The 122,943-nt window shown below is 48.8% G+C and overlaps 7 protein-coding genes across 17 annotated transcripts; 3 read left to right on the top strand and 4 right to left on the bottom strand.

Moving 5' to 3' along the window:
• Nucleotides 1–7,401: 7,401 nt before the first annotated feature.
• LRIF1 (ligand dependent nuclear receptor interacting factor 1) lies at nt 7,402–19,187 on the bottom strand. 3 transcript variants are annotated; one of them, XM_071450220.1, is made up of 5 exons: nt 19,036–19,148; nt 15,350–15,420; nt 11,724–13,248; nt 10,111–10,386; nt 7,402–8,889 (listed from the first exon to the last, which is right to left on the bottom strand). In XM_071450220.1, the coding sequence occupies exons 3-5, from the start codon at nt 13,233–13,235 to the stop codon at nt 8,422–8,424; spliced, it is 2,256 nt and encodes a 751-aa protein (XP_071306321.1). In that variant the 5' UTR covers nt 13,236–13,248; nt 15,350–15,420; nt 19,036–19,148; the 3' UTR covers nt 7,402–8,421. The 3 variants fall into 3 exon arrangements, with proteins under 3 accessions (XP_071306321.1, XP_071306319.1, XP_071306320.1); XM_071450218.1 differs by lacking the exon at nt 15,350–15,420 and having other exon boundaries at nt 19,036–19,187; XM_071450219.1 differs by lacking the exon at nt 15,350–15,420 and having other exon boundaries at nt 19,085–19,164.
• Nucleotides 19,188–33,545: 14,358 nt separating this feature from the next.
• On the bottom strand, nt 33,546–49,948 carry LOC139601298 (cryptochrome-1-like). Its single transcript, XM_071450223.1, has 12 exons — nt 49,743–49,948; nt 48,627–48,748; nt 45,599–46,059; nt 44,574–44,690; nt 41,680–41,827; nt 41,305–41,445; nt 40,009–40,179; nt 39,331–39,471; nt 38,747–38,898; nt 36,643–36,740; nt 36,063–36,173; nt 33,546–34,402 (listed from the first exon to the last, which is right to left on the bottom strand). The coding sequence occupies exons 3-12, from the start codon at nt 46,009–46,011 to the stop codon at nt 34,311–34,313; spliced, it is 1,584 nt and encodes a 527-aa protein (XP_071306324.1). The 5' UTR covers nt 46,012–46,059; nt 48,627–48,748; nt 49,743–49,948; the 3' UTR covers nt 33,546–34,310.
• Nucleotides 49,949–50,108: 160 nt separating this feature from the next.
• On the top strand, nt 50,109–55,117 carry UBE2T (ubiquitin conjugating enzyme E2 T). Of its 8 annotated transcripts, none has more exons than XM_071450213.1 (7): nt 50,109–50,228; nt 51,171–51,316; nt 51,852–51,921; nt 52,631–52,736; nt 53,355–53,453; nt 53,828–53,908; nt 54,824–55,117. In XM_071450213.1, exons 2-7 carry the CDS (start codon nt 51,211–51,213, stop codon nt 54,947–54,949), a joined length of 588 nt encoding a protein of 195 aa, XP_071306314.1. In that variant the 5' UTR covers nt 50,109–50,228; nt 51,171–51,210; the 3' UTR covers nt 54,950–55,117. The 8 variants fall into 8 exon arrangements, 7 of the variants coding, with proteins under 7 accessions (XP_071306314.1, XP_071306312.1, XP_071306313.1 ...); XM_071450211.1 differs by having other exon boundaries at nt 50,217–50,293; XM_071450212.1 differs by having other exon boundaries at nt 50,217–50,300.
• Nucleotides 55,118–74,970: 19,853 nt separating this feature from the next.
• Nucleotides 74,971–77,411, bottom strand: LOC139601212 (tetraspanin-18-like). The gene is made up of 7 exons (XM_071450037.1): nt 77,355–77,411; nt 76,913–77,107; nt 76,286–76,360; nt 75,937–76,035; nt 75,676–75,855; nt 75,345–75,428; nt 74,971–75,018 (listed from the first exon to the last, which is right to left on the bottom strand). The coding sequence occupies exons 1-7, from the start codon at nt 77,409–77,411 to the stop codon at nt 74,971–74,973; spliced, it is 738 nt and encodes a 245-aa protein (XP_071306138.1).
• Nucleotides 77,412–78,817: 1,406 nt separating this feature from the next.
• ADIPOR1 (adiponectin receptor 1) lies at nt 78,818–85,595 on the top strand. 2 transcript variants are annotated; one of them, XM_071449870.1, is made up of 8 exons: nt 78,818–78,919; nt 79,025–79,254; nt 79,902–80,018; nt 80,689–80,860; nt 81,802–81,988; nt 82,977–83,095; nt 84,367–84,560; nt 84,854–85,595. In XM_071449870.1, exons 2-8 carry the CDS (start codon nt 79,093–79,095, stop codon nt 84,980–84,982), a joined length of 1,080 nt encoding a protein of 359 aa, XP_071305971.1. In that variant the 5' UTR covers nt 78,818–78,919; nt 79,025–79,092; the 3' UTR covers nt 84,983–85,595. The 2 variants fall into 2 exon arrangements, with proteins under 2 accessions (XP_071305971.1, XP_071305970.1); XM_071449869.1 differs by having other exon boundaries at nt 82,977–83,164.
• An 865-nt stretch (nt 85,596–86,460) lies between these two features.
• TIMM17A (translocase of inner mitochondrial membrane 17A) lies at nt 86,461–98,806 on the bottom strand. The gene is made up of 6 exons (XM_071449871.1): nt 98,659–98,806; nt 94,067–94,166; nt 92,611–92,674; nt 91,729–91,857; nt 91,081–91,191; nt 86,461–86,817 (listed from the first exon to the last, which is right to left on the bottom strand). Exons 1-6 carry the CDS (start codon nt 98,682–98,684, stop codon nt 86,747–86,749), a joined length of 501 nt encoding a protein of 166 aa, XP_071305972.1. The 5' UTR covers nt 98,685–98,806; the 3' UTR covers nt 86,461–86,746.
• Nucleotides 98,807–105,262: 6,456 nt separating this feature from the next.
• On the top strand, nt 105,263–122,622 carry LMOD1 (leiomodin 1). Its single transcript, XM_071449919.1, has 3 exons — nt 105,263–105,655; nt 119,865–121,454; nt 122,596–122,622. The coding sequence occupies exons 1-3, from the start codon at nt 105,395–105,397 to the stop codon at nt 122,620–122,622; spliced, it is 1,878 nt and encodes a 625-aa protein (XP_071306020.1). The 5' UTR covers nt 105,263–105,394.
• Nucleotides 122,623–122,943: the final 321 nt, after the last annotated feature.

The raw sequence follows: 122,943 nt of genomic DNA, 5'->3' as shown, positions 1-122,943 counted from the left end.
TTGGGCTCAATAGCCTGGGAAGGTTTCTCAAGTATTCTATTTTACCTGCTGATGAATCCTTAGGGATCCCAGCCACCCTGGAGAGCTGCACACTTGGCCACACACTTCCTAAGCAGGGAATAGGTAAAGCCCAGTTCCTGATTAACTGCTCCAATGTAGAAATGTGATGTTTCAGCGGAGAGAATCCTTTGCCTCCCCCAAGGCTCATTAGACAAACGGTTTAAGCAAGAGATGGTGCCAACAGTGATGGGATCCCTGTGGAGAAGGAGAGAGAGAGCTCTTTGCCTGATATGATGGGAAGAGAAGAAAAAACCCCAATTGATGCATTCATGTAGCTCTCAAGGAGGCTCTAGAAGGCATCTGCCTGCTCACAGGGCTTTCCTCACCTTTCATTCACTGCTTTCTCCATGGATCCCTGTGAAACACAGAGAGGTTGATCCTGACAACAGACATCCCAGAAGCAATTCCTGCCCAGAGAGCAGGAATTTCTCTGTAACTTAATGTCACTGTGATGAGCCAGCCAGGGCAGACTGAGGTTTAGGTTGGACAATAGGAAAAATTTCATCCCCAAAAGGGTTGTCCAGTCCTGGCACAGCTGCCCATGACCAGTGGTGGAGTCACCAGTCCTGGAGGGATTTAAAAAAACCATGTGCATGTGGTACTTGGGGGACATGATTAATGGTGGCCTTGGCGGTGCTGGGGAAAATTTGACTCCATGACCTCAGAGGGCTTTTTCAACCTCAAAGATTATGATTTTACTGTCCAAACCACTACATTCCTGGGTTTACAGGTAAAGCCCCCAAACTTTCCTCACTGCTCCCCTATCAGCCCAGCACTACGTGCTGGGATTCCTGCTCAGCTGCAGATCCATGGAAATTCAGCCTCAGAGCATCCAACTCTTCTCTGTTTAACAACAACAACATTGAGGGGCCTCCTCAATGCCAGCAAAACCCTTTACCTGCTGTCTCACCCTTTGCCAAGAGACGAATGAGCAGCAACGAGGAGCAGCTCCCTGCTCCCAGCTGCTCCAGAATTACACACTCCCAGTGAATCCCTCCCTGCCTTTTTCCCTTTCTCTGCAGTCCCAGCAACAGTCATGACCCAGGGTCTAGGTTGGGTCCCACCTCCCATAGAATCATCATGGTTGAAAAAGACCTTCAAGATCATCCATCCAAGTCCATCCCATACTGCCACTGTAGCCCCATAACACCTAAATCACACCACCCAGCAAGATCCAGACACCCTTTAAACAAGTCCAGAGATGGTGCCTCCACCAACTTCCTGGGCAGTCCCTTCCAATGCCTGACCAGCCCAGCACTGAACAGACTGATAGGGTCCATTAAAACACCTGAATTGCCCTGACCAGCCCCCTGGGACCTCCTCACACACTCATGGCCCATGAGCTCCACATAAGCCCAAGCCTGAGCATCCAGCCCTGGCCTGGACTGTTGTGGGTGGCCCTGGTTCAGCTCTGCCCAGGGATTCATTCTGTGGACAGTCCTCAGATCATGATTAATAGAATCTCAAGATGGTTTGGGTGGGAAGGGACATTAAAGATCATCTCCTTCCCCCACTGTGTCATGGGCAGGGCACCTTCCACTATTCCAGGTTGCTCCAAGCCCTGTCCAACCTGGCCTTGGACACTTTCAGGCATGGGGCAGTCACAGCTTCTCTGGGCAGCCTGGGTCAGGGCCTCCCCACCTTCACAGGGAACAATTCCTTCCCAATATCCCATCTAACCCTGCCCTCTGGCAGTGGGAAGCCATTCCCCCTTGTCCCCTCCCTTTATGCCTTGTCCCAAGTCCCTCTCCAGCTCTCCTGGAGCCCCTTTAGGCCCTGGAAGGGGCTCTAAGGTCTCCCTGGAACCTTCTCTTCCCCTGGAGCATCTCTCTCCAGGTGAACACACCCAGCTCTCCCAGCCTGACTCCAGAGCAGAGGGACTCCAGCCCTCTGAGCAACTCCATGGCCTCCTCTGAACTTGCTCCAGCAGCTCCACATCCTTCTGCTGCTGTTGGGTCCCAGGGCTGGAGGCAGCTCTGCAGGTGGGGTCTCACATGAGTGGGGCAGAGGGGCAGAACCTCCCTCCCCTACTGCCCCCCCGGGGGACCAGCCCAGGGCTTGGGGGGTTTCTGGGCTGAGGCAAATCCAGGTCTCACCCACTGACACCCCCAAGTCATTCTCCCATGCTCCATCTGCTCACCCCCAGCCTGGATCCATCCCAGGGTCATCCTGACCCAGCTGCAGCACCTGCAATTTGGCCTTATTAAACCTCTTGAGTTTCCCATGGGCCACTTCTGAGCTTGTCCAGGTCCCTCTCAATGACTCTCTCCCTCAGGGGTGTCCCAGCCCACTCAGCTCAGTGTCACCTACAAACCTGCTCGGGATGTCCTAGATCCCTTTATTTGTCATTAATGAAGATATTACATAATGCTGGTCCCAGTACGGACCCCTGAGGAACATTACCGATCCCAGTACAGATCCATGAGGGACACCACTGTCATTAATGTCCACTGGGACTCTGAGCCATTGACCAAAACCGCCTGGATGTGACCATCAACCAGTTCCTTATCCACCTGGCAGTCCACCTGTTAAATCCATCTCTCCAATGCAGAGGATACTGGGGGAGAACCACATCAAATGATTACAGAAGTCTAGATAAATGACATCTGTCAGCTTTCCCTCATCACTGATGGAGTCATTCCTGTTGAGCTTCTCATCCGCCAGTACCCCAGGTCTTTCTGTTCAGGGCTGGTCCATTCATCCCCCCCCAGCCTGGAGTTGTGCTGGGGTCACCCCAACCCAGAGATAGGATCTCATCCTTGGCCTTGTTGAACTTCATGAGTTTCACATGATCCCACCCCTTCAACCCATCCAGCTCCCTCTGGATGCCCCATCCCTTTCCTCCAGCGTGTGACCCCACCAAACATCTCACTGTCAGCACCATGCTGAGGGTGCCTCAATCCCACTTGTCCATGTCACTGACAAAGACAGCACTGGTCCCAGCACAGACCCTTGGGGCACCACTTGCCACTGGTCTCCACTCAGACATACTTGTCTACAGCTGCAGACCACAACGCTTTGAGTGCCACCATCCAGCCAATTCCTTATCCAGTGAGTGTTCCACCCATCAGATCCATGTCTCTCCAGTTCTGAGACAAGGCTGTCCTGCAGGACAGTGTCAAGTACTTTGCACACTCCAGGTAGATGATGTCAGTTGCTCTGCCCTCACCTATCAGCACTGTCACCTTGTCATAGAAGGCCACCACATTTGTCAGGCACAATTTGTCTTCAGAGAAGCCGTGTTGGTTGTCACCAATCACCTTTTATTTTCCACGTGCCTTAGCACAGTTTCCAGATGGATCTTCTCCATGATCTTGCCGGACACCAGTGTGACTGATTGGCCTGTAGCATACTGCATCCGCCTTCTCTTTTGAAAAACAGGATCAAATTTTCCTTTTTCCTGTCAGTGGGAACTTCACTGAACTGCCACAACTTCTCAAATGTGATGGAGAGTGGCTTAGGAACTTCCTCTGCCAGTTCCCCCAAGATCCATAGACACATCTCATCAGATCCCACAGACCTGTGCACCTTCATATTCCTTAAATACTCCTTTACTGGAGTATTTAAGATACTCCAGTAGAAGATACTTTATCTTCTCAAGCCGAGACAAAGGAACAGAGCTGGTGAAGAGTATGGAGCACAAGTCCTCTTAGGAATGGATGAGAGAGCTGGGGGGCTCAGCCTGGAGAAAAGGAGGCTCAGGGGGGACCTTGTGGCTCTGCACAACTCCTGACAGGAGGGGGCAGCCAGAGGAGGTCAGGCTCTGCTCCCAAGGAACAGGGACAGGAAAAGAGGAAACGGCTTCAAGTTGTACCAGGAAAGTCTCAGGCTGGACATCAGGAGGAATTTCTTCCTGGAAGGGGTGATCAGGCATTGAAGGGTCTTCCCAGGGAGATGATGCAGTTGCCACCCCTGGAGGTGTCCAAGGAATGCCTGAATGCAGCACTCAGTGCTCTGGGCTCAGTGGCAAGGTAGGTGTTGGTCACAGGTTGGACTCAATGACACAGGTTTGACTTGATGACTTTGGAGGGCTTTTCCAACCTTAAAGGTTCTGGAATGCTGTGGATGGTTCTTCCTTCTCCCAGTCCCTGCCTTTGCCCCTGCAACTCAGGCGGTGTGACTGGGTCACTTCCTAGAGAAGACTAAGGTACAAACACTGAGAACCTCAGACTTCTCCATGTCCTGGGAAAGCAGGTGTCCCGTTTCTTTCTGGAGAGTGCCCACATTTCCACATTTTCCCCAGTCTTCCTTTAATCACCAATGTACCTATAGAAGCTTTTCTGTTGCCCTTGATGTCCCTGGACAGACTTAACTCTACCAGGGCTTCAGGTTTCCTAACCTGATCCCTGGCTGCTAAGACAATCCCTCTGTACTCCTCCTAGACTGTCTTTGCTTCCACACTCTTTGAGTTTGTCCAGGAGCTCCTTGTTCGCCCTTACAGGTCTCCTGGAGTTTTTGTTCAAATTCCTCATGCTCGGGACACATCACTCCTGAGCTTGGACATGATCCTTAAATACGAACAAGCTCTCCTGGGCCCCTCTTCCCTCCAGGGCTTTATCCCATGAGACTCAATGAAGGAGGTCCCTGAAGAGGCATCCTGAGTCCCAGGGCTCACTGTGCCCTCCTTGTTGCCCTGAGGATCCTGAATCCACCATTCCATGTTCGCTCAGCCCAGGCTGCCCTTGAGCTTCTCATTTCCTACCAGGTCATCCTTGTTGGTGAGCACAAGGTCCAGCACAGCTCCTCTCCTTTCTGGCTCCTCTCTCACCTGGAGTTTATCCTCAACATTCCTGAACCTCCTGGATCAATTATGTTTTGCTGTGTTGGGAATGTGACACTGCTATTGTCTGTCCAGAGCTTGATCTGATGGGTGTTCCTGGTACAGCTCCCTAAAAGCCATCCCCAGTTGACTTCCTGGGCTGCACCTGGCAATGCCCAGATCATGGTCAGTGCTGGGCTTGGCTACCTCAGGTTTATGGTCGGACTTGATGATCATGAGAGCCTTTTCCAATCTAAATGATCCAATGATTTTATGTCTAGGACAGACCTCGGTGAAGGTTTGTGCCTCACATAGAAATTCTGGGGCTGTGGTGGGTCTCCAATACAGGAGACAGGCACAGGGATAGTTCTGGCCAGGGACTCCAAGGCACCAAGTTTGGCTGATGTTGGCAACTTGCCCAGCACCATCTTCACTTCCTGATCTGTTCTGTCCAGCACTCACTGCCACCTCTGCTCTTTGGACTCTGAAATTCCTAAACGGTCTTCCACTGATTCTTGCCAGGAATTTGCTTGAAGTTGTAATTTATATCCTAAATCCATGGATTTCATATGTACTTAGCACAGCAATCCCAGTGTGTAACACTTTCCTGCCAGACTGAGCTGCACTCAGGGATGGCTACCAGTCACCTTCACTCCTGGGGTGACAGCCAGCACTTCCAGAACTCTTGTTCTTGTCGCAGACTCTTCATAAATCGTGGGAGTTCATGGATTAACAGGGCAGCAAAATTCCAATCCATGCTGCAGATGATGAGTCTGGATGAGGAGCAGCTCCAACAGCCTCAAGGTCCTTGGCTGTCAGAAGCCCCCTTTGCTCCTCTTGGCACAACTTTCCCCCGCTGGAACATCAAGAGGCTTCTCTTGGCTCTCAGTGAACCCTGCAAACTTGCACTGGTGCTGTTCCAAGGAAGATCACTCTCTTCCATACTGGGTTTCTGAACTGCACCAGGTGTTTTCCATCATTCATCTTCTTCCATCAAATCCTGGTCACATTTCTTCCAAATTTTGCAGTGAGGATTCTTCTCCAAACTTTGAGTACTTTATCGTCTCTACAAAAAGCTCAGGTAAATGGACTACTTTGTTAGGGTAAAAGAGGTTCTGGGAGAAAGATGGTGCATTGTAGAATGTCAATGCTGGAATCCTCAAGTGAAACGAGAGGATAAGAGAACTCGGCTTCATTAATTTTTTTTTTGAGATCATTGGAAAATAAAGGAAAGACATTTATTAGAGAACAGTGAGCAAAACCTGTTGGAAGAGTATCTACCAGGTGACTGCAGCACCAGAGACACAACACAAGGCTGCCTCCATCTCCTTCCCAAGTCCCATTTCATCCTTTCAGGTGAGATGGAGTTGATGGCCTTTGCAGTAGCCCCACATCATGCCATGTTTGGGATTTTGAGGAGACTGCTCATCACACACCCATGTTTTTAGGAGAGCTCCCATGATATCCAGATTTTTTCCTTCTCTTGCTGTGCACCCCCCAGCAGGCTGAGGATGGACGGGAATTTGGGGATGGACAAGAAACTGGACAGTATTCCCAGACTGATCAAAGGGTTATTCCATACCACAGGAGGCCATGCTCAGCAAATAAAAGCTTTACGAAAGCAGGAGGATGGAAGGACATTTCTGGTCGCAGTATTTGTCTCCCAAGTAAATACTGTGCACACGGAGACCCCAGAAATGGCTGATCTTCTGCCTGCTGACAGGACATGGTGACTGAATTCCTGATTTTACTTTTTGTGCAAGCGGCTTTTGCTTGACCTGTTAAACTCCTTTATCTCCACCCACAAGTCCATTCTTCCATTCTCCTACATCCCGTAGGAAGGGAGTGAGTGGAGCAGGTGAGTGTCTAGGGTTGGCCAAAGTCAATTCTGTCCCAAAACACCCATTCCATACACAGTGAGCCCATGGATACCACACTACCATCCTGACTTGCTTGTTCCACCACACTTCCCTCCTATCAAGTAATCTCAATCACTGCAGAGTTTATTTACATTATTCACCTTCCTTCTTCACCCACCACTGTGCATCTAGGCCATCACCTCGGCCTAGCTTAAGATCTCCCCATTCCTGGAAGTATCCAAGGCCAGGCTGGATGAGGCTTGGAGCAACCTGGGATAGTGGAACGTGTTCCTGCCCATGGCAGGGGGTAGACTGAGATGAGCTTTAAGAACCCTTACACATCAAACCCTTCTCTGATTCTGTGATTCTTCAGAGCAGGAACTTCATTTTTCTTCGCTTCTAAAAACCTCTCCTGCCTCTCCAATCCATTGGAATTTTTCCCACTGTGAAAACTTAAATAAATAAGGAATACAGGACTAAGCTCTCCAAGAAACATCCATCCTCCACCAAAACCCTACAGATAAACTGGGCATCCATGGGATAATAAATGAAAACCCTGCAGATGAGAATTTGATTAAAATGAAACAAAATAAGAATAAAAACAAAAGTAAGGACAGTAAAAAAAGAAGCCTTCCATGAACACAAATCTGCAGCAGAGCTTTGCCAGGATTGGTGATGTTTAACATAAATACAAACAGACAGGAACAAAGCAATAATAAACTCTGCTGGTAAAAAAAGTTATTATTTGGTGAAAGGGAAACTGAAAAACTGCAGAAGGAACCTGCAATGATCAGACATGGACAACAGAGGACAAGGAAAGGTGTCCCTACATGTACAACAGAGCACGGTGGGGAAATACACACAAAGTTCTCCAAAAATTAGGATGTAAAGACAGTCTGAGGGCACATCCCCTCCTACAAGGCAAACTAAGGTACCACAACTGAAGGTGGCAAGAGACATGTTCAAACAACAACAAATTAAAAAACACTCATTGAGGATTGTTAAAGATACCACCCAGGGATAAAGAAGTCTTTTAGCTTCAAGAAATTATTTTTAACAGAATTCTGCTTAAAAAAAAATACATCCCACTCTTCCAAAACAACCCCACAACCAAATTTCCACATTGCACAGCTGGCCATGGCCTTATAAAGGCTCACAATAATGACAGAGAGAATCGTGAATCCAAACAACTGTCACAGGGTTCCTCCTGCCTCTGTCTTCACATCTGCAAGAGGTTTTGTATAAATATCTGCACTGTTACTGTCTAAAGTCCAATTCCCAGATAATTTAAATAGCATTTATTAACCACTGACTGTTGACCTCTTCTGAAAATTAACAGTTCTCAGGAGTTATCAAAGTTCTCATGCACATAAGAAAAACAAACAAAAAAGTATCTACAACTAGGGTTTGCAATTTTCATTGGGGTTCTAAAAGCCAGGCCATGGAATTCAAAAGGGGAAAGTTTATTTGCTGAGGCTAATACAGAACCCCCTCTATTCAAAATATGGGGAATATGCTGGTAAAAATGCCCTTTGTCTGTGCTCTTGGATCATGTCCTAGAATTTGATGGTCAACTCTCTTATTACTGTCATTTAACAAAAACCTACAGTTCTCTAAATACACACATACTTAAAATTCATCTAGTTCTTCCATCTACCAGAAAATATTCATTTAAGCAAGGGATTTCCTCTTGAAGTCACTGAAGAGGTGATGCATGAGGTTGGGATCTCCAGGGCAGGGGTCTCAGCTCTGCTGCCTTTCCCGGCGCATTTCCTCCAGCGCCGCGTTCTGCTGCCGCAGGGTCTGCTTCAGTCGCTTGATTCTTTCTTCCCGTATCGTCTCCTCCAGGTCTGGGGGAGCCATAGGGAAAGCATCATCTCGGAAAGAACCTTCCAGAATGGAAGTATCCTCTTCAGAAGTCACTAAAACTGAAATCCCTGGGTGGGTAGTGTCACTGTACCGGAGGAACGTGTCCTGCTCCAAGTCCCTCTCTTGGGACACTCCGACGAAGCCAGTGGGAACACTTGGCTGTGCTGGGGCTGGTGCAGGTGAAACACTCCTGTTACGTGCACTGGAACTTGAGCTGGTGATTTCTAAACTGGGACTTGTGGCTGATTTGATTGAAGTTCTCCTCCTCTTGCCACTGTCTGACAAAGGTGAGGATTTTATTTTCCTTTTCCTATTCAAATCGTCTTCCAGATCAACAATTATCTGCAGTTAGAAACAGACAAAATGCACTTCTGTTAAAGTTGGTATCAGTTACATTATAACACCAAGTTCTCTAAGCACAAATTATAAGTTATTTGTTGCAAGCTTTTTAAAATTACTGCCTGGAAGAAGTTTCTTTCAGCAAAGGAACAAACATATTTTTGTGTTTGATGTTTTTCTAGCAAAGATTCCCAGTTAACAATTCCAGACACTGAATTCCTTCTTTAGTCAATGCTGCATGTCTGCCTTTCCTGGCCTCATCCATCATCTCCTGTGGCTGTTTAAGTTAACAGTACTGCAAGACAAAAACTTTCTAATTTGATGGGAAAGTTCAGTGTAGAAAAATTCTTCATGTCTACATTTCCAAAACCTCAATCTGAGGAGTAATGTCCATTATCAGACTAAATTCCTCATAGATGCTTTATTATTTGAATCATGGAATCACATCCTGGTTTGAGTGGGAAGAGACCTTAAATCCCATTCCATTCCACCCCTTGCCATGGGCAAGGACACCTTCCATGAGACCAGGCTGCTCCAAGCTCCATCCAACCTGGTCTTGCACACTTCTAAGGGATGGGTTAATGCTAATGTTAAGAGCAGCCATGGATCTGCTCGATTATTAGCACAAAATTAGTAAACCTGAGAAAGTATTTGAGTTGAGTAGAATCACACAGAAGAAAATGTAGCTGAACAGAAATACTTAGATAGATAAAATCCTTTCCATGCATTAACATGGAAGTTCTTCCATCCAGAAGTACCCAAACAATGATGAAGTTTGTAATAACATTTGTAATTCTAAAGATTGGACAGATCCACAAGTAAATTTCTTTTCATTTCAAGTAAACCCATTCCTCTGCCTGTACCCACTGCACTGCTAGACAAACATAACCATCTGCAGAGGCATAAATATAAATCAGGATCCTGAGGTCAGGTCCCTATTCCAACAAGGACCATTAACATAGTAGTAGAGACAGTCTTCTCAAAAGCATTTGTTGCTCAAGTTTCCTCCAGCAGAACCCAAAATTGAGAATAAAAATTCCTAGAGGGTGCTTGAGTCATACAGAAATCTCAAACAAATTCTAGGAACAATTCTCATAAAGATCCCAACAACTCCTGACTCTCCTGGTGATTCCAGAGGTGGGAGGTTCCAAACACCCCCATCTCTGTACTGACTAAACATACACTGTTTTCTGAGTGTGTTTAGCACTGAAAAATCTCAGGTACCTTTTCTTTAACACATTCCTGATGATGACTCATTACTTCCACATCCAATGAGGATGAACTGCAAGACTCATTTTTCCTTTCCAAGCTGTCACTGGAACAAACCCCTTCTTCTGGATTCTCACAGAAGGCCCTTAATGGGACTCTTGTAAGGTAAACTCTCTCTTCCTTATAGAGACCAAATTTTTTCCTTAATTCCAAATATTGTCTCCAGTGTGAGTGCTCTTGGTGATTGATTTGAATAACCTTTCCCGATGAATCCATCTTTACACATTGCATCTGAAATACAGAAATGGTGAGAGAGCCATCAATCACTCTCTCACTATGTATCTATAAATAGATAACATTTAATAATATACAAAAAGTAAATACTAGAAAGACAGGTGAACATTTCTTTTCTCTGCCATTCTCCAAGAGCTACATTTAACACAGGTAACATTTGACACAGATAAACTGATTTTGATAAATTATATGCAAATTATTATAGGTCTAACACTCGTTATTTAACACCTTAAGTACACTGGAACATCCCAAAAGTGTCCAGGCCAACCAAAACCCACAGAAATAAAAGAAACAACAAGAGAATCACTTGTTCTACCCTTTCAAAGTACCAAAGAAAGAGGAGGGAAGAGCAAGTAGTGTCTTTACTCTGCAATCCAGGGCTTTGCAAATTTAGGGACAAGAACACCAAATTTGCTGAGCTATTTTTCACCAAGGTTAAAGCAAATGCTGAGACTCAGCATCACACAGCACTGAAGAAAATAAATGGTATATTTCAACCATTTTTCAGTTGACAAACAATCAAAAAACTACTTATTACAGTCTGTTGCAACAATTAAATGTCTACAATTTGCAAAAATACACTCAGCTGACACTTCTGTTCTTCCTGGACAACATAAACAAATTTCGTATTTTTTTTCTTTGGAGACAAATTCATTCTGGCTCTGGAGCTACTAAAAACATGATCCCCGATCCTGTGTGGGGAGTTTGAATGGAGGCTTACAACTTTTAACATATTTCCAACATTATGACCTTAAAAGAATATGTCAATTCAGCCATTAAGGATGTCAAGAGTTCCTTCTACCTGGCATGGACCCAGGAGCGAAGGAGGTGGACCGTCCCCACCAGGGCAGGGGAGGAAGGAAACACAGCTCCTGCCCATGGCTGTCAGAGCCTGGAGCTGACAGTGCCACACCAGAGCTGTCTCTGGAGGACAAACCCTGCTCTTCCAACTTATTTTCCTCTTGTGAAGCCACAAACTTGTCCTTCTCTACCCTACATGACCCCTACAGCCCTAAGGTTGTGCTGTAAGCATGTGGCATCAACATCTAAGAGCTCAAACCATGAACGGCCTCCCTGGAGTCCAGTTATTGCTGACCATTTATCTTGGGAGGAAATCAAAAGCCATCTTTCCTCTGCCCCTTTCTTTTCTATGCATTTCTCACTCGCACAATGCAAAATTATTGGGAAAAAGGCAATTTATTGACTAGAACAAATCTTAGAACAGCATTTCCAGGATACCTGGTTACAAAAATGTGTGACCTCATCAAGAGTCATTTTATCCACCTAAAACCAGGACCACAGAACCACTGAGCAGCATGTTTATGATTTATTACCTTTGGCCAGTCTTCACTGACAGCACATTCCTGCTTAGCCTGAGGTAACACAGCCCCTGCTGCTCTTGGGGAATGACTTATATCTTTGCCATTTTGCCACACACTCTCCTGCATCCCTACTGCTGGAACTGGGATCACTTCACTGCAAGAAACGTTCTTGGTGAAGGGCAAACTCTGTCTCAGGATAACAGTGGGATCCTGCTGATTAGCACTTGGTGTCAGCAGAGCTGCAGATGTGGATTGTAAGTCATTTCTTAAGCTAATTGGTGATGAATTTTTGGAAACTGTACATGGTTTTGGGTCTTTCTGAGACAGCACCACTGCTTTGCTTTTTGACAACACCAGATTCACCACTTTACTGGTTATTTTATTGACTTCAGTAGAATCAATTTGCTCAGGTGTCTCCTTTTTAAGTAAAGCATCAGAAGAGGGAGATGTCTGTTTGTCAGCCTGGGCTGACAGAACATCAGAGCCTCTTTTGGCCAATAAATAGACTTTCCCATTGTACATGACCAGAGCATTATCTTTTAAACGTGTGATTTTGGTTTGGCTTCCACCAGGACCATTAGAACAGAGTGGTAAAATATTTGCAGGGTTAACTTCTACGTTCTTCGTGTCTGACAAAGTTTTCAGGATCTTGGAAGCCACATTACTTGAAGACTTTACAGGGATACGACAAGCTGCTGAAAGCGGGGCAGTTTCTTGCACAATCCATTTCATGGGAGTTTGCTGGCACTGCTGCCCCTCGGATGTGACTGGCTCAAGAGAAGAACCAGATCCCTTCTGGGCAGCTGTCACTATCAGTGTCTTTGAAACTTCCGTGGCAGGTTGAGGGCAAAAGCTCTGCAAGTGCTTGGGCAGGACTTGGGAGGTTTTCACTGTGTTTACGGGGGACACGTAAATCACTGTTGGTGCTTTTGTACTGTCAGCCCCTCCAGACACATTGGTGGCTGCAGCTGCCAGGATTTTTTGCTGTATTGCAGGTGGCAAAAGAGACGCTGGGACAGATTTCACTTCTGCATCAGCTGGAATCTGCAGGTGGTGTCCGGAGGGCAGCATTGGAGACTTAACAGTCACTGGGAGTGGTTTGGTATTCACCACTGTGTAGGTTGGGCTGCTCTGGTGAGAGGAGCTCGTGATGGCCACGTTCTGCAAGGACACTCCATCCATGGGCACACAGCTGCTCTGGGCATTGGCAGCTGCATTTGAAATCAAGCTTTCCTTTTCAGAACCTGCCCTAGCATTTTCCTGCTTGTCTAATGTCCTCGTAAGAATAATCTTTCCAGGATTAGGAGGCTGAAAAATCGGTATCTTAACAGATGAAAGTGCAGCAGTATTGCCAATCTGTGTCTTGAAAGTAAGATGGACTGGGCTAGAAACATTTGCATTAGAATTATTTGGCATGGCTGGAGACTGAACTATTGGCACAAAGCTTCCAGAAGTTTTAGAAATGGGAAGCAATTTCAGAAGGTTTTTTCCATCTGGTCCCGTTGTCTGAATGACTCGGTACATACAGCCTGAAATGCTTAACAAAGAAAAGGGAAAAGAGAGAAAAATGAAAGGCAGTGTAAGTGAATAAGCATAGGTACTTTAATTCATGAGCATCAGTGAACTCTACACCCAGGGCTGAAGCATATTAACTCCTGGAAAATGACTGAGCTAATCTTCAGGAGCTTCCTACTGACCTACCCAGGTTTTCATTTCAGACCACCTCAGACTGTCTGAAAATAGTGTCCAACTTCAACACCCCAGAATAACAAGAAATGGCATCTTTTTCAGATTAAAAATAAGTTAGAAGACCCCAGGAAACACCTCACATTACCTCTGCTTCCCCTCACGGGGCCTTTCATTCTGAAAATGAAACCACTACCTCCCAATTTCCCAGAGAAGCCATATTCTTCCCTTTCCCACCTCCCTGTTACTACTTATATCCTTCCTGAGTGCTATGAACTATGAATTTCAGGAACACTTCAGGAAAATACAGGCAGAGTACTTGCAAGGCAAGATGAAAGCAGAAATTACTTCAGACACAACAAAGGAATTTGGAAGCAGGATGTGTTTATCTTGTGGAACAGGTGGCTCCTGTCCCTCCATTGCACCTGCCTGGCCATTCTTGAGGCAGATACAGACCACAGAGGTGGTTTGTCCTCAAAGAGATGGAAAACCCTCAAATACTACTGGGTTATAAACATTTTTGGGAACAGAAGTCTAAGTCTGGGAAGGAAAAGGCTTCAAAACCAAGGAAGAACACATGGAAACACTAGGGACATCTCAAAGAGAAAACAAAGATTTCTTGCAGGTGAAGGTAAGAACTCACCAAGAGACCAACAGATCTTGTCAAAACACAAGTCAGTTGGGACTGTTCCAAATGCCAAGATTTTCTGAGTCCATGGCAAGACAAAGAACCTTTTCCACTCCGGTGGAGTTTGTCCAAAGCAAGCTCTTCTGCAAAGAGCTCCCGGACTCTGAGCAGAACAATCTACTGCCCAAAGCACTGCAGAGACATGTGTGCGTAAACAGAGCTGCCCTCACTGGAATGAAGAGACCAAATCACTGGAAGTTGTTTCCTGACAGCAGATCCAGAGTGATTAACAGGCAGAGCTGCCAACTCTACCTGGAGTCACCAAGAGCACCAGCTCCATCCCATTGACCTCCTACATCAGTAAATGCCTTGGGAATACAAACATGGGAATGTTCCCAGTCCCATCCCAATGAATCAGTGCTGTGTTCTGCTTTATGTCAGGTAGGTTTGAAATCACCATTTTTTCTGTCTTTTTGGGCTTCTGACTCAGCTTGGAGCAGTGTCTGGGAGAGCTCAGTCCTGCCTCCCACCACTGTGCCTGCTCAGGAGTCAACCAACCTTTGCCTTTTTGCCTTTTCCCATCAAGTGAGAAGTCACAGGAATGCTCTTCACTCCCAAAGCTGGGCAGTTGCTGCTGTGGGTCCCACTCCCCTGGGGACTGACACAAACACCCCACTACTGACTGCCCAACACACAAAGGCATCAGGGACACCAAGCTTTCCTTGCTGTGACCTTGGAATTAACTCCCATACCTAGTATTTTGGTACAATGCCTCATTTCTAGTCACAATGTGTGAAAACTGAGATTTTTACATAAGGTAACAGCGCAGTGGGCAGGAAATTCAGCAGTACTTTTGTTTTTAAGGTACTGAAAATTAAAATATGGGCAATATATCACACAGTTCCTAATGGAAGCTGTCATTTAATGGCTTAGGAGCAAAATGGCATTGGATGCTTTGGAATCAGAAATGAGACTTGAGATGGACTAGCACTGACAGGCAACAATCTGACAGAAAACAGTTTTACTTAAATGAAGAGGAAGTAGAAATATTTGTGTGTTTGAACATAATTAAAGCAGAGAAAAAAGACTTTTGAAGAACTTTAAACCTTCTAGCACTACTGACAATGCAAATGAAGAACAGCAGCAGCTCCTAGACAACACTTTTTCTGTTCTGTGCTTTGAATCTCTCAACACTTCTTCCATAACTTCATGATCTACAAACTCAACTGTGCTTCTACATATAAGAAGTAAAGGCAAATTCAGAAGGATTTTTTCAGCAAGTCACACAAATGTGGAAGTGCTGAACAGAGAAACAGGCACTTACCTGCGCCCTCAACTAACTAGGGCTGCAAACTGGCACCAAGAAGAAACCTCCAAAGAGGCTTGTTCCTCCACCTGTCAAAGCAAGGGGACATTTCTAACTTTTGGGCAAGAGGAGGGGGAACAGACCAGAGGGAGAGGAAGCAAGAAAAACAGGGAGAGATGAGCTGATGATATATTTGCATCAATACGTTCCTCTGCCAGTTTGCAGTGCTCACCTCATTCCACCTGGAATCACCACTCACCTCGAGCTCAACGGACTTAAAAACTGGTTTTGACTTGCTACAAACAGGAACTTTAAAAGTAGGCTGGGGGGAAAAGCACCAGTAAAAAAATCTCATTTGCCTGAATTTCAGATCATTCTACTTTTAATGGTTACAGAACACAACTGTAGCTTTTTATCTCCATGAAGAAGAGCAAGACACCCAAAAATCATAATTGTCTGGGAAATAGCATTCTTTAACTTGAAACAAATATCAGGTATTTACATGTTTGGAGAATGACAAAAAGCTCAAGGATAGGCAGGAGAGAATGAAAAGTCCAACAAGATACCGAGAAGTGGAATTCACACATATTTACTCCAACAACAGAGGAAAGAATCACGGCAAATCTTTTAAGCTCTCTTAAGTTGAAAAGGCTTCTTTGCAACAATTTCACATCATAAAACTTTTCCTAGGTGATACAAAAAAACAACCACGAGGAAGTTTCATGTTACCAGAATAAAATAAAGCGCTGTGCACTGTCCCCATACATTTATGAGTGGTGAAGAGAAGAGTTAGAAATTGTTTTGCTTCAGTCTTCAAGGTTACTGCTTCCTAGAATTAATGAATCTTTAAAAATGTCTTAAGCAGAATGGAAAAAACTCCCTCAGTATTCCCTTTTTAGGGTGTTAGATTAATTTGGTTAAAGAACAGGTTAATTTCTTTTCCTAGCCAAAAAGAGAGAAAAAAAAAAAAGAAATCTGTATCATGCCAGGTTGTCCATGGGGATTTCTCCCATAGTTACTGAAGTAGAGTTTTCTTTCTCCTCTTCATCCTCCTTCACTTCCAGCCCGTAAGAATAAACCTCCTCAAGTCTCATACACCAACACTCAAAAATAATTGTGCTGTTATGATACTTTAGAAAGGCCTAAGGCAGATCCATAAACAAACCTTGAGGGAAATAAGCTCATGGAAGACCAAAAAATGGTGGACTGGAAGAAATCTTATTTAACATCACCAAAGAAATTATCAAATTCAATAAAAACAATAGAATAAAATTCTGTGACATTCACAGAGGGATCTGTCAACCAGATTACTTTTTTTTGACCGAAAAAGGAGATTTCTTTTGGTGAACAGTCTGTGTGTGGCAACACTGACACCTCCCTATGGATGTGGCATTAAGGATGGCAGGAAAGCCGAGAGAACAGAAAGACACTGGGAGATTTATTTCTTTACTTATTTCAAAACAGAAAAATTAAAAAAAAAAATCTACATTTCCTTCAGTTCACCAGAATTCCTGTTTTCTTGACCAGACACACCAGTTTTACTGTCCAAACTTCTCTTTCTGTTCATTACTCTAAGTAAGCAGCACAACACACAAAATACTGAGTATTCAAACATTCATCTTCTGTCCTTTATGCTTCCATTAAAAAAAACACCCACGGATTATTTTCAAGAAATAGGAATATTTATTTCTGCCAAATAAATTCATTCACCAAATCCAGTGCAAACACCAGCACATGATTCCCACATAAATCCTGACAGTGCCACTAAAAAATGCATCAGCAGAGACCAGAGACTGGCTCAATTTTCCTGCAAAGTCATCAGAAGGAACAATGAGCTACTTTTCCATCTGCCTTCACTCCCAACTGTTCCTTTAGGCACAACTTTCATCTACAAATGTGAATAAATAACCAGGGACTATGGGCCACTCCAGAGAACCAAAAGAATTAATTTTAATGGGTTCAGTTGGATCCAGGAAGTGGTAAAGTAACTATTTATTGTCAATTGGAAATGTGCACCCAGGGATAAAGTAAAATTAATTGATTGTAGTTGATACATATTTATTTTATACAGCTGCATTCATTCCATGGATTATTTAAAAATTGTAATAAAATAATAATAGTAATGATAATAATAAATACATAGTAACATATAATCTAGATAATATACAATAACCATAATTATTATCATCATCTAAAGGAAATCAAGAAATTGATGTCGAATTTGGAGGAATCCTGACCAGAATTTCAGTTTAAGCTATCTCATGATCTGAGGTTTTATCCTAAACCAGAAGCTTTCCATAATGGCAGAGAAAACACTTTCTGTTTGACAGCAATTGCTTCTGGGAACTCTTTTCATCCACTGTGTAATATTCCCTGGAGTAGAGACAATTGTGGATGTGCAAACTGCCAGGAAACAGCCCCTGAGCTCTACTATCAACCACAGCTCTCCTGATCCATGACCGAATCCTCCTCCGCCACAAAAGCTCGGGAGGAATCTGTGACCATCACAAACACCCAACGTGGATCCCACGGCAGCCCCGGGATTCAGTAACCACCCAGAACTCATCCCAGAACACACAAAGCACCCTGAGAACCCTGAGAGGCAAGGGAAGGTAGCAGAGCCAAAGCACGGCTGGGCCAGCTGAGCTCTGCAGCAGGAACGGAGGCACAGAGAGCTGGGCAGCCCGAGACTCCCTGGGCACAACTCCAGCCAGGACAGCCCAGCACAGGCACCTCCTCGGGGTTTGACCACAATGAGGGATCAGTGAAACTGACACAGAGAGCCCAGGCAAGAGAACGGGGCTAGGAAAGGGCTGCAGCACCAGGAACGGCTAAAGGAGCTGGGAAAGGGGCTCAGCCTGGAGAAAAGGAGGCACAGGGGGGACCTCCTGGCTCTGCACAACTCCTGACAGGAGGGGACAGCCGTGTGATGTTGGGCTGTGCTCCCTGGGAGCAGGGACAGGAGGAGAGGGAACAGCCTCAAGTTATGCCAGGGGAGGTTCAGGTTGGATACTGGAGAAAATTTCTTCAAAGAAAGGGTGGCCAAGCATCATAAAAGGCTTCTCAAGGCAGAGGTGGAGTCACCATCCGTGGAAGTGTTTAAAAAAATGAGTGGATGAGGCACTTGGGGATATGGGTTTGTGGTGAATGCGGCAGTGCTGGGGGAATGGTTGGCCTCACTGATCTTTAAGAGCTTTTCCAACGGAAATAATTCCGTGACTGTGAAACGTTCAATTCCTCTCCCATCCCCACTCCTTTTCCCGGCTACCTCCAGCACACCCCACCCTCACCGCGATGTGGCAGCAGTGACAACGAATACCAAGAGCCCCCGAGAGCAAAACACAACCAAAACTCAACCAAAATACATCCAAAACACAACCAAAACTCAAGTGGCGTCAAGCCGGAGACGACACCGCACGCGGGAGGAGCTGGAACTGCCCCCGGCCGCTCCGCTCCGCCAGGAACGGGAACGGGAAAAAGAAAGGAGAAGGGAAGGGAAGAGGGAAAAGGACAAGAAAAGGACGTGATAGACCGGGATAAGAAAGAGACGGGAAAAGAAGGATAATAAAGGAATGGAAGAGAAAGGAACGAACAGGACGACGCGCTCCCCGCCGCCTCCCGCCAGTCCCGCCGGGGCCGCCGCCGCCCCCGCCCTCCCGTCTCCGCCCACGGGTCCCGGCGGGCGGGGAGCGGCGGGACCGTACCTGGCGGGGCGTCCCTGCGAGGCGGAGCCCCGGGCCCGCCCGTACTCACAACTGCGGCCGCCGCCCCGGGCTCCGCGACATGGCGAAGCGGCCCCGCCGCGGCTCCGCATGCGCGTCACTTCCGCCCGCCCCGCCCCTGCCGCCGCCGCTTCCGGGACGCCGCTTCCGGGAAGTGGCGCCGCCCGGCGGCCGCGAGCGGCAGCGCGGGGATGGAGCTTCCGGTGCGGGCGGAAACGGGCGGGGCGGGGCCGGCTCGGAGGGCGGAGCCACGGGGTGGCCACGGGACGGCGCCACTGAGCGCGGGCGGGCGGCTACAGGGCTATGCAAATATGTGCTATAATGTATGCAACAGCAGGTGTCTGTCAGAGAGAGTGGAGTGAATACATGCACATGTGAGAAGCATTGCATGCTGTCAGTGAGCTCCATATGTAATATATGTTATGTAATATATAACATGAATAACATGAATAATAGCTCATCTAATATTATCATGATATAATTGTATAATTATAACTAATCATGGTAAAATAATAAATTGAAATTAAAGTCATAAATAACGACATTTATAATCAAATAGAATGAAAATTTATCACTATTCTCTTACATTTTATATAATCTGTACTAGTTACTCAAAGTAAATATATTAGGATATTAAATATATTACGTCCTATCATTTTATATCATATAGTATGACATTATATTATATTATATTATATATCATATCATATATTACATTACATTATATTACACTATATTATATTTTATTATATTTATGATATTTTATTATATTATTATAGTGGTGAAACTTATCAGGTTGACAAGGTGAGGATTGGTCACAGTTGGACTCGATGATCCTGGAGGGCTTTTCCAACCTCAGCAATTCCATGACTTGCAGTGTCAGACTCTATTCCATGGAAGGGATGAGTTTCAGAATCACCTGGTAAAATTTTGCTTTCCCCAACCATCAATTGCCCAAGTGACACAAAATTCTGGGGACACATTTGGCTGCTCTCTGAACAGCTTTGGCAGCTGTGCCCTCCATCGGTGTCACCAGGCTCATTCTCCTTCCTCGGCAGGGATGGTAAACCAGGACCATGCCAGCCCACATCCCAACTTCCCAGAGCTCCAGCTCCTTCCCCAGCCTCGAGCCAACACACTGACAGTCACTGATGGGGCCAGACATGGCGCTCCATGGCACATTATCCATGAAGACAGGCCAGGATGGATGGCCCTGGAGCACCCTGGGATAGTGGAAGGCGTCTCTGCCCATGGCAGGGAGTGGGACAGGATGAGCTTTAAAGTCCCTCCTAAGCCAAACCAGTCTGGGGTTCTGGGATTCTGAGATGTTACAAAACTGCTTGAGAGATTCTTGTCACTAATTTTCATGTTGCTCCTTGGGAACAAACTGAAAGACCCTTTCATATTCTGTCCTCTCTCTTGCCCCATGACCAGGATCACAGAATCCCAGAATCACTTAGGTTGAAAATGATTTCCAAGACCACCAAATCCAACCTGTGACCAGTCACCAGCTGGACAAGACCACTGAGTGCCACAAGCAGTCACTCCTCCAAAAATGTCCAAGGACATTGACTCTACCAACAATGGAGTCCCCATTTCCCTCCTCCACCCCAAGCAAGAGAATGAGTCAAAACTCCCTGGATTTGTGAATGTCCAGACTGTGGTAACAACAGGATGTTGGGGTAATACAGGAGAAGGTGGGTGTGTCATGAAGAAACCACACCTATCCCATGAAGTACCCACCCTGTAGAAGGAAAAAGGCAAGGAACGATGAGCAGCAGAGGGGATTTTTTATACACTGACCACATCCCCCATTCCCCATCCCCACTGCACTACCCAGGCTAGAGGTAAAGGGAGGAGTTGGGGATGTGAAGCTGAGCCTGGGAAAAAGGTGGTTTAAATCTTGTCTTGGTTTCTCAACATCCAAACATATTTTAATTTCCAACAAACTAAATTATTTTTTCCAACATCAAGTGTTTGCCCATGACAATTATTGGTGTCATGTGAAGATTATAGGATTTGGCAGAAAATAATCCCCCTTTGTCCCAACTGGTCCTCAGAGGGGATGGGAACAGCTGGGTTAAATTTCCAATCACGACCAGTTGGGCACCACAAGTCTGGTCTTGTGCAATAAGGACTTGCATAATCACAGATCCACAAACAGTAGGAATTATTGAAACAACAGAAATACACATTTGGAATTGCCATTGATAAATGCACCAGCACCAGTAGAATGATGATTGATGATGATGATGATGATGATGATGATGATGATGATGATGATGAACAACAACCATACTAATAATGATGTGCTAACATGGGTAATTATAATTGTATGCAAAATGTTACCAAGAAGGCATCCTCAGCTGGGAGGGGCGAGAGCAAAGTCACCCACTGATTCTCTCTAAGGTCCTCCTCCTCGCCAGAGTAATTTATATCCAACCCAATCATCCCCCTCCTATTTAATGTACAGCATGATCCAGGCAAAGAGTTGAGTTTATAAAGTCACCTACAGAAACCTGGAATCATTCAGGTTGGAAAAGACTCCCAAGATCATTGACTCCAACCTGTGAATGGTCTCCACCTTATCAGCCAGATGAGAGCACTGAGTGCCATGTCCAGGTATTCCTCGGACACCTTCAGGGATGGAGACTCCAAACCTCCCTTAGTAGCCCCTTCTAATGCCTGACCAGCCTTTTCATGAAGAAATTCCTCCTCATGTCCAACTTGAACCTCCACTGGCACATCTTGAGGCTCAAGACACAGAGGTTTAGACCATCTTCTGATCTTTGTGGTTCCTGATACACCTAAAAAAGTTTAATCTTTAGAATTACTATTCCTTTATAAAGTAAGACTGAGTTTGGAACCTGCCATGAAACCAGTGGTGGGCAGAGAGAGGTGTCATGGAGACACTTGAGAACAGTGTCTAGCATGTGACACCAGGCAAAGGCACCATGACCAGTCACAGTCTGTCCATGTCACTGCTCTGAGACGATCCTGCACTGATCCAACCCTTGGGCTGCATCAAGAGGTTACCTGGAGAAACACTCCACCATTTCAGCCACGGAGGGAGCCTTTTCAAGCCCCTATGGGTACTTCTTGGCCAGCAACTTTTCAATGGGATTTGCTTATGCCCAAACTCATGTTTGCAAACCTCTTTCCATTTTTCTACAACACCTGTAATCCTAGTCACAACCCAGAATCACTGAACCATGAAATCATTTTGGTTGGAGAAGCCCTCTAAGACCATTAAGACCAATTGTTGACCCAGCACTGCCAAAGCCACCACTAACTATATCCCCTGAACACCTCCAGGGATGGAGATTCTACCTGTGCCCTGGGCAGCCTGAGCCACAGCCTGACCACTCTTTCCATGAAGAAATTTTTCCCAATATCCAAACTAAACCTGCCTGGCACAGCTGGAGGCTGTTTCCTTTTGTCATGTCCCTGTTGCCTGGGAGCAGAGCCTGACCCCACCTGGCTGCCCCCTCGTGTCAGGGAGTTGTGCAGAGCCACAAGGTCCCCCCGAGCCTCCTTTTTCATCCCCTGAGAAGATCAGGCACAGGCATGATTTGCCTAAGACACTGTGACTGTCACAACAGGAAAGGTGTGATCAGATCAGGTCCTGTGGACCTGAGCCAACTCTCAGAGACTCATGCTCAGCTTCCCCTCTCGAAGGGTTGGCTGTGCATTTGTGAATAAAACAGAACAAAAAATCTAATTTACATAAGAGGCTGCACTGGGTTAACTATGAAGGGAAGTCGATTGGGCCCCTGGTTCTCTTTTTCCTCTCTTTCACTTTGTCTCACAAGTTCAGCTCCAGGAATAAGGTGGGATCTAAGGACTAGTGAGAGTCTGCTCTTGTTCTCTTCCTCCCTCTTTTCTGACTTTATTTCACAGAACCACAGAATGTCCTGCGTTGGAAAGGACCCACAAGAAGAGTCCAACTCCTGGCCCTGCACAGACACCCCAACAATCCCACCCTGGGCATCCCTGGCAGTGCTGCCCAAACACTCCTGGAGCTCTGGCAGCCTTGGGGCTGTGCCCATTCCCTGGGGAGCCTGGGCAGTGCCAGCACCCTCTAGGGGAAGAACCTTCCCCTTATACACAATCTAAACCTCTGCTGACACTCCAGGATCCAGCCATTCCCTCTGGTCCTTCCCTGGTCACCACAGAGACGAGATCAGTGTTTGTCTCTTCCCTTCACATGGAAATTGTAACTGTGATTAGTCTCCTGTTAGTCTCCTCCAGCTGAACAGAGCAGTTGCCCTCAGCTGCTCCTCATATGTCTTCTCCTCAAGGCTGTTTACCATCTTTGATTCCCTCCTTTGGATGCTCTCCAACAGCTTAATGTCTTTTTTATCTTGTGGTGGCCAAAACTGCTCCCAGCGCTCAAGGTGAGGACAGAGCAGAGCGGGACAATCCCCTCCATGCCCAGCCAACAATGCTGGGCCTGATTCCCCCCTGGACAGGGATGTCCCTCCTGGCTGCCAGGGCACTGCTGGCTCAGACCCAACTGGCCACTGACCAGGACCCCTGGGTCCCTTTCCAGGCGCTGCTTTCCAGCCTCCTATTCCCCATTCTGTCCATACATCCAGGTTTGCCCCATCCCAGCTGCAGAATCCAGCACTTTCCTTTGTTTAACTTCATACATTTGGTGATTGCCCACCTCTAATTTGTTGAGGTCTCTCTGCAGGGCTTCCCTGCCTTCGAGGGAGTCAACAGCTCCTTCACAGATTTGTATCATCTGTGAACTTGCTCAGTATCCCTTCCAGTCCTGCATCCAAGTCATTTATGAAGGTGTTGAAGAGCACAGAGCTCAGGTGGAGACCTGTAGAATCCCAACAGTGACAGGTCCCCAGTCTGATGTCACCTCAGTTATTGTTACCCTTTGTGCCTGACCCGTGAGCCAGTTGCTCACCCATTCCATGATGTTTTTATCCAGCTGTGGGCTGGACATTTTGTCTAGAAGGATCCTGGGAGAGACAGCGTTGAAATCTTTATTGAAATCCAAAAATATTCCATCAACTGGCTTTCCTGGCTTTCCTGGGTCAGCCAGGTGGGTCACCTTGTCATGAAAGGAAATCACATTTGATAAGCAGGATCTTCCTTTCATGAAGCCATTCTGGCTGTGACCAATGAAAAATTTTCCATACACAGTAACCTTCTCCATAACTTTACCAGGCACTGAAGTGACACTGGCAGGTCTGTAGTTTTCAGGGTGCTCTGGAGCTGCTCCCTTGCTTTGCCTGGGCAAAGCATGCTTTTCACATTCCATCCTGTGCTCTGTATGGAAGTTGGATGTGGGAGTTGGGAGATTGAGTAGTGGTACTATGGCTTGTGAGCCAGCTCCTCTGAGGAGTTTGTTGTGGGAGTTGACAACTCATTGAAGAAAAGGGCACAAAATTAAGGGCTTGTAGCCACCACTCCTGTGGAAGTGCATTGTCAATATTCAAGAGCTTGTTGGTCAACACCTTTGGAGTTTATACTCTAGACTGAGCTGGCTGGTTGCTGGAGCTGAGGCAACACTACAATAAAAGCACAAGAGCTCCTTGACCTTTGTTCAGTCTGATGAGGTTTTACAATGAGCCAACCAATGGGTCATGGCATCCCACAGCTCCCTCAGCTGCTCCTGGTGCTCCAGATCCTTCCCCAGCTCCATTCCCTCCCCTGGACATGCTCCAGCCCTTCGATGTTTCTCTTTCCAGGAGGGGCCCAGAACTGGACACAGCTTTACAGCTGCCTCACCAGAGCACCTTGTTCTACCCAGTCAAAAGTTTTTTCTCCTATTTCCTTATTTTCCCACCTGGTTCCTAAGCCTAAAAAATGAATGAGGTTAGGTGTCTGACTGAACTGGAAATACAGCATCCAGCACGTTCTGTACGTCACCTGTTCCAGCACAGACAGGTAAAGGCTTTGAGAATAAGTTTTTGCTATTTCCCAGGATCGCTGTCTGCCAGCAGTATTTACTGCTGGTCCTTTTTAGCTAAAGAATGCTAGCTGGTCTCTTGGAAAATTCAAATTCATTCAGATTTGGGTAATTTTTGCTAAGTCTTTCAACTCTCTTGAATTGGCAAAGTCCTCCAGCCTCTGGAGGTCGATCTTTGCCTTCCTCATTTATGAGATGTCAGGCTAACAACTCCTCTTGGGTTTTTTTCATGGTCAGAAATTTTCCTCATGTTGAATCCAAACATGTTGAGCAAGGTCTAACTCAGCTTCCTCTAAATTCCTAACCACAGAGCCACAGGCTTCAAACAAACATTTTGGGGAAAAAATATTTCAGCTGACTGTCTCCTCTCCTGCCTGTTCATTTGGCATCATTTGGGTTTGACTTTGAGGTCTGGTGTCAGCAGAGACTTGTGTGCAGAGATGATTAGCTATTTATTTGTCAGATGTTGGTCCAGTCTGCTCTCAAGAGGGTCGCTTTGCTCCTTGGCCTGCAATTTCAGCTGGAAAAGCAGCCAGACAGATGCATCCACTGCCTGTCAATAGGGATGCTGTGAATACTTGCTCTTGTCAAACTTGGTGCCACTGAGATATCATGAGATGGAAAATTGAGCTGTAACAGAACTAATGCCAAAATTCATCTGGAGCCTTGAAAGCACCAAATGATACCATGTGCTCCCTATTCAATATGTATTACGTCAGTTATAAACTATTACAGTTCTCAGTGCAATATTTAGGACTGAGTCAACAAAGCCATACCTGTCCTACAAGGGCAGGGCTCCACCTCTTTGAGGACACATCTGAATTCATATTTTCCACCACGTAAAGCAAATTTGTATATATAAAGTTGTAAGACTGGCTAAATTCACTGCCAGTTTTGCAGCTTGGAAAGGTAGAGTTGGCATAAGACACACAAAAACATCATTCAGGGTTTTTAAACCATAAAAACTGGCTGAGGGCAGGGTTACATGGGATATTGGGAAGACATTCTTCCCTGTGAGGGTGCTGAGGCTCTGGCACAGGTTGTCCAGAGTAGCTGTGGCTGCCCCTGCACCCCTGGAAGTGTCCATGGCCAAGTAGGACAGGGCTTGGAGCAACCCGGGATAGTGGAAGGTGTCCCTGCCATGGCAGGGGTGGGACTGGATGGGCTTTAATGTCCCTTCCCACCCTAACCAGGCTGAGATTAGTTGATCCCATTATTTTAATTAAAATTGGACTTTATGGGAGTTCACAATAATTTTACATTCCACATCTGATTTCTACACATTAGGCAAATGAATGCTTGAAATTCTATTCAAGGCCCACCAAATCCTGTGTCATAGTGCTTATTTTGTTCCAGATATTTCTTTGTCCAATTCCACTCAACCACAAAGAATTAAAATTCAAAACTCATCCAAAGTCTGAAATGCCAATGGACTGTTTGAGGATCCATCACCATCATGCTTAAAGTTTTAGGATTAAGGAAAACCAGTTGAGTAAAAAAGGAAAGTTACAATTTTGACAGGACAATTTGGACCATGAAAAAAATTAATTGTGGGCAAAAGTCCCATTTGGGCAAAAGGCCCAGTTGTGGGCCTGGGCTCCACTGCCTCCCACTGGTGTTTACTGCACAGAGGAGGGTAATTATTGTTCCTGTTAATGAACTGAATAAAATAAGGAGTAAATTACTTGGAATTCAAAATCTCATTTTTAAAGTGATATCTCACTTAACCATGTAATGTAATGAAAAACATTAGGATACAGATTTCTGTGGTCTTGGAGTTTAGATATGGGAAAGGATTTAAATTTAGCTCAGACAGAACGATTAATACCCAGAACTTCTCCCATCAGCAGAAACCTGAGAAAACATAGTTTACTTATCCATAAAAACACAATCAGTCTAAAACTCATCTATTTCTCCCATAAACATCCATCCTAAACAAGACAGTGCTGACTGGAGGACAGGCAGGTTGTCCTTCCCTCTCTCCAGCTGGTGAAGGTTCAAGGGCAGCACAGAGGCACCAGCCCTGCTCAGCTGGAGCTGTGGCTCAGTGCATTGGGCTCACAGTGAACAGGTTTATTCTGAAAAGGATCATCCATGGGAGGCCTGGTGAGGTGGTTCTGGTTCAAGGGTCAGCTATGGCTTCGCGTCAAGCACCTCCCTGGAGGCTCTTGGCTTCCTCACTCCCGGCCAGGGAGGGCTGTTTGAGGCCCTGCTCTGCAGAAGGGAAGGTGTTGGGAAACAAATGCTCTAGCACTGGAAGTAGAGCACCACCAGGGTTGGTCAGAGCACAGCAGACCCTGTGACCTGGGGGGACCATATCGAGGTGAGGGGTGGGATTTCCTTCTGCTGTCACTGCCGGCAAAGTTCCAGCTGTCACCATACAGGAGCAAGCCCTCAGGGATAAGGTTACATAATTGTTCCTGTTTTTGGCCTGTGATTTCAGTCCTTCAACACAGCCAGTAGAATTGGCTGAGCTGGTGAATGTTTTTAATCATAGAATCAAAATATTTTGAGTTGGAAGGGACCTGTCAAGTCCAATTGCTATTTCTGCACAGGACACCCCTAAGAATCCCACCATGTTCCTGAGAGAAAAGGAACTTCCAGCAAGGGAAGAACCAGTCAGGTGGAGATGCAGCTGGGGCAGAGGGAGCAGGGTCATCATGGCATATCCCATCCTCAGGCACACCAAAGTGGAATACAGAGGTGCTGTGGAGCCAGTGCCACTCCAAAAGCTCTGCTGTCACCATCATGTGTGACGTGGCAGGATGCAGAGAGAGCCCAGCTGCAGCTGCTCAGGGAGCAGCTGCTTTGATCACCTTCCTGTGCCAAAGGAATTGGGGCAATAGAATCACAGAATATCCTGAGCAGGAAGGGACCCACAGGGGTCATCCAGTCCAACCCCTGCCCTGCACAGACACCCCAACAATCCCACCCTGGGCATCCCTGGCAGTGCTGCCCAAACACTCCTGGAGCTCTGGCAGCCTCAGGGCCGTGGCCATTCCCTGGGGAGCCTGGGCAGTGCCAGCACCCTCTGGGGGAAGAACCTTTCCTGATCTCCAGCCTGACCCTGCCCTGACACAGCTCCAGCCCTTCCCTGGGGTCCTGTCCCTGCTCACAGAGAGCAGAGATCAGAGCTGCCCTTCAGGAGGAGCTGCAGCCCCCCAGGAGCTCTGCCCTGTTATGGGAAGTGAAAGTTTCGTCAATAGCCAGGAAGGCAGATAGCTCATCAACTCCACTGTTGGAAAAATACTAAATCAACTCTGAAAATGCTGAATTGGACAGGGCTTGGAGCAACCTGTCTAGTGGGAGGTGTCCTTAACCATGGCAAGGGATGGAATGGGGTGAGCTTTAAGGTTCCTTCCAACCCAAACCAGTCTGGGATTCCATTAAAGGCTCCCTAGAACACAAGTGACCCAAAAAAGGTGACTTAATTCATGTTTCGCTCTCATTTCTGCCAACGGTGACTCAGGAAAGACACTTAAAGCCCTAATTCACAACTCCCAAATGAAAACTTTACAAGATAAATCTCATAAGGAAGCAAAAATGAAAAAGAATATCACCCAGGCATAGAGAGAAGCTTTGGGCATGTGGGTGAAGGGGTGAAGAAGCCAAAGAGGGGGGACAGGAGTGGTCAAAAAAAAAAAAGATCAAACAAAATCAACACCATCAGACACATTTCCCTCTGTAAGTCTCTGTCTGAAGTTTCTCTCATCTGCCTCATGATTGTCATGAAAGGACAGAAACTGGGATGACCGAAAAACACCCTGGTTGGAATCCTGGTCTTGCTCGAGATGGTTGCTTGCCAAGATCCTGAGGCCTGAGCAGAGCTTCTGGCCTGCCAAGCTACTGTTTGCAAGTGTGTTTGCTGTATTGGAACACTGAACCTAGTGAAAGAAGGGGCACCTTGCTCTTTTTCGCCTACACTCACTTTCCCAACAATAGCCCTGGAATTTCCCCATCTCTCAGCTTGGCTGGACTTTTCTGGGGTAACCTTTGGTGGTCCCCACAGAAGATCCTTCATCTGTTCTACAACCACAGTGACAGATGGACTGAGATGGGAGAAGCCTCTCCCTCAAGGACTGAGACTGAAACCCCTAACGTGGGGAGGTGTGCGAGGGAGCTGACCTGACCAAAGCGAGATATTTGCCTGCAGATGTGACCATTGGACCAAGAAGACGATGGTTCTTGCCTACTGCTGAGAATATGGGTACTGTGTGTACCCTTCTTCAATGCCTTCTCTCTCCTCAGAAATTTCAATAGACTATTCTTCATTGTACTTGATTCCCCCCAGTAATTCGAAGACCTGTTTTCCCCCTACCAAAAAAGGACTATAAAGAACCTTGACTTGACCAGTGTCTTCAAGACCTCCCTGACATGACCAGGCGAACTCCATCAACTGGACTTCGAAGGATTTTGTCATTCTATGTTTGGTAGCTATATGCCTTCCTTTCTCTTCCTCCCTCTCTTTTCCCTATTCTTTCCCTTTTCCCCAATCCCCCCCTAACACATTTTGCTGTGGTTGCTCAATAAAGGTGCATTTGTTCTTGATTATTACTGCAAATCCCCTCTCTGTGTCGGTTTTTTGCACTCTGAGATCAATTGACGAACCATCATGAATTCCCTTCGTAAGAATGGATCGTGACACCCTCCTATAATAAAAGCACCTAAGGCGAACCCAAATCCAGCTGGAGCGGCTTTGAATCATGCCAGAAATGCCCAGCAAAGATGCCATTACTTGTCTCCACACCCCAGAATTCAGAGTTGCATCAGGTTTTGTGGGTCAGTATCTGAACAATTCCACATCAAATCCTGCTGCCTCCAAGTCAGATCACCTCAGCAGAGAAAAATGTGCAGAGACAGAAACACTCTGCTATTGCAGTCAAGTAGAAAAATTATAAAAGAAAGGCCTCATAAAATCAGACCTGCTCAGTTGGATGGATGGCTGGCCTGTCATTGCTTCTAAGTGCAGCTAGCACTTTGCAATTTCCCATGTGAAAACAATCCTTGTGTGAACAGTTCGTTAACATAACAATCTATTCCTGGGTGAAAAACAACTAACACTTCCATAAACATTAAGTCTATCACATGAGAACCAGTGAAGAAAATATGTAAACAATTTAAAAATAGAGAGATTTGATAGACAAGTAAATGCCTTTACCTTTTACTAACCAATAGAGCAATTGGCAAGAAAGCTATTAACCAATTAGCTATTAACCAGTTAAAGTTGCACATGAGGTCAGTAAAAACTGTATAAAAATGAGTTGTGTGAAAAAAGAATTGGCTTTTTCCTGCATGAAGAAATGGAGTCTCGCCTGATTCATTCTGATACTCTTGCCAGTAATTCATTTTTACAGAGCAAGTCTCTTGGCCATGAGATCATAAACCAGCTCAGTCCTTCCAAGTGGCTGCTGGAGAAAAGGACCTGGGGATGCTTGTCTGGCCATGGTGTGTCCAACAGGACCATCCAGTGACTGTCCCCTCTATGGGTGAGGCCCCACCTCAAATCCTGGGGTCAGTTTTAAGCTCCTCACCCCCAAAAAGACCCTGAGGGACTGGAACATGTACCGGGGAATGGAAATGGAGCTGTGGAAGGGTCTGGAGAACCAGGAGCAGCTGAGGGAGCTGGGGGAGGGCTGGAGGAAAGGAGGCTCAGGGGGCACCTTCTGGCTCTGCACAACTCCCTGACAGGAGGGAGCAGCCAGCGGAGCTCAGGCTCTACTCCCAGGGAACAGGGACAAGACAAGAAGGTTCAGCACTGAAAATAAAGACTTTACAAGTGCCCCAGGGGAGATTTAGGTTGGATATTATGAAAAATTTCTTTCTGGAAAGGGTGGTCAGGCCATGGCAAGGCACCCCCTCACCTGTGGCAGTGGTGGAGTCACCACTCATTAAAGTGTTCAAAAAGTGTGTGGATGTGTCCCCTGGGAACATGGATTAGGGCGTAGATGGCAGTGCTGGGGAAACATTTGGACTTGGTGATCCTAGAGGGCTTTTCCAACCTCAAGGATTCTGTGACTCCATGATTTTACTTCTTTCAGAAACTTCTCCAATGCTACTTTGTCAGCCAGAAGCAGAGGTCAGACTCCAACTGCACTTGCTGTTTCTTGCTCAAACACAGCTCCTGCTCTCACAGCAGCTCCTTTGCAGGCCAAGTCCTGTTCCTTCCAACCACAGACCAGACTGTGAAACTGCTTTGCAACAACAGAAGTTCCAAAGAGGCCTTGAAAGGTTGGTGAGGTCCTAGCACGGGATGCCCAGAGCAGCTGTGGCTGCTGGAAGTGTCCAAGGCCATGCTGGACAGGGCTCGGAGTAAACTGGGATAGTGGAAGATGTCCCTGCCCGTGGCAAGGGGTGGGACAGGATGGGCTTTAATGTCTCTTCCCACCCAAACCAGTCTGGGATTTCACAATTCTGCTGTACTACACAGCCCCAGAATTCAGTGAAGCTCTGAACCAGGACACTCAGGTAGAGACTGCTACTTCAAGGTAGAAACATTCAGGAAAAAAGACCAGCCCCTTTAGGGCTTGAAGGCAAAGACTGTGCCTTGAAACCCGAGGCAGGAGCCAGATCTGCATTCCTGGAGCCCCTGCACTGGACCAGGCTGCAGACACAGAATCACAGAATAAACCAGGTTGGAAAAGACCTTTGAGATCATTGAGTTCAACCTGTGACCTACTACTTTACCAACTAAGCCATGGCACTGAGTGCCTCATCAAGTCTTTTTTTAAACACCTCCAGGGACAGTGAATACACCACTTGCTGCGCAGCCCATTCCAATGCTGAACCACTCTTTCTGTGAATATTTTTTTTCTAATATCTAACCTAAACTTCCCATGGTGCAGCTTCAGGCTGTGACCTCTCATCCTGTCATTGGTCACCAAGGAGAAGAGACCAACCCCCATCTGGCCATAACCACCTTTCAGGGTGGTCACTAGAGAGTGATAAGGTCCCCCTGAGTCTCCTTTTCTCCAGGCTGAGCACCCCCATCTCCCTCAGTGGTTCCTCACAGGGTTTGTGTTCCAAGCCCCTCACCAGCCTTGTTGTGCTCCTTTGGACGCACTCAAGCATCTCATCCTTCCCAAACTGAGGGGCCAGCACTGGACACAACACTCAGGGTTTGGCCTCACCAGTGCCAAGTACAGGGGAAGAATGACTCCCTGCTCCTGCTGGCCACACCATTCCTCATCCAGGCCAGGAGCCATTGGCCTTCTGGGCCACCAGGGCACTCTGCTGGCTCATATTCAACCGGCTGTCACCAGCACCCCCAGGTCCCTTTCTGCCTGGGCACTGTCCAGCCACACTGTCCCCAGCCTGTAGCATTGCAGGGGGTTATTGTGGCCAAAATGCAGGACTGGGCACTTGGACTTAATAAAATTCATCCTGTTAGATTAAACCCATCCATCCAGCCATTCCAGGTCTCTCTGCAGTGCCCTCCTACCCTCAAGCAGATCAACACATGCTCCCAGCTTGGTCTCATGTGCAAATTTACTGGCGGTGGACTCAATTCCTTCATCCATGTAATCAATAAAGATATTAAACAGAACTGGCCCCAGTACAGATCCCTGAGGGACACCACTGGTGACTGGCTGCCAGCTGGATGCAGCCCCACTCACCATCATTCTCTGGGCCAGCCATGCAGCCAGTTCTGAACCCAGCACAAGTGCTCCTGCCCAAGCCGTGGGCTGCAGCTTTTCCAGGAGTGTGCTGTGGGAGACAGTGCCAAAGGCCTTCCTGGAGTCCAGGTACACAACATCCACAGCCTTTCCTGCATCCAGCAGGCAGGTGACCTGGTCATAGAAGGAGACCAGGTTGGTCAGGCAGGACCTGCTCCTCCCAAACCCATACTGGCTGGGTCTGATCCCCTAGGCATCCTGTAGGTACCAGGTGATAGCACCCAAGATGGTCTGTTCCATTATCCTACTGGGCACTGATGTCAGGCTGGCAGGCCTGGAGTCTCCCAGATGCTCCTTCCAGCCCTTCAGGGATGCTGTAAATCCCTTCAGGCACAGGAAGGAGCCCAATGACAGAGGGAAGGAATGCCAGGCAGCTTTGAAGCAACAGATCTCCCCAAAGAAACAAGCACCACCTTGGAATTCTACCTTCCATAAAGGGGGAGGCAGAAGGCCTTTCCTTCTGGCCATCCCTGCAAGTTATTACGTTTGCTGGAGGGCTGAAGTATCAGGGAATATGGGCATCTCCAGGAGCTTGATGCAGGCTTGGAGCAGCAGGAAGTTCCTTGCAGCTTTTTATTTACACCTCACTGTCCTGCTGCCAGCATGGTCTGTCCTGACAGTTTCTGCAGGTCTCTAGCAGCATTGAAAGATCCTGCAGTTACGGCCTCCTCCTGGTGCTCGTGGCTCCTGTGCTGCTCCTGCACTAGATCCTGGGATGCTTCCAAGGAGTTTGGATTGCTGCTGGAGCTGCTGTGCCACCAGGTTTCCCGAGAGGACCGATGGATATTGTGATGACAGATTGCTTCAGAGCCCTTGCATTGTTCATGTCAGAAATAAGTTTTATTTCTTTCCAAACCCAGAATACTACCTGCAGCCATGAAAACCCCACTGCACTTCCCCACCCCCAAACCCCCAATCATAATTGACTAATCCAGCCTTGCCAAACATCACAACAATACATTTCAGCGGAAGGAGAAATCTTTCCATGTGGTACATGATAGAATTAATCTCTGCCCTCCAGTTCTAGTTAGCCAAGGAAGAGAATTATGGTGACCAAGTTATATATTAGCCCTAATTCAGTGAGATATTTTCAACTTTGTCCTTAAAATGCGTAATAATTCCTACTTATGACTTAAAACCTACACAGAAGCTACAAGGGGCTGCACTCTGTCTCCCCAAACTGGGGACTACAGTCATAAACTAGGAACTTAGAATAAATAATCTGAACATCCCTAAGTTTGTTTCTACAAGGCAAGCAAATCAAGGTCCTAATACTAATGTGCAACCACTTTAATGTGCACATGGTCTTCTGACATTAAGATATTTTTCACAAAATCTATTTATACATATGCATGAATAACATGGACTTGAAGGATGCTGCAGCAGCAGGACCTGCCACAACCACGCACCTCTTGCATTCACCCAACAGCTTCAACAAATGGTCCAGAAGCCACTCAAAGATAAACAATTCCATACAAAATAACTGCACTAAAACTACTCAAGATCCAACACATCTCCTGAGGTGAGGTCGCAAGCAAGAGGCACCATCAGCAGGGCAAAGTATGGAGGACAGTGGTTGGCCAACTCAACTGGCCCCGGCTCTCCTCTCTTGCCTCTTTTGGTACCCAGCAGGTGACCCCGGAGGGAATTTTGGTTTATTCTGCTGTTCGGGCCACTTTTCCTTTTGAAATGTTTTCTTCTGAATGGTCACGTTTTACCTTTATTTCCATGGGGTCATCTGCATCATCTACAGCAAGAAATAAAGAAGGATTACAGTTTGCAAAGTCTTCGCCGACTTCAGTCAGATTAAGATACAAAGTATCGCAAAATGCTTCTGTTCATAGGCAACAAGAATAATGAAATCCCAGGATGGTTTGGGTTGGAAGGGGCCTTAAAGCTCATTTCATTCCACTCCACACCTTCCAGACTGTTCCAAGTCCCATCCTACTCCTTAGCCCTTACTCTATTCCAATATCTGCTCCCCTGTATGAGCTAGTTTTCATACTGAGATGGGCATTGGGATAACACTTGGAGTCAGGGACTCTCAAAATTTTGGCTTTCCCAACATTCAGTCCCTGGTACCACAGGGCTGCTGGAAGAACTGCCAGCATACAGTGGTTATATCTGTACTATTCCAGTGTGCAACATCATGGACACATTAATAGGTATCCATTCCAAGGTTTGGAAAAATTAATTCCCTCAGATTAGAGGGGTGAAGGAAAGAACAGTTAAGGTTCCCCTCAGCTGCTGCATGTTGGTTTTCTATAATATAGAGAGGCTGTTGTGGCCCACTCTTAAATAGAAAGGTATTTTGTCACCTAAATTCCATTATGGAGCCAGGCTGGGAGAACTGGGAATGTTCAGCCTAGAGAAGAGAAGGCTTCCAGGGAGACCTGACAGACCCTTCCTAAAGGGGCTCCAAGAGAGCTGGAGAGGGACATGGGACAAGGGCCTGGAGGGACAGAACAAATGGGAATGGCTTCGCATTGCTAGAGGGCAGAGTTAGGTGTGATACTGGGATGAAATTCTTCCCTGTGAGGTTGATGAGGCCCTGGCAGAGGCTGCCCAGAGAAGCTGTGGCTGCACCTGGATCCCTAGAAGTGTCCAAGGCCAGGTTGGACAGGGTTTGGAAAAACATGGGATAGTGCAAGGTGTTCCTGCCCACGGCAGGGCGTGGAAACTGGATGAGCTTTAAAGTCCTTTTCCACCCAAACCAGGCTGAGATTCCATGTTTTACTGTGAAGGATTCCTCTGAGCTCAGCACAGGCCCTGGGACTTCAATTTTAAGAGCACAGGTGCCGTAAGTGACCCATCTGTGTGACTGGAAATACCTAATTAATTAAGTACTTCAGGCTTGGCACAGTTGGAGTGTTCTAGCCTTACCTGATAACTACCTGTTTGTTATCCACAGGGTTAAGCAATGCAGAAAACCATGCCAAAGGGTAAATTTCTTGGAACAACTCAACTCTCCAGAGCTTTATGCTCAGTGGGCATCTCAATTTCTGCTATGGCATAAGGCAGATCATGGTACCAAGGACAAGTAAGAATGTTCTGGTTTACAAGAGGCATGGGCAGAGCTGCAGAGATTTCTGCACCTTGGAGACACACTCAGCCAGCCTGGGGCTGGGGGGTCAGGGCAGGGGGAGAAGATCTGGTTTTGGGAAGGCATTTCTACAGCAGGCAGGAGGATGCTCCACGGGGACAGGGAAGGAAGAAAAGGCTCACACTCTTGTTCTCGCACTTGAGACAGCATTTTAACAGTAACCAGAAGAGTTGCTCATGATGTTAGTATCCAACATGGAAAAGCATCCTGGAAAAGCACCCAAAGCTGAGCCCCAGAGCCCAGGTTCCTGAGGACAGTCTGTGTGTCACAGCACAGGGAATGTGGGTGCTGCAGCATCTCTCACCTCTCGTGAGCTGGACTGTTTTGTGCTGCTCTTCTCTGACCTGTTTCATCAACTGCAGGTTGTGGTCACTGGCTTCCTTGTGGTTCACCATGGGGAAGGGGTAATCCTGACCTGGTAATGTGGAGACAGAGCCTTTACCACACTCAGCAAAGACATTTTCCCTGGATTTGGAATACTTCCAGCTTTTCTTAAATGGAAGTGTCTAATCCTTTCCATCAAAGAGAACAGCTCCCACTTTGACCTAAGAGCCTTCAAAGATGTGTTAGACCAGGAGTAAAAGCACAAGATATTCTGATATTATTTAAAGCAGCCAAGCATCCAAGATAAATAAATTTAAAGGCAAAAGTATGGAGTGATCCAAGAGTTTTAGGACATAAAGTTGAAGCAAAAATATGTACTGTGAAATGAGACTCCTATAAAAAAATGTTAATGGAGAATGAACAGAAGGAAGGCTGTTGGATTCATCCATTTTCAGAAGATAAATGGCTTATGTTGGAAGCGTGATGCTTCCATCTCATACACATTTATTTTGGATAGTTAGCAGCAGAAAAATCCTTAGCAAGGAATGTGAATTGATTACCTATGATACATCCTGCTTGCTTCTGCTCCTCTTCAGATGCTGTCCAGGGCTCATAGATGTACTTGGAGGGAAAGTTCTTTAGTATGGGCAAGTATTTCCTAAAAATAGGGATAATAGGGGGGTTTATAATCCTGCAGGTAAATATTCATTCATTCAGAGAAGTGTAAGCCAACCTGTGCCATGTTAATATTGAGATTACAATCTGTGGGAAAGTTCTGATTAATTCTCCACAAAAAAATCAGGTTTATGTTCTCAAATCTCCATAGGTGGTATCTTCCAAAAGTTAACTTCACAGCGTAGAATAAATGGGGTGATTTAAACAGTACTTCGGTTTTGATTTCATTAATAAATTTTAAAAACAAACTAATCTTAAAAAATTATTGCAGAATGGCAAAGTAATTTTTGTCCCACTCTGAGGTACCTCAGCAAAGGCTTCTCCTTGGCAATACCCAAATCTAGACAGGATGCAAGGAAGAGATGTGGGGAAATTGAGCTGTGCTGGGGGTTGGGTTTTCTTTCCTTTTCTTTCCTCTACTCGCGGCGGTATTTTTTCCCATTGTGTTGTTAAGTAGCACTGATGGCTGTGTGCTTGAGACTGCAGGAAGGGGGAACTCCTCTGATTTTTGGGAGCTTCTCTGGGAGGGACAGAGACACCCCGGGATTAGAAGCAGGTAAAGGACTGGGGCAGTTGCGGATCTCTCGCTCAATCTGGGCTTCGGAGGACGGTGGGACCCGCAGCCTGGGAAAAGGAATTCGCTGCCACGGCCACAACCCAGCTGGGAGCTGCTTTTCTTCTGCTGCTGGGCCCCGCACCCCTGTGCGCTACTGGGACGTCCAGCAGTTCCAGCTCCTGCCGCAGATCTTGACACATCTCGCCCACCACGCGGGGATTTTTCACTCATTCCTGCTGTTCCAGCCTAGCGTTTCTCAGAGTCCTGTGGGGGCACCGGGACTGACTACCCCGGGGTTTGTGGAGCAAAGCCTCTCCTCCATCCCTCCCCGTCTGGGCCCTCGCCGCCATTGCCGCGCCCTCGCCGCGCCGCCCCACAGCGCCCCCTGCAGCCCCGCGGGGATCACTGCACCGGCCCCGCCCGCCGGGAGCCAGCAGCGCCCCTGCTGGCCGTGCCCGGAACTGCACCAGAGGGAAAGCACCGCAGCCCCAAGGCTGGGACTGGGCTCCTGCTCTGTTATTGCTGATGCTGCAGTCGTTGTTGTTTGTTTGCCATGTTATACATACTAGTAAAGAACTGTTATTCCTAATCTCATATATTTTTGCCTGAGAGCCCCTTAAGTTCAAAATTATAATAATTTGGAGGGAGGGGCTTCACATTCTCCATTCCAAGGGAGGCTCCCACCTTCCTCAGCGGACACCTGCCTTTCAAACCAAGACAAGCTGTTTGCTCAACACTAACACAGTGAGCCCAGTGCTTTGAGAAAGTCCATCAGCACATTATGGAGAGACAAAAAAATGAGACTCTGAAGCAAAGAGGACTTAGAGTGGAAAATAAAACCTATGTGTGCGCAACTAAAGAATGGCAGGGTTAGGTTGGATATTGGGATATTCCTCCCTGTGAGGGTGGTAAGGCCCTGGCACAGGTTGCCCAGAGAAGCTATGGCTGTTCCATCCCTGCAACTGTCCAAGGCCAGGCTTGGAGAAGCCTTAGGATAGTGGAAAGTGTCCCTGCCCATGGCAGGGAGTGGAACTGGATGAGGTTTAAGCTCCCTTCCAAGCATATCCCAGAATTCTATGAAAAGCAAGAAAAAAAAGTGCAGGGAGCAGAAGCAGGGAAGCGCAGTGGAGCAGGGAAGCTGTGGGAAGTTCTTCTCAAATCCTTTGGAAAGAGGAGCCAGCCTAGTGATCAAACATGGTACTGGACACAACAAGTGCTCACAAATGAACACAAGCCCTGCTCAGCCATCACTTGGAATAACAGATATCTCTCTGCTTCTCCATGCCTCAGTTTCCCCAAGTGTTCAATAAAACCATTGCTATGAGTCCTGTTTACCAGCTGTGTGTGTTTGAAACTGATCCAGTTCCTGCTGTTCCTTCTCAAGAGGAGCTTGAGAAGCTCTCAGGGAGGTGGTGGGGTGGGTGTCCCCTGACCTGATGTAGTCGCCTTGGGGGTCTGTGCGCTTCCCGAAGCGGACAGGGCAGAAGATCCGTGTGTACTGGTGGAAGAAGGCGCTGGCTGACAGCCACATCCAATTCCCAGCGTTGATGCTGTAGTCAGCATCTAAAAGCAGCTCTTCAAACACCTGCACATCAGGGATGGGAAGAGAAAAAGCCCTGAAATGGCTATATAGCAAAAACTAGGCAAAAGCAGACTGGGAGGCTGCTACTGGAAGCACAGCACTGTGGGGCCAGGGCTGCCTCCTCACAGGCACACTAGGAATGCTCTCCATAGACAAAAGACAGAGCAACCCAAAAACTCTGGGTTTGGAACCTGCTAGAGACTGAGCATGTCTCCACCAGTATCCTCGTTATCCAAAAATCATGAGGATTTGGGGAAGGGAATGAACCCTCACCACTGCACTGAGTGACAAACAAAGATATTCCATAAAGCCTGAGATCCACAGGAAGGGGCAGAACCAAACCCTGCTCTGTAGAACTGTCCACTGCTAGACTCAGGCTGTGCAGGGTTTCTCGGGGCTAGGCAGAACAGAGGAAAATAAAAGCCAGCAGTGAACCTTCATTCCCTCTTCCCAGCTGATCCAAAGGTCTCCTCGTGTCAGGAAGCAGGCGACAGCGTGCCGAGCCAGGTGATGGATCCAGCCTTCCTGGCGCAGCTGGGTCATAATGGCATCGATCCATGGGAACCCTGTCTGTGCCTGCAGCAGAACAGGAACATCAGCTCTCCCCCATACACTGCTTTCACAGAATTACAGACTGGTTTGGGTGGGAAGGGACATTAAAGCCCATTCCACCCCCTGCCATGGGCAGGGACACTTCCACTAGCTCAGGTTGCTCCAAGCCCCATCCAACCTGGCCTTGGACACTTCCAGGGATCCAGAGGCAGCCACAGCTGCTCTGGGAAACCTAGGCCAGGGGCTCACCACCCTCACAGGGAAGAACTTCGTCCCAGTATCCCATCTAACACTGCCCTCTGTCAGCTGGAAGCCATTCCCCTTGTCCTGTCACTCCACTCCTTGTCTCAAGTCCCTCTCCAGCTCCCCTGGAGCCCCTTTAGGCACTGGAAGGGTCTCTAAGGTCTCCCTGGAGCCTTCTTTTCTCCAGGCTCAACATTCCCAGCTCTCACAGCCTGTCACACCACTGCAAGATGCATTCAAACTGCCAGCAGGGACAGATCAAGGGAAGAGGAAAGCTCCAAGCTCCAATGCAGCTGCTGTGGCCATGAACCTCATTACCGTCTTCCATTTGTGGAGCCTCTCTGCATCCTTGTACCAGCAGATCTGGAGGCAGATGGGGTTCCCAGCCATCTGGGTGAAGTTGGGCGTTGCTGATGCTACTGTATAGAAGAATTCCCTCCACAACAGCTGCCCTTGGAGCGACACTGGAGGCAGAGAGTGATGCTTTGCCTGCAAAAGACACAAGGTGACAGCTTCAGTTCATACATATCATTGCAGCTTCACTCATTTTCTGAGTGTCAGGCCTATAAAATAAAGATTAATCTGACTAAAATACTAGTTTCAAGGTACTTTAGTGTTCAAGTCAAGGAAATCAAATATCTGAGGCAATGCTGTCTGGGCCAAAGCAAAACCAAACTGCCAGACTTCAGTGTTACCTCAAACATACTCCATCTACCTTGCAAAACTGTGTCACACTGGGATTTCTTACACCAAGCATATGTTTATTAATGTGTTAACTGAATTCAGGTGGCTCAGCCATGTCTCAAATGATAATCTTAAGGTGGAGGTAAAGGAGGTTGGTTTTCTTGGGCTGGTTTAAACCTCACTTTTTCTTAAGAATCAAACAAGATTTCAGAAAGTGGTTTTTATTTATGCAACAATTAAAACTTGTCTAAGATAAAATCAGTTGATTTCCAGAAACAAAACTGTATAAACCAATCAGAAACTTCCCTTAACCACCAGACAGACAAACTAAATCCTTGAAATTTAGGAAGGTTTGCCTGGACTTCCATGCTGATCTTAGGTCTGCTGGTTCCCTATTCATAGAACCATGATTTGGGTTGGAAGGGACATTAAAGCCCATTTCACTCTACCCCCTGCCATGGGCAAGGCCACCTTCCACTAGCCCAGGTTGCTCCAAGCCCCATCCAACCTGGCCTTGGACACTTCCAGGGACGGGACAGCCACAGCTTCTCTGGGGACCATGTGCCAGGGCCTCACCACCCTCATAGGAAAGAATTTCTTCCCAACATCTAATCCAAATCCGCTCTCTTTCAGTTTGAAGCCATTCCCTATTGCCCTGTCGCTACAGTTCCTGATGAAAACATGAATTTAGAATATTAATATCCTGTTTCTAAAACTTAATTGGGAAGAGCTGCAGACATTCTGTGGCTGTTTCACAGAACATGAAGCCACTCCACAGATTTCATGGGAAACTGTGAGAAGACACTAACAAAGCAGCATTTTTTGATACACCAAGTCTCTACCAAGATGATCCGAGTGTTAAATCCTGCCTCCCATGCCAGACTTGTCACAGTTTTGGATTTGCTTACTTAGGACCAATTATTGGCTTACCTGAGCATAAATGTTTGACAACCTATAAAAAAATGTCCGAACTGACAGACAGCCCATACTGAAATATGGGCTCAAGCCTGTGGTGCTTGGAAGCAGCGAGTTTGGGATTGTCCTTGGTTTAGTAAAACTTGTTACCCAGCCCTGAAATGAAAACAGAAATTTGGGTTCAGGCAGCACAAGATGACACACGGCCAGTAATAAACAGAGGAAAGCTCTTGGAACTGGCTTAACTATCAGAGGGGCTTGTTTGATGTCATGCCTGGAAAACACTCCCACTTCCCAGAAATCAAGGAGAACAAAACCCGAGCCCAAGCTGCCACCCTCCTCCAAGCCAAGCCGGGCACCGATCTCAGCCTGGGTTCCATCAGGGCTGACCTGGTCAGTCAAGTGTTGCTCCAGGCGCTGCAGCCCTTCAGTCTCCCCTCCTCTCCAAGGGGAAAGGCTCTCTGGGGAAATCTTCAAATCCACAGGGAGAGGCACCCTGTAACACTCAGCCAGGCCCGGGTCCGGGGCCCTACATCTCCTGAGGTGAGAGAGAAAACTCTTTGAAAGGAACAACAGGAGCCAGAAGATAGAGGCAGTCCCTGTCGATGCACATACCAAGTATCATCTATCACAGTCCAACCAGAGCACAGACAATGAAAGCACAGTGAGAAATCCCAGGCTGTACTCTCCTGGGGGAGAAGAGTTCATCCTGCAATTGCTCCAGGGAATTCTAGCCAGAACTGGGGAAGAACAGTCCCACCAAGTTACAGTGCTCAGAGCAGTCAGCTGCACCCCCAGCTCAGACCCCTTTCAGTTCCCATGCCCTACACAAGGCTCAGAGGCAGCTCCTCTCCAGTTCCTCCCAGCTGTCACATCCATCCCTAGGAGGGAACCAAGAGCCTCCTCAGACCCTAAACACAATTATGGTGCTGCCTCCAAATGCCACTCCAGCTCCTCTGAGTGCCTCTGAGGAGAGGTCACTCTGGAGCCACACAATCCCAGACTGGTTTGGGTTGGAAGGGACATTAAAGCCCATCCAGGTCCCCCTCCTGCCATGGGTAGGGTCACCTTCCCCAGGTTGCTCCAAGCCCCGGCCAACTTGGCCTTGGACACTTCCAGGCATGGGGCAGCCACAGCTTCTCTGGACAATCTGTGCTAGGGCCTCACTACTGCAGAATTTCTTCCCAACATCTAATCTAAACCTTCTCTCTTTCAGTTTCATAGGGAAGGAAGCAGGAGAGGGAAAGGAGGCAGGAGAGCTGGGCCACCCCAGCTACTCATTCTTAACCAAGCTGGGGCCCCCAAGCCCACACCCCTCAGCAGCCCCCCCCATCTCCTCAGCCTCAGTTGCTGAAGCTTCCCAAGGCCTCTGCTCCCCATATGGCTGGAAGAGCATCAGTTTGGTTTTTCTTCCATGCCATAAAACACAGATGAAGAGGCCCAAGGAAGTGCTGATGACACAGACACTTCTCACAACCCGTGAATTAACTCAGACATCAACAGATCTTTGTACTTACCTGGACAAACCTGAGCTCAGCCCTGCTGCAGACACCTACAGAGGTGGGGCCAGTGCAGCTCTCAGAGCATTGACATAGCTCAGGCCTGCTGGGAAGCATGTGAACCTCTTATCTCTCATCAGCATTAATTTTAAAAGTCCAAACGAACAAATCAGGCAAGAAAGGGGGAAAAAAAGAACAGTGCTAGAAAAAAATACAGGAACTTATATATTCCAGTACTTAAATAAGTCTCGTTATCAGACTGTCTCAGGACAACATTCAGGAAGTAACACGATTCCCCCAAAATGGGAAGATCCAAGCCTGGGTTGGTGGCACTGAGCTGAGGCCATGCAGGAGGCACCTGATGTTGAATCCCAAGCACCTGCAGTCCCATTCCAGCTCTCTCCTGCTTGTCTTACCTCCCTTTGAATCACTAACCTCATGGAGAGCTAAACACAAGACATCCTTGACTCTGAGCTACTTCTCAAGTCCTGGGAGACAAGGGCTCAGTCTCTCTTTCCCATATAGCAGAGGGGAGCAGAGATTTAAAGCCAGGAGGGAACAGTAGGATCATTCCATCGAACTTCCTGCATAAAACAAGCTATTGTGGTTCATCTAATTCCTGTCCAAAATCTTGAGAGGAATGCAGAGCATGCCTTTGAGTTAATTCCCCAGGCTTTCCTCTGCAGGAGTTTGACATCTCTTAAAAGCTTTTCTCAAGGTGTGTCTTAGGTTACAAGATATGGCTGGGGCTGTGTATCCTATTGCCATCTGTTAGAGGTGGGGCAGTTATCCTCTGTTCATTGGGCCACCTATTAAAACCAGGTGGGGCAGTTTTCTTTGTATCTTCACACTCTCCCTCTGGGGAGATCTCTTCTGTTCATGGCCATTGAGTGTCCCTGCATGGCTGATGAAATGATATCATCCCACTGGGAGATGTTCCACCCAGGGGAGAAGCCAAGCATTCCTACCTGGGTACAATCTGAGGTTTGGAACAGCACAGTCAGCCCTTTCCCACTGCATTTCCAGAGGAGCAGCTTTCTGCTGCCCTGCATTGCCAGAGGGAGCCCAGGCCCATCTCCAGCAGCCCTGGAGCTGCAGAGGAAAACTCCCCCCTTGTGCAGGATCCCTGCTCCAGCAGAACCACAGCTGGCACTGCAGGAGGGCTGAGCCACCATGGGATGGGGCTGTGCCACCACCCTGACACACAGGGTGTCAGGTCATATTCTGACTCTGTCAGTGTGTTGGTTGTTTTTTGGGGGTTTTTTTACTATTTTATTTGTATTTTTAATTTTCCTAGTAAAGAACTGCTATTCCTATTCCCATATCTTTGCCTGAGAGCCTCATAATTTCAAAATTATAATAATTTGGAGGGAGGGGGTTTACATTTTCCCTTTCAAGGGAGGTTCCTGCCTTCTTTAGCAGACACCTGTCTTTTCAAAGCAAGACAAAGTGCTTTGCAAAAGCTTAAGACTTTTATGGAATCATAGAATCAATCATTAAGGTTGGAAAAAACCTTTAAGTCATTGAATCCAACCATTACTTTGTGAGGTGTCCCACATGGTGAGAAATCTGCACAAACACAAAAAGAGATGAGTATCAGACCATTCTGCCATCTGCTCTCCCCTCCCAACAACAGTTACATCCCCTGTATATAGAATCAATAACCCTCCATGCACAGAAATAAAACAAGAAAACATCTAAAATGCCTCATTATCATTTGGGCCTGGCTCTTCTTTTGGGCAGAGAAAGAGGACCAGCGATTCCTGCTCACAGGCTGGTACTTACTGGAAGTCTTCAGCTGTGAGGTTTCGGACAGGCACCTCAGGGTCACCAAGCAAAGACAGAATGTGAAGGAACCTCTTGTACGTTAATGGGGGACTCCCACCATTTAGGTCCAAAATCCTTAAAAAAAAAACCAAAACAACAAGATCTCTTCTCACATAACAGAAACCAAGGAAGAAGCTGGAACTGCCAGTGGACAGGAAGGTGACATCACAGGCTGTAACAACTCCATTAGTGCAACTGAATGTAGAAATTACAGATTTTACAAGTGAAACTCCCCTGGGTGAGTGTGCATCTATCCCAAGAGCAGTTTCTCAGGACCTAAGACAACAAAACCGGGATCAGGATTCCAGCCATGGCCTCACCTGCACAGCCACATACAGCCAGGACACACAGGGCAGGGCATGGGACACCTCTGGAGTCACAAAATATAGGTTCAGGGCAGTAAGTAACTGTCCTCTCAGAGCAATGACCTGTGCAAACAGCTCGAATTCAAGACAGCAAGTTACACATGTCCATTCATTTACATAATTTAGGGGTTTTGCAAAATTGGAGTGTTAGGGCTGGTTTAGTTATTACTGCTTTCCTTCTTAATAATTTCAATATCTTCAGTCATTCAACACTGAGTAACAGCTTGGATCCAAGTGTATTCAAACACCAGTGAAAGCTGACTTGAAAGAGTTTGAAAAAATCTGACACCAAAAACTCTTACCATATTCAATAGAACTTTTACAAGTCCTACTAAAGGTGTTAGAGAATTTCTTCCACTCTGTTTAAAAGAGTAAGTTTTTAGGTGAATTAAACTGCCCAAAAGGAAAAAGTTAAGCAGCTGTTTGGGCTGAAATTCTAAAACCTGTGCACAATCTCTTCTGTTTCTTCCAAGGGAGCAACAAAGTTCTCCCAGCAAACAGCACCACGTTCACCTCAGACAGCTCAATTTCCTCCAAAGGAAAAACCAAGACACTTGGCCTTTCCTCTTCTAAAATGACCTCCCTGGAGACACTTGTGGGTTTGGGGCAGTCACGTACCGCTGGGTATTGTACAGGCTGTGGCTCACCAGGGAGAGCACCTCAAAGCCCAGCTCTGCCCCCAGGCGCTGGATGTTGGCCTCCATCTCCTTGTAAAACGGCTCCATCTCTGCATCCAGTGTCACTTGAGTGATATTCCACTTCTGGATGTGATCCCTGAGAACGAGCTCATACTCCCCTTGAATAACCAGCAAGCAGGAGCCCAGCTTGCCCAAGTTTTTGTGGAGATCCTCAAGGGACTGGAGCAGGAAATTCCAGCGCAGGGCCCCGATATGCATGGAGGAGGTCAGGAATGCTCTGTCCAGGATGTACACGGGGTACAGAGCCTCTGAGGACTCCAGGGCAGCCAGCAGCACTGGGTTGTCGTGGAGCCGGAGCTCCTTCCGGAAAAGGTGAATGGTGCGATGCAGCATCCTGGCTACAAGAGGAAGGGAACCCTTGGCTTCCAGGATACCAAATCCCTATAAAGAACAAGATCAATTAACAATTAGAAATAGAGCTCCAAAAAATCCTCTGCAGTTTTTAGAACAAACTTCTTGCTTTGATAAGTTTTCATAAGAGAGATATGCAGGAACAAGACCAAACCTCTCCTCTGACCCCATCATTCAGCAGCAGAATCACTACCCAGCTCCACAGAGAATGGCCTCTGCCCCAAATGAGTCAATCAAATCCTTAAATTAAATCCCTCAATGAAATCACATCCCAATAACACTCACCAGAAGGAAGGAATCAAAACAGATGGAGCTGCCAGAGCTCCATTTAGTGCACAAACACTTTTTAACCCCACAGATGTAGCTGTCAGCAAATCTTCTGGAAGTCATCAGCTGATTTCAAGGAGGTCCTCTGAGCAATCAGCTCATCAGAGACCTGGTGCAATACTCCGTCTGTCAGGCGATTTTAGGGGACATCTGAACTTATGGATTTCACAGAATCCCAGACTAGTTTGGGTTGGAAGGGACATTAAAGCCCATCCAGTTCTACCTCCTGCCATAGGCAGGGACACCTTCTTCTGTCCCAGGTTGCTCCAAGCGCCATCCAACCTGGCCTTGGACACTTCCAGGCATGGGGCAGCCACAGGTGCTATGGGCAACCTGGGCCAGAGCCTCACCACCCTCACAGGGAAGAATTTCTTCCAATATCCCATCTCATCCTGCCCTCCGGCAGTGGGAAACCATTCCCCCTTGTCTTGTTCCCCCAGACTCTTGTCCCAAGTCCCTCTCTAGTTCTCTTGAAGCCCCTTTAGGCACTGGAAGGGGCTCTGAAATCTCCCCTTTTCTTTTCTAAGCTGGGCATCCCCAGCTCTCCCAGCCTGCCTCCAGAGCAGAGCTGGGTGTGATAATGACACAAAACTACTCTTGATTTATACATTTATTCCCCTTTGAGCCACTTCAGCTGAGTTCAGAGGGTTAGCAGGAGTGCTGACCTTGCATCTGAGGCCGAAGCGTCTCAGGGTACAGTTTGGAAAGCAGCTCCCAAGCTCTGGCTGCCCTGTTCAGGACAATGGACACAGCAGGTGCCAGGAAGCAAAGAAGGAGCCCAGCTGACACCTTGCCTGCACCAAGCCCAGCAGCACCTCCTAAACTCGCTTTCCCATGTAAAATTGGGAAAGTTCAACACCCACCTCCCAGGTCAGTTCCTACCTGATGCTAATTTCCAGCCTTACCCCCAAAGGAGATTAGAGATTAGCAAAGAACCAAATGACAACCCCTAATCCAGCTCAGCACTTCCAGCCAAACAGCTCCATTCACCCCCTCACAATGGCTGCACCAGGCAACTCAGCCCTTGCCCCTGCTCAACCCACATCCAGCAGCTTTTCCATAAATCTGATTTGCTCCATTCCCAAACACATGCACCAGCAGCACCCAGACAGGCCCATTTTGTTGCAACTCCCCAGTAAGGCCCCAAACTCACAAGCAAAGGGTGCAGCCCAGTGCAGGGCTGGGCTGTGTGGTGTGCTCTGCCCTGCACCCACTTCCTGGGAGAACTGGAAAAACAAGGTGACTCTTGCTGCTCAGGGGAGCACCCAGATGGCATTTCTGAGTACTAAACCATGCAAAGTGTGCTGGAAGAGTCCCCTGCATCCTATGCACCAGCTAGGCTGACTGAGGGACCGCCCCAGTCAGGGGCTCCAAGGCCCCCACAGCCTTACAGCCTTTGGGGCTGTCCCAAGCCCTGTGGCCCCACATGGTCTGCAAGGTCACCCCAAATCCAGGGCCCTGCAGCCGCCTGATATCTGTGGGATCACACTCACCTCCATGCCCCTTCATCTCACACGCCTGGGACTGCTCTGAGCCCAGTGCCCCACACAGCCCATGGGATGGCCCCAAGATTCGTCCCTAGGCAGGACACATCCCTTCCAGTGATGGCATCCTTGCAGGAGCAGTGGGGAGCAGGACCACGCAACAACACGGATTGGGCACAGGGCAGGCGGGCCCCAGGCCAGGGCCTGGGTGGGCTGTAGGGTCTGGGAAAACAGCAGCTCTGGGGATGCTACTAAAGGGGACTGGGGGAATCAGAGCTGGGAAGACAAGGATTTCATTAAAACAGGCTGGGAGGAGCAGAGGCTCCATTAAAATGGGCTGAAGCTCACTGGGGAGGGTGGGAGCCCAGAGTCAAAGAGGTGTCAAAGCTGGGTGAAGAGCTGAGAGCCCCTACTGGATGGGAAAGAATGGGGAGGGGGATCACTTGAGCAGGCCATGGGTGGTGTCAGAAAGAAACTGAGCTCTTGGACACTCCTGTTGTGTCACAAGGAAAGGAAAGATGCTCTGGAATGTTGGAGAAGGCAGAGCAGGTGCTGTCTGTCATTGACATCATGTTGAGATTTATCTGCTGTTACTCTTCCACCTCTCCATGAACGAGCAGCTCGAGTCTGTTCACCCATCGAGTCTGTTCACTCCCCGTCATATCCAGATCACATCTGCTCCCCAAAAATCAACCAGGCAGGCAGAAAATACACCTCACACAGGATTCATCCCTGTACTTTGGGACAAGTACACCACGACAGAAAGCACAGAAATCTAGGCCTTACCTTGAGGGTTGCACAGCTGATGCTCCAGGGTCTTTACAACATATCACCCCAAAAAGAGGTCACATGGTCACTGATCCCAGCTCTCCTGCTGCTGAGCATTTCTCTCCACAAGCAGGAATGTGCTGGAGGGATGCAAAAGCTGTCAGTGGCACTATACAAAACCCACTGTGCTGCCCCTGTTCCTACAGGCATCCAGAAATGAGTTGCCCAGTTTTAAACACCAGTAAATACCATAAATATCTGCACGGATGTGGATTCTGCATCAAAGATGGTCTAAGCCACACAAGCCTTTGTGTAATTCCCAAGAGTGAAGGAGGAGGATTGCAGGCAGCTCCTCTCTGGTCCCACTGGCCCTTGGAGCTGGCAGAGCCAGATGGGGCAGGGACAGACCAAGGCCTAAGGAACTGGGAAGAGAAATTTTTAACAGTTTAATTTCCTCTGTGGGACACTCTCCATTGTCAAATGCTCCTTTACTATATTTTGGCTGCTTCAAAGGCAGTAGTGAAACAGATAAACAACGGTTTATCTGGAGAGAGCAGCCTTACACCTGCTCTCTCAAACCACAGTCTGGGCTTGGGAAGTGGAATAACGATCACCATTAAGTTGTTTAATGTTATTCTGATTTGACAGGCTCGAGAACAATTCTTAATTGGGATCTAAGAATTAATTTTTTGCATAAATCTGGGTCCATAATCCCACTCTCCACACTGAGCCAGACTTGAGGCTACTGTTGATTCCAACTTCTAGGTTCTTTCCCCTGTTTGAATACTTTAGGTGATAAATACGGTGCTGGATACAGCTTTGATGCAAGAAAATGGCATATTGAGTCAGAGGAGGAATTAAGTCCCAAACACATCGAAGTGCAGTGGCTTGACTGGGGCTTCTCCGGCAACGGGTCGAGAACCACACCCGAGTCTCTACCCATGGGGGATGGGGCGGAGGGAGGACGGGCTGAGGCCCCAGGAGCCGCTGCCCGGGCCCCTCAGACGGACGGGGAAGTGGCAAGGAGGCAACGGGGGAGGGCGGCCCCTGCGCCAGCCCCGCAGCAGCTGGGGGCGAACGGGCCAGCCTGGACTCCCACCGCCTCCCCGGGGGGCTCCCTGAGCCCGCCTTTACCTCCTTCCCCGCGGCCTGTGGTGGCGGCGGGCGCGGCAGCGGTTCCTCGCCCTACGGGGTCGGTTACACAACACCGGCTGGGACAGCGGGGTTATGTAAGGACCGCTCACAGCGAAGCCCTGCCCGCTGTCCGCGGAGGTTTAACGCGGTTCAGGGTGGGAGGGTCCCAGGGCTGGAGCATCCTAGAGCCGGGGATCCGGGGGGGCTCCCGGTTGGTCCCGGAGCTCCTTCGGCCCCGCCCCCGCCTCCCCACCACAACCTCAGGCCACACCCCACGCGCGCACTTTAATGAGGGCGGGGCTTGGGTTCCCGCCCGCAGCGCTCGCTCAATGGCAGCGCTCCAATTCAATTGAGGGGGCGGGGCTGAGCGCCAGGACAGCTCAATCAGGGCCCGAACGGCGGCCCGGGGGGTGGGGCTGCCCGCCAGGAGCCTGCCCATTGCCAGGCGATAGCGGAAGTCTGGCCCCCGCCGCGCGCCGCCTCACGGTCTGTGCGGCGGGAGCCTGGGGATTGGTCGTTGTGGGGGAAACTTAATTCGTTAGAGTGAGGCGGTAATTAGTAAGCAGAGAGGGTGGAGGTCGTTCCGAAGGGATTGTGTGGGGGATCTTGGAGGGGTGAGGCTGTGGGTGGCCGTTCCCATCCTTGGGGAGTGGGGACTGGGAAGGGGGGCGCACCTCTTGTCCGTGTGCGGGGGTAATTAGGCTGAGGGGTGTTTAGTTAGGCTGATGGAGGCGGATGGAACGCTCCTTCAGTGGGATAGTCAGGCTGGAGGTGTAGTGAAATTGAGGCGTGCTCGGGTGAGCAAGTCTGTGGGGTGTTTATGGTGCCTGAGGGAAAGGATAATCCCTGGAGGGGGCAGTTAGGCCTCGGGGGGTGTCCCCCATCCTCAGGGTGAGTGGTTAGGGCTGTGGTGGGTAATCGAGCCAGGTTCCTCTCAGGGTGTGCCTATGTCCCTGTCTGCGGGGACTGAGGGGCAGACCACTCCTTTGGGAGTGTCAGGAGCATTGCTGTGGTAGGGGGAGGCCCATCCTTGAAGCAGCTTTCAGGTCTCCCCCTGCACAGGAAGGGGAGATGGAGCCTTTGAGTAGGAAGGGGCATTGGTGGATGGCCCCAGCAGGGCAGTGGGTACCTTAACCATGTGGTGCCAGGGCAGATGTTACAGTCCCGTAAGGGGTTTGGAGCCTGGTTATGGCCTCCCAGTTTATTAGGGTTTGTTAAACCCCAGGGTTTATTAGACTCAGCTGGGGACTGAGGGGATGGGATGGACTATAAGGGGTCTCATGCCCCTGCCCCAGCTGGGTGCAAGAGCAGCTCCAGGAACTGGCTCAGCCTCTCTGTGACGCTGATATCACATCAGGCTAACAGCTCAAAACCCAGGTCCTTAACCAAAAAAAATCTCAATTTAAAGTGCTGTTTTTAAAACTCCAGGTTTGTCAGAAACAGAATTTGGTCTCAGAGCTCCAGCACCATGCAGAGAGCTTCACGGCTGGCAAGGGAGCTCTCGCTCCTGGCTACGGAGCCACCTCCGGGCATCACTTGCTGGCAGAACGGGCAGCTGGATGACCTACGGGCACGTACGTACCCTGGGGGTTCCCAAAGGCGGGGCTGGGCTGCAGTTTGCTGTTAGGTCTGTGATGCTTTGGGCTTTAAAGGCTGTGTTGAAATGTGAGATTGTAGTTTCCTTTAAACATAGCTTGGCCTGTGCTTTGGCTGGTCTACCCTTAGTTTTGATTGCTGGGGGGTGGAACTGGTCTTACATAAGAAGACATTTGATGACATTTTTTATTCCTGGATTCTCCCTAGTGAGGGAAGTGAGGCCCTGGCACAGGTTGCCCAGAGAAGCTATGGCTGTCCCATCCCTGGGAGTATCCAGGTTAGATGAAGCTTGGAGCAACCTGGAATAATGGAAGGGGTTCCTGGAACTGGGTGGTCTTTAAGGTCCCTCCCAACCCTTAACATTCTGTGATTCTGTCACCTGAACAGCTCTGTAACTGTGGGAGGTACGTGGGGACTGCTGGACAAGATGATCTTGAAGGTTCTTTCCAACCCAAACCATTCCATAATTCTGATTTTAAATGTAATTCTTGTATTTTCATCTTGCTCTTAAAGAAATTTTAGGAGGTGTGGACACACCATATGAGAAAGGAATATTCAACCTGGAAATCATAGTTCCTGAAAGGTAGGTGGGCAATAGACTCTAGTTAGCTCAATTAAGGAGTTCTCCCCTGTGAGGGTGGGGAGGCCCTGGCACAGCTTGCCCAGAGCAGCTGTGGCTGCCCCATCCCTGGAAGTGTCCAAGGCCAGTTTGGATGGGGCTTGGATCATCTTGGGCTAGTGGAAGGTTCCTGCCCATGGCCGGGGGTAGAGTGAAATGTGCTTTAAGATCCCTTCTAATGTAAACTAGGCTGATTCTCTGATTAAATAGTTGGTATAGTCCTGCTTTAAGTATTAGTAAACTGATAGAAGTATTTGCTGTAAATACTGACATGAGTCTTCATCCTCTCAACAAGGAATTGAGACCCTCTTTTTAAGGAATGCAATTTTTATAGTAGCTGATACTTATTTTGCATTGAACATCAAAGATGTGTGATTAAAAACCTAAAAGTGCAATGATAAGACTTTTGCCTCATCATACTGTCTCAAAGCTTTCTGGAAAGAGCTTGTTCATCAGTACAACGTTTCTTATGTTCTTCCCCTTGTGGAAGGCTATCCAGGGAAGTGTTAGTCTGACACAGCTGGAAGCAGCATAGGCAGAGCACTGCCTCTGAAGATTTTTGGGGAAGGGTGTCATGTAGGCTGGGAGGAGGAAATTATGGCATTGCTTGGGTGACAAAACAGTTGGTCCTATAGATATAACAACTTTTGTTTCTTAATGCTTATCCCTTCAGGTACCCGTTTGAGCCGCCAAAGATTCGCTTCCTGACCCCCATCTACCATCCCAACATTGACTCTGCTGGAAGGATTTGCCTGGATGTTCTTAAGTTACCACCGAAGGTAAAACAGTGCTTGGGTGCGGGTAAGTGAGCCTGGGCAGGATAATGAACTCCTTATCTGCTTCTTGTAAAAGCCTGATTGAATGTCTCTTTGCTCCTGACTTATTTACAGGGAGCAGGGAATGAAGTTTTAAGTGGCATCTTCTTTGTTTAGAGCCAGAACATGATGGTTTTTGTTCCATATAAGTTTCCAAGGCTTTAAAGATTGGAGTCAAAAGGCATTATGTCTGAAAATGAGTTGCCCCAACACAGCAGAGATGTGCAGGGTACAGCCCGTAGAATTATGGAATCCCTTGAATTGGAAGGATCATCAGGGCCACAAGCTGGATTTGCACAGGACAAGCCCAAAGTCCCACTGTGTGCCTGGGAGCTTTATCCAAATGTTCCTTGAGCTCTGGCAGCCTTGGAGCCATGACCACTGCCCTGGTTGTCAGTTGGGCTTCCTTGGAGCCTTGTATTGAGAGTGGGTCTGGTGTGTTCCATGGGGCGTTAGGTGCTGGAAGTCCCAAGGCAACTGTGAGCAGGTTGTGTTGAAGTGCTGTAGGTTCTGAGGTGTTTCTGGGCTGCAGTGTGCTGGTTTCTTTCTCCGAGCTGCTGCTCTCGTCCTGTTTCCTTACAGGGTGCATGGAGGCCTTCCCTGAACATCTCCACCCTGCTGACCTCCATCCAGCTGCTGATGGCAGAGCCCAACCCTGACGATCCTCTCATGGCCAATATTGTACGTGAGCTCCCTCTCTCCTGGCCATGGACATGGGTGGGGAGGGAGTGGGGGGCTGGACTTAGGCTCAACTTCTGCTTCACTCACTCTGGATTGACACACTTGGAGCATGGCCTGACCTGGATCAGCTGGGGCATCCCTGGGCTTCCCTGAGGCAGCTGAGGCCAGAAGAGATGGTCATGGTCTTGTCTTCAAGCCACTATCTTCAGTGCAAATGGCAGCACAAGTTCTTCAAGCAAGCTAAATGAATTTTACACTTTATGCTTGTTGCAGTTTTAGTCTGGTTTAGGAGTCCTAAAGCCAGACTTGGTCCCAGCTTCTCAGTGACATGTATTCAATCAAATCTCTGTCTTTGTCTTGCTCTTCCCATTTAGTCCTCGGAGTACAAATACAACAAGCAGCTGTTCCTGCTCAATGCCAGGGAGTGGACCGAGAAATACGCAGGGCAGCCAAGGGTAAGGCTCATGTTCTGCTCACTTGGTATGGCTCCCTCTTGGTCTACAGTCCTTTTGTCTGTTTCCCTTTCACAGTTGCTTTGTTCTTTCCTTCCTCACCTTCTGCTCTGTGTTTTGGATCTGTATTTAATTTAATGATATTTTTTTAAGCTCATTACAGTCTCTCCTTCCAATTAAATGTGCTCATTCACTAATAACTGCCAGGCTGCTCAAGGAGGAGGAGGGACAGATGGATGAACCCTTCCTAGGGATGCTGTAGCCCTGTTCTCCTTCAGCTCTGTTCCCTGCCTACCTGTGCCTGATGCCCACCTGTGCCTGTTCTCCACCTGCTCATCCATTCACTGACCGGTCTCCCTATTCCCTGATGGAGTTCAGCCTTCCTCCCATCATCCTTCCTCTCCTCCTGTCTCCTTTTCTCACTGTCACCTCACCAATGAGTCTCATAAAAATAAAATCACACTTAAGCAGATCAAAGCCTCTGCCCAAAAATCAGTTACCTTTGGGCCTTCTCCCTTCCCTAGGTGCCTTTCCTCCCTTTCACCTGATTTGGGTAACACCCTTTCTGGGATGGGGATATCTTCCCTGTAGGATCCATGCTCACTGCTCCAGCTCTGAATGCATTTCCAAGTTAACTGTGGCTGTCAGGAGGGCACAGAGTGAAGCCATCCCTGCAACAACACACAGAGCCCTGGAGCAACCTGGCTCATCTATATGTGTTCTACTGCCCTGCTCAGCCATTATCTTGCTCTCCTGTCATCCCCCTTCCTAAAAATCCCAGCAGTGGGAGCAGAATAACAAAGGCTCACTGCGTAAGAGCCAGAGTACAATCGGCTCTGACCTTGGTGGAGCACAGGGCATTCCAATGGCTGTAAAATTAAATTATTCACAACTCTTTTATTTCTTGGGCTATCACAGGCTTCCAAGCCTTTGGAAGAGAAAATCAGCCAAAGTGAAACAAGCACCAGCAGTGAATCGACCATGCAGAAAAGAAAAGGGGTTGACATCAGTAGGAAGGAGAAGAAATCCCGCCCAGATTCCTGAGGGGTTTTTGTTCTCTTTGGGCTGTCACTGTCCCCTTCCCCTCACACATATAGAAGGAAAGAGTCTGCCTTTTAGAGGCTGCACCAGCTTTGGGTTTCTGTTTCCTTGGGTGTTATTTTTTTGTGAAAAGTTCCATTATATTAATAAAATATAAAGCTTTTATTTATATCTACTTTTCCATTTTGTTGAGTGGAGGTTTTGGAATATTCAAAAGAAAAGGTGAGTTGATGTGGTGCAGCATGGTTTCTGGTAGTGGGAGAGGGCCACAGGAGTAGCTTCTGTGAGAAGCTGCAAGAAGCTTCCACCATTTCTGAAAGAGCCAGCCTCTGATGGCTCTGAAGATGGACATGCAGGGCCCAGTTAGAGAGGTTGCTAATGCCTCTGTGATGACATTTAAGAAGAAAGTCAAAACAGCACACAGGGGCAGTTTTTCTCCAGTGGTGGGGAGGCACTGCCTTGCTGGTGTGGCCTGTGGTGAGCCTGGGCACCCCTAGCCAACCAGTGCAGACAGAAGTGCAGGGGCAGTGTCTTCCCCTTCCCGATGCCCTGCATGAGGAGAGGTGTTAAATGGTGCCAGCGCTGTGGCGGCCACTGCCCACGCAATGACAGCCAGGCCAACTAGCCACTAAGGGAAACAGGGCAAGCAATTCCCTGATGTGGAACCTAGATCAGGGAACCTAGGAGATCAGCTTCTCTGCACTGCAGGATCTTGCAAGAATTAGAGGGACTTCTTGGCAAGAGTACCTACAAGTAGCAGGTTTTTCTAGTCAGAGAAGAGGAGGAAGTGAGAACATGTGAGAGAAAACAACATGGCAGCACCAAGGTCAGTGGGGGAGGAGGTGCTGCAAGTGTCGGAGCCAAGGTTCCTGTGCAAGCCATGGTGAGGACCATGGTGAAACTAACTGTCCCCCTGTAATGCGTGAAGTCCACAGGGGATGCAGAAATTCACTTACAGTCCATGAGAAAAGGGCTCACGCTGGAGCAGGTGGATGCCAGAGAAAGCTGTAATCCAGTGGGAGACCCGAATAGAGAGAGAGGGTCCTTGATTCCAAACTAGAGCAGCCTATCATTATAAGACTACATGCCCATGGGTAAGTGAGCCACACCACAGCAGTTTTGGGAAGACTGTTTGCCTGTGGAAGGGACCACACAGCATAGCAGAGAAAAAACTCTGTTCCCTGGGCAAACAGAAGATCTCAAGTGAAAAACTGACCAAAACCTCCACACCTTGTCTCCTCACACTGTCAGTGGGAAAGAGGGAGGGGCTGAGGGAGGAAAAATGTGGTTTAAAGGCTTCTTTTAATTCTCATTCTCCTCTTCTGACTCTGTTAATAATAAATATACTTTATACCTTTAAATTTAAACCTGTTTTGCCCTTAGTGGTTTTTTCCTCCCAGTCCTTATCTCAATTCATGAGCCCTTCATTTTTTCCCTCTCCTCTGCTCAACAGTAGCAGGAGAGGGTAAGCAAATGACTTTCAGGCCTGGCATTTGGCTAGTGTCAAACCATGACAAAAGGAAAACTGGAACCACTGCTTCAGCTTCCAGTTTCCAACTTTCAGAGATGTGGGAATAGTGCCAAGTAGTTCAGTTTCTATTTTCATGACCAACTGAGAGCAGGAGCTGAGCAGCAGACAGGTCAGAAACAGCTGGTGGGAATCCTTTCCCAGGAATGGCTTAGTTTTCCATGTAATCTTAAGGGCTAAGTCATTAAACTCAAGTCTTACAACTCTGGCTCTCCAGAGCAGTCTGTTAGGTTCCAGTTGGACCATTTAGGATAACCTGGATAGTGTCTTTGCTCTGTTGTGACTCCAAGAGGTAGGCAGTGACAAGAACCAGCTCACAGCAGGTGAGGAAGAGCCCAAAGGATTCCCAGGGATCTGGGAGGATGGATGTGGAAGAGCAGGATGTCAGCGATGTGATGTGCAGGGTGAAGAGCGCAAGAGGATTAGGCCAAGGAGGACAATTCTTGGTGCTTCCACAGACCCAAAGAAGAGGGCTGGCAGCAGATTGCAGTAGGAGCAAGTCAGGTGCTTGGCCTCTTGCTCTGCAGGTTCTCTGCTGGGAATTTAACCCATGTCCTGTCCTTGCTCCCAGAAAAGTGAGTCAGGCCCATCTCTGGAGCAGAGAGAGAACTCAGTGAGGTTCCCAATGCCTGGGAAGCAATGAAGCTCAGTGATGTTATGAATAAGGTGTAGTAATTGGCTCATGGAAATAAGGAGTTATTAAGTATGGTGGGAAGAAGTTCTGTTAAGGTTTACAGTTCTTTTGACACATACTTTTGTTGTTCCAGTTTGGTTTTGAACAGTTTTCTGTTCACACCATCACACCAGAAGCTGTTTTAACTCTATTACAATATCTTTTATAAATTTCTTATCCAGTCAGCTATTTCCACAAAGCTCACTAGCATCTTCATAAAACAATCATTCCTTGCTGTTTTATATGATTTTGCTACAATACGTCTCTTTTTATCCAATCAAATAACTCTACAGAAACTTATTGCTCTATCTTCTACTTTTTACTAACTCTGTAACAAGCATAAAACATTTTTCTGATTAAACTACAAATCTTTATTCTTACTCTGTGTCTGTTTCACTTTTGTATTCTAAATCTTCAAACCTTCTCCAAAGTCTTAGGTTAAACACCCTATCCATCTGTCTCCAAGCTTGTATGTTCGAGGCTTTGGGAGCTCTCTGTGCTTGTATTCCCTACATCTCCCCCTTTCTGTCAAACCACAAATACTCCCTTAACAGCTTTATCGAACATCTGCCACACACATTGAAGCAAGCAAGGCACCATTATTAGCACAACTACTATGTCAATTAATATATACATGCCTATTTTTAGAAGTTGTTTCAGGCAAGGTGCGAAACTCCATCTCTTGAACAGATCATCTAACCAAGTTTTATCATCAACCCTAATTTTGGATACGCCTTCTTTCAATTGCTGTATGCTTTTATGGATGGATTCTGAATGATCAGACAGATTCATATAAGACATTCCATCAAAATCTCTGCATCCGTGACTATGTGCCAATAAGAGAAAATCAATTGCCCTGTTTTGCAGAGTTGCGTATCTTACACATTTGACAACTGCTAACAAATCATTTAATACGAGAGAAGTAGCATTGGTTTGTGATAGGTTTCTCCTTGAGCCAGGTCTTATGAGCTCTCAGAGAACCTATCACACCTGAGATAGCTCAGCTACCTCAAATGGCATAAAATTAGCAGGGTGGCTTCTGAGGTAGTGTTGGAAACAGAAAAGTTTTAATAAAAAGCAAAATAACAAAGCTCTTTCAGAGAAAAACTGAGCCAGGGGCAAGAGTGTTGTGTTGTGTCTGTGTAAGTTGGACTGTTCTGTTCCCCCTATCATGCAATGGTTCTGCCCTGGTTCTCCCTTCCCTCCTTTATGCTGCCAGTTATCCCAACTCCTCCCCAGTTGCCTTGGAGATTAATGTACCCTTTCTCAAATCCCTCCCCAGTGCCCTGTCCGTCACTTGGCGCTCCCACCCTTCTCTCTAGAACTCTCTAGAAACTTCCAGCTAGAGGGTCGAGTGATTGGCTCAGGGGCCGGGCCCCGACCCCCAAGTTATCCCCATTGGGGTTTTCCCTAAGTCAATCTTTTGTATCCCACTCCCCTCTGAAACCTTATTCGTCCAAGGACTGACTCCTCCCCTGTGTCCCTCCCTCCTTATAAGCTGTTGCAACCCCTTCCTCTCTCTCTTGGGTTGTCGGTTTCCCGTGGGACTCAATAAATCTGGATTCACCACAGCTGGAGAGCGCTCTCTTCTTATTTCTGCTGACTGCAGCCATAAGCCAAGCCACGTCCTACCACAAGGTCGCGCTGCTGTCATAGCACAGAGCCTTTGCCTTAGGTGCTGTCCCGAACCACGGAGATTGGGATAGTGCCCCCCTACTGCTAGTGGTGCTGGATAGCCAGCCAGGATGTCCGAGAAGGACAATCTTTCTCCAGCTGGACCGCTTCACAAGAGGTTCTTGCTCCTGCTAAAACACTCTACAATAGTGATTATTTCCTTTGTTCACTTCTTTTTCTAGTGAATTACTGAGGCAGGACCTTTTGGCCTCTGTCCAACTGGGCAGCCCCAGGTTTGAGGTGAAGTCCCAAAGGTCCTAAGAGGTGTCTTTTTAACAAATTGAGGAGAGAAACTTCTGGGCTTTTTTGCCTTTTTAAGCAGACAAAGAATAATTTGGTCACTCCGTCAACAGGGGGCACATTCCTACAGGTTTGTTTACTTAGCCAACAGCCTATTAGATCTAGTTGCTTTAACACTACTGCAGAGGCAGGTTGAGGTAAAAGTACAGATGCTGAAAACCTTTTTCCTAAACTCCAAGGGTTTAAAATAATCTTTACAATCTGATTCATATTGATGAACAAACTTCTTACCTCTGCATCTATTGTCAGTGATCATTTTCATACTTGGTGTTAGCAAAGTAAGTCTCCCCAAGCTACACGGGTCACCTATGATGTGTGATGGAATGGCAGGCCAGGCTCTATCTCGACAGATAAGAAACATCCCTTGGGGCAACTGTAAGGTGTGTCAATAGACCTTTGTACTGGACAAGTATAATTTCCCCAAGAAATTGGGTTATACACTTGGTGACAGGGAGAAAAATCTTTAATCAGCCATGACTCTTTCCCTGTGTAGCTGAACTTAATAGAAAAATCCATTTTTACTGAGCCAAGGAGATCAATCTCCTGACGCTCTAAGGATGTTTGAGAAAGTTCTCCTGCCCAATAATTCCAAGCGTCTACAGAGTTGTGATCCCAATCCCATGTGCTGCCAGCACTTTTACCTCTTAAAACACAAATAATTTTCTCTTTTATTGGCCCTATGTCCACGGGCAGCCTTACTAAGCAAGTTGAAAATGGATTTTCTGGGGTTGTAGTGGCTAAGCATATGGTGTCTAAGCCTGATGCATTAGCTAAAGTCACCCAAACATTTGTTTTGGGTTGCCTAATGGTAAAAGTTGCGCTATTAAAAGCAAACAAAATAAAAAGACATAAGCATATCATTTGATTTAGCTCCACATTCCCCCAGTTAAAACAGTCACTTTCTTGCTTCCTATTGGCCTTCCTCGTGGTTTTCTTACTAGCTGTGTTTTTACGTCACCCTGTGGGATAATGGCTATGTTCCCACTATCTTCCTGTAGCTGTTTCTTTGGTCTCCCCCTCTTTTTCTTCTGGCCTTTGGTCAGTATAGATGAGACAGGATTCCCTGGTTCCTTGTTGCTCATGTATGCATTGCTAGATGTAGTCTCTGTTCCACTCATGTCTGCCTGCTTATTTCTCTGCTTGTGGGGTTGTCAGCGTGTTTTTGCACATGATATGGCTTTACGTTCTTTGCTGGAATCCACTTAGGTCCTCTACCTGTCAAAACACAAGCATACCCTTTGCCCCAGGTTATTAAAGGAAATGGACCCTCAATTTGTCCTGTTTCTAATTAAAACGAAAGGATTTTCTTTCAACTTTCCCTGTGGGCTATTAGAAAAATGATGAAAAAGCAGTGGGTCAGGTTCTGCAAGAGCTGTTTAAAAATTAAAGACATAAAGTTTATTCAATCGCATCTGTGGTGTTGCCTGTGTTACTCCCCCTTTTTGTTTATCCAAGATACGTTCCAAAGTGTGATGTGCTCTTTCACTTGAGCCGTGGGAGAGTAAGGAATACCAAAAGTATGGCAAACATCCCAATCCATCAAGAATGTGGCCAATTTTTGAGCTGTATGTGCAGGACCATTGTCTGGTTTTATTTCTTGAGGTACACCTAAGGAAGCAAATGCTTGCAAAAAATGTTGACAAACATAATTGGCAGTTTCTCCTGTATGTAAGGAAGCAAAAACTGCACCTGAAAAAGTGTCCACTGACATGAATGTTTTTATATTTCCCAAAAGATGGATATTTGATGATATCTGTCTGTCATAATTGCAAGCTTTGCAACCTTTGTGGGTTGACAGTTCTTGTGGACATGAGAAGCTGCACAAGTTTACGATCAGGGCAAGCATTTATAATAGCTTTTGCTTGATCTTTAGAAATACAAAACATTCACATAAGTGCTTGTGGATTTTGATGAAAAAAGGCATGACTCAATTTTGCTTGTTCAAAAATATTGGGTAAGGTATTTGCAACAACTGTTGTTAATTTGTCTGCTCTTGCGTTTCTTTCTGCTAAAAATCCTGGAAGCAAAGAATGTGCCCCAATACGGGAAACAAAATATTTGTTAGTTCTCTGTTGTAAAATTTAGTAAAGCCATGTGAGATAACGATACAGGTTATCATTATTAACAATTTTTAAAACTGATCCTTCTATTCTTCTGACCACAGTAGCAACATAAACAGAATCTGTAATCAAATTAAACAAACACCTGAATAATTTAGCAATGCAATTTGTAAGTCTTCTGAATGTTGTAAAGCCCAATCAAAATATTTCTTTTTCAAAGAAGGTAAATCACAAAAAAATCTTGTCTGCTGTAGTTAGCAATCATGCACCGGCTCTGATTATGATCTGAGCCATCATTTCTAATGTTGTAAAAAATTTTTAGGGACTTGTAAGGTAAAAAAAATCCACTCTATTATCAGCAAAAGATCTTTTTTCAGAAGTGTCCCATTGAAATATGAGACCATAAAACTGCATTTTTTCTCCTAATACTGCAAGAAAAAAGGGTTGTGGTATTACACAATAGTGTGCTTGTCTTTGTTGAAGAGCTTCAGTAACTTTTCAAAGGGCTTTTTGAGCTTCAGGTGTAAAAATTCTAGGAGATTTAATGTTACAGTTTCCTCTCAACAAATCAAGAAGTGGTACAAGTTCATCATTAGTAATCCCTAAGACAGGTCTAATCCAATTGATTTCTCTTAAAAGTTGCTGTAAATCTTGCAAAGTATTAACACTGGTCTGAAGTTGTATTTTTTGTGGCATAATTTACTGTCCTGCTATTTTCCATCCTAAATACTTTGATGGTGAGGATTCTTTTATCTTTAACGTAAGATTTTCTAGTCCAGCATTTTGACCTTCTGTGATTATGCAGTCATGAGCTTCTTCCATCTCCTTTTGTGTTGGTGCTGCAATAAGAAAATCATCCATATAATGTAAAATCATGGCTTGAGGATGCTTCTGTCAAGCTGGAGACAAGGCTCGTGCTACAAACCATTGGCAAATAGTGGGTGATTTCTTCATCCCTTGAGGGAGAACTACCCAGTGATATCTTTGCAAAGGCTCTTGTCTATTGATGCTTGGAACTGAAAAGGCAAAAAGAGGGGCATCTTCTGGATGAAGTGGAATATTGAAAAAATGATCTTTTAGACTGATGATAACAAGAGGGCAATCTCTTGAGATTGTTTAAAGAGAAGGAAGTCCCGGTTGTAGAGGTCCCATGTCTTCTATAATTTCATTAATTCTTCTAAGATCATGAAGCAATTTCCAAGAGTCAGAGTTTTTCTTGTGTATGACAAATACTGGTGAATTCCAGGGGCTGTTTTTTTGTTTGATGTGGCCTTTTTGCAGTTGTTCATCTACCAATTTTTTAAGAGCACTAAGTTTCTTATCTTCTAGGGGCCACAGGTCCACCCAAACAGGATTGTTGGTTTCCCACAACAGCTTTAGAGTGGTGAGTGCTGTCGTGGCCCCATCAAAAACTCATTTCTATTTTTGTTCCCCACTGGGACAGCAGGTCTCTTCGCCACACCATGATGGGTTTTTGTATGACAAAAGGACACATGGCTGCTGTTTTCCTTTCAGGCCCTGTAACAGTAATCATGTGTTCATTCTGTAATCGTATTTTGGCTCCCCCAATCACTGTGAGAGACTGTTATTAACTTCAATCTCTCAGCCAAAACATGTGAGATATAATTGGAGCATCTGTGCCAGTGTCTTGCAAGCCTGTAATTGTAATTGTCTGGTTATTATGCATCAGTAGCAGGTCATCTGTGGTTGATCATGGCCTATGCACTTTATCCAAAAGACATCAGTCTCCATGTCAGAGCTTTCAGGTGGTGACTGGCATTTTGTTAACCAAACTCACTCAGCCAGGTTAGAATAGCTGTTACCATTGGAGTCTTTTCTAGAATTACTGATGGTGGTTGATATGCTTGAGTTAAGACTGTAAGTTCTTCATTACAGTTAGCTGAAACAACGGTTGGATAAACAACAAGTCCTAGAAAGCAGTTTCTATCTTTCCCCATAATTAAAAAATCTTGTCTTTTCTGCAATTTTCCAGTAACTCCTGTGGGAACTGCAACATGAATCTCATTCATAAAAAGTATTAATTTGGAAGTTGCCAGTTCACGTTGTGCCTCTGGGGGCAACAACTTGGGGCTGCTTGCAAAATTACTGATAATTTTGTAAATGGTATCTGGCCGAAGTTTCCAGTTTGATTCGCCCTTATGAAGTTTTCGCGTTGTTGGGCCGCCACTACTGGTGTCGTCACGCAGTGCTACTGCGCGTTCACTTTTGAGTTTCCCAACGAAACTTCCAGAACTTTCCCAACGAAGGCTTCCCAGAATCATCAAACTTTGAGTGGCATTGACTTACATAGTATCTTCCTTTCCTGCACTTAGGGCAAAAAGTAAGTGGTTTTGTGCTTTCTGTGGGCTCTAAGCAGCTTTTTATTACGTGTCCAGGCTTTCCACATCAGTAACATACTTTTTTAACAGTCTCTGCTTGCATTACTGCCTTAAAAGTATTCTGTTGAGGTGTTAAGAGCAGTGAGGGTTTTTATAAGTTCCACTGCGTCTGTGCCCTCCGCACATCCCACATGTTCCTGCTGTAGTGGCCATCACCTTGCCTTCCGTGCCTCCCCACCACTGGGGGGGTTTCCCTGCTCCCTCTCTTCTGCCTCTGGCCTCCTGGGGTTTCCCTGCCTCCCTCCTGAGTGTCCTGCCTCCCAGGGTTTCCCCACCTTTGTCCTTTGTGTCCTGCCTCCTCAGGTCTCCCTGCCTTCATCCCAATTGTCCTGCTGTCCAGGGCTTCCCCACCTCCCTATTACCTAGCGCCAGAGACTCCTGCCTCTCCAGCTACCTGCCCAACTGTCCAGTGTCCCCTTGTTCCGATGGACTCTGGTACAGGTCCTGTGTGAGGCTACTGGAGCTGTGGCTCCCACATCCGGATTAGGGGCACTGGCCAAACCTCTCCTGTCTGCTCGTGTCAGGTCTATCACTTCTGCCTGTGGTGCAAAGGCTTCTTCAAGTCTCTTTCCTAAAGTGTCTGCTTGAATTGTAGCTATATGCTGTGGACTGCCTATTTTACTACAAACTTCAACCATCTGAGGCAGGTCTGGCTGTATATCAGCCAAGGTACAAGTGATCTTTTACATTCTTCATTAGCATTTGCAAAGGCAAGATTACAAAGCATACAAGCATACATGGAAGGACTAAATTGTCATCAGACTGCCTTTCAATGGCCTGTGTTAAGTGATCTATGAAGGTGGTTAATGGCTCAGACATTCCTTGCCTTCTTTGTGTGTAGACCCCTTCAGGGCTCCCTGCCAGCTGAACTTGCAGGATAGCCTTACCAGCAGCATCTTTAGTGTCAGCAAGCACAACCCTAGGTAATTCAACTGCTAGATCCTCTGCTCTGTTGTGAGGCCAACCTCCAGCCAGATGGGCAATTGTAAAAGCAGCATTTGCACCTCCTGCATAATTTTTTATCATCCTATTAAGAAGCCTTCTCCACTTTAAATCTCACAAAACATATTGCAAGTCCATTAGAATGATGGATGAGACATAATGACAATCATAAGGTGTTAAATCATAATTACCATAAATGCCTTTCAACAGCATTTTAAAATATGGTGAGCCTAAGCCATTGTCTTTAATAGCTTTTTGCAAGTCTTTAATCTTGTCATGTGTCATTGGCTTGGATTTATGTTCTGCCTGCCATACTTCACTGGCATAGCTAGGAGCCAGTCATGCGCTAAGTCAAAGTTTCTTTCTTTTATTGCTTTGCACCATGTTTCAGCCCAATCAGTCAACTTTAAATTGTTTTTTGAAAAATCCTTTGATTTGGAAAGGAACGGGGAGTCTCTAGGGTCAGGAGGGAACAAGTCAAGTTTTAAATCTGGGTCTGTGGGACCAGAGTCTAGCAGATCAATTTCTTCTTCAGAAGTATGATCATTTTCTGGCTCCTGCACCCCCATAATTTGTTTAAAAGTTCCAAGCTCCTTCTCATCTTTCCCTCCTCTGTGGTGTTAGAAGAAGCTAAGGGCAGCATAATTGGAGCTGCAGCTGCAGCACAGCTGCTGCCAGGGCAGCAGGAGCAGAGGCAGGAGGGAAGCACACACAAGGCAGGGGTGCAGCCAAGCAGGCACAGCCACAGTGGCCGGCAGTGGGCTCTGTGGAGCTGAAGGAGTTACAAAAGGTGCAGCTGGACTAGACTACTTGCTGAATATCTCAGTAAGCACATGACACACTGGGAGCAACTTAGCAGCCGTAAAATCTCAATGGGAGATTGCACCATAAAGTTTAACTCCAACAGCATCCCAAAGAGACATAGTAAAAGCAGACTCAAGATCTGCAATTGCAAAATTTTTTTGTACCCAGCTTAAAAGATCTTTTAAGTTCTTGCTTAGGTATGGCATGGGAATTAGATCTTATCAGGATTTTTAAACAGGTATAAACGTTTCTCTGTTCTTCGGACATCTCTTGTCCTGTTCCCCAGAGCTCACCTGTGCTCTCTTCGCAAGTGATCCAAGTGGAGCTCAGGCCGGGCTCGATCCAGCAAGCACAGTTATTCTTCTACCTCTCAGCAACCAAATAGGGCTCGACTCACCCTCATCTCAGGTGTACATATTCCACAGAATCTGCTTCCTTTCAGCAGCCTTTTAATTGTCCTCTGGGGTGGTCCCAAACTGAGACAAAAAGTGTTCTTCCTCACATGGTGGGCAACAATTGTTTGGGATACAGAGTACACGGGGTCAGCTGATGAGGTGATTAAAAGATGGTTTATTGCAAAATCAGTCTCATGGAAGGTGAAACCATAACATTGTTGCATCCAACACCATCACACCAGAAGCTGTTTTAATTCTAGGTACAATGTCTTTTATAAATTTCTTATCCAATCAGCTACTTCCACAAAGCTCACTAGCATCTTCATAAAACAATCATTCGTTGCTACGTTTTATACTATTTTGCTGTAATACGTCTTTTTTTATCCAATCATATAACTCTAAGGAAACTTATTGCTCTATCTTCTACTATTTACTAACTCTATAACAAGTTCCATTACTAGACTAAAATTTTCTACTATCTTGCATAACATATTTATTCGCTTACATGAGGCATATTTCTCCTTGCATAAAACATTTTTCTGCTTAAACTACAAATCTTTATTCTTACTTTGTGTCTGTTTCAATTTTTTATTCTAAATCTTCAAGCCTTCTCCAAGGTCTTAGGTCAAACACTGTATCCATCTCTATCTCCGAGCTTGTATGTTTGAGGCTTTGGGAGCTCTCTGTGCTTGTATTCCCCACATCAGGGTAACATCTCACCATCAATCAAGATGCAAGAGGGCTCCACCAAGGAGAGGCACAGAGGGCTAACAGACAGACCTTGGGAGGAGCCAAATCTACTTATAAGAATGAGGTCATGGACCCTAGGAGGAGCCAAGTATATATATATGGGCAAAGCCACGGGCTGTGGGAAGTGCTGGGAGGACATAGAAGGACTGTGTATGAATACTAATGTGGCTGATGCAACCTGGAGTGCATAAAAGGCAAAGATGCCATTTTGTGAGCTGAGCCTCTGGTGAGCAGAGAGAGTGTCACTATGCTCCTAGCGCTGTCCCCTCTTTGCTTTGCAACTTATCGGGTTCTAACTAAATTTTATTTAGTCATTCCCACCCGGGGTCTGAGTCATTTCTAACAATTTTGGGGGGACTCGTCAGGGATATTTCCACTGATTATGAAGACCCCTCAGGTCACTTAAGTGGGAAGGCCGGCCTCACTGATTTTGGGGGCCCATCCCACACCTCTGGTGGGCCCTTGGACTCTAGCTGGATAACTGGGAATGAGGAGAACCCATAAAGCAAAGGTAAAATTCCTCCTTTTTGCTGTGGTAATTTTTTTTTTACATGCATGGAGACCTGACACGAGCAGACAGGAGAGGTTTGGCCAGTGCCCCTAATCCGGATGTGGGAGCCACAGCTCCAGTAGCCTCACACAGGACCTGTACCAGAGTCCATCGGAACAAGGGGACACTGGACAGTTGGGCAGGTAGCTGGAGAGGCAGGAGTCTCTGGCGCTAGGTAATAGGGAGGTGGGGAAGCCCTGGACAGCAGGACAATTGGGATGAAGGCAGGGAGACCTGAGGAGGCAGGACACAAAGGACAAAGGTGGGGAAACCCTGGGAGGCAGGACACTCAGGAGGGAGGCAGGGAAACCCCAGGAGGCCAGAGGCAGAAGAGAGGGAGCAGGGAAACCCCCCCAGTGGTGGGGAGGCACGGAAGGCAAGGTGATGGCCACTACAGCAGGAACATGTGGGATGTGCGGAGGGCACAGACGCAGTGGAAGCGTGCAGGATGTGCAGAGCAAGCACAGTAGTGATTAAGCACACATCGGGAGGCAGAGGGGATACGACAAGCCACAGAGGGAGGAGTGCAGCCCCAGGGGAGCCCTGAAGAGGGGGCTTGGTTACCAGGCAAAGGGGCGGTGAGGGGGAGGAGGATCCCAAGGGGGAAATCTAACTGCTAGACAACAGGGCAGAGGCAGGAGGAGAAGCAGAAGGTAGTCCCAAAGTAATAACATGGGACAGGGAAAGAGCAGGGAAAAGCCTAAGGAAGAAATTAGGAGGGTACCTAGGAATATGCCATCAGATAGCCCCCTGGAATTAAAATGGGACCATCCCCCTGATACGAGGGGAAGGATAAGGTAAAAATTATACGGTACTGCATGATAGAGTGGACAAAGGAGGAAATACGACCCGATCATATCTTTTAGCCTCAGTGTGGGTCACTTGAGGGGTGGATTTGCCAAGCCCTGCAAATACATGTTAATGCCAAAGAACCATACAATCAGGAGGAAGGTGAATATGTGCCCTGCTGGAAAGGGGAGATTTTTTCCCTTAGAGGTCAAAACCTTTAGTCACAGAAAAAGGAATGGGATCCTCTAGATAACTTACCTCTGCCGTTTCCCATGGCTCTGAATGCACTGGTACTTCCAGCAGTACCAGCCTACCCTATTGCCCAAAGTGCACCAATATCCCCAGAAGTGCCAGTGTCCCCAGAGAAAGTGGTAACCCTAGATGAGCCTAGCCAGAATACCGGAAGTAAAGCAAAATCAAGGTGTGAGAATGAAAACAAGAATCATCAAGTCAGGGTATATCCCCTTAGAGAAGTACTGGTGGGTGGGGCGCAAGGGGAGGATGGGGTTTGTGAGTGCTCCTCTCAACTCTTCTGCAGTGCAGGCTTTTAAGAAAGAGTTTAAAGGATTGTTAGATGACCCTATTGGTTTGTTGGAACAGGTGGATCAGTTTTTAGGATCAAACACCTATACGTGGGACAAAATGCAATCCTAGGCATATTATTTACCCCACAGGAAAGGCAAATGATCAGGATAGCAGGTATAGGAATCTGGGATAGAGAGCACCAGAATGGACCACAGAATGGGGAGGAAAAGATGCCCATCCAACATCCCCCCTGGAACCACAACAACAAGGAGGGGAGATGAAATATGGAATATAGAACATTGATAATTAGAGGAATAAAGGAGGCTGCTCCACAAAATCAAAACATGAGTAAAGCTTTTGATGGAATGACAGTGGAAGGACGAAGCCCCCATGGAGGAAAGACTCGGAAGGAATGTGAGACAGTACTCTGGCATCAACTGGGAATCAGCAGCTGGCAAGACACTATTAAAGGTTAGTTTTGTCATGCATGCCTGGGCAGATATCCGAAGAAATTACAAAAGCTTGATGATTGGCAGGAACAAGGATTGAATGAACTGTTGAGAGAGGCTCAGAAGGCTTATGTGGGAAGAGAAGAGGAGAGGGCAAAGACAAAAGCCAAGGTTATGGTGGCAGCAATAAGAGAAGGAAGTCGATCTGTTAGGAGTAGGACTCCTCAAAAGGATGGAGGGGGATGTCAACCGAGGATATTCAGGGACAGTGATAGGCAGGGTGGAGCAGGAACAACAGAACAAGATCAAGGCTTCATGTGTTTTTATTGTAAGGGAAAAGGACATCTAAAGAGGGATTGTCCTCAAAGAAGTAGAGATTTGGATAGTGGAGTGAGAACAACTGTTGAAGATTGCAATGCAAGTTGTTTTCCATTACCATCTGTATGGCAGATTACCTTTGTCAAGTGGGCAGTTTGCTTTATCTCTCTCTTTGAGTGACCACAATCACACCTCCCTGGGGAGGGGACATCTGCTGATAACAGACTATTGAATGTCACTGCATGACTGATAAGAACTATAACATCCCATTGTGAGATGCTCCGCCCAGAGGGAGGAGCCAAGCATTGCTACCCAGATATAATCCAGAAATTTTTGAGACACCAGCATGGCTTTCTCCACGGGATTCCCCAGAGAAACAGCAGCTGCCTCTCCTTCCACTGGATCTTCAGAGGCAGAATACATCCTTCTCTACAGATTCCCCTTGCTCCAACAGAACCACACCTGATACTTCAGGAGGACTGCAGCCACATTTCCAATTGGACTGCCACCAACCCTGACCTGTAGGGTGTCAGGTTGGGTTCTGACTCTGTCAGTGTTGTTCTAGTGGACTGCATTGTTTATTTTATCCTTTTTTTTTTCTTTTCCCTATTAAAGAACTGTTATTTCCTGCTCCCATATTTTTGCCTGAAAGCCCCCTTAATTTAAAATTTATAGCAATTCGGAGGGGTGGGGAGGGTTTACATTCTCCATTTCAGGGGAGGCTGCTGCCTTCCTTAGCAGACTCCTGTCTTTCCAAACCAAGACAACAACAAACCAAGATCAGAATTTCAGGTGTTCTTATTGTAGAACAAAGGAACATTTGAGGAGGGACATTTGAGGACAAAGGGACATTTGAGGAGGGATTGTCCTCAAAGTATAAGGAATTTAGACGTGTATAGAGAAGCACAAAATGAGACAGAGGACTAGGGGTGTCAGGGGCTCTATTTTCTGGGGACAAAATACCATCATGAGCCCTTGATAACCCTATACTTATTTCCCCCCAGAGAAGAAGTTTTTTGAGTTTTTAGTTGACACAGTAGCTGAGAGAACATGTGTACAGAAGATTCCAAAAGGATGTGAGGAGAGCCAAGAGTCTTTGCAGGTAACAGGAGCAAAAGGAGAAGGTTTTCAGGTGCCTGTTATCAAACAGGTAACCTTTGATGGGAGTCATAAAACAGGAATGGGAGACATATTATTGGTACTGGGAGCAGGATCATCTCCTTGGGAGGGATTTGCAAGTACAATTAGGAATTAGGGTGTTACCAATAGAAGGGGAAATGGTAGTGAAACTGTTCAAATTACAAGGAGATGATGAAAAGAAAATAAACCCAATTGTATGGGCAGGACCCAAGAATCAGGGAAAACTGGACATGATGCCCATTGCAATTACAATAACTGATTAAAGTTGCCCAATCCAAGTTCGTCAGTATCCTATCTCCTTGGAAGGGCAAGGAAGGTTACAACCCATTATTGACTGTAAGATCAGGATGCAACCCTGGAATCATGAATGGCTCCTCACATTACCCTGATTCTACCCATTAGGAAATCAAATGGTGTACCTACAGACTGGTACAGGATCTGAGAGAAGTGAATAAAAGGACTGTTGACTGATATCCCATGGTTCCTAACCTATACACTCTCTAAAGTAAGGTTCCACCTTCACATCAGTGGTTCAGTGTAATAGATCTTAAAGATGATTTTTGGGTTTGTCCTTTGGCTGAGGAGAGTCGGGACATCTTTTCTTTTCAGTGGGAGGATCCTACCATGGGAACAAAACAACAACTGAGTTGAATGAGGTTACCCCAAGGGTTTATGGAATGCCTGAATTTGTTTGGGCAGGCCGTAGAGGAGAGCTGGTGATCCTCTACCCTGAGTCCTGAGATTAAACTCATACAATACGTAGACGACTTGTTACTTTCCAGGACTGAGGAAGGAGAAGTTAAGGAAGCCACAATAGGCCTTTTAAATTTTCTAGGAACTCAGGGATTGAGGGTGTCAAAGAAAAAAATCCAATTTGTGGAGCACATTTGGGTCATAGAATTAGTAATGGCAGCTGACAGTTACATCCAGGAAGGGAGAAAACCAAAAACAAAGAAAAGATAAGGCAGATTTTAGGATTACTAGGATATTGCTGATTGTGGATTGAGGGATACACCAAGGCTGTTAAGTTTTTGTACGACAAGTTAGTTGAAGAGGAGATAATCTGGACAGAGGAGGATGAAAACAGATTTGAAGGATTAAAACAAAAATTAGTAACTGCCCCCACCCTCAGCCTTCCTGCTCTTAAAAAGCCCTTTCACCCATTTGTGAATGTGGACCATGAGGTGGCCCATGGGGTCCTAACCCAGGACTGGGGAGGATCTAGAAACCTGTGGCATACTTGTCTAAATTGTTGGATCCTATTAGCAGGGGGTGGCCCTTGTGCATTCAAGCTGTAGCGGCTGCATCACTGAGGGTAGATGAGAACTGGAAATTAACCTTTGAGGAAAAGTTACGAGTACATATACTCCCCATTCAGTAAGAAATATCTTAAACGAAAAGGCTGAAAAGCGGCTTACAGACTCTTGGATACTCAAATATGAGGCCATATTAATAGATAGGGATGATTTGGAATAAGTTATAGATAGGTATTTAAACCCAGCTCAATTCCTGTATGGGGAGCCAGTCAGAGAATTAGAACATGACTGTCTGGACATAATTGAATAGCAAACCAAGGTGAGGGAGGACCTGACTGACCAGCCTCTCCAAGGAGGAAAGATCCTGTATATAGATGGCTCCTCAAAGTATATACAAGGGTGATGGAAATCTGGGTATGCCATCAAAAATGAACAAAAGATGATGGTAATTGTAAAAGGGAACTTGCCCTCTGACTAGTCCACTAGCCTAAGCTTGTGAGTTTTATGCTTCAGTCCAGGCTTTAAAACTACTAGACCATGAAAAAAGGACAATCTATACTGACTCAAAATATGCCTTTGGAGTAGTGCACACCTTCAGAGAAATAAGGGAAGAAAGAGGGCCGCTTAACTCATGGGGGAAGGGACTGATACATGAAAGGTTGATCCCGGAAGTCTCAGAAGCCCTGAGGTTACCAGAAGACATTGCTGTAGTCCATATTAAGGGGTCACCAGAGTCCTAACATCAAAAGACAAAGAATCAGGGATTCCAAGGTTTAGTAAACCATAAGAGGACAGATTGAGGGAGATAGGGGCAGAGAAGAACGATGCAGGTATCTGGAGGCTCCCAGACGGAAGGCAAATGTTAAATAGACCCCTTACCAAAGAAGTATTAGACAGACTACACCAAAAGACCCAGTGGGGTACCCAAGCCCTCTGTGATGAGTTTTTAAAGAATTATGGATGTATAGGAGTCTTTGGAATAGCAAAACAAGTAATTGGTAAATGTGGAGTTTGTCAAAAGGTGATCAAAAAGGCAATAAGAAAAGTAACCTCGGGAGGTCAGGAACTAGCCCTAGACCCTTTCAAAGTATACAAGTGGACTTTACTGAACTTCCCAGATCCAGTGATGGAAATACTTACTGGTCTTAGTGATCATTTGAGTTGCTGGGTTGAGGCTATACCTGGGTTGAGGCTGTGTGCTGTTGTATTGTCTCCAAGATGCTGTTAGAACAAATTACTCCCTGGTACGGGATGGTGAAGAGGATTGATTCAGATAGGGGGACACACTTCACTTCCAGGGTTTTACAACAGATAGTCCAAGCAGTGGGAATAAAAAGGGATTCACATACACTATGGCACCCACAAAGTTTTGGATGGATTGAGAGGATGAATCAGACCCGTAAAATAACCTTGACTAACTTAATGGTAGAGACTCAAATGTCTTGGATAAGATGATAACCCCTAGCATTACTATGGGCTAGAATACAACCTTGGTCCAACCTAGGTGTATCCCCTTATGAGATGATGTTTGGGTTACCCTTTTTAGCTTCAACCCATGAAGCTGCAACCTATGAAGAGGGGGAAGTAAATGTCATGAAATATGTTAAGACCATAGCCCAAAATCTAGAGGACTTGGGAAAATGAGGAATGATTCTCCAAGTTTCCCTTCTAGACTTCAAGATACATAAAACCTGGGGATTGGGTGTTAATTAAATCCTGGAATGAACAACCATTGATACCATAATCGGAAGGTCCCTTTCAAGTGCTAATAACAACTGAGATGGGCGTCAGAACCACTGAACGAGGGTGGACCCAAGCCAAGTCAAAGGACCTGTGGAAGAACCCGAGGAGGGGACTTTAACATCTGAACCAGGTGGTAAAACTGACTCTTAAACAGGGATTAAGAGGGAATGAACTGAGGTGACCCAAATAATCCAGAGAATGTTCCAAGGAGCACAGAAAATGAGGAAGGACAGCCAAGTTTGTATGGTTTCTGAGACACCTTGATTTCACACCAGGGAAAGACACTTCAGCTCCCAGCAGAAAGACCAGGATTGTATTGGTCAAAAGGGAGAGGGTGTAATGTATTGACATTAGTATGTGGTGTATTACTGTGGTTATCAGTCTCTCTGGATGGAAACTACTAGACTCTGTTAAATGGGAAGGCTCAGAGCACCAGGAAAAGATCATAATGGAAAAAGTACTAAAGGCAGCTAAAATTGGAAGGTGGCAAAATTGGGAGAAGTAACAAAGGGATGGAGGGCAATACTGGGTTGGAAAATCATACACACCTGCTATAGGTAGCAACCCTATAAGGCATGGTGGGTGGAAGTAAAAGCCATACCAGACCTCTGTTACTCCCATTTTTGTCTGTCACTTGCCTTTTATTACAGAGGACTACCCATGTCATGAGAGCCATCAATCATTTTCTCAGGGAGACCTAAGGTTTTTGCTGCCCTGAACCGTGTCAACAGATACTGTTAGGACTCATTCAAGTACAGTTTAAGTTGATCTAATCAGATATAAGGAGAAGAAGTTAAGAGAAGTTGATTTTCCTAGACAATATATGAATTGGATGTTGTAATATGGTTGATGTTGGGTTGGAAAATTTTAAGTAAATATGATTAATGTTGGGTTGGTCAATTTCAAGTATTGTAATGAAATTGGAAATGAGACTCATTTGCATGAGCCAAATAAATGAGGCATCAAGAGAAAAAGGGGGGATTGTAATGAATAAGGTGTAGTGATTGGCTCATGCAAACGAGGAGTTATTAAGTATGGTGAGAAGAAGTTCTGTTTAGGTTTACAGTTTTTTTGACATGTACTTTTGTTGTTCCAGTTTGGTTTTGAACCGTTTTCTGCTCTCCCTCCAATCCTCCCCTCCCACAGTGTGGTTGCTGCCTGGCAGCTTTGGCCAAAAATGCGGGGGAGGGCCACATGTATACCTGCCCCTTGCAAGAGGTGGCAGGGAGTGGGGGACACTTGTGGCTGGGACTCTTGTCAGGGTAACATCTCACCACCAATCAAGATGCAAGAGGGGCTCCACCAAGGAGAGGCACAGAGGGCTAACAGACAGACCTTGGGAGGAGCCAAATCTACTTATAAGAATGAGGTCATGGACCCTAGGAGGAGCCAAGTATATATATATGGGCAAAGCCATGGACTGTGGGAAGTGCTGGGAGGACATAGAAGGACTGTGTATGAATACTAATGTGGCTGATGCAACCTGGAGTGTATAAGAGGCAAAGATGCCATTTTGTGAGCTGAGCCTCTGGTGAGCAGAGAGAGTGTCACTATGCTCCTAGTGCTGTCCCCTCTTTGCTTTGTAACTTATCGGGTTCTAATTAAATTTTATTTAGTCATTCCCACCCGGGGTCTGAGTCGTTTATACAGTGATGAGCTGATCTCTGCTGGGTGATGAAAGGCTGTGTCCTCAGCTGCTCCCAAAGCCCTGGGCGTGTCCCTGTCCCACTCAGTCGAAGTTGTAGTAAAGGCAGAAGGCGAAGAACATGGCAAAGACCTGGAATGATGGAGATGGGAAAGGGTCAGCCCCATAGCAGGGCCGGGCCAGGCCAGGGGCAGAGAAGGGCTGGAGGATCCCTGTGTGCCCCTTGAGGGGCCTGGGCCAGCTCTCCTGGTGCTGCACAGGGACACCAGGGCAAGGAGACCCAGGGGGAGTAAAACAAACCCTTCCCTGTTCCTTCACCTGCCCTATCTGCAGCAGAGAGCAGGCTCTGTACCCCGGACAGAACTGAGCCCATTTGTGCTCTCTTTCCTCACTGAGCAACCCCCCTGCCACAAAGAGTGGACGTTCCTCCTGCCCTGTCCCTGGTCCCCCCTCATTACCTCAATGCCTAGCACGGCTAAGCTGCAGGTCCCAGGGAGGGAGATGTACCTCTGCAGGGTCTTGCCGAAGGTAGAGAAACAGCCCTGGGGCAGAGAGAGGAGGGAAGGGCTCTCTCATGTTCCTCATGGCCACAGGGAGCCCAGAGGAGGACTGGGTTGCAGGGGGATGTGGGGGGTCCCCTGTGGGGAAGGATGAGCTGAAGACTTTGGGAGCCACTGGACTGTTGAACCACAACCAGGCAATGCCCCTTGTTTCTGTCCCTCATGCTCTCCTCCGTGAGCCTGGCTGAGGCTGGGACACATACACAGACTCAGCAGAGTTGTGCCGTACCTGCTCATGGATGTAGCCAGGGCTTCTCTCCTGGCACTGCTCCCAGCCCAGCAATTCTCCCACCTGCAGAAGCCCATCCCGGGCACAGCATGCCCGTGGCCATGGCATCCCTGGGTGCAGCTCTTGGAAGCGGGAGCCATTCCCAAAATCCTCGGGTCCTAAAACACCACAGCACGAGAACTGGAACAGAAGGGAAACATCATCACCATGGTCACCCTTGGTGGATCCTGTGCGTGCCCCAGGAGCCTCCCAGCTGCTCACCGTGACCATGAGGGTGTTCCAGGCTGTGGAGAACACCTCAGCACCTTCGTCCCCACCATAGTTCCTCTGCAGCTCAGACAGGAAGTGCTCGGGCTGGACCTGTGGAATTGGTGCCAGGGCTGGGACTGTTCCTCTGTTCCTCTCCCACTCTGCTCAGGACAAGCTCCCTTAGAGGGGAATTGGGCACCCAATGGATCCCCCCTACCTGCTTTGCAGTTTGTATTGTGGTGCTGATGATGGAGGTGAGGGGAAGGGTGTCCCTCCACCAGCCCCAGTTGCCTGGTGGACTCAGAGCCATGGCTATGGCATGACAGAGGGAGGATGGTGACACTGGGGATGGTGTTGGTACCTGTTTCCAGTGCACCAGGAAGAGAACGGCCCCAATGAGCTGCATGAGGAAGACGAGGCTGACGAGGATGAAGAACTGGAAGGCAGCAGGTGAAGGAGTCAGAGACAAGCCTGATCCCACCAGCAGCTTGCTCACGTTATCCCTGCCCTCCTCTGCACCAGCCCTGCCTGTGCCCTGTGTCCCCGAGACCAGGGACATGAGTACAGCTCCTGGGGACGGATGCCACATCTCTGACCACTGTGGCTGCAAGACAGGGGTTAAAAACAAGCAGTGTCTGCAAGAGACTGAGGATGCTGAAGAAATGGGGGTCTTGGTGCTCAAACAGGCATTTTTCTGCCCCTTACCAGCAGTGGGGTCATCTTGGAAATGCCATGTGAGAGAAGCCAGTGGCTTCAGAGAGAATTGACCCTACTTGGTGGCTTTATAAATCCTCTGGGCTCTAAATTGAGACTCACGAGGTGGGGAGTGGATGGCAGGACATGTTGAGGATGAGGAGCACCAGCTCCTCGCTCCCCCAGGAACACCTGCATCCCAGGAACACCACCGTTCAGCCCATGACTCCTGCCCCCAGTGCCCCCTGGCCATATCCTGTAGCCCCTTTCCACCCATCCTCCCTCCCTCCCTCACCAGCAGCAGGAGCGGGCGGCTCCGGCGCAGGGCCCCGCAGCAGCCCAGGAAGCCCAGCAGGGACAGGGCGATGCCCACGACCAGCAGCAGCCATGCGCCTGCGCTCAGCACGGCCCTGGTGGCCACGATGTCCTGGAAACCAGCCGGGTCCACGGCCACCCAGACTCCCATGCCTGCCAGGCACGTTCCCCCAGCCTGCAGGGGGAGGTCAGGAGATGATCATGGGCTCAGGGGATGTCCCAGGCTTGGTCCCCTCCCTGGGAATGGATGTCACCCACCCCTGAGCCAGACAGAAATGTCACCCCATGTGGATGGGGGATGCTTCAACCCTTGGTTCCCTCCCTGGGACTGGTGTCACCCACCCCTGAGCCAGCTGGAGTTACTGGTCCCCAGGCACAGGTTCCCTCCATCCCTGCACCCCACAGGGCCCAGGGGGACTCACAAACACCAGCATGTTGAAGATGAACATCAGGTACTTCATGCAGCTCAAGACACCCATGGGGACACCAGGAGGGGGGACACGGCAGTATTTGTCCCTATGGAGAGGAGAGCAGAGCCTGCCCACAGCCAACCCTGACTTGTCCTGGACCCCATGGCTCCAGCAGAATGTGGGGGGATGCAGCTTCCCAAAATTCCCAGATCATCTTCTATCCCCACCATCTCCCATAACACCCCAAAAAGCCCCAAACCTGTGTCCTCTCCAAATACGTGTCCCCTCCCAAACACATGTCCCCTTCAAACCCCATGTCTCCAGTCCTCTGTCCCTTCTAAACCCGGTGTCCCCTCCAAATCTTGTGTCCCCTACAAACCCATGTCCCCTCCAAACCCATGTCCCCGCTAAATCCCGTGTTCCTTTCAGCCCCCACACTACTCACCCTGCAGGGATAGTGGGCGACCCAGGTACCTCCAACCTTCCCTGGTGCTGCCAGCACCTATATAACATCATGAAGGTCGGAAAATCTCTCCCCCCTTGCTACTCCAGCAGTCCCCAAGAAATCTCTTCCAGCAGCAAGGCCATGAATGATTGATGGGGAACAGGATCCACCATTGTGCAGCCAGCGGCTGGGAGTCTCCTGCTCTTGTCAGCCAAGGAAATTAAACCTGTAGGCAGGGAAAGACGAGCCGCCCCACCAGGTCGGGGGTGACCTCGGCCATTGATAATTGCTGTGGCCGTTCAGGAAAGCCCTCAACGGCCACACGTGGGCGGGCAGGTGGTGCTGCAAGGGCTGTCAGCTGTTGGGACACTGGGACATCCCAGATGGATGACAGGGTCTGTTTCCTCTTGTTGCCTACTTTAGGAGCTCTCTAAACACAGAGTCACGATAGAAAGGAAACATTATTTATTCTGCACCCGGTACAAAGAGGAGGTTTCCACAAATCAAGCACACCGAGGGGCAAAAGGTTAAATACAGTAAAATTTACATGAACCCGCATATCTAAAGCATATTTTTTGCCTGCCTAATGAACCCGCATATCTAAAGCATATTCTTCGCCTGCCTAATGCATATTTGTTTTCGTGATGTAACTTTACTCAATGCTTGAAACACAAAGTTCTTCATTACAGCATCTTCTGATGGAGAAATTGAATTATGACAGTTACGTTTGCAAAAGGTGAGAGAATTCATCCCGGGGGCCGATAATTCAGACGGACGGCGGTGTCGGTGTCACCGTGGTGTCACCCGGGGCGCTAGGGGCTCTGTCCCCCCGCAGTACACGGGGCTGCCACCAGGGGGCAACAGAGCGCGCAGCCACAAAGCTGCGCCGCGCGGCCAGAGCGGCTTCCGCCGGCACCCCAGCGGGGCAGCTCGGCCAATCGCAGTGGGCGGTGGCCGTTGGGGCGGGAGAAAAGAGAGACGGACAGTGACCTTGACCAATCATAGAGCGCTATTTTTCGGGGCGGGGCTCTGGCGGGGGCGTGGCCCCGAGGCCGGAACCAGCGCTGTGCGTTCCCGTTCTCTCAGCGTTGCTTCCGGTGCCGCTGCCGCCGCCCGCGGGATGTAGCGGCCGGTGAGGGACGGGCGGGGGAGCGGGGCGTCCGCTGTTTCCAGACCCTGGGGAGGACCCTGCCGCCGGCCCCCTCGGTCCCGGTAACTCTGCTTCTTTCCCCCCCAGCGCGGCGGCAGAAGGACGCGGAGGGACCTTCACCGGCTGCCTCGGAGCCGTACGCACCCGCCGCCCCGATGGCGTCCCGCAAGGCCCCCGCCGGGGCGGGCAGCGGGCTTGCGGCCGCCGGCCGAGACCGGGAGCGGGACCGGGAGCGGGAACGGGCGCACCTGGAGCTCGCCGAGCTGGGGCCGCTCCTAGAAGAGAAGGGGGACCAAGGACCCACCGGCGCGGCCAGCGTGAGCCCCTCCGAGACCCCCGGGCGGGAGGGGATCCCGAGCCTGGCTCAGTCTCCTCGCTCCGTCTTCGCGGATTATGCCGGGAATCCGCCTGTTATCCCATTAAGAGCTAGAGGAGAAGGGCTCCGTGTTGTTCCTCGGGCCGGTCCGTGTTCCGAGCCAGCCTAAACTGCTCCTGCCGTGCAGGCATGGAGCCGGGATAGTCCTTCACAGGGATGTCACCGGGATCGCTATGTCTGTACCGGCTGTTTCCAGTGCCCCAGCATTTCCACAGGGCCGGGAATCACTTTCCCGAACTCCTTCCCGGCTGAGGAGAGCGGGAGCTGTACCGGGACCCAGAGCGTTCCCAGCTCGGAGCCGCCTCTGCTTGGGTGGGCCAGCTCGGGTCTCCCGGCTGGGCCAAGCGGCCGTTCCAGCCTTGGTTGTAGGGATGAAAATCCCTGGTGCTAATCTCACTTTTCGACAGGATAAATCTGGGATTAGCATGCCCGGGATGGGTCAGGCAGCAGTGTGTTGCATAAACGAGGGTGACGGGCGGGTCCTGCCCATCCCGTCAGAGGGGTGAAGCCCCAGGTGCTCTCAGAAGGGCAGGGATGATTCCTCTCCCAGGGGCTGGAACGATTCCCTCCTGGCTCTTCTTGCTGCAGGCTGAGGACCCGCCATGCCCAGTGGCCCGCGAGGAGGAGGAGGAGGTGGTGCGGGTGCTGACCCTGCCTCTGCAGGCTCACCATGCCATGGAGAAGATGGAAGAGTTTGTGTACAAGGTACCGGAGCCTGTGGCGATCCCCCAGTCTTGATTTTGGAGCAGATTCTCCAGTCCCTGGGTTTAGGGTGACAGGATGTGTCCACATAAAGCTCCACGTGGCTGCAGCTGGCTCCAGCTCTGCTGGGCTACTTCCAGCAGCATCCCTGGAAATGGTGTGGGAAGGGGATGGCTGGATGGGGGTTGGCCCAGCCATGGTGGGTGGAAACCTGGGAGCAATTCAGATGTTCCTGCGGGTCTGGGTGGGGCCCAGGGGTCCAAGTGCCAGCTGGGGTGTCACCCAGTGCCTGCAGTCACTGTGGCTCCTGTGCTTCTTCCCTGATCAAATGGGAATTCCCACTGCAGGGAACAGTCTGTGGATGTGGAAGGGTTAAATCTGAGGGTATTAATCACCCCTGACTTCCTGGGGAGTCCTGGAATCGCTCCCTACTGGGAGTCAGTCTTTGTGGTAACTAAGGTGGGGGTACAATCACTCCCTGGGGCCACTAGGAATCACTCCCTGGGAAGTTATGGAGAGCAAAGGGCAGGATGTGGGTGAGTGCCTTACAGGGTCCCACAGGGCACCTGATGTCAGAGAAGCCAAACTTCCTCTCCCTAAGGAGCATCCCAGGGCTGGGCTGTTCCCATGGGTTTGGGGCTCTGGGCTGCCCTGATCCCCTGGTGTGTTGCAGGTGTGGGAAGGGCGCTGGCGGGTGATCCCGTACGACGTGCTGCCTGACTGGCTCAAGGACAACGATTACCTCCTGCACGGACACCGGCCCCCCATGCCCTCCTTCCGCGCCTGCTTCCGGAGCATTTTCCGCATTCACACCGAGACCGGCAACATCTGGACACACCTGCTGGGTGACTGTGGGGAAGGGGGAGCCCTGGGGCTGGAGGTACTCAGATCCTGCATTAGGGTCAGAATGGGCTTGGTGCCGGTTCCTCTCAATGCCCAGGGCTCCCTGTGCAGATCCTGTGCATGCATGAGGATCAGACACGGAGTGCCTGGAGCTCCTGGAGCCCCTTGGGAGAGAGGGACCAGGGCTGGGCTCAGCCTCTGCAGGAGTGGGACAGGGAAATGTGTCCTGGGCAAAACAGGGGAGCCTCAGAGGATGTTCCTCTGAAATGAGTCAGAGGAGGCCACAGAGATGCTTTGAGGGCTAGAGCTCTTCTGTTTTGGAGTTGGGCTGGGAATGCTGGAAATACTTAGCCTGAAGAAAGCTCCAGGGAGACCTCGGAGCCCCTTCCAGTACCTAAAGGGGCTCCAGGAGAGATGGAGAGGGACTTTGGACAAGGGCCAGGAGTCACAGGACAAGGGGGAATGGCTTCCACTGCCAGAGGGCAGGGATAGATGGGAGAGTGGAAGAAATTCTTCCCTCTGAGGGTGGTGAGGCCCTGGCCCAGGTTTCCCAGAGCAGCTGTGGCTGCCCCATCCCTGGAAGTGTCCACAGCCAGGTTGGACAGGGCTTGGAGCAACCAGGGATAGTGGAAGGTGTTCCTGCCATGGCAGGGGGTGGAATGTGATGAGCTTTAAAGTCCCTTCCCACCCAAACCAGTTTGTGATTCCATGACCCTGTGAAACAGCAGCTCAGCAGCTCTTTGCCCTGTGCCTGCCCCTTCCCCTGACCCCAGCCCTTCTTGTTTGCACAAACAAAGGCCTCAGCCAAGGACCCACTGTGGGTTACTGAGCACCCCTGGGATACATCCAGCACCTCCAGGAGCATGGCCAGGGCTGTTCTTATCCTAGCTTTGCTGAAATTCCCCACTGTCCCCCTGACTTCCCTCTCCATGTGTTCCTGCAGGGTTTGTTCTGTTCCTCTGCCTGGGGATCCTAACCATGCTGCGGCCCAACATGTACTTTATGGCTCCTCTCCAAGAGAAGGTGGTGTTCGGGATGTTCTTCCTGGGAGCAGTGCTGTGCCTCAGCTTCTCCTGGCTTTTCCACACTGTGTACTGTCACTCAGAGAAGGTCTCACGGACTTTTTCAAAGTGAGTCAGCATGAGTGTGGTTGTGTGGTCCCCTGGGAGGTTTTGGGTTTTTGCAGCACTTCCTCTTGGAAAGCACTGCATTCCCAAATGTTTTATCCCTGGGGGAAGAGAGCGAAAACCCAATCCAGCATGGAACTGAGGGGAACCATAACAGGGTTCTGGAGGGTTCTGCCTGAGCACCTGAAATGTGCCAGGTCAGGTGCATGATAAAGATCCTGGGACCCTGCAGCTCCCAAGGGAACAGGATCTTGGCTCCCACAGGAATGGCCTCTGTGCTCCGAAGGGAACAGGCTCTATGCCCCTTATAGTAGTGAATTGAGGAGGGGTCTCGCTCTCATGGGGCAGCTGGGGGCCATGGCCAGTTTGGCAGGTTCCGGTTTACTGGGTGCTTTTAAAAACTTCTGGTTTGGATCCAGTTTGGACTGAAGCCAAATGGAAAGAAGAAACACAAACAGGATTCCCAGGAGAATGGGAAGGCTGGTCAGTGGTTTATGCCTGTTCCTGGGCTGCTCCAAGGGTCAAGCTCCCATCAGCCTTTGCAGTGAGGCTCTCAAGTGACATTCTGCTCCCATATGGCTGTTAAAGGCATTTATTTGGGTGCTGCTTGCTGGGAATCCTGCCCATCCCCTTTGCACAACTGCCAGAGATCCCATGGGATTCTGTCTCCAGAACAAATCCAGCAGGAATGCCCTTGTGTTGCTGGGAAGGCAATGGGGGCAGTTCAGGGGCTATGTTTCTGTGGTGAGATGAGTAGAGGATCACAGATCCATGTGCACAGGGATTTTCTCCCAGTGCTTTGAGCTCCATCCTCCTCTTGCACCCCCCCAGCATTCCCACTGTGCCCTGGCCTTTTCTCCTGTCACACCTGCCCAGCATACCCGTCCTGCCCAATGACTCCACTCAGGTGCAGGCTGGACAGTTCCCACACATGGAGGGGGTGGATTTTGGGGCTCACCTGTGGCTCTCTGTCGTTGCACCCTGCCTGCAGGTTGGATTATTCGGGAATTGCACTGCTGATCATGGGGAGCTTCGTCCCATGGCTCTACTACTCGTTCTACTGCTCCCCACAGCCAAGACTCATCTACCTCTCCATCGTCTGTGTCTTGGGTATCTCTGCCATCATTGTGGCACAGTGGGACCGATTTGCTACCCCCAAGCACAGGCAGACCAGAGCAGGTAGGAGCTCCCTCCTCCCACGAGTCCTGGGTTGCACTTTGGGCCGATCCCATTTGGGAGAAGCTCTGGGCACCTGCAGGATTCATTCCCCCTGAGCAGCACACAGGACTGTAGGGAGTAGCCTCCTGTCTTCTCTTGCTGTGCTGGGGATTCATCTCCTGAGCAGAGCCTGAGGCTTGGAGTTTAAAAATAGCCCTGGGCAGGCTGGGGCTGTGCCTTTTCTGCCTTCTCTGGGAAGCAGTTTAGCAGCAGGAACCTGCAGCTGGGGTGGAGGAGAAAGGCATTCCTGAGCTCTTGCCTACCAGGCTGGCTGGTCCCTGCCTTCCTGGGAGTGGAGTGGGGGGCTGCCTCCAGCCCCACACCCCAATTTACCCCAATCTTAATGGCAGATCCCATCAGCCTTGCTGAGCACCAGGAAACACCTCCCTCCCCCAAGTCCCAGGGGTCCTGAAGCAAATGTCTCTCAGAACACTGTCCTGGCTACATGAGTGAGGAGGGACCATGCTGAGACAGAGGCCACTTGAGAGCCCTCAGATGAGGGCAGGGGACAGGCAGGACTCACATCCCCATGGCTCCTCTCACTTCATCTTGTGCCCCCAGCATGAGCAGGATCCAGCCGAATGCCACCCAGAGCCTCCCCAGGCCAGTGTCACTATGGTGCCACTTGTTCTCTGCCAACTCATCAGATGCTAGAGTTGAACATTTCAGCTGCTGCTGAGCTCCTTCCTCAGGAGCTGCAAGAAATTACTTTCTTGGAAGGGGTGGCTGTGTTCCCAGTGCAATCCAAAAGGCTGGCACCTTCCAAAATGTCCATTCCCGTAGCCAGGAGTGGGAGCTGCTGCAGTCGTGCATAAGAAACACTGGGTGGGTTCTGCCCAGTGAGCATAGGGGCTGTTTACCTGGGATGTGGAGCTGTGGGCCCCTCATTTTGTGAAGGATAAGTGCCGTGAGGATTGGAGAGGTTTAAGTGCTTGGACAACGCTTTCAGGCACTGCGTCAGATTGTTTGGGGGTCTCCAGTGCAGGGCTAAGAGTTGGACACAATGATCCATATGGGTCCTATTCAGCTTGAGATACTCTATTAATTCAGTGAAGAAAAGATGCTTCCCTAGCACAGGATGAGGGATCAAGGGGAGTTTGTGGGAGGAGTGGCTCCCCCTCCACACTTGAGCTATTTTCCCTGACCTCCTCTCTGGGCCGCAGGCGTGTTCCTGGGGCTGGGACTGAGTGGGGTTGTGCCCACCATGCACTTCACCATTGCCGAGGGCTTTGTGAAGGCCACCACGGTGGGGCAGATGGGCTGGTTCTTCCTCATGGCTGTGATGTACATCACGGGCGCCGGGCTCTACGCTGCCCGCATCCCTGAGCGCTTCTTCCCGGGCAAGTTTGACATCTGGGTGAGTGTGGGGGTGAACAGGTTGTCTGGGGGCAGCTCTGGGGTCAGGGGAGGGGGCACTGAGGGGCTGGAGGCTGGGGGTGTCCGGCTGTGCCTCAGCACATGCTGGTAGCCAGACCTTGAACAGGTTCTGTGCGTGGGCAGGGCAAAGTACAGGGTGGAAATCGCTGCTGGGTGCAAGAGTGGGGAGCAGAGCACAGAGGACAGTCCTGGAGCAGCGAAGTGGAAGAGGAGGTGTTGATAATGTTGCTGTCCCCTTTGATGTGGTCTAAAGGCTTTTTTGCTTCCCTGCAGTTCCAGTCTCATCAGATTTTCCACGTGCTAGTGGTGGCTGCAGCCTTTGTCCACTTCTATGGGGTGTCCAACCTGCAGGAATTCCGCTACGGCCTGGAAGGGGGGTGCACAGATGACTCTCTCCTCTGAGAGCGCCTGGTTTTAGTACAAGCTTCCTAAGTGCTTTTTAAACTCTTGTCTTTGCTAAAATCAAAGGAAGACTCAAAACCATTTGGGGTTGTTGGTTTGTTGTTTTTTTTTCTTAAACAAAAAAATAAGAATTGGATAAATCCTTTAGCAAAGTTGTTGACCAAATCCTCAGCCCCTTCCCCACGCAGTGTGCTGGGGCTGCAGGGGCACTCCCGACTCCTCCAGACAGTGTTTTAGCTGCACCGGGATCACCTGCTGCTCCGACAGCACAGGGAACAGCTTCCTGCTCCCACACAGCCAAGCACATCCTGCTCCTCACACACCAGGAGTTCTGCATATCCCCTACAGCAGTGCCTGGCTGGGGCGGCCCCAGGCATGGGCACACACTCACGTAATTTAAAGTTTTAATTGTCCTTTTTGTTTTGTTCTGTTTTCCTTGACAAAGTAATGTAAACATAAATGAAAGAATATTTAATATTTAATACTAAGCTTTAAGACAACGCGCTGCCACCGCAGTCCTCGGCTCCCTCACTGTCGGGAGGAAGGACAGTGTTGTAGGGAATGTAGAGCTGCTGTAGCTGATTGAAATAAAAAGGTCAATAGTTCAGTGTCACTGCTGTGTCTGTGTCCATTTTTGAGGTGGGGAAGAGAGGGCTCTGGACACCCCAGGAGCAGGGCAGGAGTGCCCCAGGGCAGTGGGATCCCTCCAGCTGCGGTCAACTCTGAACTGGGCTGGAATAAACCAGGAAACTGGGCATTGTGGTGGTGACAGGGCAGGAAATGGCCCTGGTTGGTGACAGCTACAGGACTGTGACTTCCCTTGGGGCTCAGTAGGGCAGGAGAGGTGTCACACACAGGTAGGGTGGGGGCAGTGCAGGACTATGCTCCAGGCAGAGGCTTCTCCTGGTGCACATTGGGACAGTGATTATCAGGGGGTTTGGAGAGGCAGAGGTCAGCACAGTAAAGCCCAGCTCAGGCAGTAGAAGGCCACTGCCTAACCTATGGGTGAAGGAGTGCAGGCAGAGCCGCTAGAGCCCCTGTGCCACCTGTCCCTGCCATCCCTCAGAGGTGAAGGTGTCCTTTTGCTGAGCAGTTTGGATGTAGCCCAGCTTTGGAAATCCCCCAGGCTCCATACTGTATCAGGAACTGCCAGCAAGCAACGGTGTCAATTAGTTAATTAACGAGTTACAACAAAAAAACTCACTGGATGTGATTCTGTAACTGCTGGCAAGAGGGAAGGGGTTTCTACAGCTGGAGTTTAAGAACAAAACCACAGAGCAGATATGGTCACTCTGCTCAGGCCAAGAAAAGCAGGAGGCCGTGCTGGCAGCAGGTACAATGCTTCTCCCACCAGCCCCATAACCTAAATCTAACAGGGAAAAGGCTACATTCCAGCTGTGTTCACTGCAGGCACAACATCCCAGAGGAGACTCCAAGACTTTCACTCCAGTTTGTGTCCAAAGGATGACAAGACTCCATTTGGTCCTTGTCTCAAACTTCCTTGTATTCTACCAGACATGTGTAACATGACAGCAATGGAATATATCAGGAATAAATAGATTTTCTTTTCTAAAAGTTCTCCTGAGCAGTTTGATGTTGAGAAATGCTGCAGGTCCTCCTCATGTGGTGTGTAAGGGACGACCACTGGTGTTAAGTATAAACCCCCTCCGCATCCTCCAGGTGGGACCACTCAGGGACAGGGAAGGAAGAGAAAAGAGGAGGAGGAGGGAGGAGGAGGAGGGGGGAGGAGGTGGTCGGGGACCATCATTGATACTGTCGGTAGTCGCTGAATGGGGGTGGCTGGAGCTGGGATGGATCCTCTGACAACTGTGGGCCTGGAGGAGGGACAGGGGAAAAGGCAAATAAATACCAAAATGCAGGCAATTCTTCCTATGAACAGAAATCACAGCTGGTTTGTTTATATAAATCCCTCTTAAAATGAATCATAAACCCTGGAATTGTTTGGGTTTCATAAAAAGTTTCAAAAGTTGCATAGAATCAAAGACTGGTTGGGCTTGGAAAAGACCTTAAAGCTTATCCAATTCTACCCCCTGCCATGGCAGGGACACCTTCCACTATCCCTGGTTGCTCCAAGCCCCAACCAACATGTCCTTGGACACTTCCAGCATTGGGGCAGCCACAGCTTCTCTGGAAAACCTGAGCCAGGGCCTCACCACCCTCAGAGGAAGAATTTCTTCCCAACATCCCATCTCACTGTGCCTTCTGGCAGTGGGAAGCCATTCCCCCTTGTCCTGTCCCTCCAGGACCTTGTCTGAAACCCCTCTTCAGCTCTCTTTTAGGAAGAGTACACTGTTCAAGCTGCTCCAAAGACAAACCACTTCTCTCCAAGTTTCATAGAATCCATGGAATTGTGGAATGATTTGGGTTGTCGCAGCTGGTGGGTGAGCCCACCAGGGGAGGGACTATGTTAGATCTATTATTTGCAAATAGAGATGGGTTGGTGGGAGATGTGGTGGTTGGAGGCCACTGGGGGCATAGTGATCAAGAAATTATAAAATTCTCAATATTTGGTGAAGTCAAGAGGAACATTAATAAGACTTTTACACTGGACTTTCGGAGGGCAGACTTTGGTCTATTCAGGAGACTTATTGAGAGTTCCTTGGGAAGTAGTCCTTAAAAATAAAGGCGTTCAGGAAGGGTGGGTGTGCTTCAAAATGGAGATCTTGAGGGCACAGGAACAGACTGTCCCTGTGTGCCAAAAGACAAGTCGACGAGGCAAATGCCCAGCCTGGATGGGCAAGGAGGTTTTGAAGGAACTCAGGAATCAAAAAAGGCTATATTATCTTTGGAAGGAGGGTCAGGTTTCTCAGGTAGTATTTAAGACGGCTGCTAGAGCATGTAGGAAAAAAATTAGAGACGCTAAAGCTCAGTTTGAACTTAAAATGGCGACTTTTGTAAAGGATAACAAAAAATGTTTTTATAAATATATTAGTGGTAAAAGGAAGAGTAAGAACTAATGTTTGTTCTTTATTAGATGCAGAAGGGAACTTAGGAATGCAGATGAGGAGAAGGCAGAGGTGCTTAACGCCTTCTTTGTCTCAGTTTTTAGTGAGAAGACTTGCCTTCAGGATAACTGTCCTCTTGGGTTGCTCAATCAGGGAGCAGAATGGTCCCCCCATTTTCCAAGAGGAGGCAGTCAGAGAACTGCTGAGCTGCTTGGATATTTATAAATCCCTGGGAGTAGATGGGATCCACCCCAGGGTGATGAGGGAGCTGGCAGCTGAGCTTGCCAAGCCAGTCTTTATCATTTACCAATAACCCTGGCTCACTGGTGAGGTTCCAGATGACTGGAAGCTGCCCAATGTGACACCCATTCACAACAAGGGTGGGAAGGAGGATCCTGGTAATTATAGGCCAGTCGGCCTGACCTCAGTACCCAGTTAGGTCATGGAACAGTTTACACTGAGTGTCATCACACAGCATTTATAGGATGGCCAGGGTATCAGACCCAGCCAGCAGGGATTTAGGAGGGTTGGGTCATGTTTGACCAACCTGGTCTCCTTCTATGACCAGGTGACCCTCCTGGTGGATGCAGGAAAGGCTGTGGATGTTGTGTGCCTGGACTCCAGGAAGGCCTTTGGCACTGTCTCCCACAGCACACTCCTGGAAAAGCTGCAGCCCAGGGCTGGGACAGGAGCACTCTGTGCTGGGCTCAGAACTGGCTGCATGGCTGGCCCAGAGAGTGGTGGTGAGTGGGGCTGCATCCAGCTGGCAGCCAGTCACCAGTGGTGTCCCTCAGGGGTCTGTGCTGGGGCCAGTTCTGTTTAATATCTTTATTGACAACATGGATGAGGGAATTGAGTCTTTCATTAGTAAATCTGCAGATGACACTAAGTTAGGATCATGTGTCCATCTGTTGGAAGGTAGGAGGGCTCTACAGAGAGACTTTGAATGAATGGATGGATGGGTTTAATCTAACAGGATGAAGTTTAATAAGTCCAAGTGCCCAGTCCTGCATTTTGGCCACAATAACCCCCTGCAATGCTACAGGCTGGGGACAGTGTGGCTGGACAGTGCCCAGGCAGAAAGGGACCTGGGGGTGCTGGTGACAGCCGGTTGAATATGAGCCAGCAGAGTGCCCTGGTGGCCCAGAAGGCCAGTGGCTCCTGGCCTGGATGAGGAATGGTGTGGCCAGCAGGAGCAGGGAGTCACTCTTCCCCTGTACTTGGCACTGGTGAGGCCAAACCCTGAGTGTTGTGTCCAGTGCTGGTCCCTCAGTTTGGGAAGGATGTTGAGACACTCAAGCATGTCCAGAGGAGGGGAATGAGGTTGGTGAGGGGCTTGGAACACAAACCCTGTGAGGAACAACTGAGGGAGCTGGGGTTGTCTAGCCTGGAGAAAAGGAGACTCAGAGGTGACCTTATCACTTCTCGACAACTTCCTGAAAGGTGGCTGTGGTCAGGTGGGGCTGGTCTCTTTCACCAGGCAGCAACTGGCAGAATGAGAGGTCACAGTCTCAAGCTGCATCAAGGCAAATATAGGTTGGATATTAGGAAAAAGTTTTTTACAGAAAGGGTGATAAAGTTCTGGAACGGCCTGTCCAAGGAGGTGGTGGAGTCACCATCCCTGGATGTGTTTAAAAAAAGACTGGATGTGGAACTGGGTGCCATGGTTTAGTTGAGGTGTTGGGGCATGGGTTGGACTCAATCTTTAAGGTATCTTCCAACCAGGTCATTCTGTGAATTCTGTGACCATAAAGCTCATCTTGCTCTACCCTCTGCCATGGGCAGGGATACCTAGCACTAGACAAAGTTTCTAACGGGGAAATCAACCAGAGGAGGGAGAGGGAAACCTTTCCAGTCATCTAAAGGAGCTGGAAACTTGCACATTAGTGCTTTTGACATGACCATGGCCCCTCTGGAAAGGTTTAACCATGGTGACTTGCCTGACAGTAATCAGTGAAATGGAACAAGTGTGGAGTCAGCTTCCTGATCCACTGTGTGCTGCTGGAGGGAGCAACACAGCTGTGGTGGGACAATCCAGAGAGAATTAATTGTCATGGACAGATGATACACTTTCTCCAAGGCAAATTAATTTTCAAACATCTTTAAAAAACAGAAATTGTCATAGATTGGATGAAGAATATTGTTGAACAAACCCAGGAGAGGATTCACTTGGAAATTAGTGACTTGCTACTCATCCAACACTAGTGGTTTGTGTTCTTCCCAAAATAAGGTGGAGCATTTTCTCCTATGAGGAAAGGCTGGAAGAGCTGTCAATGTTAAACCTGGAGAGCAGAAGGCTTAGAGCCCCTTCCAGTGCCTGAAGAGGTTTCAAGAGAGCTGGAGAGGGACTTTGGACAAGGGCCTGGAATCCCCCAGAATAAGGAGGAATGGCTTCCAACTGACAGAGGGCAGGGTTAGATGGGATATTGGGACAGAATTCTTCCCTATGAAAGTGATGAGGCCCTGGCCCCGGCTGCCCAGAGAAGCTGTGGCTGCCCCATCCTTGGCTGTGTCCAAGCCTAGGTTGGAAAGAGCTTGGAGCAACCTGGGATAGTGGAAGGTGTCCCTACCTATGTCAGGAGGTAGAATGAGATGGGCTTTGAGGTCTCTGCCACCCCAAAGCAGTCTGGGATTCTTTGACAGAGGTATTTAGGATTTTCCACAGGAAGCATTCACACAACAGTCTGTGACTCAGTGAGATATTAAAGCAGTTTAGAAGAGAATCACCACCACCCTTTTTGGAAATCATGTATCTGTACCTGCCAGGTCTTCATCTTCTCATTTACGTGGGGTTCCCCACACAGACCACAGCCTGCCAGAACCACCCTCTTTTGCCTAATTTGCTGCCTGCCATTCCCTCAAACGATTGTGTCTCACCCCTGAGTAAAACCCTTCTGCCACTATGTGTGTGGCAGAAGCCAGGGACAGCAGGAATATCCCCGCTCTCAGCCATGCTACCTCCCATCTCCCAGCAGGAGATAATCTCATGTCATCAGCACCTGCAGCTCCTCCTTGGCTTTCCACAGCCACAGGAGCTGGCAGGGCAGTGCAGATTCACTCTAGGATAAGATGACTGCCAGGGGCACATCAGCAAAGCAAATCCTTGTGACACATCCTCTGCCGGCTCCTTACCATTTGGGAATTGTGTGGAGGCAAATCTAGTCAGCAGAATTCCAGCTCCTTCGATCAGGGCCAGGAGAATTCCTCCCATTGCAGCAGATCCAACCATGGCAACAGGGCCGTCTGGAAATGAAAAGCACAAACCAACACTTAATTTCTTTGCTGCATGTTAGAATCCATTGAATCCCAGGATGGTTTGGGCTGGAAGGGACCCTGAAGATCATTTTGTTCCACCCCCTCCATGGGCAGGGACACCTTCCACTATTCCAGGTTGCTTCAAGCCCCATCCAACCCAGCCTTGGACACTTCTAGGGATGGGACAGCCACAGCTGCCCTGGATAACCTGTGTCAGGGCCTCACCACCCTCTTCATGCCTTAAACTCTCCTAAAACAGACTCAGAGCAGTAATTTTGCGTCCATTAAGCTGCATTAAAGGATAATTACTGGGCAACTCCCCCCGTCCTTCCTTCAAGGAACACTGGGAACATTTGGGAGCCTGATTATTACTTTCCTAAGCACAGGAAAAAAGTTTCAGATTATTTTTCAGCATCTGAGACAGCAAATGCCAATTAGGGTGTCACAGACTGTTGCTTTGCTATACAATGAGAACTGAACGTTTAGAGAATAGGAGATTTTCAGTTGATATCCCCAGTTTCTTACTTCTTGCAGCTAAAATGGCTCCAGTCAGGGCTCCGCTTGTGATGGAATTCCAGGGATCTTCCTTCCCTCTCATTCTGACCATACTGCAGTCAATCATGGAAAAGAGACCTCCCCAGACAGCAAAGCTCCCTGTTGCAAATCAAACCAAAGCCACTTTGGAGAGAGCAAAGAAGCCAGTTATGCTGCACAACAGATGCTGTGGTGTTACTGTGCTCCCTTTCAGACATGAAGTAAATTCATACTCATAAAGAGCCAAATACAGGTTAAAATCAATACAGGGAAATTTCCAACTTGACATATCATCATTGGCCTCTCGCCCCATTTTACATATGATCTCACTAATCTATAATTAACTACAGAAAATTTATCAAACTGTGATTATAAAGGAACTTTCATCCTAACAAAGTCAGATTAGCTAAGGGAACTTCCAGATTTATCCCCTTTTAACATACTTCCTTACAGACAATGATGGAGTGTCATGTCACACCTCACCCAACCCTGCTCCTGTGGCCTCAGGAGCTTGGCATTCTACAGCACATGCATGGATATCCCCAAGGTCTATTTTTCATCCAAGCTGGATCACTTCTTGTAATGAGTTAGTTTTATCTTAACCCCTTCCACACCATGAAGAGTCTCCAGGGAGCTCTGCTGTTTAAGATACGACCAGTTATTACAGCTGTCTTATCATTCCAGGAACATGGACTGTTTCCTCCCCATCCAAACCACTTTTGGATATATCAGAACTGTATTTACCCATTGCTTGGGCCAACAAACCTGCTGAGACTCAGCGCAGGTGTCAGTGTAGCTGCACCATGTTACATTCCCAAACTCTGTTATCTAACAACAGTCAATTCTGTGCAACAAAACCCCAAAATTCATTACCTCCCAGTTGTGGAGCTCTGGTTTTAATAGCCGTCAAACTGCCCCGCAGCCGGTGGTTTACACCCTAAAATAAGATAATTCAGTCAAAAGAAAACAGTAAAATCTTACAGCCAAGCTGAGTCTATATTGCAAAACCCTGCCACAGACCCAACACATTTCTGAGTGCCCTCAGCAGCTGTAAGGAGCTGAGACAAAGTGTACTTTACACTATTTCACTATTTATCATTCCCATACAATATTCCTGTCAGGTACAGATGGGAATTACAGTCACCAGGCAGGAAACAATCTGGGTTCACAGTCTCAGTGGGACTGAAGGAGGCATTACAGTAACATTTTATCAGGATAAGCAGTGATTTTTCACATGTACAATTTTTTCTTCCCAGATGCTGGGCAATCCCACTAGTTGTCCTATGTTTAGTCATTCCTGCAGGTGCAATTGTAGGTGTCTTTGTAGTCAAGAGAAGCAAAGTCATGCTGAGCCTTCCAGAGTCCAATACTCAACATGTCACCCAGGACCCCACAGAACAACTGCACATTCTCCCAGACTTTAATACAGTTTAAAGAATATCCACCAAGTTTTATTTTTGTTACAATCACTCAGAAGTGGGGATAGGTACATTAAGCAAGTCTTAAGCAAAATTAAGACTCTAATTAAGCACATAGTCCTTTGCAAGTGAAGTGCCTGCAGGATCTGACTAGTTTGGAAACAGTTATTTATTAAACCCACCTCAAACCAACAGCTTACTGTCAGACTAATATCAAAAACACCTTATCTATGAAGTCAGAGAAATTTTAAAATTAATGTTCAAGCAGCAACTGAATCTTAATTTATCAAATGCCTCTGCAATGGGTTTATAGCCAAGATTTTGTAGCAGATATTCCAAAAGTGAAAACCGACTTGTATCAGCAAAACTTCACTTCCAAGTTTACTCACTCCTGCATTGAAACCAAATCTGAGCATTAGAAATAGAGCTAATAAAAATGGCAATGATTAAAAAGAGATTAATTAAAGAAAAATATACCCTTTAATATAAATCTGAAGGAGAAAAAGATTCTTTGAGTCATTCCATGTTTTAAAAGAAAGGGAAAGGCCAGGAGAGGAAGGAGAGCCTAGGCTTCATGTCCCTCCATGCAGACAGAACCACAGGCAGATGAATCTTTCCTGCTGCACTTCCTATCCTGAGGGAAATGATCATCAGTTAGAGAGGAACAAGCAACCAGTGTCCCACTGCGGACACCAGAGCAAACGGGGAAGCAGCAATTTTATCCCAAAAGATGAAGAAAGATCTTGAACCAGGACAGATTCTCATGGTGTGGATTAACAATGTAGAGGTCTTTAATTAGCCCTGCTCCCTGCACAGGGATTTATTCTCCTTCCCCTTCACTGCCACACTCCCTGGGGAAGGACAGTGGAGGCAGGACTGCAGTCAATGCACCTTCAGAGGATTTTACTCACCACTGGGGAATTTCGGAAGCCTTTGATAGCCTGGAAAATGCCCCCTCCTATGGCCCCCATGGTGAAGGCCCCTCCACAGTCATCCACTATCCTCCAGGGACTAGAATGAAAAATAGAGATGAAAATATTAAATCCCATCATGTTAAACCATGTAAGTGAGTGGGATGGATCCAGCACTTCAGCACTGGTATAACTGGGGTGAAGATTGAGCCTGGTGGTTATACCATCTCACATCCAGCTAACTGAGCAGGCAGCAACAAAAAATCAAGAATATTACAGCAAAACAGACTCAACCTTTGCCAGAGTCTCCTGGCCCACTTCCCCGGAGTAGGAAGTACCAAATATATAGAAATGCCTGAACTCCTCACACAAGGCAGAGAGACATACTTCCATCATGGAAAACTCCTGAAGAATTCCAGCTCTGCCTTACACTATTTACATAGTGTAAATAGCTTTTAATTCCCTGATCCCATTCTTCTCTTGACCTACAGAGAACTGAGGTACCAAATTCCATGAGACGCAGCTCCCAGGTGGCACAAAACACTTTTTCTTGAATCACTCGTCCTTTTCATTAGCTCTGCCGATTTAAGTGAGACTTCAAAGTCATCTTTGCAGAGCTGGAAAGGTTTTTCCTGATGCATCCTGGATCTTTGAAGTCCATTCCAACAAAAGAGATCTCTCTTCAGAGGTATAGCACCCACAATTCCTGCTCCAACACCACAGAGCAGCCAGGAAAACCTTGCATAGAACCTTCCTGCAGCACAGGCTGTCAGTATCTGACAAGGGACCCTTATTTACAGGTTCAGAACCTCTGCCAAGAACTGGAGCATTGCAACTCTAAACCAAACTCTTGAATTAGGTGAGCTTTAAGATGCCATTAACTTCTGGTGTCACTGTGGGTAATTTCAGAGCACAGAATAACAAAGTTGTTCGGTTTCTTTCATCTTGTCTCTAGATCTTCCAGCCAAGCACTCAGGTGATTTAACTCCTACACTGCCAATCATCAGAAAATGCAAAAATCAGCCTACAACAGCATGCAGGTCACAAATCGGAGCACCATGGCAAGCTCAGTGTTTCTGTCAGGCAGGAGCATCAATGAGCACTTCCAATTTCACTTGTAATGTCATGTTTCTGTTCTTGAGGATCCCCTACAGCTTCCAGCTCCTGCACATGAGGACATCATCCCTGACCTGCCACTTCCCCGCCTTACAGACCTCCCCTAGCGAGGGGTGATAAATCCCCCTCATTGTGCTGCAGGCTTTGCCACAAGGTGTTTTCTTCCAGGAGAAAGTATCTCTAATTTTCAGTCCCTCTCCCTGAGTGTTCTCCCAGGCTCTTCATGTTCACAACCTACTTCCAAACCTCCTCCTCTGCAGCCAGCCCTGCCCCCTACAAAGAGAACCCCTGCGTGCACAGGTCACACTCAACGTTGGCTTCGCTTTTGTACCTTGGATCGCTGGGTTGTTCCCAAGATACCAGGACCACACCCAAGTGTCACCACTGAGTGTCCCCAGTGACAACTAATCCAGGTCCCAAACCCACAAGGCCTCAGGAAGCAGGGGGGGTGTATGTTACCCTCCACCACCTCCTGTTTGTCTGCCATATGCCTGCATATGGTCTCATCTTATCTCATTACAACCCCCTCAGCCCTAACTGCATTCAAGAATTCAACAATTTCTTTTCCTTCCACTTTTTCCTGCATAAGGAAAAGGTTCCAGACATACTCTCGTCCAATATGTCAAGATGAAAAGAAACTCACATCATTTTTCTCAGGGATTTTTTTTTGTTTTGTTCTTACATCTCCTGTGCAGATTATTATCTCCTCGCTATGAATAAAACATCCCAACCCTCTTCCTTTGTTAACTCTCTGAGAGTGATCTCGTTAAAAGGCTTTTTGGAAATCTAAATGGATTATATAAAGTGGGCTTCCCTTATGCATAAAGTCAAGGAATTCCAAACTCCAAATCATGGCTTCTTTATTCTTGAAACCTTGTTAATGAGACCCCAATCAGGGAATGCTTCCCTCTTTAACCTCATTAACTGTTACCTTCAGGGTTCCTAATTTTCCTTTTAAACTATTCTCCAAACTTTTCTGAGCAGCTTTTAAATGAGAGAACAACTTTGATGCCAGCACAGCCAGCATGTGTCAGCTCCTCCAAACTCCCTCAGAGCTGATGCAAAATACCTCTAGCCCTGGCACTGCCTGACCTCATAAAGAATTGGAGAAGAAAAGAGATTATTTCATTCTTAATCTGGCACTCATCTACAAGCAGAACATTACTGTTAATTGTTTCCCTGACTCGGAGGGGAGCCCTGACTATAGGGAAATGACAGGTGGAAGAGGTTGGGTTCCTGCTCCTGATGGCACCAGAAATTTCCCAAAGATGAGGAGAGCAGAGGGCAAGACTTCACTTTTCCCAGGGCTATGGGACAGCCACACACCAGCTCTGGCTGCCTGGGAGAGGGATGAGTCCTCCCTCCAAGCCCCACAGCATCCTGCAGCCCTCCTGAAGGCTGCATAACTACTGGAATCAGAGGCCGCCACAGTTTAAATGAACAAAGGGACCTTTTCTCTGTGCCAACGGTTCACAGGGACCCAGCCTGACCCCAGGACAGCAGCTCCAGGGCTGGGTAACAGAAGGACCACAGGGTGACCAGCAGCCAGAACAATGGGGGACACCAACAGCCCCACACGGCTTGGCAGCAAAACATCCCAACTGCACAGCATTAAGGACACAGCTTCATGCTGTACCTGGGGAGGGTGAGGACGATACCAGGAGGAATTTCTCAACAGAAAGGACTGTCAGGCAGTGGAAGGGACTGCCTAGGGAGGTGGTGGAATCCCCATCCCTGGAGGCGTTCAAGGAATGACTCGACACAGCACTCAATGCTCTGGTCTGGTTGACAAGGTGGGGTCACGGGTTGGCAATGGGTCACAGGTTGGACTTGATGGTCTGAGAGATCTTTTCCAACCTAAGTAATTCCGGGATTACCTGGAGTCCACAGCAATCTATTAATAAACACTATTTACTTTGCTCATGTCCCAGATGTTATGCTGTGAAAAGGCAAGGGTGATGTTTATGGACAAACTTAATGCATGTCAGCAGAGCCATCTGCAGAGTTTGGGAAAAGCCTCATGAACAGTCGCAGGTCTCTTGTCTGCAAAGGTGAGCAGAATCTCAGACTGGTTTGGGCTGGAAGAGACCTTGAAGCTCATCCTACTCCTCCCCCTGCCATGGGCAGGGACACCTTCCACCACCCCAGGTTGCTCCAAGCCCCAGTGTCCAACCTGGCCTTGGACACTGCCAGGGATGGGCCAGCCACAGCTTCTCTGGGCAACCTGGGCCAAGGCCTCATGACACAGAGAAGAATTTTTTCCCACAATCCCATCTAACCTTGCCCTCTGGCAGTGGAATGGCATTCCCCTCTGTCCTGCCTGTGACTCCAGGCCCTTGTCCCAAGTTCCTCACCATGATGAAAAACTTTGCCCATGATTCAGTAACCCTGCACCTGAGCTTGTGTTTAATCCTTTTACTACTACAAATACAACCTTAGACTTGCAACCAATGTGCCTGTGTAGGTCTACAAAGACAGTCCTGAACCATAACAGGATTCAGACATTGCCAGCTTGGCATGGAGCGGGCCAGGCTAGGCTTATGGAAATGGAGAGGGAGAAGGGCAGGGGCACGGGAGGCGTGAGGGGAGCCTGGGGGGCCAAAGATGAGGGAGGACTTGGGGACTGAAGGGAGGTTGAAGACGAATTAAGGATGAGAGAAGACTGAGGTGGGATGTGGGAGAGACTGAGAGTGAGGTGGGCTGTAGATGAAAGGAAGGCTGAGATGGGAGGCTGAAAATGGTAGCACTGAGAATTGGGAGGGCTTTGGATGAGAGGGAGGACTGAGGATGGGGGGACTGAGATGGTGGCTGAGGATAAACGGGGGACTGAGGACTGGAGGGGTGTACATCGTGGGGAGACAAGAGGCGAGCTGAGAATGAGAGGCGATTGAGGACAGATGATCTGAGATGGGGAGCAGAGGGGGAGGGGAGCAGCCTGTGGGGGATGAGGAAGAAACCGAGAATGTGAGGAGATGAGGATAAGGGGGAATTGAGGATAGGGAAGCCGATGATGTGGGACTGAGAATGAGGAGGCACTAAGGATAAGAGAAGGCTGGAAGGGAAGCTGAGGATGAGGGACGGAGGCAAGGCTGCGAGTAAGGGGCTGCTGAAGGACCAAACGTGGGACCGTCAGTGCAGGGCCCGCCGCCCCCGGAGGCGCGTGGGCCGTGCAGGCCGCAGGACCCCGCCGGCTCCTCGCCGCTCCGGGAGGCCGCGCGGGGCTCGGTAGCAGAGGAGTTTGGCTGCCCAGGCTCCGAACGGGCCCCGCGGCACGACCGGCACAGCCTCCCCCGCCTCCCTCAGGGGGCCCCACCAAGGTCAACCCCGCCCCCCCGACGGGGAGCGGCCCCGAGGAGCGGCCGCGGGTGCGCCCGCACCGCTCCCCCGCCCCGCCCCGCCCCGCCCCTCCCTGGCGCTCGCAGATCCCGATCCCGATCCCGATCCCGATCCCTGATCCCCGATCCTGATCCCCTCACCAGGGCTCGCGAGCGTACTCCTCCATCTTGCTCGGCCCCACCGCCTCCCCGCGCGCGATTGGCTGCGGCGGCCCCGCGCCGGCCAATGGCAGCGGAGGGCGGGACGAGGAGACGATTAGGGACGTGTCTGCGCATGCGCCATGCCCTGGCCCCGCCCCCGGCGCTGAGTGACAGGCGCAGTGACGGTGGGAGGGTTGCCGAACCATGAGGAGAGAAATGTCAGCGCGAGGGATGCGTTGGGTGCGATGGCCCTTAAATTCCATCCAGTGTCACGCCTCGCTATGGGCAAGGACACTTTTGCATTATTCCAGGGCGCTCCAAGCTCCGGCTATCCTGACCTTGGACATTGCCAGGCATGGGGCAGCCACAGCTTCTCTGGGCAACCTGGGCCAGGGCCTCGCCATCCTCACAAGGAGAGGAATTCCTTCCCAATAACCCCTCTAACCTTTGTCAGTGGGAAGCTCTTTGTCTTGTCACTCCAGGACTTTGTCCAAAGTCCCTCTCCAGCTCTTTTAGAAACTGTACCTGTGCAAATTGCTCCAAGGACAAGCCACTCTGCCCCAAATTTAATGGAATCAAGGAGTGGTTTGGATTTGAAGGGACCTTAAATCTCATCCCATTCCCCCCCCACCATGGGCGGGGACATCTTCCACTAGACCAGGTTGCTCCAAGCCTGTCCAGCCTGGCCTAGAACGTCAGGGTCCAAGCCCACATTATTCCTGATGCTGCTGCATGAGCTGAGCTGACCTCGCATGTCCCAGGGGATGTTCTTGTGGTCCTGCATGCAGCTGGAGCTGGGACTTGACATTCCTATCACCAGGTCAGTTTCCTGGGCAGGCAGAGCTGCAATCCAGGGAACAGTGTTTGTGCCAGCAGAAAATTCCTGGGCAGCTTGCAAAGCTCTCAGCACAAGATGAGGGTGTTCCCTCTTGTCCCATCACTTTTTCCCTGGAACCAGCTCTACCCCCACCTGGCTCCACCCTCCTGTCAGGGAGCTGTGGAGAGTGAGAAGGTCCCCCCTCAGCCTCTTTCTGCCTTGAAGCCTTGCCCAACCTAGTGGTTTGCAGCCTCTCTAAGTTGTAAAGTGCATATTCTTTTCCACTCCTAATTTAACAGTACACACTCTGCTCTCTTTGAAGGGCAGCAAATCATTCGGTAGCAAAAACTGAATGCAAAACAAGTTGCTCTCCAGCGACTTAATTGTTTTAATAAGTAATGGTCTGAAGCACCATGAAGGAGCTAGAATGCTCCACCTGCTGTGTTGGTTTTTGATGCTTTAAAAGACTCCTACTGTTTCATGAGCAGGTGTGTTTGCTTCACCTCCATTTAAGGTGGGGGAGTAGAAGTGATGCAATTTTGGAGATTCCTGGGAATCTCCAGGTATTGTGGTATTGTTGTTTCTGCTTTGGCCAAGAAGGAGAGATGGGAAAAGTAGGAAATATTGGCCTCTCTCAGCCACTGGAGCAACTCTCCCTACTCCTGTGTCCTCTGGCACTGCCGTGACTTGATCCCCCTGTGCAGGGCATTGGTGAGGCAACACCTCCAGTCCTGGGATCAGTTCTGGGCCCCTCAGTTCGGGAAGGACATTGAGGGGCTGGAGCATGTTTAGGGAAGGGAACAGAGCTGAGGAAGGGGCTGGAGAACCAGGAGCAGCTGAGGGAGCTGGGGGGATCAGCCTGGAGAAAAGGAGGCTCAGGGAGGACCTTCTTGTTCTGCACAACTCCCTGACAGGAGAGAGGAGGGAGGGAGGTGTCAGGTGTCAGGCTCTGCTGCCAGGGAACAAGGGACAGTCCAAGAGGAAATGGCCTTAAGCTGGGCCATTTTAGTCAGTTTGGATACTGGGGAAAATTTCTTCCTGGAAAGGTTGGTCAGGCACTGCACAGCTGCCCAGGACAGTGGTGTGATCACCACTCCTGGAGGGATTCAAAAAACATATGGATGTGGCACCTCGGGACATGGGCTAGTCGTGGCCTTGGCATTGCTGGGGAAATTTACAGGGCTTTTCCAAACTCAGCAATTCTATTATGTTGTGACTGATCCAACCCTTATCAGGGTGGCAATCCTTTGCTGTAGCCCATATTCTTTCCCCTTATGAGTGGTAGATTAAATCAGGCTAAATGGTCATTCTGGTCCCACCTTTCACAAGCTGTAGGAGAGCTGGAGAAACATGATGAGTCCCTGAGGTGCAGGAGCTCCTGCATCATCCAAGGGACTTTGTGCCACCTTCGGGCAGGCTCACAGAAGATATCCAAGGGCTTTCTGGGATTTCTGAGTTTCCCCATAGCCAGGATTTGGTTAGTTTCCCAAAATATATCACCTTCTCCACTCTTGTTGTCATGTAAGCATGTGTCTGGAGAGGAGGTTTTGGATAAAGATGCACTGGGTTTGGGAGAGAGGAGATTTCTCCCCTGGCCACAAGACATCCACCGCCTGTTGTGGCCAGGGGAAATGTCACTCTTCAGTGAACAGCTTAGAAAATGATAAAAAGATCAGTTTTCAGCCTCTCCTTCTGTGGGCTCTGAAAGAAAGAGAAAGATAACAGGCTAGAAAAATCCATTCAAAGTTCAGTTGTCCTTTATCAGCTAATAGGGAAGAATAAAAGCAGATGGATTGTCCCAGGTGGCGATGAGAGAGGTGTGGGCACAGAAAGTTTTCACAGCTCTACCAGAGTTTGTAAATATGCCTGGAAAAGCTGCTTAATCTGACTCTGTCTCTGTCCCTCCTCTTTAACGGCTTGTTGTGGTGCTTCAAAGCCAGTGGTTTGGAAATACTCATTAGTGCCCTCAAGGTGTTGTTTGCTATGGAGATGGGACTCCGATAAATCCAGGACTAATGGATTCAGAGCTGCCAAGAGGGCCTGTGTGCCAAGCCATACAGCATCCCAGTGCTCTGAACCACACAGGGCCTGGAATCTCTCTGATGAGGAAAGACTGCAGGAGCTGGGCCTGGTGAGTCCAGAGAACACTGAGAGGGGATCCCATCAATCCAGACAAATACCTCCAAGGGGTGTCAGAGGATAGTGACGGACTCTTTTCAGTGCTGCCCAGTGATAGGATGAGAAGCAATGGCCATAAACTAAACCCCAAGAAGTTCCACCTCAACATGAGGAAGAACTTCGCTGCACGGAGGAGGGCAGAGCACTGGAACAGCTGCCCAGGGAGGGTGTGAAGTCTCCTTCTCTGGAGATACCCCAAACCCACCTGGAAGTGTTCCTGTTTCACCAGGTGACCCTGCCTGGGCAAGGGGGCCAGACTGGATGATCTCCAGAGGTCCCTTCCAACCCCAGAAATTCTGGGGTTCTGGGATTCTGTATATCACTATTCCACTGTGGTGGCTGGAACCAGCTTCAGAGCATGGCCCAAGGGTCTGTAAACACATCCCCCTTCCCAGCTGTTGGTAGCCCATGAAGGACCAGTCAATGCAGACATATCCAAGCTTCTCTAATTCTGGGGTGAAAACACAATTTTTTTTTCTACTGTTTTCTTTATACAGCCCCAAGAACCCTGTGGAATATGGTCTAACAGAACTGTGCCAATATCCCAGTTAAAAAGGACTGTGTGACAGCCAACATAAATCACAGTGAGACCATCCACTCCGAACCATGACAAGTTTGAGGTGTCCCCTGCTTCTCTCCCTGACTTTCTGCTAATGTAGGAATATTTCCCCACAAAATTATGCTCTGTGCTACCTCTGCCTGGCTCTGCAGTGCAGGGGAGGAGTGGGTGATCTTTTCCTAGATCAGGAAAGGATGGGTGATCCTTCAGGAGAAACTTGGAGTCTCCCAGGCCACATTCACAGCTTCTTAGGGAATTTGGTGTGCGGTACCTCTCATCACAAGAATCAAGGTTTGGGAATGACAAAATAGAGATTTTATCAAGGTGTTGATAGCGATTATATTCTGTTGAAAACCTAGTTACAACACGGGAAAGTTTACAACAATTTACTACGAAGGAAAGGCAGACAGAGAAAATTCAAGATTTCCCTTTTAGCAGAAGGATTCTTTCTCTAGCTTAGCACTGCAGATTGTCCCTGGGGCTGTCTACATGTCCTGTCCCTTGAGCCAGGGATGGCACAACTGCGAATGCTTGGATTGTTCCAAGAAGAGGCCGACACAAAGATGTGATTCCTCACTACCTTTTTGTTGTGTGCTTTCCAGCTGGGAAATTAGCTTCCAGTTTGTTGCTCACCTCTTATAAGCACTTGATGACTGAGCACAACAATACCATAGAAATACTGGAAGGTTGGACATTTATAGAATACAATAATAGGCTTGTATATATTGGAAAAGCCTTCTAAGATCATCAAGTCCAGCTATTGCCCCAGGACTACCACTAACCCAGTAAATTCCTCCAAGGAATGGGGACTCCACCACTGCCCTGGGCAGCTGTGCCAAGACTGAGAAATCCTTTCAGGGAAGAAATTTTCGCAATATCCAACCTAAACCTCTGCTGGTGCAACTTGAGGCCATTTTCTTTTGTCCTGTCTCTTGTTCCCTGGGAGAAGAGCCTGACACCCACTGAGGTCCACCCTAGGTCAGTTAATTTCTTCCACCCCCAGACTCTGTAACTCAAATTTCTCTTCCAAAACACACAGTGTTAAAACATGTCCAGCCTTGTATCCTGAAAAGGGACCAGACAGGACCTTAAGAGAGATTCAGGGCTGTATTAAGGTGGAACAAACAAGACACTCACCTGGCTTCTTCAGGCAAAGATGGCACCAAAAGCCATCTTTCAGGTAAATTCAGGCAATTTCAGGCAAATTCAGGCAAAGACTAAATTCAGTGTGGTTTCTGTTGCCCTCAGCACTGCCACAGCTGTGGCAGCGTTGGGGTAGGAGAGTTGAAGGAGATGGAGAGGAACTTTTCATCAGGAACTGGAGGGACAGGGCAAGGAGGAATGGCTTCCCACTGCCAGAGGGCAGGGTTACATGGGATATTGGGAGGAAACTGTTCCCTGTGAGGGTGGTGAGGCCCTGGCACAGGTTGCCCAGGGAAGCTGGGTCTGCCCCTGGATCCCTGGAAGTGTCCAAAGTCAGGCTGGATGGGGCTTGGAGCAACCTGGGATAGGTGGAAGGTGTCCCTGCCTATAGTAGGGGCTGGAACATGGTGAGCTTTAAGGTCCCTTTCCAACCCAAACCATTCCATGACTCTGTGTGTGAAGCCAGCTGGGGAAGAGAATGCCTGCATCCCTCCTAGTGCAAGCAAGCACTAAGACCCCCTGGTTGCAGGATCAGGGAAACAGAAGTGAGGGAGATGGAATTCACCACAGCAGTGTTTAAGTTCGTGCACTTAGAAACTAAAACCAACAAGTTCTTTTACAATCTGGAAAAAATCTCAGCCGTGCTGATGAGTCATAGGAAGGATATGAGCACGACCTGGGCACTGCAGTGCTGGAGATAAAGGAAATTCTGGAATGCACCAAGAATGTACATTTCCTGTCAGGATGGGGAATGTCTAGTTTGTCACTAGGAGATTCATCTGGAGCACCTAGTGCCTGTGTGCAGGGTGGGATCTGGCCAGGAAGACAGGCAGAGGAGGTGATTAGGCTGAGGAAAATCCTAGGGGAGCCTGTTTTGTCAAAAAACACCAAAGGGTTCCTTGCTTGGATCAGCAGAGAGAGGCCTGGGAGCAGGCAGTAAATATTAGGAGGATGATAAAGGATGAAGAAAACCAGGATGAAGCTGGCAGGATAACAAATGTATACAAAATGCTGGACATGGGGTAAGGCTGCCTGTAAACTTGGAGAGAAAAGCCTGTCTCCTATCCCTGTGGGAGAACTGCCACGTGCCAGTTCAACTTCTGTATGGATTAGGGAAATGGAAAGGTGGTGCTGCCAGCTAAAGTCCAGGCTTAGGTCACTGCCTGGACCAGGAGCAGGGGAGATTCAGGAATTCCCTCTGTGCAGAAGAAAGGGATGTCTTTGGGGCTTGGTGAGGGCAGGTGGGAGTGTGTGAGGAAGAGCAGCTGCGGGAACAGCCCCTCAGGGTCTGCGGGTCGGTAGGAGCTCTGACAATCCCCGTGGAGTCAGGTATGCAGAGCCCGGAGCACTCGCTACCTGCTGCCTCCATCCCTCCGATGGAAGCAGTCTGCCTCACCGCCACCACCTCCAGCCCTTTCCTGTGGGGCAGAGCGCGTCGGCTAACAGCACCGATCCCATGCTGCAGCGGGAGAAAGAGGAAAACTTCCTTTGGAGTGGGTGCTTCCTTGCCGATTTTAGCCAAGAGCTGTCACTGTTACAGCAGAGGCTCCCCCCATCCCTTTGTAGCCACGCTGCCCACTTTAGTAGCCCCCTATCCTCCATGACACAGGCTGAGGCTGCCTCCTCCACCCCCCATTCCCGGCCTGCCAGCTCGTGCATTTTTCCCTGTTTTCTCACTAGGTTGGCCCATTGCCTTTAAAAGGCGAAATGCTCCGGACTAAATTTGGTCATGTAGCTCTGCACGGTTCCCTGGAATGTCCTCGGGTTTCAGGCTCCTCTGATAGCACCATTCCCCGCCTCCCGCCGGGCTCCATTGGCTTCCCAGCGCCCGAACCGCCACTGGATCCTGTTATTGGCCAACTCTTGGACCGAGGGGTGTCCCCTCTGGATAACCACCGTATCTCGGGCTGGAGAGCTGCTGAGATTTAACACTTCAGCACCTGCTGCCGTTCGGGAAGCAGCCTTGAAGCTTCGGCTTCTTTTTTTTCTCCTGCTTTGGGTACCACACAACCGCCACCGTGTCTCGCCAGAGAGCCAAGATGTCCAAAGTGGCCAAATACCGGCGACAAGTTAGTGAAGATCCAGATATAGACAATTTATTGTCTACTTTGTCTCCAGAGGAGATGGAGGAGCTGGAAAAGGAGCTGGATGTGGTGGATGCGGATGGGAGCATCCCCGTGGAGCGCAGTCAGACAAACCAATCAGAAAACTCCTTACCTGGCCCACAAAACTGTGACACGGCGCTCAACCACCACGACAAGGACACCAGGAGGCTCCTGCAGCGGGAGCACTCGATAGACGTAAGTCACGTCCCCCACTGCTGCTGCGGGAGCACACCTCAAACCCCCCCCTTCCCCCGGGCTGAGTGAGGGACGGGATGGAAAACACAAAACCTGAGAAAGGCGTGCACTTGCTGAGGAAGAATAGCTGTCCTGGAGAGACCAGGGAGCTGGTCCTGGCACTCCGGGAGGAAACAGGGTGTCCCATAAAATCCTGGTGATACTAGTAAAGCCAAAACCTGTGTTGGTGCCAGGGATTTTCTCCCTGCCCCTTCTCTAACATCCCTGGGCAGGGCTGGGAGCAGAGCTGGGATTCGCAGGAGGCTGCTGTAGGGGCCGGTGCAGTGACAGCAATGCCACGGGCTGCATTTTTTCTTTTCTTTTTTTTTTCCCTCCCTCTCCTTTGGAGATCTCTGGACTCTTGATCCTTTCAGTTCTTCTTATGCAAAAGATTAAACAGTCTGTGGTTCTTGTGGAATAAAAATGTTTCCTGCTCTGTGGAAATCACATTGAGAAGCAAGTTTTACCCCGTGCCATTTGTTTTGCATTTATTGTTCACTTAAAATTCCTTCTTTTAGTTTGATTTGGGTATATTTATCTCCCTCTCTGCACCTGGCAAATCCTTTAAGAGTTTGCTTGGAGCTCAAGAGCTTCATGTCAGTCCTTTTCCTCTTTTTGTGTTGTGCCTTAGTGGGAGACAGTCCTGCTTTTCTGTAACATTTATTAACCACAGTACTAAGAGTATTTGCTATGTGCTTTGTGCGTGGAAGCCTGGGAAGTGTCTGGTTTCCCTAGTTTTCATGGCAGGCTGAACCAAAACATGAAAAACGGCAATTCTGCAGCAGCTGACCCATGTGGTCATGGGCTGGTTTCATGTCGCAGGCAGGATTCGCATCTGCTGTGCCAGAGCTGGAGAGTTTTGGCAGCACAAGCAGTGCCAAGTATTGTGGAGCACTGCTCTGCTCTGGCTCTGATTCCAGATCTATTCCAGGTCACCCAGCTGTACCCTGGGTCTTCCAGCTGGGTGATCAATCTGTAACTACCACAGAGCACTTGGATATTTCTCTTTCTGGATATTTGTGGAGTTTATATAGGAGGGTCCTCTCCTGACTGTGGCATAGATACCCTTATTCCCTTCTAAATATTGGGATGAGTGGGAATGAAAATTGCACCAGTAGGAAAAATAACTGAAGCTTGATTTTGGAGAGCTGAACAAGGGGTTAAATTGTTCCTTCCCACCCCTGTCCTGGGCAGCCTAGGACCTCACTCTGGCTCTGAGAATAAAGGAGCAGCTTTCACCTTCTGTATGTGGTGCTTGACATGGGCTGGGGGACAGTGAGTGCCATGCCCCTCACCACAAGGGCTCTGCCTTGATTTCCTCACCAGTGGAAAATTTCCCTGTGGTGCGGAAGTGCAGGTGCTGCAGGACAAACCTGCCTGGAGAGGGAAATGCTTTTATGTAGGACCAGTCATCCCAGTGACCACTGTTTTGCAGGTGATCCCAAGAGGTGACACTAAAAAATTTGCTTTTTCAGGTGAGGGGGACATTTGGGTTTGACGTGATTTGTTGCTGTTTCAGTGTTAACTGTTGGAACATGAGGGCTTGCTTGGGAATTGGCATAGGGAAGTGTCCATGACCAGGAGGAAGGGAGGAAATTTGTGAAATTTGTTAAAAAGATTTTTTGTTAAAATCTGTCAAATTGCCTGATTTAACATAATGTTGTTTGGAAATGCCTGAGAGTGTGTGTGCAGTGGGAGAAGACTTGGGGTGTGGAAAGGGGTGGCCTGGGGAGGAGAGACACCTGGGTTATGGTGTAGGGCTCTGGCTGGAGGGGAGGGCAGCACAGGGGTCCTGGAAAATCTCCTGCTGCCCTCTGAGTTAAGGAGGTTCAGGCTGTGGAAGACAAAGCAAATTGGCAACAGGTCAAGTTTGTCAGTGAAAATGGCCCAGTTTAATTGTGTTGCAGTAACTGGATAGGACAGAACTGACTTTCATCTTCTATTTCAATCCCTGGAGGCCAAGGAAAAAAAGTATATCCTACACCCCTTCCTCCCTGCCATTGTTAGGATCTGGGATTAACACCTAGAAAATGCCAGTTTACAGCGCTGGCACAGCAGATCATGCTGGTGGTGGAGTAGGGCTGTCTTCTGCCATGGGGTGGGATGGGATGGGATGGGATGGGATCATCAGACCACAGGAACAGTCAGAAAAAACAGTGCAGGAGGCCAATGGTCCCCTCTGTCCAAGGAAGTCCCAGGGCTATGTTTTGCTGAAGGATGGAATAAAACATGGAGCCATCCAGAGCACCCCAGGCAGGTGTTGAACTCTCCCCCAGCTGTTCAGAGCTCTGAGGTCTCCAATGACAAATCCCTCTCATGTGTCAGCAGATTCCATGTTGTGCCAGCCAGCACAGGCATGGTGGCTGCCCTCCCACGGGCTTGGCAATCCCCCAGGGTGTGTAGGCATCACCCCATACATGTCCATCCCAGCCCCTCTCATCAACAGCTCTCAGTATTCTGAAGCAAATCCAGAGGAAGTCACAGAGATGCTCTGAGGGCTGGACCTCTGCTGATCTGGAGACAGGCTGGGAGAGTTGGGGATGTCCAGCCTGGAGAAGAGAGGGCTCCAAGGAGATCTCCTGAAGAGACATCACAGACACAGGATAAAATCTTCTACATGTGCACAGTGCAGATGGTCCCTGTATTTTTGTCTCATGAAGGCTGGACCGCCTTTGCACACGAGAAGCTGAGGTGGTTCAGTTATCTTCCAGCACCATTTCGCTTTCTCTCAGATATCCCATTCCTCTGCAGGCAAGACCTCCTCCTGTTCCATGCATCCTTATCCCTGCAGGCTCCTGGGAATGTCTCCGTGTCCCCAGGCTCTCTTCTTGGAGGCTGGACAGGCTCCTTATGGCCTGGTCTGGATGCAGAGGGAAAAGCAGTGAACTCAGAGAGTGTATTTAATCCAAATTCTGTGTATCTGAAGGATGCTGGTGCCAGAGGACAGCAGGTCCTGGAGAAGGATTTGTTTTTACAAGAGCTTGGGAAGGTCTTGTAAAAAGTCCTGCCTTCCTTTCTGACTCTCTCAGGCTTGGAACTTGCTGCTGGGTGATTTTTAATCCTATGGAAAGTGGAGTGATTTTTAATCCTCTATGGAAAGTGGGTGATTTTAATCCTGGGTGATTTTTAATCCTCTATGGAAAGTGGAGATCCTCAGCAGTGAGCCCTTCTTCAACACCACGGGCAAGCAAGTCAGGATTTAAATTTTTTCTTAATGCTCAAAGCTTGCCATCTTTTCATTAAAATATCTGGAGGGAAGAAAGGAGCTCTTTATTTAACTTGCTGGTTCAGACTTGAGGGAATTTGCAAATGAGGGTACAGCAGGAGTTATATCATTCCTTGAGCATCTTCCCAGTTTGTCCCTAACACACGTACTGAAACTCTGCTCTTCTGTTTATTAACCAGTTCTCAGTTCTCAGTTCTCTTGACTGCCAAGACTATTCCTGCTCCCTTCCAAGAGTCTTCACTAATTCTCAGCTCTTGCCTTTCTTTTAGCCATGTCCTGACCTGGTCTCTTTTCCCTCATCAGAGAATCTTTATGATTGGAAAAGGCCACTAAGATCATCAAGTTCAAAGAATCCCAGAATCCCAGACTGATTTGGGTGGAAAGGGACATTGAAGCTCATCCCATTCCACCCAGCCCTGCCATAGGTAGGGACACCTTCCACTATCCCAGGATGCTACAAGCCCTGTCCAGTCTGGCCTTGGACACTTCCAGGAATGGAACAGCCACAGCTGCTCTGGGCAACCTGTGCCAGGGTCTCATCTCTCTCACAGGAGAGAATGGACCATAATAAATTGTTCTGAACAGCTTCTGGCCCCCCAAAAGAGATGAAAGGGGTGGGTGACACTGGGACATCCATCCAGAGGCTTCTGCAGTGGCTTCCGGCCCATGGAATGAGCAGTGGGTAAAGCTGTGGGTACTTTCACTAGCACACAGAGAGGAATAGAGCTGGCAGCTTCCTGGGCTTTGCGTTCCTCCATGGATGATAGCCAGGATATCCAAACTAGTCACACATTTGGAAAGAAACCAAAGGTATTGAGCCGTTCCTATTTGGTCTTTAAAGGAGGCCAAAGATGATCCCTCCAGCTGCACAAGTCACTCTCCAACTCCCTGACAGGAGGGAGCAGCCAGGTGGGGGTCAGGCTCTGCTCCCAGGGTTCAAGTTGGACATCACAAGGAATTTCTCCATGGAAAGGGTGGTCATATATTGAACAGGACAGGACTGCCTAGGGCAGTGGTGGAGTCCCCTTTCCTGGAGGTGTGCAAGGAATGCCTGGATGTGGCACTCAGTGCTCTGGGCTGGGTTACAAGGTGGGGGGGATTGGTCACAGATCAGACTAGGTGATCTCAGAGGCCTTTTCCAACCAAATTGATTCTGTAATTCTGTGAAGTCCAGGAGATCCCTTTCATTGCTCAGAAATGAAAACTCTTGTCTGTGCTCTGTGTTTCATTCTGAGTTTCTGCAAAAGTCCCAACCCTGTCACAAGAGGGATGAGCAGCAGCAGCAGGAGCTGTTACCTGCAACAGATGATAAAACAACCCTCCAAGGTTAACATAGAAGCATGAACAATCCCATGACAGCTCCCAGAAGGATCTGCATTGTGGAGAACAGCTGAAAAATGGGAAGCGAGAACACAGGCATCTTTGAGCTGCATTCCTAAAAAAATGGTGTGAGAAAGACCTTCACAGCTGGATCAGTGTTTTTGTGATGCCCTTGGGGGCAGAAGCTTTGCTTTCCTTGTTTTTCCTTTTGTGACCAGGGTGAGTTGCAGCACAAAGCATTCCCAGTGACTTGGAGCTCATGCCAAAGGCACACACAAGTTTGGGAGATCCATGGTCCATCTAAGGGCACAAGCAGGGAAAGAAACCCATGGATTTCTAGTCAATTGGGAAAAAAAGAGTAAAAATCCAAGTTCTATGTTTACATAAAGCACAACAGGGATACAGATAAGTCCATGGAAGTGTTTGGAGTGTTTAGCTTATATGGGCTGAGCTGCCCAGGAGGTTTAATATGTGTTTATGTTGAGCTGATAAATAGACATGGAGGAGGAGAAGAGCTGGGTCCGTTATGTGTCCCTCTCTTTCGCAGCACTATGACATCACTTGTGTGCTAAAACCATCTCAGTGACTCAGCTTCCAGCAGGACGCTGGGATTAACCGGTCATATTGCTCCAGCCCACCCTTTGCTGTGTGGGAATCGTGGCAGGATGGAGCAAGAGGATCTCAGTGGCAGGGCATATGTTTTGAAGTCAAGGTGTGGCTTGCAGGATGGTGGACACACCTGGAGGGTGAAGGGTCCTGCTCTGTCCTTTCCTCTGCCCAGAATGTGGAGCAAACAGGGATGAAAACAGAAAGGAACTGGAGCTGTGGAAGCAACAAGAGCCTGTCCCATCCATGGTGTGGCAGCAGGACCAGGGCAGTGCCCATGCCCTGTGCTGGCACTACTGGTGTCACACCTTCAATCCCTGTAACAGTTTTGGGCTGCTCAGGAGAAGAAAGTCATTGAGGGGCTGGAGCAGGACCAGAGAAGGGAACAGAGCTGAGGAAGGGTCTGGAGCCCCAGACCCTTCAATCCCTGTAACAGTTTTGGGCTGCTCAGGAGAAGAAAGTCATTGAGGGGCTGGAGCAGGACCAGAAAAGGGAACAGAGCTGAGGAAGGGTCTGGAGCCCCAGAAGTGGCTGAAGGAGCTGGGGGTCTCAGCCTGGAGAAAAGGAGGCTCAGGGGGGACCTTCTGGCTCTGCACAACTCCTGACAGGAGGCTGCAGCCATGTGGGAGTCAGGCTCTGCTCCCAGGGAACAAGGGACAGGAGGAGAGGAGACGGCCTCAAGCTGTGCCAGGGAAGGTTCAAGTTGGAAACAGGGGGAAATTTCCCGCATGGAAAGTATTGTAAAGCACTGGCATAGGCTGTCTAGGGCAGAAGTGAAGTCACCATCCCTGGAGGGATTTAAGAGCTGTGTGGATATGGATGTGGCTGTTGTGGACGTGGGTTAGCAGCGAACATAGCAGTCCTGGGGGAATGGCTGGACATGATGAGCTTAGAGGGCTTCTCCAACCATAGTGATTCCATTATTCTGTGATTTCCTGAAACACAACTGGAGAGGCACCAGCCCAGGTCATAGAGGTGTCCTGTGCAACCCCTTGACCATGTGTTGAGCAGCCTAGGGCTTATGCACAGTATTTGGATCAGGATTTATGCTGCATGCTTCTGAGGGCTCCAAGGGTCCCTCCTCCTGACAGGGGCACCATGGCATATGTTGGACATGCCCAGCACAGGAATGAGCTCCTGCATAGCCATGGCAGCCTCTGCCAAGGAGAGTGATTTGCCATTTTCTTCCTTACAGGGAATTCCCCAGTTCCCAAGAACCAGAGATGGTGACCCCTGGCATGCCTGGCTGTATGCCTACTAAGTGCTCTGTCCTGGGATGCAGCTCCCATGTGGTGCCAGAGCCTGAGGAGCAGGTGCTCCTGTTTCCCACAAACTATTTAAGGGAATGACCAGCAAAACTGTCCAGATTTTCCAGGTAGGCACCTGGAGCTTGGCTCATCTCACCTGCTGCAAGAACCTGGGATCATCTTCCAGCACCAGGTGCCCACTGCCAGGGGGTATTTGTGATGGTTCCATGGGCTGCTGCATGGAATCCATTGGATACTTGCACCAGCAAGGGGCCCGGAGATGTGCCCATGTGTTGCCAAGAGGCTGGGAGCAGTGTCCTGTTCCTTGACCATCCAGCATTTATGACACAGAGGATGGAGATCGGATTAAGACTTGCTAGGGCTGAATTGCAATTCTGCTGTTCCTAAAAATCCAATGAATGCTTTATTTGGGCTTCCCACAAAGTGCGCTGGGCAGAAATCCAGCCTAGAGGTGTTTGTAGTGTTAATTGCTTGGATTCCCTGCTCTTTTCAATCCCTGATGAAGAGGAGACAACCAGGGAGAAGGTCTCATCTTGGAAATATCCAGTTCAGCCATGGCAGTGCCAGTAGAAGGGCTGGGAATACAGCAAATAGAAGAGAAAAACCTGGACTTCTAAAACTTGATTTTGTTAGATGAAAAAAAGTTTCCATTTGCATAGTATTCAGTGGCTTTACAGCTTTCTGGGAAATGGCTGCATCTCCATGGAAGGGCTGGAGCTCTTCTGTTAAAGGAAACCAAGTTAAAACATTTATTGCCTTAATTCAGGGGGAAAAAAGAGGCATAATCAGGGCCAGAAGCTGCCCAGTCTCTGGAGATCTGCATCTCAGAAAGGGGACTTTTTAAAAACATTGGCCTGAGACGTGCAAAGACACAGTGATATTTGAGGTCAGAGAGATCTGGGCAGAAGGGAAGGGGAAAAGCTGAACTCCTTGTGAAAATGACAGGACAATATGTGAAGCAGGACAGGGCAAGGAGTTGCTTACATCTCTCTGGGCTTTAGCACACAGAGCATGGCCAGGGGTCATGTATGTCCCAGTGCTGAAAGCTGAGGTCCTTTCAACCTTCCTTCCTGCCAAAAGAGCCCAAATGTGCCAAGAGAAACTCTTGGCTGCCTGATCCTCTCAAGAAGCCCCGTGGATGTGAGCAGGGTCTCCCACAAATCTTTCCATGGTATTTGCTGAGGAGCAGGAGGGTTGTCCAGGGTGTCCCAGAGCCAGCAGAAGCCTCACAATCCTGCTTCCTTTGCAGGTCACTGGCAATCCAGGTTCAGCAGCTCCCAGGACTCAGCCAAGGACACAGCATTCTTTCTGGAATGTCCTTGGCTCTGAGTTGTCCCTAGGCTACTCAAAACTGGCTGAGGAATGGAGGAAAAGAGCTTGGGCAACTTGTTGTGGTTTGGCTTGACTCTAGCAATCCTCTCCAGAAGTAGGTACCCAAATACCAGGAACATCAAACAACCTGCAACCCCCCTGCTTTTGCCCCCAGCCACCTCAATGGCTTCTCCATGCAGTGGGACAGTCTCAGAGGACATCCCTTTGGAGCTCACACAGGGCTCCTGCTCAGCCTCCTCAGCCCTAGGGTCACACTGAGGGGTGGAAGGATGCTGGTGCCTTGCTCATGGGCTCTGGCTGGGATTTGGGATAGGTGGGTGGGACAGAGGGAACATAGGAGTCTTCAGAGTCTGGCAGGTAGGCAGGTATCTCCAGAGAGTGATTCCCAAAGTCAGAGCTGCGGATTCAATCCTAGAGTCTTGTGGTAGCTTTGGAGACTTTATAGGGCTTGGCAGCAGTCCTATAAAGGGCTGTAGGACAGACTGAAACCCCCCAGGCAGTGAAAGAAGATTGGCTTGTTAGTCATGGATCATAATTATCCCTAAATCTGCTAATTTAAGTAACTCAACACAGTTTCCTTCCCTCACCAGTGTGGTCTAGGACCCCCACAGCTGACCAAGAGATTTTGGTGAATTGTCTGTCTGTGTATCAGAGATCCCACCTCATTCCTGGGCTTCCCCACTTCCCCATTTTTCCACCACCAAAAGCTACTCAGGATTTGTGTGGGACCAATGGAATTGTGCTGGTGTTGTCCAAGCCATGCCATGCCATGCCAAGAGATGATCTGGAAAATGTCTCATAGGCTGCAGGAGGAATTTATTATCCCAGCAAAGGCTGGGAGAGAGAACAACCCCTTGGCCTGGGTGTTATTCCCAAGTCTGCAGCTCTGGAGGGATTGCAGTTGCTTTGTAAGGAGCTTGGTTCTGGTGGGACAGTCTTTGTTGGTGGCCAAATCCACGTGCCAGACAGCCAGCATGGCCCTGCCTGGGAAGCTGCTGGAAAGGAGGGACGCAGTGGGTCCCCAGAGGAGGGTCGTGGTGGGCTGCAGTGCATGTGCAGAAACCACTATCAGCCACCTTGGAGCTGACCCTAGATTTCCCAGCAGTACAGATGATTGGGATGGACCCGATCCTGGCTCAAGCTTCCCCTGTTGTGCTCCTGAGGTTCTCATATCATCACAGGATGATGTCTCATATTCAGCTTCCAGAGGCCCCTAGAGCTGCAGGTGACATTAGAGACCGAGCCAGGGTCATGGCTGCAGGTTGAGTTGAGTTCACTGTTCCTGGAGCCACTTTCACAGGAGCTGCAAGTGCAGGTTTGGCCTTTCCTCATGGGGACCAGCATGATTCATGTCCCCAGCAGTCACCTGCACAGAGGAACCTGTGGACTCTTGAATCATGGCATGGTCTGGGTGGGGAGGGACCTTGAAGATCATACCATTCCAGCCCTGCCATGGGATGCCTTTCACTGTCCCAGGTTGCTCCAAGCCCTGTCCAACCTGGCCTTGGACTCTTCCATGGATGGGACAGCCCCAGCTTCTTTGGGCAGCCTGGGCCAGGGCCTCACCACCCTCACAGGGAGGAATTCCTTCCCAGTATCCCACCTATCCTTGCCCTCCAGCAGCGAGAAGCCATAGTCTGTTTCTCCAGACCCTTGTCCCAAGTCCCTCTCCAGCTCTCCTGGAGCCCCTTTAGGCACTGGAAGGGGTTCTAAGGTCTCCTCAAAGCCTTTTTTTCTCCAGCCTGGACACTCCCAGCTCTCCCAGTCTGTCTCCAGATAAGAGGAGCTCCAGCCCTCAGAGCATCTCTTGGCCTCCTCTGGACTCACTCCAAAAGCTCTGTGCCCTTCTGATCTTGGGAGTCTTCTGGCTTCCCAGCCAAGCCCTCCTTGAACCTCAATGGGGTACTCCTCCCTGGAGCCAGCACGGAGCTGCTCATGCTCCCAAGATTCCATCCTCACCTCTTGTTCTTTGCCTGAGCCAAGCACATCCTGTCGTGGTGAGACCATGAGGGGCTCTTCCCAGGACATACCTCTGAAAATAACTGCAGGCTGGGGAAAGCTGGCCCCTTACAAAGACTAAACTTGGGCAAATGCATTTCCATGTCTCCTCTGCCAGGGACTGATGTACCAGCAGCTGCCTCTCCTCTCCTCTCCTCTCCTCTCCTCTCCTCTCCTCTCCTCTCCTCTCCTCTCCTCTCCTCTCCTCTCCTCTCCTCTCCTCTCCTCTCCTCTCCTCTCCTCTCCTCTCCTCTCCTCTCCTCTCCTCTCCTCTCCTCTCCTCTCCTCTCCTCTCCTCTCCTCTCCTCTCCTCTCCTCTCCTCTCCCTTTTGTTTGGAATCTGCTCTGGGCACAGCAGGGTGACTGTGCCCACCTTCCGCCTGCTAAACAAGCAGCCAGATCAATAACTGCCATTAAACCAGCCATTTTCCACCCCAAAATGAGCTGTGGGGCTTTGGGGGCAGGAAGTGAGACCCTCACTCCACCTCCAGATTAATTTTCCCCATCTCCAGCTCTGTCCCCAGCCCCATCCCTTGCTCAGTGCTGGAGTGAGTGCTTGGATTCCAGGCAAGAAGCTCCCAGTCTCCTTTGCCTTTTAAGGCAACATTTGAGTGGGTTAGATGGTTACAAATGCTAACAAGCCATGGCAATGCTCATTTTAGTCTATTTAGAGGAAACGGGAAGGCATTTCAGTTCATCAAAACACTGGTGATTAATCAACCGACTACCAGGCTGTTTTCATTAGGCTTATTTTTAAAGGTCTGACATGCTGTGTAAAAATATTCCCCTAATAAATGTGCTTGTGGCAGAGGGAATGGCACAGAGTGCATGCAGCAGCACTGGTTTCCAGGTACCCAAGGTAAATATGCCTTGGTGGGCAGAGAGAAATGAGCAGGCAGGACTCAGGATAGCCATGAAGAGGGGACAGCTGGCCCTGGGCTGCAGGAGAAGCTGTGCTGGTGGCCATGGGGGCAGCCAGGGGTTCCAGAGCAAGGGAACGGTGCTTATCTCTCTCCTGAAACACAGCTCTGCCTCCGAGCTCCACTTCCAGTTGCACTTCCAGCCTGTAGGTGAGGACTTTGGAATTATCACCAGTGTGGGCTGGTGACACCTGAGGCTGGCTGCTGCAGCATGTGCTGGGCTGGTGGGACACACTGAGAGCCCTGGGATGGTGGAAAGGCAGGAGGAGACAAGGACATGTTCCCTCTTGGGCACCCATGCGGCCTCAGGCAGAGCCTGGAGCAGACCTGCTTTGGAGATGACCCCAGGCTCCAGCAAGGGATGGAGCTGGGCCACAGTGACCCTTGGTTTTAGAAACACAGATCTGGTTTCTTGCCTGAACATTTTTTTCCTCCCGATTCCTGTCCCTCTGCAGCCACTGGAGCTGGGTGCGTGCCAAGTGCTCTCCCAAGGCAGTTCCACAGGAGATGAAGCAACTTGAACCCCTCTCATCCCCTGCAACCATCCAGCACTTCTTCAATAACCTGCATCTCTTAGATGGGATCTTCTGATGCATCCCAAATTTGCTGTAAGCAAATGATCCCACAAGTGCTACGCACAGTGGCAGAAACACCCATGATGGTCTCTGCATATCTGTTGCATTCCTTTGTTCCTGTGCCTGGGGCCACAGCTGGCTCCTTTTCCCCCAGCTTCTTTCCCCTGACTTCTCCCAGCTCTCTTTCTCCTGATTCCTTTTCCCTCACCTCTTTTCCCACATCCCATTCTCTGGCTCCCGGTCTCTCCTCCCCCAAACTGCAGCACGTGGATATGTGGTCACACATCCATGAATGGAAGCTTGAACCACATAACAGTATACATACCCAGCATGTGCTGCAGCACCTTTCCCAAGTAGGGATTTTCCATGGATTTAATTTTCTTCTATTTTAATTTGCTTGGAGTAAACCATCACCTTCTTCAAGCATGGGAGAGGTTGCTGGTCATTTTCACCAGGGTCTTTCTCTGTCTCTCCAAGTTCTGTTCATCCCTGGCCAAAGCCTTTGCTCCTCTTTGTCTTGGATGTGCCCAGGGTGCTCAGGGGAGATTCAGAGCTCACCAGTGTTAGGCTGGGTGAGCTTGGGCTGGGAAGGAGAAAGATTTCTGGAGCAGTTGGCATGGAGATGAGGCTGCTGGCTCTGACTCGATGGGTGCTCAGCCTGGGGTCACCAAAATGTCACAGAGCCCTGAGGAGGATAAATGTTCCTTCTCAGAGGAACCTGCAACCTGGGCACTCCCAAACACCTTGGGGAGGCCCTGTTGGGTACCAGCAGGGCAACACCAGTGTCCTCATCCCAGAGGCCTCCTGCCAGGGCTCTTCCTCCACTGAGGTGCTTCAGGATGTCACTGACCATCTGTGCACCATTCTGGTGCTGAGAATAGACCACAGCTTGGTGAGAAGGACCCCTGGCTCAGTGCCAGAGGAGGTGGCATCACCTGCTCCCTGCAGCACCTAGGACTGGGGTGCATGGGAGCCCCATCCCTGTTCCCTAGGGTGGCAGTAGTAGGGACTGTGGGGACTATGGGGCCCCCAGGCCGGGCCAGGCTCTGTAGGGGTCTGGCAAGAGCCTTCCTGTCCCTGCTCAGCCCTGCGCCAGGAGCCAAGAAATCGCTTAACTAAACAAACAGCTCTCTCGTCCCTGATGGCATCTGTTTATACACCAGGTACAAACAGTCCCCAGGACTGCCCATGCACAGCCAGTTCTTTCCACAAAAATCTGTCCCTGAGGGCTGGCAGTACTGCATGTGGGGAAAGTTCAGCCTTATGCTGCCCCAGCATGGACACTGTGGAGCACCAGGATGAAGAGGAGGAGGCCAGCCTGACTGCAGACTGTGGTGTCAGGATTCAGATCTGGGGGTTCCAGGCACTGGGTGAAGCCACAGTGCTGTCCTGATCATGAGAGGATCCAGGGAGATTGTAAAGGCATCACAGCTGCATCTCCCAGAGGCATCTTCTTTCCTCCTTTCCCTGGAGTCCTAAAATCCCTCCAGCAAAGGTGATGAGCCAGGCCAGTGCTGAGGACCTGTGTGTTCCCTAGCTGTGGAGGAGGGAGAAGGGCATTTAAATTGCCAAACCTTGATGTGAAATTTATGGTAGTATCCTCCACTATGCAGCAAACTTGGTCCCAGTGTCAAGTTCATCTCCCTTCAGCCACCTGAAGCATTGGTTCCTCTCCCTTGGGAATGGATGTGTTTCATGTCATGGAGTCCCAGACTAGTTTGGGTTGGAAGGAACCATAAAGTTAATCCCAGTCCACCCCCTGCCATGTGCAGGGACACCTTCCACTATCCCAGGTTGCTCTAAGCCCTGTCCAACCTGGCCTTGGATACTTCCAGGCATGGGGCAGCCCCAGCTTCTCTGGGCAGCCTGTGCCAGGGCCTCACCACCCTCACAGGGAAGAATTTCTTCCCAATATCCCATGTAACTCTGCCCTCTGGCAACTGCCAGAGAACCATATCAAAGGTTGTACCAATGCTGATGGAGACCCCTCCCAGCCCTTCAGCCTCGGTTGAAGGCTGCAACAAGGCATTGGCTGTGTCCCCAAGCTGCTGGAGTTGGCTATGGCCAGCAGCAATGCCCAGGACAGGCTGTACCAAGGGTAAGGGTCACATGCTTGTAAAAATGGCCAAAATTTCCTTCTGACCTTCCCCCAGACTCTCCAAGCCCTTCCTTCTTTTGATGTCTTTGGACACTGGGAGCAGATATGCTGGGAGTACCTCATGCATTAGAAAGCTATAAATGCCATTCTCTCATTTCCTCGGTTTTCTGCTCAAAAGTGCAAACTGCCATTGAAGGGAGAATGGTTTTGCAGAACCCAGGGTTGGAGTGACTGCTGGGTCAGCAGTGTCACTAAGGACACTGCTGTGGGCTCTCCCCTGCTTGCACACACATCCAGGACAGTGTGGAGAATGTTGGGCTACAGACTGGGAAAAGCCACCAAGCATCCAGCCGTTCCTAACCATTTAGGAAAGGTGGGAAAGCACCTGGGGCTCACAGGGAGACTGGCACTACCTCCATCCCTAGTTAGAAAAATGATTTAAAAATTGTAACTTAGAGGGGGTATCAGAGAAGGTGCTCCTACACCTTGTTAGTTTATGGCCTGTCAGGGAGGGTGTCCTGCAGACCTCCAGAGCCCTTTGGGAGGGGGGGCTGAGGCAGAAGGAGAGCAGAGCTGCCTTAGAGAGCTGCAGCAGGACCTCATCACACCTGGGTCCTGCAGGCTCTGCCTACATTCAAGGCACTCACATGCTGAACCCTTCCCTGGAGCTGGGACCTCAGCTGGGCCAAACATTCCTCTTCAAAGGCCAGCCACAGGCTGCAGGATGTTCCCATGTGACAGAGGTCAGTGACCGCAGGACTGGGGTGGCAAGTCTGTAGGTCAGAGGCACCTGTTTCTGTAATTCCCAGGTGTTTTTCTCCCACTAGGAAAGCAGGTTGAGCAAGAATGAGGGAGACAAAAATCAAGAAGAAAAAGGAAAAGAATCTCCTTCCAAAGAACTGGCCCAGAAACAAGATGCTAAAGTGGGGAAAGACTCGAAAAAGGAAGAAAGTGCTCAGAAAACAGACCTGAAAGGTAAAGCTGAGACTGAGACCAAGAGCAAAGAGAACAAAGCTATGAATGATAAAGTAAAGGCCATGGAAAAAAAGCTGATGGGGAAGGACAAGAAGGAGGAAGAGAAGGGTTCAGTGTTGAAGAAGGACACAGGGAAGAACAAAAAGGAGGAAGAGAAGAGCTCAGAGTTGAAGAAAGATGCAGGGGAGGATAAAAAGGAAGAAGAGAACAGCTCATGTTTTAAAAAGGAGGATGCAGGGAAGGATAAAAAGGAAAAAGAGAAGGTCTCAGCAGCAAAGGAGGAGACAGAGAAGGAAAAAAAGCAAGAAGAAAAGGATTCAGCATCAAAGGACACAGGGAAGGACAAAAAGGAGGAGAACAGATCAGAATCAAAGAAACAGGCAGAAAAAGACTTAAGAGGGGAAGGTAAAAAAGAAAATGATAAAAAAGAAGAGGAAAAGGCTTCAGCTGTGAAAAAATCCAAGGCAGATGAGAATGATAAATCCCAGACAGAAGCAGAAAAGGCAGAAAAGGTGGAGGAGAAACAGGAGGCCAAGGCAGCAGCCGGGAGCAGCCCTTCCAAGTCTTCCTCCAGCAGCTCTGCAGATCAAGCCAAGGATGATGAAGCCTCCAGCATCTTTGACGAGCTCATCGAGAAGGTGAAGAACAATGACGCTGAGGTGACCGAGGTCAACGTGAACAACTCTGACTGCATCAACAACGAGACCCTGGTGCGCTTCACTGAGGCCCTGGAGTTCAACACTGTGGTCAAGGTGTTTGCCCTGGCAAACACCCGCGCTGATGACCACGTGGCCTTTGCCATTGCCATAATGCTCAAGTCCAACAAGGTGCTGACAAGCATCAACTTGGACTCCAACCACATCACAGGCAAGGGTATCCTGGCCATTTTCCGGGCCCTGTTGCAGAACAACACACTGACAGAGCTACGTTTCCACAACCAGCGGCACATCTGTGGGGGGAAAACAGAGATGGAGATTGCCAAGCTCCTGAAAGAGAACACCACACTCCTGAAGCTGGGTTACCACTTCGAGCTGGCTGGGCCACGCATGACTGTCACCAACCTGCTGAGCCGAAACATGGACAGGCAGAGGCAGAAACGCCTCCAGGAGCAGAAACTGGCACAGGAACGGGGGGAGAAGAAAGACCTCCTGGAGGTGCCCAAGCCTGGAGCACTGCCAAAGGGGTCCCCCAAGGCATCCCCGCAGCCATCCCCCAAGGCTTCCCCCAAAAGCTCTCCCAAGAAAGGAGGGGCACCCACCATACCACCCCCACCTCCTCCTCCACTTGCCCCACCACTGATGATCAACGAGAACCTGAAGAACTCTCTCTCGCCAGCCACACAGAGGAAGTTGGGAGACCGGGCGTTGCCAGTCCAGGAGAAGAACTCTCGAGACCAGCTCCTGGCAGCCATTCGCTCCAGCAACCTCAAACAGCTCAAGAAGGCAAGTGCAGGGCCAGGTGGGGCCCATGCACAGGGTGGGGCTGGGGGCTGAGGTCATAGTGGCTGTCACTCAGGCAGTGTCCTTCTCTGGAGTGGGGTTGTGTCCAACTCCTGCACAGGGGCAGATCCATCCCTTTGCCAAGCATATGGGGAAGGAAGATCCATCCTTTAATGCCATCCTGCAGAGCAGATGAGGTCAGCAGGTCCATCCTTTGGCAGAGCATCCAACAGGAGATCCATCCCTTGGCAAAGAGCATGACAGGTGCAGATCTATCCCTTGGCAGAGCTCCTGTGTTGGGCAGATCCATCAGGATCCAGGGGCTGGGACACAAGGAAAAACCCATCCATAAGTTATAACTCACTGGGCTCTTGATATCTTGTTGTGGCTGAGCCCATGCCCCTGGGGTCGAAGGTGGCCCAGGATGGCTGGAGAGGTTTCATCTGCCTTTAAACAACTGAGACATTTCTTGGTGTCAGCCCCAGTCTGGACTTGACTAATCCTTTTGAACTCTTTACATATGAGTGAATGTTGATCTGAGGGTACTGATACAGCACTTGGGGACCAGCAGAGATGTGTGGCCAACTTCTCAAACAGCTAGACTTAGCCAAGGGTGGCCTGGATGCTTGAAAGCTGTGGCAGCAACTGCCCTCCTAATACAGGAGGCCCATAAATTCACCCTTGGGCAGCACATTGTCAAGTATGTACCCCATGCAGTAATAACTGCTGGAATAAAAGGGCCTAATGCTGGTCCCAGCATGGAGCCTTGAAACCTCTCACACACTCCAGGTGGTTTGTGTCCCTGCTGGGCTGTCCATGGGCAGCCTGGCCAAGAAAAAGAGGTCATTGAATGGTTTGGATTGGAAGAGACCTTGGGGATCATCTCTATCCTGTCATGGGCAGGGACACCTTCCACTAGCCCAGGTTGCTCCAAACCGCATCCAACCTGGCCTTGGGCACTTTCAGGGATGGGGCAGCCCCAGCTTCTCTGGGCAATCTGTGCCAGGACCTCCTCACCTTCACAGGGAGGAATTTCTCCCCAGTAGCCCATCTAACCCTGTCGTGGATGTCCCTACACCATGTCAGTGACAGTCCTGCACCCCGTCCCATTGCTTGCCCAGTAATGGGGTGTGCTTCCCTGCAGGTGGAGTTGCCGAAGCTGCTGCAGTAGGGAGCGGGAGGATTTTTCCCCTGCAGCCCATGGCAGACCCCCAGACACTCACCTTTCTCATGACAAGCCCTTTGGAACCTGCAGTGACCGACGCCAAGGAGCAGGGATCTCTCTGGGACACGGAGGATGGGCCGGGCCCAGCAGGACATGATGGAGGAGGTTGTATTTATTTTTTGATGGTTGTGAAGCCTTCAAGCTCACTCTTCTACCAACACTGTGCCCCACTGGAGATGCCAAGAATAGAGCAGGGGTCTGCAGAGCTGATCCTTATGGAAATCCCCCGTCAGAGCATAACAAAGGGGTTTGGCACCCCACTCTATC

Source organism: Agelaius tricolor, unplaced genomic scaffold (assembly GCF_023055355.1).
Source record: "Agelaius tricolor isolate 1412-34295 unplaced genomic scaffold, bAgeTri1.0.p SCAF_30, whole genome shotgun sequence".
In the NCBI taxonomy this organism is placed as follows: Eukaryota; Metazoa; Chordata; class Aves; order Passeriformes; family Icteridae; genus Agelaius; species Agelaius tricolor.
The sequence above is the reverse complement of the archived record's forward strand: the minus strand, read 5'-3'. Positions and strand labels throughout refer to the sequence as shown.

Coding starts and splice junctions, on each gene's coding strand:
- LRIF1 (XM_071450218.1), bottom strand. CDS start 19,145: ATGCGGAGCCGCGGCGGGGCCGCTTCGCCATGTCGCGGAGCCCGGGGC. Junction 10,387..11,723: donor TCAGTGAAGACTGGCCAAAG/GTAATAAATCAT, acceptor TCTGTATTTCAG/ATGCAATGTGTAAAGATGGA. Junction 8,890..10,110: donor AGGAATGTGTTAAAGAAAAG/GTACCTGAGATT, acceptor TTCTAACTGCAG/ATAATTGTTGATCTGGAAGA.
- LOC139601298 (XM_071450223.1), bottom strand. CDS start 46,011: ATGCTGCATCGCACCATTCACCTTTTCCGGAAGGAGCTCCGGCTCCAC. Junction 41,446..41,679: donor AGCAACACTTGACTGACCAG/GTCAGCCCTGAT, acceptor TTTTCATTTCAG/GGCTGGGTAACAAGTTTTAC. Junction 36,174..36,642: donor GCAAGCAGGATGTATCATAG/GTAATCAATTCA, acceptor CCACATTACCAG/GTCAGGATTACCCCTTCCCC.
- UBE2T (XM_071450209.1), top strand. CDS start 50,563: ATGGTGCCTGAGGGAAAGGATAATCCCTGGAGGGGGCAGTTAGGCCTC. Junction 52,737..53,354: donor TTCTTAAGTTACCACCGAAG/GTAAAACAGTGC, acceptor GTTTCCTTACAG/GGTGCATGGAGGCCTTCCCT. Junction 53,909..54,823: donor AATACGCAGGGCAGCCAAGG/GTAAGGCTCATG, acceptor GGGCTATCACAG/GCTTCCAAGCCTTTGGAAGA.
- LOC139601212 (XM_071450037.1), bottom strand. CDS start 77,411: ATGGGTGTCTTGAGCTGCATGAAGTACCTGATGTTCATCTTCAACATG. Junction 77,108..77,354: donor TCTTCAACATGCTGGTGTTT/GTGAGTCCCCCT, acceptor CTCCCCCTGCAG/GCTGGGGGAACGTGCCTGGC. Junction 76,361..76,912: donor GCCGCCCGCTCCTGCTGCTG/GTGAGGGAGGGA, acceptor GCTGCCTTCCAG/TTCTTCATCCTCGTCAGCCT.
- ADIPOR1 (XM_071449869.1), top strand. CDS start 79,093: ATGGCGTCCCGCAAGGCCCCCGCCGGGGCGGGCAGCGGGCTTGCGGCC. Junction 80,019..80,688: donor TGGAAGAGTTTGTGTACAAG/GTACCGGAGCCT, acceptor GGTGTGTTGCAG/GTGTGGGAAGGGCGCTGGCG. Junction 83,165..84,366: donor GCACAGGCAGACCAGAGCAG/GTAGGAGCTCCC, acceptor TCTGGGCCGCAG/GCGTGTTCCTGGGGCTGGGA.
- TIMM17A (XM_071449871.1), bottom strand. CDS start 98,684: ATGGAGGAGTACGCTCGCGAGCCCTG. Junction 92,675..94,066: donor GCTTCCGAAATTCCCCAGTG/GTGAGTAAAATC, acceptor ATCTTATTTTAG/GGTGTAAACCACCGGCTGCG. Junction 91,858..92,610: donor CAGAGCTCCACAACTGGGAG/GTAATGAATTTT, acceptor GATTTGCAACAG/GGAGCTTTGCTGTCTGGGGA.
- LMOD1 (XM_071449919.1), top strand. CDS start 105,395: ATGTCCAAAGTGGCCAAATACCGGCGACAAGTTAGTGAAGATCCAGAT. Junction 105,656..119,864: donor AGCGGGAGCACTCGATAGAC/GTAAGTCACGTC, acceptor TTCTCCCACTAG/GAAAGCAGGTTGAGCAAGAA. Junction 121,455..122,595: donor ACCTCAAACAGCTCAAGAAG/GCAAGTGCAGGG, acceptor GCTTCCCTGCAG/GTGGAGTTGCCGAAGCTGCT.